The sequence below is a fragment of the Phacochoerus africanus genome, chromosome 10 (genome assembly GCF_016906955.1).
Source record: "Phacochoerus africanus isolate WHEZ1 chromosome 10, ROS_Pafr_v1, whole genome shotgun sequence".
Lineage (NCBI taxonomy): Eukaryota > Metazoa > Chordata > Mammalia > Artiodactyla > Suidae > Phacochoerus > Phacochoerus africanus.
Genome location: NC_062553.1, coordinates 130,765,837 through 130,910,015, shown reverse-complemented (window position 1 = coordinate 130,910,015; position 144,179 = coordinate 130,765,837). Strand labels below are relative to the sequence as shown.

General features: G+C 43.1%; 2 protein-coding genes and 1 long non-coding RNA gene across 4 annotated transcripts; 1 reads left to right on the top strand and 2 right to left on the bottom strand.

Annotated features, from left to right (window-relative positions):
* Positions 1–54,775: 54,775 nt before the first annotated feature.
* On the bottom strand, positions 54,776–75,526 carry LOC125137489 (translation initiation factor IF-2-like). The gene is made up of 5 exons (XM_047798147.1): positions 75,434–75,526; positions 74,085–74,765; positions 73,263–73,461; positions 59,356–59,716; positions 54,776–55,102 (listed from the first exon to the last, which is right to left on the bottom strand). The coding sequence occupies exons 1-3, from the start codon at positions 75,524–75,526 to the stop codon at positions 73,357–73,359; spliced, it is 879 nt and encodes a 292-aa protein (XP_047654103.1). The 3' UTR covers positions 54,776–55,102; positions 59,356–59,716; positions 73,263–73,356.
* Positions 75,527–78,550: 3,024 nt separating this feature from the next.
* PPM1K (protein phosphatase, Mg2+/Mn2+ dependent 1K) lies at positions 78,551–102,223 on the bottom strand. 2 transcript variants are annotated; one of them, XM_047798503.1, is made up of 7 exons: positions 102,069–102,223; positions 94,431–94,945; positions 93,625–93,725; positions 85,667–85,832; positions 85,366–85,510; positions 83,882–84,016; positions 78,551–81,273 (listed from the first exon to the last, which is right to left on the bottom strand). In XM_047798503.1, the coding sequence occupies exons 2-7, from the start codon at positions 94,871–94,873 to the stop codon at positions 81,142–81,144; spliced, it is 1,122 nt and encodes a 373-aa protein (XP_047654459.1). In that variant the 5' UTR covers positions 94,874–94,945; positions 102,069–102,223; the 3' UTR covers positions 78,551–81,141. The 2 variants fall into 2 exon arrangements, with proteins under 2 accessions (XP_047654459.1, XP_047654460.1); XM_047798504.1 differs by lacking the exon at positions 102,069–102,223 and adding an exon at positions 101,356–101,502.
* A 317-nt stretch (positions 102,224–102,540) lies between these two features.
* On the top strand, positions 102,541–120,096 carry LOC125138125 (uncharacterized). The gene is made up of 3 exons (XR_007137581.1): positions 102,541–102,880; positions 108,236–108,312; positions 118,409–120,096. It is a non-coding gene; the product is annotated as an uncharacterized LOC125138125 (long non-coding RNA).
* The last annotated feature ends 24,083 nt before the right edge of the window (positions 120,097–144,179 follow it).

Sequence of the window (144,179 nt, the reverse complement as noted above, 5' to 3'; positions counted from 1 at the left end):
AAGCTTTTTTAATGTTTACTGATCTCTTGTGGCTTATTTGTAAATTCTCAAATAAAAGTGTTTCCCTATTTCTTTCTATTAATTTCTTAGACGGCAGATTCAGTAGACAGAGCCCGGATCTGTGGTGCTCTCCTTGATCTGCTGGATTGTCTCCAAGCTGGCTGACATCACAGTCATGTTTTATGTAGCTTGCAGTCAAACCACAGAATTGTCAAAATTAAGATCTTTTTTACAATCCTAACTGAAAAACTTTGGAGCCCTCTAGAGTCCGTGCCCTTAATGCACACGTTAGAAAGCTTAAGTGGGCACTGGAAGGCGTGAGATGGCATCAAGTGCTGTGGTAGGCAGGGCACATGGACTTCACTAGACGAAACAGAAGATGCCTTCCGGTAAAGGAAACAGGCAGATTCGTTCAGGAAATCACTTTAGCCTCACTTTTGAAAAGTCCTAACACAACTAGGAGCCTGTTTCAGAGGGAAGAGAGGGACCAATATTCCTTTCCAATAATCACACCAGTGAGAGCCTTGCTTGTAGGGTTTTCACAAGGGTTATCCGTGCTTGATGGGATGTCAAGCACAGGGAGAGGTTACAAGTTCATTTCGTGTTGATAAAGGACATGATTTGTACAGAATGGCAACCAACGCACAATCAAAAACAGTCTTCTCGTTAAAGAAATAAACTTCCTGGGCCTACAACTCCATCAGTCAAGCACCCTATTATCAAAGCTCTTCGATGGACCTATGAAAAGCTCTCTTCATCCTCTCATAGGATTTTTAATATCCTCCAAGCCTCTCCCTGCTGCCCTGAGCTCTCAGTCTATTTGCCTGCTTGGCCACCAAGTGCAAAGAGCTTGCAAGGACCCAGTCGCTTCCTTAATGCTTGCCCCAAGTAGTAAACTCAGGGTCAATTTCCCCCAGCAAGTTCGGGTTTCAGGCAGGCTTACTACGAGCCTGGTGCCATGTGGGTTACATATAAAATATCTGTATTGGATACCAGTCTGTTTATTTTCATTACTGCTTAACTGAAGCAAATAAAAGGCAGTGCAAGATGCTGTATGCACCATGACCTCCCCGGCTCTGCTTATGGCTACCGGGGCCTCTGATGAAACTGGCGGGAGAACCATCAGTCTGTAATGGTTTGAGCACTGATAAGTATGTGAAGAAACAAACAGGGTGTAGACAGTTCTTCCCAAAGGTCTCATTATAAAAGGAAAGTGAGGCAAAAGAGTATACCGAAAGGCTATCTTGGGGTTCAGAGAAAATATTTCTTGTTTGGTTTAAATTAGGCCAGAGTAAGTGTGCATGTCAAGAGGACAGGCCAAAAGAAGAGGCGGTGAATTGGTATAATCAGGTGTCTTGGAAAGCAGAATGGAATGAGAATTCAGAGGAATCAATATTAGAAAAGAAAAGCAAGAGGGAGTTCCCATGATGGCTCAGTGGTAACAAACCCAACTACTATCCATGAAGTTTCGGGTTCGATCCCTGCCTCACTCAGTGGGTTAAGGATCCGGCATTGCCATGAGCTGTGGTGTAGGTCTCAGGCACAGCTTGGATCTGACGTTGCTGTGGCAGCTGTAGCTCTGATTCCACCTGGGAACTTCCACATGCCTCAGGTGCAGCCCCTAAAAACCAAAGAAAGAAGGAAAGAAAGATGGAGAGGGAGGGAAGAAGGAAGGGAAAAAAATACATAAATAAATAAAAATTTTTTAAATTGTGTCAAGAAAGAAGTCTTTTTGAAGCCTCCCTTATCTGATTAAAGGCAGAGCCTTCAGACAGTAAAGCTGGTATAAATTCCCTCTCGAGGGAACTTCACTGCTGAGTAGAAGACCAACCACTCACACCTGGATGAAAAATTGCGTAAACAACACACTGTCATCCTTTGCTTCTTTGCATGAAAGCCTATTTGTCTTTCCTAAAAATCCTTTGTTTTCCAATAGAGTCCCTTTCTCTCCATCCCTCTTTCTCCTATTAAGCTGGCAGAGAAACCCTAGGACCTTATCTTTTTTATTTCTTTTTTCTATTTATTTATTTATTGTCTTTTTGCCTTTTCTAGGGGCACTTCCCACAGCATATGGAGGTTCCCAGGTTAGGGGTCTAATCGGAGCTCTAGCTTCCGGCCTACACCACAGCCACAGAAACTCGGGATCCTTAACCCACTGAGCAAGGCCAGGGATCAAACCCGCAACCTCATGGTTACTAGTCGGATTCGTTAACCACAGAGCCACGATGGGAACTCCATCTTTTCTCTTTTAATCTGTCTTTTCCTTTTTTTTTTTTTTTTTGTCTTTTTAGGGCTGAACCCGAGGCATATGGAGGTTCTCAGGCTAGGGGTCTAATTGGAGCTGTAGCCTCCGGCCTACACCACAGCCACAGCCACGCCAGATCCAAGCGGTGTCTGAGACCTACACCACAGCTCACGGCAATGCCAGATCCTTAACCCACTGAGCAACGACAAGGATCGAACTGGCAACCTCATGGTTCCTAGTCAGATTCATTAACCACTGAGCCTCGTCGGGAACTCCTAATCTGTTTTTTCTCAATTAACTTTCAGCTCCTCTCCCCACTGCCCCCAGCCTAAATTGGTAGAGAAAGTTTTTCCTCCAAAGGACCTAGAGAGAGATTGCACAGCAACACCAACAACCCCTAAGACTGGACTCTATAAACATGGTAGAATCAAAGGCACAAATGGCATGGATTTCCCAATCACAAGGAAGGAAAGATAGAGCAGATTAGAAAGTTGAATAAATTCTAGGATGTGGCTTCGCTGGGCAGGTAAGGCAAGAGAAAAATGGAGCAAAAGATTGAGTGGGTGAAGTGATTCATCATAAGAAAGTAAGGCCAGGGAGTTCCTGCTGTGGCACAGTGGGTTAAGGATCCAGCGTTGCCACAGCTGTGGCTCAGACTGGATCCCTAGACTGGGAAGAAGAGGTAGAAAGACAGCCTAGAGAGGGGTCACTGGAGGCTGAAGAGCTGAAACAGGAGGATGAAATTACTGAATAGGAAATTGGCATTTATTTTTACATTCCAGGGTTTTTGTGTTTTTGTTTTTGTTTTCGTTTTTTTCCTTTTTAGGGCTGCACCTGGCACCTCAGGCATATGGAAGTTCCCAGGCTAGGGGTCAAATCAGAGCTGTAGCTGCCAGCCTATGCCACAGCCACAGCAACACCAGATCCAAGCCATATCTGCAGCCTACACCACAGTCCACAACCATGCTAGATCCTTAACCCACTGGGAGAGGCCAGGGATTAAACCGGCATCCTCATGGATACTAATCAGGTTCGTTACTGCTGAGTCACAATGGGCACTTGAGCACTGCAGGTTTTGTCAAGGTCCCAAGGTCTGAATGTGACAGTAGTATTATGAATATGGAATATTTATCTTCTGCTGAGTAAGAAATTGCCATTAGTTTAGCATTTTAAAACAATACTCATGTACTCTTCTGCAATTCTGGAGGGCAGGAATCTAAGCGGGCTTGGCGGGGCTCTGCTCTGGATGGGTATCACAGGATCAAATCAAAGTATCAGCCAGCTGGGCTCTTATCTGAAGATTCTTATCTGAAGAATCTGCTTCCAAGGACAGGTTTGGCAGAACCCAAGTCCTTGCAGTCTTGGGACGGAGGTCCCTATCCCTTTGCTGACTGTCAGTCAACCAGCTCCTGCGGGCTGCCCACCCCCTCTCCAGTGACTCCTCTCCATCTTCAAAGCAGTTCCTTCTCAAACTTCTAATCTCTTGGATCTCCTCTCTCCCACTGCCGCCCCCTCCCCTTTTTATTGTGGGGCGCTGTGGCTTGCCGTGGGATCTCATTTCCCAGACCAGGCCACAGCAGGGTCCTACACACTACACCACCTGGGAACTGCCCTTCCCTTCCTCCTGATGTGATGACATCAGGCCCACAGTGATAATCTCCCGTTTTGGAGAAAAGTTACTTGGGACTTGAATTACGACTGCAAAATTCCTCAGATTAGCACCCAGATTAACATTTGGTTAAATAACCAGTGGATGAACTGGAATTTGGGGCCCTGGGGGAGAACGGGATCGTTAGAATTCTGCCTACCCCGAAGGTTAAGTTGGAACACAGAAGTTGGGCGATGGGTTAGTCATCCAAATAAACACAGACTCTGCCAAGATAGTGACTGTCTTGGAAAGAAGACATATACCGACAACCAGCTGTCAATGTCTTTAATAGATATGAAGGGAAGGAGGCATTAACACAGAGAAAGACAGCACACTGTGGTTGGGGGCGCAGGAAGTGGTGGAGGTGTTGAGGCCAGATGTAGAGCTAGACTGCCTTGATTCATATAAATTTCTTTATATAGTAGACAAAAAGACCAAGTAAATAATTCATTTGGTTATACAATTCACATGGTATAAATACCATTTTTAGTCAAGCCCTAAAAAATGAGCATAGCAGGGAGGAAAAATTATATAGTTACGTACAGATGATTAACCTGCAAAGTCAGAAAGTAGGATAGAGGATGTAACATTTGTCCCTGCAAAACAGATTGAAAGGTTAAGTCTTGAGAGTCCACCAAACTAAATTTCACTTACCTCTAATGTCTTTTGTTTAAGTAAACTTTTTTTTTTTGGTCTTTTTAGGGCTGTACCTGTGGCGCATGGAAGTTCCCAGGTTAGGGGACAAATTAGCGTTTTAGTTGCCAGGCTACACCCCAGCCACAGCAATGCAGGATCCAAGCTGCATCTGCAACCTATACTACACAGCAACGCCAGATCTTTAACCCACTGTTCGAGGCCAGTGATCAAACCTTCATTATCATGGATACTAATTGAGTTCACTTCCACTGAGCCATAAGAGGAACTCCCTGTTTAAGTAAACTTTTAAAATAAGTATAACACATACATAGAAAAAGTACAGAAAATCTAAGTAAACAGCTTGATGTTTATTTACAAAGTAAACACATCTGTATATTTGTTTATATATGTACATGTGTGTCTGTGTATTTCTCATAGGTCAATTATATTTCAAAAAAAAATAAACAAGCCAGGAGTTCCCATCATGGCTCAGTGGTCAACGAACCCAACTAGGAACCATGAGGTTGCAGGTTCGGTCCCTGGCCTTGCTCGGTGGGTTAAGGATCCAGCGTTGCCGTGAGCTGTGGTGTAGAGTGCAGACGCGGCTGGGATCTGGCGTTGCTGTGGCTGTGGTGCAGGCTGGCGGCTACAGCTCCGATTAGACCCCTAGCCTGGGAAACTCCATATGCCGCGGGAGCAGCCCAAGAGATAGCAAAAAGACAAAAAGATAAAAATAAAAAAATAAAATAAAATAAACAAGCCAGGAGTTCCCATTATGGCTCAGTGGTTAATGAACCCAACTAGGATCCATGAGGTTGCAGGTTCTACCCCTGGCCTTGCTCACTGGGTTAAGGTTCTGGTGTTGCCGTGAGTTGTGGTGGACACAGCTCCGACCCTACGTTGCTGTGGCTGTGGTGTAGGCTGGTGGCTGCGGCAGAGGCTGGCAGCTGTAGCTTCGATTCAACCCCTAGCCTGGGAACTTCCATATAACTGGGGTAGAGCCCTAAAAAGCAAGTAAATAAATAAACAAGCCAAAAAACCAAAATAGGCAAAACTCATGTAAAGCAACAAGTGAGATGAGTGGTTATCTTTGGAAGGGACAATGACTAGGAAGGAACATGAGGGAGACTTCTGGGGTGTTGATAATAAACAAATATACATGTATATTTTAGAATATGTACAAACGGAGTTCCCATCATCGCTCAGCAGTTAACGAATCTGACTAGAATCCATGAAGATGCAGGTTCAATCCCTGGCCTTGCTCAGTGGGTTAAGGATCCTGCATTGCTGTGGCTGTGGTATAGGCCAGCAGCTACAGCTCTGATTCGACACCTAGTCTAGGAACTTCCATTACGCCGTGGGTGCAGCCCTAAAAAGTAAAAAAATAAAATATGTACATATAAAATATATATGTATATATGGGTCCAGGTGGCAGATATACAAGTGTATTCACTTTGTAAATATACAGCAAATCGTTTACTTAGCTCTACTTTTTCTGTATGTATGTTATACTGCAATTTAAAAGTTTACTTAAACAAATGACTTTATGGATACGTGTTATGTGGAGAAAAGAGATGGGAACATGCTAGATTAAAATAAGTTTATTAATTAGGTTTCATCATTGCAAAATATGTGTAGCACAATGTTTATGGAACCTCTTCATCAAGAAACAGATCATAGGCTGTGTATTCTCAGTAAGACACCGGCAGAATGTGGAAGTCTTGAATGCCAAACCAAGGAATGTAGCCTGATCTTGAGAGTGAGAAACCATTAAAAGTTTAGTGTAGGGGGATGACACTGTCACCAGGTGTTTTAGAAAGACTGGTCTGTTTATATACAGAATGGATGGGGGATGGGCCAATCTTGAAATGAAAAAAGTAAAGACTGAACTAGAGCAGCAGTGGAAGAAACTGGTGAGAAAAGGGACACGAAAGGAATATAGTAAAGGAAGAATTTGCAGTCCTGGTATCAGACGGAACATTGAAAGTGTGAGACAAAGGACAGAGCTGACTTTCAAGGTCACAAACCTGAGAAGCTGAACGCCTTGTGGGCCATGAATGAGAATTACTAGGGTAGAAAGTATGTCCTTGTCCTCAGTGTGTTTCTTAAACATTGCCTCGCTCAAGGCCTTGAACACAGCAGATAACTGAGAAATGTTTATTGTCCAAATAGTAAAACTGAGTTTATCTTATGTAATTCAGGGGCTTATCCACCCTTACCTGTATCTGCTATGTTGTAAAAATGGAGGAGGGCTTTATCGAGACTGACCTCTTTCATATGATACATTACTGACTACTATAAACATTTTATGGTCTGTAGGGATAAACGTTTATTCATGGGAGCTGGAGTTAAAGTGTAATAGCGCTCAATGACATGTGATTCATTATAAGATGTCTTCAAATTTTTTTCACTTCTGACTGTCAGGCTTAATATATGAGACGATGTCAACAAAGCCAAGCATGTACAGCCTCACCCAGAATTATATTTTCGTTTTTCCTATGTCATCACCCATATTAAAAACACACATTCATTATTCAATACGTAACAAAGCCAACATCCAATCTAGACGTACCCAAGATTCACCCAACCTACAGTTTTTGCTATTTGACTCATGGGTGCCTCAATTTCTTACCTCAAATTAAGGGTGATAACACCTATGTCACAGGGTTGAATAAAGATTAAAAAATAATGTACATTTGGAAAACATAAGGGAACCTCAATTTTTACCCAATACCCATAATAACAGTTAATATTTATTGAGTACTTGCTACTTGCCAGGCAGTGTTCTAAGAGCCTTTAGGTTTTACGGGTTTTTTAAAACCTCATTTAATCTTCACAACAATGCCCTTAGGTGGGTTCTATTAAAATCGCTGTTTTGCGGAGGATGAAACTGCAACTTGCTCAAGGTCATACAGACAATAAACAACTTCCGGCCTTATTTTGGCTGTTTACATTAGTGCTGATGAAATAAGAAATAATGGGAGTTCCCGTCATGGCGCATTAGAAGCAAATCTGACTAGGAACCATGAGGCTTCGGGTTCCATCCCTGGCCTCGACTAGTGGGTTAAGGATCTGGCGTTGGCGTGAGCTGGGGTATAGATCGCAGATGCGCTCAGATCTGGCATTGCTGTGGCTGTGGTGTAGGCTGGCAGCTGTAGCTCCCATTAGACCTGTAGCCTGGGAACCTCCATATGCCAGAGGTGTGGCCCTAAAAAGCAAAGAAAGAAAGAAAGAAGAAATAATGACACTATTATTTCTTGTAAAATCTGCTTTAAAAAATTCTTTAAAGAGAGAATGTAGAATGAATGTGTTCACCTTCAAAATCGCCCCTCAGCCACAATGGATCCAAATAAAAGAAGAAAAGCAAGAAAATCTAGGCAATTGCAAAACCATGATAAATACCTCCATGAAAGAAACTCACAATAGTAAGAATGACTAGGTTTCTGGGTTGAAGGCCTTGAGTCTAGAAACAAGTAATAGTGATAAGGAATGTGGTTAAATAAAGGGAACTCAAGCCCCAGGGATGGGGCTGCCCACTTATAAAGGGTAGAGTTAGTGGGAGAAAGTGCTGCCAGCTCTGCCTAGGGTATATGGATGGGGATGATGAGGCAGAGTCACAGCACCTGGGTGGTGATGCACCCCCCCCCCCAGTCTCGCTCATCATGCCTCCCTGGTGTCTCTAGGGACTTCTGTGCCTCCCAAAAGGGGCGCAGTGGACACTGGGAGCCACTGAAGTGGCCCTCTGCCTGTGAAAGGTCTGCTCTCACCTGCTGCCTCTGGATAACTGCTGGATAACCTGGGGCTCCTCTTCCACTCCTCTCTGCTCAACAACAGGGCTTCCCAAATCAGACTGTTCCTTAACAGAATGTGTGAGATTCAAGCTACAATCCTGGCCTTGCTAACCTCAGCAATTTGTAAGACTGATCATGAAATAAATCACGTTCATAAAAAAAAAAAAGTGCTGCTAAGCTCTGGCTAGGGATTTAGCCAATGGACTGCTCTGTCCGCGGGAACCAGGGAGACACATATACAGTCTGATGGGTCTTCTTCCTTCTCCTCCCCTTAATCTTCCTTACATTCTTCTACATCCCCCCCACCCCAAACTCCATACAGTTAAATTAATTTTTCATTTAACCTTCTATACACTGGAATTCTTAATTTCAGTAAGGTTTTTTTTTTTTTAATTCCTCAAAGTAATATTTTGTTCTTCGAATTGACCTGATCATTAGATAGTCTCCTATTCTCACTCATGTTTTCAATGCCTGTTTCATTTTTTTATTTTTTATTTTTGTCTTTTTAGGGCCACACCACAGCATATCAAAGTTCCCAGGCTAGGGGTCGAACTGGAGCTGCAGCTGCCAGCCTACGCCACAGCAACATGGGATCCTACACCACAGCTCATGGCAACGCTGGATCCTTAACCCACTGAGTGAGGCCAGGGATCAAACCCACATCCTCGTGGATACTAGTCCAGTTCATTACCACTGAGCCATGATGGGAACTCCTCAATGCCTTTTTTAAATCTGGAAAAACCTCATGCAGAATTAATTTTAATTCTGCTTTAATTATAAAGCAGAACTCTCTGCTTGATTTTTGTTTTATAATTTTTCCTTGTGACTTTTTATTGGCTGTGTCTAGAACTGAGGCCTGGTTGAGGGTATGTTCCCATCTGGGGAAGACTGTTTTCGCTTCTCTCAGACACTTGGGATACTCTTTTTTTTTTCTTTTTTTTTTTAATGGCTTTACCCTCACATATGGAAGTTCTTGGGCCAGGGATTGAATCCAAGCCATACTGGCAACCTACATACACCACAGCTGCAGCAATGCAGGATCCTTAACCCGCTGCATCAGGCCAGGGATTGAACTCACACCTCTGTAGTGATGCAAGCTGCTGCAGTTGGATTCTTAACCCACTGCCCCAGGGTGGGAACTCCAACCTGTCCTGGTACTCTTTAAATTACAGGCTTGTGTTTTTGGACCATGGAAAGAATGTGGACTTGGTTCCAAACTACAGATCTGGCCAGTGGCTACAATTTCTCAGGGGAACACATTTTTTCCTCCTTTAAAATGTCTTCATTCATAGCCCAGCCCAAGAAAAACTGTGTTCTTGTGGTTCACCTTTGCAGGGTGGGTTTCCTGTCCAGTCTGTCCTTTCTGAGCATGTACCTCTCCTGGGCCTGGGCATTATGTTTCTCTTTTACGTGAGCTCAGGCTTTGTCCTCATCCCCTCTGCAGTGCAATTCAGAGTCTCAACAAAGAAGACTGCAAGTCTCAGGAAACCCAAGGCTTTAAAACTTAGTTTACCTGGGAGTTCCCATCACAGCTCAGTGGAAACAATTCTGACTAGTATCCAGGAGGATGCAGCTTCAATCCCTGGCCTCACTCGGTGGGTTAAGGATCCAGTGTTGCCGTGAGCTGTGGTGCAGGTGGCAGAGGTGGCATGGATCCCAAGTTGCTGTGGCTATGGCTGGCAGCTGTAGCTCCTATTCTACCCATGGCCTGAGAACTTACATATGCCGCAGATGTGGCCCTAAAAAGACAAAACAAACAAACAAAAAACAACTTAGTTTACCTGCCTAGTCTCTACTCCATTCTGACCTTAGGGAACTCATCCAATCATTTGAGTGGTTTTAATATTTTATCAAGCATCTTTAGATTTTATGTAGCTGGTCGTTTCAGGGCCTTTAACTCTGCAATACTGCTGAAAATAGAAGTCCTCAAATGTATGTCATCTTGTTCCCTTTTTCTTGCTACTACAGAAATTTCCAAACATTTCACAAAGAGAACAGTATGATGAAGCCTATGTGCTGATCTCAACTAGTGGTCAATTGTTGTTTCACTGATGCTCCCCTTTACTCCCTCTTTCCTACAGGTTATTTTGAAACAAATTTCAGAGAGCAAATAATTTTATTCATAAATATTTTAATATGTATTTCATAAATATTTTCATATGTGCAAAGATATGGACTCTATCTTGGTAATCAATTTTCATATTTATCTCATATGTCATCTTTAACCAACAGTTTAAGCTATTTACTTCTTTATATAGGCAGATTATAAATATTATAATTAAATCAAAGAGTACTGTAGAAAGTTTAAACTTAATTTAACTTTTTCTTAATTTGTTTTATTTTTTTGTCTTTTTAGGGCCAAACCCGTGGTATATGGAGGTTCCCAGGCTAGGGGTCTAATGGGAGCTACAGCTGCCAGCCTATGCCACAGCTACAGCAATGCCAGATCTGAGCCACATCTGTGACCTACACCACAGCTCACAGCAACACTGGATCCTTAACCCACAGATCAAGGACAGGGACTGAACCTGCGTCCTCATGAATACTAGTCAGATTCGTTTCTGCTGAGTCACAAGGGGTACTCCTAAATTTCATTTTAAATCTCACACCTTCCCTAATAATGAATTGTACTTATTCTACACCTAATTTTCTTGGAGTCACAGTATTTCTCGATGTGCCTTATCAACTGTGCCAAGTGATGGCAAATATCTTTGACCATAAAAGAAGTCAGAGCAGATAGGATCCAGGAATGAGTTTATTTTTCTATATGATGAGAAAGTAGTCCAGTTTAATTTTTGGATGTAGCTGTCTAGTTTTCCCAACACCATTTATTGAAGAGGTTGTCTTTTCTCCTTTGTTGTAGACTAATTCACTATATTTATTTCTAGGTTTATTCCTGGGCTTTCCATTCTGTTTTCTGCCAGTAGCATACTGTTTGGATTACTGTAGCTTTGTAGTACATTTTGAAGTCAAGGACCCAACACCATTTCTTGAAAAAGATTTTTCTTTTCCCATTGAATGGAAGCCTTTGTTGAACATCAATGCCCATGTACACAAGTGTTTATTCCTGGGCTCTCTAGTCTCTTCCACTAGGTTCTATGTCTGTTCTTATGCCAACACTGCAATGTTTTGTTTTGTAAACTGTATTACAAATTACAAATTACTTTTAGACATCAATACAGTCATAGTGCATAGTTTCTATATACTTAAAAAAAAATTTTTTTTTTTTTGCCTTTTCTGGGGCCACTCCTGCGGCACATGGAGATTCCCAGGCTAGGGGTCTAATTGGAGCCGTAGCCACCGGCCTATGCCAGAGCCACAGCAATGCAGGATCCTTAACCCACTGAGCAAGGCCAGGGATCAAACCCACAACCTCATGGTTCCTAGTCAGATTCGTTAACCACTGCACCACAACAGGAACTCCTATATATTTAAAAATTTTTGATGACATATAGTTGACTTACAATATTATATGTTTCAAATGTGCAACAGGGTAATTAATATTTTTATGGATTATACTCCATTCAAAGTTATTGTAAAGCACTGACAACATTCTCTGTGTTGTACATTATATCCTTGTATTTTATTTATTTTATACCCAGTAGTTTGTACCTCTTGGTCACCTTCACCTGTCCTCCCCTCTTCCTACTCCTCTCCCCTCTGGTAACCAACCACTAGTTTGTTCTCTGTATCTGTTAGTCTTTTTCTGTTTTATTATCACTCTTCATTTATTTTTTAGATTCCACATATGAATGAAATATTATTGTCTTTGTCTGACTTCACATAATAAATATAGTATCCTCAAGGTCCATCCATGTTATCACAAATGGCAAGGTTTCATCTTTTTGTGGCTGAGTAAAATTCCCTTGTATATATACACCATATCTTCTTTATCCATTCATCAACTGATGGGCATTTAGGTTGTTTCCATATCGTGGCTATTGTAAATAATGCTGCAATGAACATAGGGATAGGGGTGCATGTATCTTTTTTTTTTTATATAGTCATTTTTATTATAATTCATGAGCACAGTAGAAACTGACATGCATCTCTTTATTAAAATATATAGGTCCTCCATGTATCTTTTAAAATTAGTGTTTTCACATTCTTTGAATAATACCCAGAAGTGGAATAACTGGATCATATGGCAGTTCCATTCTTAATTTTTTGAGGAACCTCCATACTGTTTTCCATAGTGTCTGCACAAATTTAATTTGGTTGCTAATATTTTGCTGAGGATTTTTTTCATATATGTCATCAGAAATACTGGCCTGAAATTTTTTGTGTGTGTTTTTTTCATATATGTCATCAGAAATACTGGCCTGAAATTTTTTGTGTTGTGTCCTTGTCTGGTTTCGGCATCAGGGTAATGTTGGCCTCACAAAATGAGTTAGGAAGTGTTTCTTCCCCTTTAATTTTCTGGAAGAGTCCGAGAAGAACAGGTATTAAGTGTTCTTTGAATGTTTAGTAGAATTTCCCAATGAGGCTGTCTGATCCTGGAATTTTGTTTTGGGGAAGGTTTTGATTACTGTTTCAATGTCCTTACTAGTGATTGATCTATTTGGATTTTTCATTTCTTCATGATTCAGTCTTGGAAGGTTGTACAATTCTAAGAATTTATCCATTTCTTCTAGGTTGTTCAATTTGTTGATGGCTAGCTATTCACGGTCGTCTCTTACAATACTTTGTATTTCTGCAGTCTTCATTGTAATTTCTCCTCTTTCATTCCTGCTTTTATGTATTTGAGCCTTCTCTCTTTTTTCTTACTGAGTCTAGCTAAAGGTTCGTCAATTTTGTTTCTCTTCAAAGGGCCAGCTCTTCATTGATCTTTTCTATTGTCTTAGTCCCTATACCATTTATTTCTGCTTTAATTTTTTTTTTCCAGGCACATGGAAGTTCCTGGGCCATGGAATGAATCCAAGCTGCATCTGCTACCTACACCACAGCTGCAGCAACATCAGGTCCTAACCCACTGTGCAGGGCCAGGGATCGAAACTGCACTGCCTCAGAGGCAATGCTGGATCTTTAACCCACTACATTATAGCAGGTACTCCTCTGTTCTGATTTTTATTATTTCCTTCTTTCTACTGACTTTGGGCTTCATTTGTTCTTCTTTTTTCTGGTTCCTTTAGGTGAAATTATTTGAGATTTTTCTTGATTCCTTTTTTCCCCATTTTTTAAAGTTTTATTGAAATATAGTTGATTTAAAATCTTGTGATTTCTGCTGTACAACATAGTGATTCAGTTATACATATATCCTTTTTTTGTTGTTGTTGTTGTCTTTTCTAGGGCCACACCTGAGGCATGTGGAGGTTCCCAGGCTAGGGCTCAAATTGGAGCTGTAGCCGCCAGCCTACGCCACAGCCACAGCAGCGCAGGATCCGAGCTGCGTCTGCAACCTACACCACAGCTCATGGCAACACCAGATCCTTAACCCACTGAGCGAGGCCAGGGATGGAACCCGCAACTTCATGTTTCCTAGTCAGATTCATTAACCATTGAGCCATGGCGGGAACTCCTACATATGTCTATTCTTTTTCAGATTCTTTTCCCACATAGGTTATCACAGAACATTGGGGCAGACTACCCTGTGCGACGTAGCAGGTCCCCACTGACCATCTATTCTGTATGTAACAGTGAGCACATGCCTGTCCCAAACCCCCGATCATCTCTCTCTCCCCACCTGTCCCTTTGGTAACCATAACTTTGTTTTTGAAGTCTGTGAGTCTGCTTCTGTTTAGTAAATAAGTTCATTTGTATCATTTTTTTTTTTAGATTCCACATGTGATACCATATGATGTCTGTTTTTCTCTGATTTCACTTACTACGATAATGAGATGTTACTTGTTTGTTGAGATAGGCTTGTGTTACTATAAACTTCCTCCTTAGTATCAATTTTGCTGAATCCCATAAACTTGGGTATGTCAAATTTTTATTTTCATTCTTCTTCAGGTGTTTTTTGATTTCTTCTTTGATTTCTTTGTTGACCAAGTAGGACCTTACTCTTTATCCACTCCATGTTTAATAGCTTGCATCTGCTAATCCCAAACTCCTAATCCTTCTCTCCCTGACCTCCTCTCTCCTTTTGCAACCACAAGTCTATTCTCTGTATCTATAAATCTGTTTCATACATATGTTTAGATAATCCATATTTTCGATTTACATATAAGTGATATCATAGAGCACTTGTCTTTCTCTGTCTGACTTATTCATTTATCATAATACTCTCCAAATCCATCCATGCTGTTGCAGCAAATGACAAATTTTCTTTTTTTTTTTTTATGGCTGAGTAGTAAGCCATTGTATACCTATACCACATTACCACATCCTTTTTTTTTTTTTTTTTAGGGCTGCAGGGGCAGCACATGAAAGTTTCCAGGCCAGGGTGGAATTGCAGCTGCAGTGGCCAGGCTACACCACAGCAACAACAGCTGCAACCTACACCGCAGCTCATGGCAATGCCGGATCCTTAACCCACTGAGTGGGGCCAGGGATCAAACCCGCATCCTCATAGATACAGTCAGGTTTGTTTCCACTGCATCACAATGGGAACTCCAGTCACATCTTCTTTATCCATTCTTCTGTTGATAGACACTTAGGTGGCTTCCATATCTTAGCAATTGTAAATAATGCTGCTATGAACATTTGAGTGCACATATCTTTGCAAATGGGTTTTCATTTTTTCCATCTATATACCCAGGAGTGGAATTTCTGGATCATATGGTAGTTGTGCTGGTAGGTTTTTTTTTAATATATACATATAAATTTCCATTCTGTTTTTCACACCGATTGCATCAATTTACATTCCCACCAACAGTGTGCAAGGGTTCCTCTTTCTCTACACTGGGTGACAGTTTTTATCCTTTAATATTCTGAGTATGTCATTCTACTCTCTTCTGGTTTGTAGCGTTTCTGCTAAGAAATCTGCTGATAGCTTAATGGAGGTATTACTTTAGGTTACTATCTTTTGTCCTCTGGCTGTCTTGAAAATTCTTTCTTTATTAACTTTGACAGTTTAATATAATGTGTCTTGAAGATGGTCTTTATTTTATTTATCTTTTCTCCTTTTTTTAGGGCCACACCCGTGGCATATGGAGGTTCCCAGACTAGGGATCTAATTGGAGCTGTAGCTGCCAGCTTACACCACAGCCGTAGCAATGCCAGATGCAAGTCACATCTGCAACCTACACCACAGCTCACAGCAACGCCAGATCCTTAATCCATTAAGTGAGGCCAGGGATTGAACCCACAACCTCATGGTTCCTAGACAGATTTGTTTCCACTACACTACAACGGGAACTCCTTTTATTTTATTTTATTGTCTTGAGGAAGGTCTTTTTGCATTGAGATAATTAAGTATTCTATTAGCTTCATGGACGTATATCCAGTTCCTTCCCCAGTTTGGGGAAGTTCCCAGGTATTATTTCTTTTTTTTTTTTTTTGGTCTTTTTGCTATTTCTTGGGCCGCTCCCGCGGCATATGGAGATTCCCAGGCTAGGGGTCCAATCGGAGGTGTAGCCACCGGCCTACGCCAGAGCCACAGCAACGCGGGATCCGAGCCGCGTCTGCAACCTACACCACAGCTCACAGCAACGCCGGATCGTTAACCCACTGAGCAAGGGCAGGGATCGAACCCGCAACCTCATGGTTCCTAGTCGGATTCGTTAACCACTGCGCCACGACGGGAACTCCTATTTCTTTACATAAGTTATCTTGGAGTTCCCTTGTGGTGCAGCAGCTTAAGGATCTGGTATTGTCAGGAGGAAGGGGAGAATGGGAGAATTTGGGGTCACAGGTACCTACACCACATCTGGTGTCGTCAGGTTTTCAGGCACCACCATGGGCGGGGTGGCAAGAGACATAGCTGCCACAGCAGAGGGTCTGGGATCATGGGCCCTGTAACTACTGCCCAGTTCCCCATGTCTGTGGCCACCACTGTGGCCAGGAGGCCAGAGTCATGTGCACTGCCTCCACTACTGCTACCTGATTCTCTGGGGCTGCGGGCTCAGCTGCTAAAGGAGAGGCGCTGGGATTGCAGGCAATGCCTCTACTGTTACCCCAGTTCCACCTCCCCTATGTGTTCCAAACCACTCATCTTCAGATGTACAGACTGTAGACCTCTCCAACATCCTGGTGTTTTTGGGCAGAGGAACCTCTGTTGAGTTATGTTTTTTCTCTTTTTTTTTTTTGTCTTTTTAGGGCTGCACCCATGGCATATGGAGGTTCCCAGGCTAGGGGTCCAATCGGAGCTATAGGTGCCAGCCTACACCACAGCCACAGCAATGTGGGAACTGAGCCTTGTCTGCAACCTACACCACAGCTCACAGCAACACTGGATCCACTGAGCAAGGCCAGGGATTGAATGCTAGTCGGGTTCATTAACCACTGCATGACAATGGGAACTCCCCAGTTATGTTTTATTAGTTGTAGACCAAAGGGGGGGACAAAGCATCTTGCTGGCATGACATTAATGTCACTCTTCAGTAATTTTAGAAATCAGAAAGTGTAAGACCTCCAACTCTGTTCTTCATTTTCAATCTTTGGGTATTTGGGGCGAAAGAGGGGGGTGGTCCCTTGAGCCACTACAGTCAAGATACATAACCTACTATACCACAGTGGGAACTCCAATATTTTATTCTTTTTGATGCTATTTTAATGAGTACATAAGGTACTCAACACATTCACTGTTAAGTGGATGAATAAAGATTAAAGGGTTATACAGAAAGACATGTACATAAATCAAAAATGCAAAGGAGGCATGGGTGGTTTGACGTAGTGTGCAAAGCTAACTCTAAAATACTGAACACAATACCGTTCCCTTAACAGCATGAATTTTATTTCTTTATTAGTATTTACAACAGTCATTGAGGTGTAATTCTAATTTTAAAGCCTGGTTTCTACAGAGTTCAGAGTTCTTCCTAATCCTCTTTTATGCTTAAACTTTTTTTTTAATCATGAGCCAACAGAAAAATCTCTCTTCTTATCAGGAAGCACTGATTTTTTCACTCTGTACTCCTGCCTTAGCTGACCTGATGGCTCCTGATGCTTTGTTTGTCCTCAAGTACAAGGCATACTTCTAGTGCTCTGTAAAACCTTGGCATTGCATTTAAGCTATTCAAACACTGAGGAGTTTATTTACAAAATTAGAAGGGCATTTGGTTAATTGTAAGGTCCTTTCCAACTCCATCAGTCCATGATTCTGCTGAAGATGAGTTTAAATGCCACTGAAATACTTACTAGCAGTAAGTTTCCAATTATGGTCTGATAATCCCAGGGTACCAAGGAGAGGCTTCAGGACTCCACAAACCTTTTATATAAATATTGTTTTTAAATTATTTTAACCATTAAGAAAATGAGTGGACAAGTCACAAACTGATAGAAAATATTTGCAAATCTAAGAATTTCTATTCATAACATAGATTTCCCCACCAAAATAAATAAATTAGTAACATTTATGTTTTGATTCCATTCTATAAATGAAATAAAAAATGTAAATATTGCATATGCCTTTTAAAAAATGTATAGGATAGAGGAACAACTTCTATTCAGAATATATAAAGAATTTTTACAACTCAATAGCAAGAAGATAAATAACTCAATTTAAAAATGGGCAAAAGAGAGGAGTTCCCGTCATGGCGCACTGGTCAACAAATCGGACTAGGAACCATGAGGTTGCAGGTTCAATCCCTGCCCTTGCTCAGTGGGTTAAGGATCTGGTGTTGCCGTGAGCTGTGGTGTAGGTTGCAGACATGGCTCAGATCCCAAGTTGCTGTGGCTGTGGCTGGCATAGGCTAGCGGCTACAGCTCCAATTAGACCCCTAGCCTGGGAACCTCCATATGCCATGGGAGCAGCCCTAGAAATGGCAAAAAGACCAAAAAAAAAAAAAAAAAGCAAGAGGATTAATAACAATTTAAAAATGGGCAAAAGATTTAAATAGACATTTCATCAAAGATCTGCAAATAGCTAATAGGCACACAAAAATATACTTGCTAGTCATTAGGGAAATACAAATTAAAATCACAATGAGATACTACATCATTGTAAACCAGCTATAATGGAAAAAATAAAAATCATTATAAAAAAAAAAACTACATCATGCCACTAGAACAGCTATATGCAAAAGACAACGCAACACTGTAAATCAACTATATCCTTCAATAAAAAAAAGAAAGACACATAGTGTTATAGTGTTGGTGAGAGAATCTGAGGAAACTGGAATCCTCACATATTGCTAGTGGGAACGTGAAGCGGTACAATTACTTGGGAAGACAGTGTGATAGTTTCTTTAAAAATTAGGAAAGCCTGAGTTCCCATCGTGGCACAGCAGAAACGAATCCAACTAGGAACAATGAGGTTGTGGGTTCGCTCCCTGGCCTCACTCAGTAGGTTGGGGATCCGGCATTGCTGTGAGCTGTGGTGACAGGTCGCAGACGCGGCTCAGATCTGGCATTGCTGTGGCTCTGGCGTAGGTCAGCAGCTACAGCTCCAATTAGACCCCTACCCTGGGAACCTCCATATACCAAGGGTACAGCCCTAAAAAGGTCAAAAAGACCAAAAAAAAAAAAAAATTAGGAAAGTCACTCCTAAGACTCAATCAAGAGAAGTAACAACAAACATCCACACAAAGGCCTGTAAGCAAATGCAGCATTATTTATAATAACCCCAAACTGGAAACAACCTGAATGTGCGACAACCAATGCATAGACAACATTTAGCATATCCAAAGAGCAGAGTCCCACTCGGCCATAAAAGTTAATCATTCATGTTACATGATGGGGGAGCTTCAAGAACCTGGAGGTGAAAGAAGTCAAGCAAAGAAGATTTCAGAACTCAATTTAATGAGATGCCCAGAGAAAGCAAAGCTATTCAGTCCAAAATAGATTAGTGCTCAGGGTGGGAAAGAGGAAAGACTGCACATAAGCAAGAAGAATTAAAAAAAAAAAAAAACACACAACTTTTGCTCTAGTGCATTCAGCAGTTATCTGTTACAGCACCTTGTGTAACTGGCTCAGAAGAGCCCACCCTTATATTCTTATCAGTCCATAATCCATTTGAAGATTTGTTTCTGCATCCAAAGTAACTTTTTTACTTTGCTGATGAATTTTCTAGGAATTTTCTAAGTCTGACAGGTTTGACGAATTTAAGTGCCATCAAGTTCCCAGCATACTTGGACCAATGCATAAGTCCTCCGGTTCCAGTTAGAAATGGAGGAGCCTCAACCCCTGCCCTGGGCCTGCTGCTTCCCGACAGAGGAAGAGGAGGTGGTGCTGAATGATGATGTAAGCATCAGTCCAAACTGCACAGATCTCAGCAGGGGGACCTGGTCCTCTTGCTCCTCCTCCTGTTTCAGCAATAGGGTGAGCCACAGAGAACTGTGTGAGCAAAGCTGGCAGGGCAGCCTCATTTACTAGCCAAGGAAGAAGCCTCTATAGTCTCATCAGGCTTTTGTCCACACCCAGCCTTTCTATCACGTCTTTCCAACGTATTCCAAGAAGAGACCTTAGTACATTTCGTTGTATCTGACTATCCCTTGTCACCCCTTTATCAATGAGGTCTGCTTCTCTCCCCTGGGATCTGTTCCATACCTGCTTGGTCCACTAGGTAGGTCTCACCTGTATTTTTTTCAAAAAAGTATTGTCACTTTATCAGCTTAAAAAAAGAGGGGGGGGGGAGGTTTAATTCCATGGAGTCAATCTGCCAAAAACAGATTGGGGTAACGTCCTGTGAGGTGTTGCGACTTCTACTGAGGGACAAGCAGGCCAACTTTGATAGCAGTTTTGTAGGAGCTACAAGTTCTCAGAAACAGACAGAGACAACAGTTTGCAAAAGACAGCAGTTCTCCGGCTACACGCAGTAGTGAACCTGCTCACATAACGTCCAGTATCATAATCTGGCAAGCGTGGCCTCCATTTTGTGGGGTGTTGTAAACTTGCCTTCTGGGAGGCATCCAAGGCCCCAGAGAATGTCATCTGCAGCTGGCCCCTCCGCAAGACGGCACTCCGCAGTGAGGCCTCTGGACATCAGAAGAGCTGTCCTCTGATATTCCAGTTCCACACACAGCGCGCACTTCAGTACGGATTGTGCAGGACTACACAGCACACAAACCAGTCGGCCCACAGGCCTCTTAATGACAAAATCACCGTTTTATCATGAGTTTTATAGCTATATTCAGACTTCTATTTGCAGGAACAGAGATTGCAGGTCTTTTTGTACAGACACTGGCACACTGGCTTCCAGACCATCCACTCCTCTCAGCTGGAAGGTCGGGAAATACAGGAGAGAAGGCCCAGGCTCTGCACCTGGTACCAGTAAGCAAACATTTACTGTGAGCTATCTGAGATGGCAGAAAAGGGGTACACAACTTCACAAATTTACTAAAAGTCATTGAGTTGTACACTTAAAATGTATGGTATATAATTTTCAAAGAAGCAATTTTAAAGTAGTTTAAAGCCAATAAACAAAATATATGTGTGTATGTGTATACACACATACATATGCACATATCTATTCATTTAAGACTTTTAAGAAACTGCATAAAATTATAGGTAGTATGCCCTCTCATATATCACACTGGAAGCCTATGTGTTAACTTGGGTCACTGTAAAATTTATTTTCTTTTTCTTTTTTTTTTAATTTTTGCTTTTTTAGGGCCCCACCCAAGGCACATGGAAGTTCCCAGGCTAGGGATCAAATCGGAGCTGTAGCTGCCAGCCTACTCCACAGCCACAGCAACGCCAGATCCTTAACGCACTGAGCGAGGCCAGGGATCAAACCTGCATCTTCATTAACCACTGAGACACAAAGGGAACTCCAACTTGGGTCATTTTTATATGTATCTCAGAATAAATCTTCTCTTGTCATCTCTGTTTAATCAGAGAAAAATCATAAAATTGTAAGATGAACAAAACAATACAAAAACCTGAACCATCTCCAACTACTCATCTGAATCAGATTTTTCTCAATACTGTATGACCAAATGCAGAAATAAATTTATTTCAGAGGCTTTCTGCAACTATAATAAAGCCTTCTCACAATATTTCTGTGCTCATCAAAAATACTGATTTTATTGACTGACTTCCCAATAGTAAATGTGTACATTTTAATATATAAATATTAATAAATATATTTTAATATATTGGAGTTGTGCATTTATTTTATTTTATTTATTTATTTATTTATTTTTGTCTTTTTGCTATTTCTTGGGCCGCTCCCGCGGCATATGGAGATTCCCAGGCTAGGGGTAAAATCGGAGCTGCAGCCACCAGCCTACGCCAGAGCCACAGCAACGCTGGATCCGAGCCCGCATCTGCGACCTACACCACAGCTCACGGCAATGCCGGATCATCAACCCATTGAGCAAGGGCAGGGACCGAACCTGCAACCTCATGGTTCCTAGTCGGATTTGCTAACCACTGCGCCACGACGGGAACTCCATGAGCATTTATTTAAAAAAAATTTTTTTTAACTGTTTCTGGTGTGAAGAAAAAAAAAAAAATCTAGGGATTTCTCATCACGGCTCAGCATGTTATGAACCCGGCTAGTATTCATGAGGACGCACACAGGTTCAATCCCTGGCCTCACTCAGTGGGTTAAGGATCTGGCATTTCTGTGAGCTGTGGTGTAGGTCCCAGTTGCATCTGGGATCTGGTGTGGCTTTGACTGTGGTGTAGGCTGGCAGCTATTGCTCTGATTCAACCCCTAGCTTGGGAAATTCCATATGCCGCAGGTGCGACCCTAAAAAAAGCAAAAGCAAAAAAAAAAAAAATCTAATTCTCCTGGGCAACAGGTGTTACAAAAAGATTAAGCTTAACTACATTTTTACTAGTAGGATGTTTAGAAATACATTTGGTTTAAAGTAGCACTTTATTATCATCCCCTGAGGCTCCCATGAAGGTAGATGGGATTTTACTTAGACAGCAAACGTTTATCTTTTTTAAAAAATCAGATGTTCCATTTCCTCCTTTACCCAACATTTCATAGAAACATAGAGTGTTCTTTCTCTCTTCCTCTTTCCTGTTGGCTGGAATCCAAACATGACTGGAGTTCCCATCACTATTTTGGAGTACGAGATGACTGAGCATAGAAGCTACATGTGGCAAAGCAACAACATAGAAGGAATGAGAGTTCCTGAAACCCTGGAATTACTACACTGTCTCTGGAATGTCTACCTCTGGGTTTCTCGAACAAGAGAGGTAAACACCCATACTGTTTTATATCACGGTCTTACAACTAAACTTAACTGTAACGACTAGACTGAGATCACAGTAGTGCTACAGAGGGAGCAGTAGGCCAAATCTCTGAGTTTGGAAGTGCGTGGCATCTTCAGGGCGCAGCAAGGTAGTCGAGCTAAGGTATCAGTAATGAGAGGGAGACAGGGAGGAGACTGGGAGGTAAATGCGGAGGCAGATGGTATAGGGTTCATTGATACTTTGAGCTTTTGTTTGTTTGTTTTTCTTTTTATGGCCATACTTTCAGCATATGGAAGTTCCCGTGTAAGGGGTTGAATCAGAGCTGCAGCTGCTGGCCTGTGCCACAGTCATAGCAACAGGGGATCTGAGTCACATCTTTGACCTATGCCACAGATCAAGGCAATGCCAGATGCTTAACCTGCTGAGCAAGGCCAGGGATCAAACCCGAATCCTCACGGATACTAGTCACATTTTTAACCCACTGAACCACGATGGGAACTCTTGAGCATGTATTTGGATGTAGAAAACCAGTGGAGGGCTTTGAGAAGAAAAGTGACTTGATTGATTTATATTTTAAAAGAATTCCTTGGCAGAGAATAGACTGATGCTAATATATTAAATCCATACAATGGGAACATAACTATTACAGTATTCTCTATACTTCTTTTATGTGTTTAAAATATTCTAGTGTTGATCTTAAAAATGAAAGTCAGCTATTTTACTGGCAAAATAAATGGACTTACCTGGGAATAGCAGAGAATTATAAAACAAAATGGACCAAAATGGCAAATACCATAGGCAAGTCCAATGAACAGAGTAAAGGAACATTATTTTACATAGAAAATAGGAGAAGTTGGGAGAGGTAGTTTAGAATCAAAGTCCATTGGAGAAAAGTGAGAATTTGAAGTGATGACATTTTCTCATTGGCTGAGTCACTAGCGTAGTGGGGTTTTTAAAAAATATTTATTTATTTATTTTGTCATGTTAGGGCCACACCTGCTGCATATGGAAGTTCCCAGGCTAGGGGTCGAATCAGAGCTGCAGCTGCCAGCCTACACCACAGCCATAGCAATGTGGGATTCAAGCCACGTCTGTGGCCACAGCTCACAGCAATTCTAGATCCCCAACCCACTGAGTGAGGCCAGGGATTGAACGCACGTCCTCATGGATACTAGTCGGGTTTGTTACCCCTGAGCCACAACAGAAACTCCTTAATTTTTATTTGTTCAGTTCGTTTTTTAGGGCCACACCCAAGGCATATGGAGGTTCCCAGGCTAGGGGTCGAATCAGAGATGGAGCTGCTGGCGTACACCACAGCCATAACAACACCAGATTCTAGCCACATTTTCGACCTACACCACAGCTCCAGGCAACACCGGATCCTTAACCCACTGAGCGAGGCCAGGGATCGAACCTGCCACCTCATGGTTCCTAGTCAGATTTGTTTCCGCCATGCCACAAAGGGAACTCTTTAATTTTTAATTTTATCTTTTTCCTTTTATGGCCAAACCTGCAACATGTGGAAATTCCTGGGCCAGGGGTGGAATCGGAGCTGCAGCTGCAGGCCTACAACCACAGCTCACAGCAACATCAGATTCTTAACCTGCTAAGCAAGGCCAGGGATCAAACCTGCATCCTCACAGAGACGTTAGATTCTTAACCCATTGAGCCACAAGGGGAACTCTGAGGGTGGGCTTCTTAGAGGAAGATGCAATGTACACCTTCTCCTATTGGGGACAGTAATTGATTCTTTGGGGCTCTGTAAACAATTCTTCCTATAATCGATGTGCAGTTGTACTGCGTGACAGCTCCCCCTTCTGGCCTCCCAGCTCCATTTTAGTGAGGTTTTGCTTTATTAATTTTCACACTAGGTTATAAAATTTCATGGAAAATCTTTCACAATCGCTGTTATTAATTGGCCAAAACTAAAACCGAATCATTCCTAACTAGTTTTAGAGTAACCTATCTGGAAAATTAAGGTGTTAACACAAGGATTTGGTCTATAAAGAACCTTAAAAAAGGTCTAAGAATGGCTGAGAATCCATAGAGTGTATGGTGGTCTCAGAGAATACTCAGTTTGAACCCTGCCTCTGGGTTTTACTAATTGTGTGGGTGAGCACGACTCAAATCATTTAACCTCCCTAAGCTACCAAAATGTAATCATCTTTACCTCTGATAATTCTGTGAGGATCATGTCCTTAGCACAGTCCCGGCACAAGAAGAATCGGCCCATACATGGTGCCTTTATTCTTACTAATCACGATGACTAGAGTTTGAAAATACCTCATTCCACTTTTAACACGGGACTAGGGCAATACGACAAAACCAGCCCCTAAAGAGGTTTTTCTCTGTTGGCGGTTGAGACAGCTCACACCAGCATTTTCCATTATATGGATGAAAAAACTCTCAAGTGTATATACTTCTTTACTCTGATACCAGAAGCGCTGCATGTATGACTTGAGTACCTCGGTCACAGAAAGGAATGTCCCATAAGAAAATCAATTCATTATCATTGTGATTCATACCTCAATTTCTTGAGCTTAATTGTCATGAGTCAGCAATGATAAGCTCCAACAGCACAAGTGCACTGAAAAAAAATCCAGCTTCTGGGCCCACATAAGGGAGGCCAACCTCTTTACTAAGTTAATCTCATCTCAGTACTGCTTACTGCTAGGGCTCAGTGCAGGCTATCCTCCTTGGTTCAATGGCATAATGATTATTTTGAATTAAAGTTACCTGAAAAACAGCTTTTGAGGTAAAAAATGATATTAAAAGAAAGTACCCAGGCCCTCTTTCTCCCTAAAAGTAGGAAATAAATCTCTGCTTGTGAAGGTAGCATCCCTATACCAGGAGGCTAGAAAGCATCCTTATCAAGAGACTTAGAGAGGAGTTCCCACCGCAGCAGAGCGATAACAAAACTGGCTATTGGAGTTCCCGTCGTGGCGCAGTGGTTAACGAATCCGACTAGGAACCATGAGGTTGTGGGTTTGGTCCCTGCCCTTGCTCAGTGGGTTAACGGTCCGGCGTTGCCCTGAGCTGTGGTGTAGGTTGCAGACGCGGCTTGGATCCCGAGTTGCGGTGGCTCTGGTGTAGGCCAGTGGCTACAGCTCCGATTCAACCCCTAGCCTGGGAACCTCCATATGCCGCGGGAGCGGCCCAAGAAATAGCAAAAAGACAAAAAAACACAAAAAACAAAACAAACAAACAAAAACAAACTGGCTATTATCCATGAGGTTTCAAGTTCAATCCCTGGCCTCACTTGACAGGTTAAGGATCTGGCATCACCATGAGCTGTGGTGTAGGTCACAGATGCAGCTTGGATCTGGCATTGCTGTGGTTATGGTGTAGGCCGGCAGTTGCAGCTCTGATTCAGCCCCTAGCCTGGGAACTGCTATATGCCATGCGTGTGGCCCTAAAAAGAAAAAAAAAAAAAAAAGGAGAGAGAGAGAGAATTCAAGGCTAAGAAAGCTGTATAAGCCTTGTTACTTCTTCATTAGTTTGCTGCCCCAAAAACAAGCCTCTTTGTTTTGTTAATCTTTGCAAATAGTCATTTCTTGGTCTAAAAATTGATAGATAAATAGCCTGCTTTAGTTGCTTTGGGGTCCTTTCCATGAGGCCTTCTGCATACGAATTGAATTGGTTTTTTTCCTCATGTTCATCCATCTTGTTGTCAATTCAGTTATTAAACCAGCCAAAAGAACTCAAGACAGGTAAGGGGGAAATGTCCCCTCCCCGGCAGCTGGCACAGTTGACAAGACACGGGCTGGACGGCTGGATGTGCTGTGTCCTCTCGCCCTGCCCCAAGGCTGAGGCAGAGATATCCTGGGATCTTTTGACAAAGGCCAGAGGAAGGTAAGAGTTCTCATATCAGCCACCCAGATCTCTGCCTGCAGGGCCCATCGGAAGAAAAAGTAGTGAGAGTCTTTTTTCTCTTTCTAAACGTAGATTCAGAGGAGAAAATAGTCATGGAACTGCTTCCTCAGGACACAGCACCTCCGGTATTTGGTAATTGAGTACTTTGATCTTCATTGATCCTTTCCTCCCAGAGATGGTCACTCTTTTTGTCTCTGTTAAGTCGTCTGTCAAAAGGACAAACCAGAGGACAAACTAACAGGCAGAGGCCCTCTGTGAGCCAGCTCTTTGGCCTCACAGCCTGGTGAGTTGACAGTCCTCATCAGACTAGAGTCTGTGTAGACAAACTTTGCTCTGGGTCCCCGTGTAAAAACTGGATGGGCTTTTCTTCCATCTTGCTCTCTGTCCCGAGAGCCTGGCTTTCTAACCAGTGAGAATATTCTCTCTGGCCCCACCATCTCCCAGTGTACTCGCTGGGGGTGCAACAGCCAGTTGACACAAAGTCATAAGCAGCTCTCTCTACAGCCATGACAGCTCTCAGGGGAACTGATCACAAGGGACCCTAGTCCATAAGGGGCCTTCGTTGTCTCAGCCTTCACTGCTGTGGTGTAAGCTGGCAGCGACAGCTCGGATTCCACCCCAAGCCTGGAAACTTCCATATGCTGCAGGTGTGGCCTGAAAAATGGAAAAAAAAAAAAAAATGGAGTTCCCTGATGGCCTGGCAGGCTAAGCACCCAGCACTGTTGCATGGCAAAAAAAAGAAAAAAGAAAGAAAAAAAAAAGACACTCAAGTCTTTTAGATATTAAGAGTTAAGGCCTTTTGAAACAATTGAACTTGCTGTACTAGTCTAAATATCTTTGTCATTTTGACTAAATGGATAACTATTGATTCACAGTGACCTATGACCCTATTTGATTTTTTTGTTTTGTTTGTTTTTTCTTTTTACAGGTGTATCTGCAGCATGTAGAAGTTCTCCGATTAGGGGTCGAATCAGAGCTGCAGCTGCAGGCCTATGCCATAGCCATGGCAACACTGGATACGAGCTGCATCTGCAACCTACAACCTATGCCAAACCTTGTGGCAACAATGGATCCTTAACCCACTTAGCAAGACCGGAGATGGAACCCACGTCGTCATAGACACTATGTTGGATTCTTAACCTGCTAAGCCATAGAGAACTCCCTATAATCCAATTTGACCAAGTGCTTTATTTAATTATTTTGTTTATTTATTTATTTTAAGGCCACACCTGCAGCATATGAAAGTTCCCAGGTTAAGGGTCAGATCAGAGCTACAGCTACTGGCCTATGCCACAGCCACGCCAGATCCGAGGCACATCTGCGACCTACACAGCAGCTCGTTTGTGGCAATGCTGGATCCTCAACTCACTGAAAAAGACCAGGGATCAAACACGCATCCTCATGGATACTAGTCAAGTTTCTTTCTGCTGAGCCACAAAGGGAACTCCTTCACCAAGTGTTTTAAAACCTTTTTGATTTTTTGACAAACTTTCCAAATGTCATAATTCTAAATGAAGTCTTATTGACCTAAGAATAATTTTGGAGTTTTCCAAAGAGTCCTTGGAACACCCCAAAATATTTCTTTTCTCTTCTTATAAAAGAGATTTAAACTTAGGTTTATTTGGTGTGATACATCACACGGGAAACAGTCAAATAAATGATGTTCAACCTGCTTAGGTTATAATGTGTGGGTAAATGTTACTAACATAGGCGCTCCAAAAATTATAAGAAACTCCTAAAATTTGGACATGTCTTAATGTAATCAGTCATAGTGCTAGTTACTAGCTTAAAAAGTTGTGTCACAGAGATAAACAAACCTCCTTGTCAATTCCACTACAGTGAATCAGATCTTTAATAATAGACATTTAAAAGTCTTTTACTATTTGTAGACTGCTATTGTTTTACTCAAATGCTTTTATAAAAGCTTCCTGCAAATGTGCTTCATCTTTAAAGATATTCATGCAAAGGAAGTTAACAAGTTTTCTAGAATACAAGTTTCTGGTGATTGTCAAATCATACACTGAATTGGATAAGAATTTACAGAATAGAGAAACTGATAACTTCATAAAGTGTCTAACAAAAAAGATCAAGCAAAATAACAATTACATGATTACATGAAATGAAGAAGATGATTATGATTTTTTATGATTTTAAGAATATGACAAGATGGGATTAAGATGGCAGAATAGAAGGACTAGAGCTCAACTTCTCTCCTAAAAATAACAAAATTTACAAATAAATGCTGAGCAATCTTCACCCAAACAGACCGGAAACCTTCAAAAAGATATCCTACTCCAGAAGACGAGGCCACATCAAGAGGTAGGACATTTTAGGGGACAAGGAAGGTCACTACCTAATGATCAAAGGATCAATCCAAGAAGAAGATACAACAATTTTCAATATCTACACACCCAACATAGGTTCACCACAATACATAAGGCAACTGCTAACAACCTTAAAAGGACAAATCAACAATAACACAATCATAATGGGGGACTTTAATACCCCACTTACAGCAATGGACAGATCATCCAGACAGAAAATCAATAAGGAAACACAGGCCTTGAATGAAGCATTAGACCAGATGGACTTAATAGATATTTATAAAACATTCCATCCAAAGGCAAAAGAATACACATTCTGTTCAAGTGCACATGGAACATTCTCTAAGACTGATCACATCCTGGGCTACAAATCAAGCCTTGGTAACTTTAAGAAAACTGAAATCATATCAAGCATCTTTTCCGATCACAACGCTATACTACTGGAAATGAACACCAAGAAAAAACTGCAAAAAACACAAACACGTGGAGACTAAACAACGTGCTACTAAACAACCAATGGATCACTGAAGAAATCAAAGCGGAAGTTAAAAAATACCTAGAAGCAAATAACAACAAAGATACGACACTCCAAAACCTGTGAGATGCAGCAAAAGCCATTCTAAGAAGAAAGTTATAGCAATACAAGCCCACCTCAGGAAACAAGAAAAAGCTCAAATAAACAAGCTAACTTGTTTACCACTGAGGTGGTATACTGAAAATCTGCTGGGGTCTCTGGGAGACTTTTCAACCATTTTGTAGAGAAGAGCCCAAGACACAAACAGCTTTGGTGACTGTGCTTCAGGAAACAGGGCAGGCTGCCAAGCTCTCTGCCAGGGCAAGTCGAAGGAAACAGAACTAAAGGAATTTTTTGGCCATTTCCTCACTGGTAGACGTGCTTCAGGAAAGGGAGAACAGCTCCTGGCCAAGGAGGAAGCACCTTTAAGAAAGCAAAGCCAAAACGAAGAATTGGCAGTCCTCTTAAGAAGCTGGGTAGCATTGTTCAGGCAGCCTGGCCTTCCTGTTCTGTGGGATCACAAACATATTTTGTAGGGAACTGACAAATACTGAAGCAGCTTAACACCTGGATTTCAAGTTTGTTTCCATGCAGAACCAACTACTCCTAAAAATTATGAAATCAAATATTCTTATTAGCACTCTAATCTTCACAGCCAATGCCTCTAAAACAATGCAGTTAATCTTTCTCTGATGGAGACAATAACCAACCTCTTGCCACCAGAAGCAACAAAGTGCTCTGCTCCTTCTACTGTCAACTACCCCCTTTACTTGTAGGCAAGAGAACAAATAAAATAATACGGAGTTTTCTTGCTCTGCCAAATGAGGTCATCTGATCCAGAACCCCAAACGTGCTAAATATGCACAAAACTGTTACAAACGCACGCACCCCTCTGGCGATAGTGGGTGAGCAACCTTATGCCCACATTTGCTATTGAACATCTATAGCAAAGTCATTCTCTGGACCCAAATAGGACACTAAGCAAACACAGTCAATATCCCACATCTGCTCCTCTTGCAGGAGGGGATTGCACTGCTTGAGTTCTTTCTAGGTAGAGTATGTTCACTCTTTCAGAAGCAAACAAAATTCTTTCCTACTTGAAGAGAAGATTACAGAAAAAGAGAAGTCTGCAAAGTGATTAAAAGGAAATACGTAATTTTATTTAGAAGGTTGGTTATTTTCTCTTTACATGTTTAGAACAGAAACACCTTTGGTCCATCTTCTGCTTTAAGATTTTCTGGTACGATAAATATGTGTTTATTGAATGTCACCTATGCAAAATACAGTGCTGTTATGTGCAAGTTATGGTACTATTCCTCCTGATTAAACAAAAAATAAAATAGATAATTCTGCACTTAAAAAAAAAAAAAAAGACTTTCTGGTACAAAAAGAGAAAGTAAGTATCTCTGGGTAATCTGTAACAATTAACCTAGCGCCACTGGGATCATTTTATTTTGATCCCACCAATAACATTCAGTTACCCTTTTTCTTTATGAAGTCTAAAGAAAGCCTAGTTCCTCCGGTTAGCTGTTAAGTCATTTTGGAGTTCCATATCGGAATGCTAATTAAGCCACTTTGAAGAAATCATCCTACCATTTGTTAAGGATGATTTTCTTTGAAAACCAGCCATGGCAGTCACTTAGAGGCAGCTCTGGATCATTGAATTCAGTGGCCAGAATCCAGCTGTCATTAATAGTTTCACAAAACCAAAAAGAACAAGCAAGTATTTACTTTTTCTGGTCTTCCAGTTTTTTCATCTCTTTACCTCCTCCTCACTTCCATCCCCCCCGTTCTGTTCCCACCTCTTCAGTTCCTATATATATTCCTATATATAATCTGCCATATAATCTTTTGAATCACCTTGTATTTTCATTGGTTATGAATGGAGTCTCATTTTGCTGAATATCAAACAGTTTTGGGTTTGTTTTCCGTTTCATTTTATTTTGTATTTTTACAGCCATACCCACGGCATATGGAAGTTCCCAGGCTAGGAGTCAAATTGGAGTTGCAGTTGCTGGCCTACACCACAGCCACAGCAACACCAGATTTGAGCCACATCTGTGACCTACACCTTAGCTTGCAGCAATGCTGGATCCTTAACCCACTGAGCAAGGCCAGGGATCGAACCCACGTCCTCATGGACACTAGCAGTATTCTTAACCCGCTGAGCCACATAAGTCACTCCCAAATGGTTTTTTTTTTGTTTGTTTGGCCACACTTGAGGCATGTGGAAGTTCCCGGGCCAGGGCTCAAACCTGTGCTACAGCTGCAACCAGAGCCAAGCAGTAACCCAGTGAGCCACGAGGGAACTCTGACTAATTTTATTATAGACATATTTGAATGGAAACCTACCCTCCTAGGGTAAGGAATCTGGGTGGGACTGAAAGAGAAAAGAGAAACTGAGGAGAGTTTTATGTTACTAAACAATTGAAATAAATAATTCTCTATATATGATCTCTTTACATTGTTGAGGGGCCTTAATGGATATTTCCCCATTAGTACCATGTTGGGGGCAGCCCACAGAATACTGCAGTTGATAAAGACCCTCTGAGCTAAACATGATAGTACTATACCCAGATTCATGATAGTACTGTACCGTGGCTTTTAAGATCTCTTTTCAAATTTAGCTAAAATTTAAATAGCCTGGGGAGCTTTTAAAAACTCCAATGTCCAAGCTAAATCCACACAATTAAGTCATAATCTCTCCTAGAGGATTCTAACCTGCAGATAGGTCGAGAACTAATGCGGCTCAACACTTCGTGTGCATATGAAACCACAAGGGATCCTGATACAAATGCAGATTTGACTCTGTAGATCTGGGAGCTGGGGCACAAGAGTCTACATTTCTTATGGGGGGGGATTATTATTTTTTTATTATTTATTTTATTTTATTTTATTTTATTTATTTATTTATTTATTTATTTATTTAGTCTTTTTTAGCTATTTCTTGGGCCGCTTCCACGGCATATGGAGGTCCCCAGGCTAGGGGTCGAATCAGAACTGTAGCCTCCGGCCTATACCACAGTCACAGCAACGCCAGATCTGAGCCGCGTCTGCAACCTACACCACAGCTCACGGCAACGCCGATCCTTAACCCACTGAGCCAGGGCAGGGACCGAACCCGCAACCTCATGGTTCCTAGTCAGATTCATTAACCACTGCGCCATTATTTTTTTTAAATAGTTATTTCCCCAACACGATTTTTTTTTTCTACTGTACAGCATGGTGACCCAGTTACACGTACAAATACCATACGATATTACTTATATCTGGAATTTAATATAAGGCACGAATGAACCTTTCCACAGGAAAGGAAACCACGGACTTGCAGAATAGACTCTACATTTCTAACCTGCTCTTAGCTGATGTTCATGCTGTTCCTTCCTGGCCCTGAAGCAGCAAGGAAAAGATCAAACTTTGGTCCTTATCGCAATGACCTGGGAAATTTGGTAAAAATACAAAGACTCAGACCCATTCCTGCTTCAAGGAACCACTTAGTAGCATCAAGACACAAGAACCACTGGTCTAGACCATGTATCACTCTGCCCTGCCTGTTGTAGCTTTGTTGTTGCCTCTTTTGCTTCCTTCTCTATACCTTCTGAATTCCTACAACACAAATATCAGAAGAAAATAACAAATCAAAACAATAGAGTCTTAATATGGTTCTTAACGTTGGATGTACCAAATACGTTACTCGGAGTTCCCGTCGTGGCACAGCAGAAACAAATCCAACTAGGAACCAGGAGGTTGACGGTTCGATCCTTGGCCTTGCTCAGTGGGTTAAGGATCCAGCATTGCCGTGAGCTATGGTGTAGGTTGCAGACGCGGCTCAGATCTGGCATTGCTGTGGCTGTGGTATAGGCCGGAGGCTACAGCTCTGATTCGACCCCTAGCCTGGGAAACTCCATATGCCAAGGGTGTGGCCCTAAAAAGACAAACAAAACAAAATACATTACTCAATCCCCACCCCACAAAAAAGAACAGTTCATAGAGCAGATATATCCTACCAAACAACCCAGTACAAGGCTCTCTGAACTAATATGGTGTTTGACATTTTCTTTGCAAAATCTCCCTTTGGTTCGTGTTGTCCAATAATCTTTATCTCCCTCAATTTTCATAATTGTGCACCTCCTTAACCTGAATCTCATATATGATGTTTTTGCTTTTTTTTTTTGGTCTTTTTTGGGCTGCACCCGAGGCATATGGAGGGTCCCAGGCTAGGGATAAAATTGGAGCTACAGCTGCCAGCCTACACCACAGCCTCAGCCACAGCCACACAGGATCTGAGACTTGTCTGTGACCTATACCACAGCTCACGGCAATGCCGGATCCTTAACCCACTGAGCAAGGCCAGGGATCGAACCTGTGTCCTCCTGCATATTAGTCGGATTCACTTCCTCTGAGCCACGACAGGAACTCCCTGGTTTTGCATACTTTAAGGATCACTCGGCTTAAAACTATGACAGTGTCGCCAAGTAGCCTTATTTATTAATTATCTCAGAAGAGACTATCCGATCTATGGACCATATTTTGTCATAATATGTATCTTCTACCATACTTCAGGGCCTACACTTGTGATATACTAAGAAAATGTGTACCTTTTTTTCCCAACAGACAGATATGATGTCTCCTGGCATGATAAACTTTACAAAATGCTGTGCTGATTTTCTTCTTTTAATATTAATGATAACAGCTAACATTTATGATGTGCTACTAACTGCCAGACATGTTTCTAAACACTTGGCATGGTTTAACTCACTTTGTGCTTCCCACACCCTAGAAGATTGTCTCCTAGAAGATAGGAGGCTCCTTTATGACCGATGAAGAAACAGCAACTGGCCAAGGTGACAAATTACGATGTAGGAGAACCAGGATCTAAATAAAGCCTGGCATTCTAGTGAATTAAGTTAATAATTTCTGTGTCATGCTGGTTTGGGTGGTGGTGTTTACATGTATATACCTCGTCAATAAATGCGTGTATGTTTTCTTTTTTTCTTTTAAATAGACTTTATTTTTTGGAGCACTTTTAGGTTCACAGCAACACTGGACAGAGCTCTCACCCTCTGCCCTCCATAAGCACAGCCCACCCCACTATGAGCATAATGCTCTGGAGTGAACACCTCTTACAATTAATGAACACGTTTGGACACATCATTATCACCCCAAGTCCAAGGTTTACATCAGGGTTTACTCCTGGTGATGTACGGCCTATGGACCTGTGGGTTGTGACAAATGTGTCTGCCACTATGCCGCCACACAGAGGCGTTGCGCTGCCCTAAAAATCCTGAGCGCCACGTTCTTCCCTTTCACATTCAACTTGGCAACTATTGACTTTTTTTTTTAAACTGTTGGCATAGTTTCACCTTTCCCTGAATGTCAGGTGGTTGGAGTCATACAACATGTAGCCTTTCCAGATCGGCTTCTTTCACTAATGTGCATTTAAGTTCCCTTCATGTCTTTTCATGGCTTGATAGCGCATTTCTTTTGACACTGTCTGGATGTACCGCAGCTTATGCATTCACCCACTGATGGACATCGTGCTTGCTGCCAGGTTTTGGCAATTATGAATAGAGTTGCTATAAACATCTGTGTTCAGGTTTTGGTAAGGACGTAATTTTCCAACTCATTTGGGTAAATGACAAATGTCATTACTAAATCCTGTGGTAAGTGTATGTATAGTTTTGTAAGAAACTATGAAACTGACTTTCCAAGTATCTGTACCAATTTGAATTCCCACCAGCAATGAATGAAAGTTCCTGGAAAACTTTTCATGTTGTCAGTGTTTTAGAGCTTGGTCTATTACATTCTTGTTTTAATTTGAAATTCCAAGAGTTCCTGCTGTGGTGCAGTGGGTTAAGAATCTGATTATAGTGGCCTGGGTCGCTGCGAAAGTGCAGGTTTGATCCCCGGCTTGACACAGTGGGTTAAAGGATCCAGCATTGCCACTTGGATTCAATTCCTGGCCCAGGAGCTTCCATATGCCACAGGTATGGCCATTAAAAAAAAAAAAAAAAATGCAGAGTTTTTGTTGTGGCCCAGCGGAAACAAATCTGACTAGTATCCATGAGGATGAAGGACTAGGGTCCTGGCCTTGCTCAGTGAGTTAAAGACCTGGCGTTGCCATAGCTGTAGTGTAGGCCAGCAGCTCCAGCTCCGATTTGCCCCCCAGGCTGAGAACCTCCATATGCCATGGGTGTGGCCCTAAAAAGACAAAAAGAAAAAAAAGAAATTCATTAATTTTTGTGAAGGATATAAGTTTTGTATTTTAGATTTTTTTTTTTTTTTTCTGCATGTGGCCGTCAATTTGTTCTACCACCATTTGTCCAAGACCACCTTTACTCCACAGTATGCCTTTGCTCCTCGGCCAAAGATCAGTGAACTAGATCTACGCAGGTCTTTCCCTTGGATCTCTATTCTGCTCTATGATTTGCCTATTCTTCCACTATTATCATACTAATATAAAGCTGATTCCTGCAGCTTTACAACAAGTCTTGACATCAGGTAGTCTCAGTCTTCCAACGTTGTCCCTCTCCTTCAATATTATGTTGGCTATTCTAGGTCTTTTGCCTCTCCATATAAACTTTAGGATCAGTACGTCAGTATTCATAAAATAATTTGCTGGATTTTTTTATAGGGATTGCATTGAAACTACAGATCAAGTTGATAAAAACTGACATCTTGACAATAATGAATCTTCCTATAAACATGGAATATCTGCATTTATCTAGTTATTCACAGATTTCTTTCATCAGAGTTGCATAGCTTTCATCATTCAGATGTATTCATGTTCTGTTAGATTGATACCCAAATATTTCACATTTGGGGATTTAATAGCAAATGGTCATGTGTTTTTAATTTCAAATTCCACTTGCTCACTGCTAATATATAGGAAAATGTATATTAACCTTGCATCATGAAATCATGTATTAGTTCCAGGAGCTTTTGCTGTTTTTGTTGATTCTTTGGGATTTTGTATATAGACAATCATTCCATCTGCAAACAAAAACCATTTTATTTCTCCCTCCTCAACTGGCATGACTTTTATTTCATTTCCTTTTCTTATCTTATTGCATTGCTAGGACTTCTAGTGTGGTATTTAAAACGAACATTGGGAGTTCCTGTTGTGGCACAGCGGAAACGAATCCGACTAGGAACCATGAGGCTGCGGGTTTGATCCCTGGCCTCACTCAGTAGGTTAAGGATCAGGCGTTGCCATGAGCTGTGGTGTAGGCCACAGACGTGGCTGGGATCCCATGTTGCTGTGGCTGTGGTTTATGCTGGCAGCTGTAGCTCCAATTTGACCTCCAGCCTGGGACCCTCCGTATGTCACAGGTGAGGCCCTAAAAAGCAAAAAAAAAAAAAAAAAAAAAAATTTAAAAATTTAAAAAACAAAAAGGAATATTGAGAGAGAGCATTCTTGCCTTGTTTGTGATCTTGATGGGAAAGCTCCTAGTTTCTCACCATTAAGTATGATGTTGGCTATAGGCTTTTTGTAGATATTCTACAACATGTTGAGGGAGTTCTCCTCTATTCCTTGTTTGATGAGAGGGTTTTTTTAAAATCATAAATGAGTATTGCATTTTATCAAAAATTTTTAGCATCTATTGATATATGATCATGTGATTTTTCTTCTTTAGCCTCTTAATGTGATAGGTTACAATAATTTAGTATAAATGTTGAACCAGCCTTGCATACCTGAAATATGCCATGTTGTATACAATTTTTGGTGTATAATCCCACATAGTATATAATTCTTTTCATGCATTGTTGGGTTCAATTTGCTAATATTTCGTTGAGGATTTCTCTATATTACAGGAGATACTGGTCTGTAGCTTATTCTTTTCTCATAATGCCTTTATCCAGTTTTGGTATTAGGATAATGCTCATAGGAGTTCCCGATGTGGCTGAGTGGCAATGAACTCAACTAGAATCCATGAGAATGCAGGTTCTATCCCTGGCCTTGATCAGTGGGTTAAAGATCTGGTATTGCCATGAGCTGTGGTGTAGGTCGAAGATGCGGTTTGGACCTGATGTTGCTGTGGCTGTGGTACAGGCTGGCAGCTATAGCTCCAATTTGATCTCTAGTCTGGGAACTTCCATATGCTACAGGTGAGGCCCTAAAAAGAAAAAAAAAAAAAAGGATAATGCGGATAATGCTCATAGAAGTATTCCCTTGTCTTCTACCTTCTGAGACTGTAGAGAGCTGGTAGAATCTTTCCTTAAATGTTTGGTGGCAATCCCCAGTGAACTCACCTGGGGATTAACTATTTTTTTTCTTTCCATTCTTTTTATGGCCGCACCTGCAGCATGCGGAAGTTTCCAGGGTTGAATCAGAGCTGCAGCTGCCAGCCTATGCCATAACCATGGTGGCACCAGATCTGAGCTGCATCTGCGACCTACACCACAGCTTGTGGCAATGACAGATCCTTACTGCTCTGAGTGAGGCCAGGGATTGAATCCATATCCTTACAGACACTATTTTGGGTTCTTAACCTGTTGAGCCAAAATGGGAACTCCCAGGAAGGTTTTAATTACTGATTCAAATACTTTAAGATATAGGTCTATTCAATTGTTTGTTAGCCCTTTTTCTTTTTTTAAAGAAGGCAATTTTATTGCTTTGAGTGACATCAATATACATAGTCTTAACTCCTTATTTAAAGAGGATTTTTTTTTTTTTTGTCTTTTTAGGGCCATGCTTGCAGCATATGGAGGTTCCCAGGCTAGTGGTCCAATCAGGAGCTGCAGCTGCAGGCCTATGCCACAGCCACAGCAACACCAGATCCAAGCAGCATCCTCGACCTATGCCACAACTTGGGTCAACACCCACTGAGCAAGGCCAGGGGTCAAACCTGCATCCTCAAATATACTAGTCAGGTTCTTAAACCACTGAGCCACAATGGGAGCTCCATGGGAGGAATTCTTAATATTGTCATAAAATTAAAATTGTTATCTTAGACATCTAAAAAATCTAATTTTTGCCTAGTAACTGAATAAGCTAGATCTAATAACTAATTATGGCTAATATAGTAGACATTAATTAGACATGAATTCATATATATTCCTTTTGCTGATCATTCAGTTTTTAAGTTCACTACCAAGCTGCAATATTTTAAATTAAAGTTAAAACAGGGAGTTCCCATCGTGGTGCAGTGGTTAACGAATCCGACTAGGAACCATGAGGTTGCGGGTTCGGTCCCTGCCCTTGCTCAGTGGGTTAAGGATCCGCCGTTGCCGTGAGCTGTGGTGTAGGTCGCAGATGCGGCTCGGATCCCGCGTTGCTGTGGCTCTGGCATAGGCCGGTGGCTACAGCTCCGATTCAACCCCTAGCCCGGGAACCTCCATGTGCCGTGGGAGCGGCCCAAAGAAACAGCAAAAAAAAAACAAACAAACAAAAAAAAAACACAGATCATTATAGAGCTGTTTCCATCGACCCAGAAGTTAACAGAGCCAGCTTGGAAAAAACATGGCTAGATCAAAATCTCCTGGGGTGTATTCTTTGGCTCTTTTGTCAGGTCTTAAATATAGCTATAAATATACACTATAAACTTAAGCTGATACAACTAATTACAAAACCATGACAGCTTGTTTAGGATACATCAGAATAACTTGGTGCTTTTTAGAAATACTCTTACTAAACACACACACACAAACAAGATTCTGATTCAGTAGATAAGAAGCCAGGAATCTAGACTTCAAACAAATATCACCAGGTGATTCTGACTCTGACACAGGTGGATTGTGGTCAACACGAGGAACAATGTGTTTGAGGTTAGATAAGGTAGATTTGATCATTTTTGTCTTTCCTCGCTTTTACCATGCTCAAATGAACCCATAATTTAATCTGAAGAAAGTATCTGGCTTTGCTTTGTAAGGCCTTGTTACCTTAACATCCCTAAAAGGACTTCAACATTACATAGTGAATATCTGTGGCCCACGTAGTGAGGAGAATTTAAATTTCCTCTTAACTGCAATGAATGAAGAGAAAAACCATCTCTGTATTGGTCAAGAAAAGGTAGAAGGTACCATGCTTTCACTGGTAGAGGAATGCCAACTGCTAGGATGCCGTTAATGAGTCATGTTCATTTGGGCCTAGTTAGTACGCCTATGGCTAGATCTAAAGATCCAGGTGCAATTTTCCAAAGCATTTGCCAGCATGAAATGAAAATGAATCTATTTGCACTAGTAGTTCTTTTTTTTTCTTTTTTGTCTTTTCTAGGGCCGCACCTGCGGCATATGGAGGTTCCCAGGCCAGGGGTCCAATCGGAGCTGTAGCCACTGGCCTACACCAGAGCCACAGCAACGAGGGATCGGATCCGCATCTGTGACCTACACCACAGCCCTTGGCAATGCCAGATCCTTAACCCACTGAGCGGGGCCAGGGATCGAACCTGCAACCTCATGGCTCCTAGTCGGATTTGTTAACCACCGAGCCACAACAGGAACTCCTGCACTAGTAATTCTTCAAGTTGAGCCTTTTCAAAAGCACCCTCTAGAGAAGAAACTATTAATAAATGTACACATTTAATGACTGACTACAAGTGTTTTTCAGTAATGTTATATAAATTCTAACTACAGTAGGAGGGAGAAAATACCCCCATAACTTTGTGTTTCATTTCCAAAATAATTCACTCTTAAACAGGTTGTCTCCTTGATAGTCTATGGAAACTATACTCCAGACTAAAGCCTCTCTTAATTTAACAAAGTAAAACCACTACTCCGAAAAGAAATACTACTGGTTTGCTACAAGTGGTCCTTACAGTCCTTGTCCTAGCCCCTCAGTCTTTCCACGTGCCCATACAGCCACGTACCGTTTGCTCAGTAATCCATTTCGGAATTCTGAGAAGCCAGCTCGCCACCTGTGTCTCTTGGGCCATGTACTCTTGGCTATTGGTATAACTTTGAAATTTCTCTAAGAAGCACCAGCTTGGGGGGTACATGTGAGGCTACAGGGATGGTGATTATCTGAATTTCACTGACGGATGCCTCTCTCTCCATGACGCAGGACCTCCAGCTTCCAACTAGTTTCTGGGATAGCACTCTGACACACATCTTCCAAAGCCCTTCTACTGTGTCCCCTCCCGTGTCTGATGTCCACAAGGCACGTGACATGCTGCTTTGTTACTGCAGCTGACTTACACAGAAACACTAACATTCCCTGGCAGGGTGCTTGTCTTTCAGGGCTTCAGAATCTGAATGAATGCCCCAAAAGATCAGGAGGAGGCTCCACCTGCTTTAGTCCCGATATACTGGAAAGCTCTGGGTGGCCCACGGAAGCTCAGAGATACAGCACGCCTTGCTTGTTACCCCATCTGAACTGCTTTTACTCACAACTCTTCTGACACCAAATACCTGGGGGTTTTCTTACACCAACCAATTCTCCAACTGGCAGCAGTCCAGACACCAACTGGAGGTGCTACAATTCAATTCAATTCTGATATCAACTTCCCAGAATTAACATAGGTTGCACAGGTTAAGGGTCGATCTTGCAAAACTGCTCTCACTTCTGATACCAGTTGCAAGTCCTACATCACCAGCTACAAATCAGGTGTTCCCAAGGTCCCCTCCAGTTGGACAACTTGCTAGAACAGCTCACAGAACTTGGGCAAACAAGTTACTAGTTCTGGTTTATTATAAAGGATACAACTCGGAGTTCCCGTCGTGGCTCAGTGGTTAACAAATCCGACTAAGAACCATGAGGTTGCGGGTTCAATCCCTGGCCTTGCTCAGTGGGTTAAGGATCCAGCGTTGCCGTGAGCTGTGGTGTAGGTGGCGGACGAGGCTCAGATCCCGTGTTGCTGTGGCTCTGGCGTAGGCCAATGACTACAGCTCCGATTCGACCCCTAGCCTGGGAACCTCCATATGCTGCGGGAAGCAGCCCTAGAAATGGCAAAAAGACAAAAATAATAATAATAATAATAATATAAAGGATACAACTCAAGTACAGCCAAATAGAAGAGATACATAGGGCCAGGATGGAAGAAGTGGCTTGGAATTCCATGCCCTCTCTGGGGACACCACCCTCTCAGCACCCTGACGTGTTCAACCCTGAAACTCTCTGAACCCCATCATTTAGAGGGTTTTATGGAGGTTCCATTATGTAAGGCATGATTGATTATATATTTGGTCACTGCTGATGAACCCAACTTCTAGTCCTCTCCCCTCCCTGGAGGTTGGGGGGTGAGGCTGAAAGTTCAACCTTCCAATCATATGGTTGGTTTCTCAGGCAACCAACCCCCATCCTCAGATTCTCCAGGTGCCTAGAAGCTGATGGTCTATTTTCAAGAGTGACATGTGAAATACAGTAAGAAATATATATTTGGTCTTTGTCCTCGGTTCCTGACACAGCTTCTAAAACTCTTGTAATGTCTTGAGTGACAGGAGCATCTTTTGTTATTTACAACCATCCCCTTTCAACCATACTCAAGCTTATGATAATAAGATGACTCCTGAATCTTGTACCCATTTGAGATGATAAACTTTTTGTCATAACACTTCATGATGTATGTAAATCAAACCACTATGCTGTAAACCTCAGACATACAGTGCTAGATGTCAGTAATATCTCAATAAAACTAGGAGAAGAAGAAAAAAAAATAGCCGTTTTCTTTCTTTTTTTGCTGGGGGTGGGGGAGGAGCGGGGACCTGCCTCTGTGGCATATGGAAGTTCCCAGGCTAGGGGTCAAATCACAGTTGCAGCTGCCACCCTACGCCACAGCCACAGCAACGCCAGATCTGAGCTGCATCTGCAACCTACATCACAGCTCAAGGCAACGTCAGATCCTTAACTCACTTAGTGAGGAGGAGGATCAGACACACCTCCTCATGGACACCAGGTCAGGTTCCTAACCTGCTGAGGCACAACAGGAACTCCCCACCCCCGCCAAAAAAAAAGAGCCATCTTTACTATCTGTATTTTAATCTCCTCAGCGTGTAAATCATGTCTAAAAGAAGAAATAAAACAAGTATAGAAATAATTATCATATAATATAGAAGATAAAAGATAGGCAGAAAAGAACTATGGGAATTCAAAGAACAGTATTAGACCACTTTCAAATGACCAAGAGATATTACTTATTCTGAGGAATAAAGCAATTCTCTTGAAGATATAGTCAAACTAGGATTGCACTGAGGGGAAAAACAGGATAGACAATACATATCACTAGGGAACTGGGTGGAGGAGAAAGTCTTTCTTGATCTCCAAGATAAAAGCCAGCTGGGTCACTTTTCTCCTTCTACTCTGTGTCATGATTTGAGGGAATGAGAGCCTTTGGCGTAGAGCTAGATCATAATTAACTTGGCTGTGCTCTATTGTGCCAGGCAGCGTGTGAGCTCGTGTCCCGGTTTGCAGAGGAAGAGCCCAGCTTAAACGTATTGCTCCAAGTATCTTTTAATTGTGCTCCTCCCATCCTCAGAAGTAAAGACGGTTGCCCCCGCTTGAGATGAAAAACAGAAACAATCCTTTGCCAGAGGCTGGTGCCCTCTTGTGACGAGAGTACGAAAAGCCATTCTAGAAACAAGAGTCTTCCTTCAGGTTCCACTGGGGAATTTCACGTTGCTTATTCTGAGAGAAGAAACCACCGCAAGATGCGAACATCCCAAGTGGATCATCTACCAACTTGCCTCCTCATCTCCGCGTGGCGTCAGACTGGATCGCCGACTGCTCTTCGTGGGTGCTGCTTTCTGCGGACTCCAGGACCTCTTCTCCCGTTTATCAGTAGCTGGCACACTGTCACTCTAACTCTCCCCCGTCTCACTTCTTGTGAGTTCACTATACACACAGGTTATTTTTCCAGCCCACTGGCTTCTGCCAACCTTGAACTTCTCCCCTCCAATCTTCCTGTTCTTCGCTCCGCCTCAGCTATGCCCTCCCTCATGCCACAGACGCTGTCATCACCCATCTCATCTCATGGACCTTGCTCTCTGACCCCCTTTTCCCATCTTTCCACCTCGCTACCTCTGGGAATCCAACTCCCACAACCCCCCGCCCCAAGGCCCTATAATCATTACCTTGACTAATAGTTCACTATGCCCTGTCCCCTACTGCTTCCTTTCATCTCCATATCAGCTGAAATTCCATGATCATTTCTTATGATAACACCCTTGCAAACACCTTCAACTCCCTTGCCCCTCTTCTGCATTGCCACTTGCTGGGCAAAACCAGAATCTCTAGTTAAATTCAAATCTCCCCTACTCTGCGCCTACATCCTTGCAGCTGAATGTGGGTGGAGAAAAACACATAAAAACAATTATGGTAAAAAATCAGATATCTGTTTTTTTTAATTCATGATCAGGAATCTTTTTTTTTTTTTTTTTTGCGTTTTAGGGCCACATTCGAGGCATATGGAGGTTCTCAGGCTAGGGGTCGAATCGGAGCTACAGCTACCAGCCTACATCACAGCCACAGCAATGTGGGATCCAAGCCACATCTGCAATCTACACCACAGCTCACGGTAATGCTGGATCCTGAACCCACTGAGCAAGGCCAGGGGTCAAACCTGTGGCCTCATGGATGCTAGTCAGGTTTGTTAACCACTGAGCCACGACGGGAACTCCATGATCTCAAATCTTAATGCTGGGAGCCCAAGTGGTGCCTCGCAGCTCACACTATGTTTCCCTAGCCCATTCACTTCTCTATTTTCCTATTTCAACAAGTCCTGGTTTCTTCTGTCTCCTCACCCATAGTCATTCTCAGCTGGTAACCTTATTTCCTCTTTAACTAAGAAAAGAGAAGTAGGAGTGACATCAGCAACATGGTAGAGTGAAAAACATTTGTCTCTTCCCTTCAGTCTACAACCAATAAAACACCCACGACTCAACAAAGGTGCCTCTGCCCAACACAACAGGACACCAGAGGATTCCACACATTTGCACACCTAAAGCTGAGTAGGCTGGAAACAGAGGCATAACTGAGGGAACAGAAGGGTCATGCCTGCAATCCCGTCTTCTGATTGTGGCAGCAGAGCCCACAGCTTCAGAGAACTGAGTAGCAGGACGGGACCTGACACATGTGACTCCAGCCTCCCAACAGCACTGGTACCCATGGCCACAGGTAACTGGGCAGCAGTGACAGTGGTACCTGTGACCCTGTTTCTCTAGCTGCTGAAGCTCCCAAGACCCACCTCCATCCGCGGTGGCAGAGCCCCCAAACCTTATACCACACATGGTAGAGATGCCTGTGGAACCCTGGCTCCCCCTACACTGTTCCCCTCCCCCCACTGCAAAGCCTGTGTCTCAGGGATCCTGGACGCAAGGAAAGAGCCCACCATCCGAGGAACAATGGCTCCGGCAGAAGCAAGGCAGCAATCACCCCAGAGCAACAAGAAGCGACAATGAAGGTGCAGACAAATCCCTAGTACAGAGACCGGGACAGTACTTAAAAAGCTCCCCACGACAAAAGTCCAGGACCAGGTGGCAGATTAATTCTATCAAACATTCAAAGAAGATTTAATACCTATCTTTTTCAAAATATTCCCCAAAACTGAAGAGAAGGCAAGACTTCCTAACTCATCTTGAGCCCATCACCCTGACAGCAAAAGAAAAGACACCACAAAAAGAGAAAATTAAAGGCTAATATCCCTGATGAATAGGGATATAAAAATTCTCAGCAAAATGTTAGCAAACCAGGAGTTCCCGCTGTGCCTCAGAGGTAACAAACTCTAGTTATGGACTGGTAGCCATGGAGGACATTGGTTTGATCCCTGGCCTCACTCAGGGGGTTAAGGATCTGGCGTTGCCACGAACTGTGGTATAGGATGCAGACTCAGCTTGGATCCTGCCTTGCTCTGGCTGTGGCGTAGGCCAGCAGCTATAGCTCAGATTCAACCACTAGCCTGGGGACTTCCATATGCCATAGGTGGGGCCCTAAAAAGACAAAAATAAGTTAGCAAACCAAATTCAACAATATATCAAAAGGATCATACATCATGACGAAGTGGGGTTCTAGGGACTCGAGGATGATTCAACATTTGCAAATCAATCAATGCAATATACCACATTAACCAAATGAAGGATTAAACCATATGATCATCCCAACGGATACAGAAAAAGCTTTTGACAAGACAATGCCTATTTATGATTTTAAAAAAACCTCTCAATAAAATTGGTATAGAAGGGACATACCTTAATATAACACAGGCCACATACGACAAACCCATAGCTAACATCATATTCCATGCTGAAAAATTGAAAGCTATCCCTCTAACATCAGGAATAAGCAAAGGATGCCCACTCTTCGGACCCCTATTCAACGTAGTACTGGAAGTCACAGCCAGAGCAACTAGGCAAGAAAAAGTGATAACAGGTAGTCAGTTTGGAAAGGAAGACATAAAACTGTCACTACTTAGAGATGACATAAACTTATATAGAATATCCTAAAAATATACTGGAACATAAAAAGCTAATAAATGCCCCAAAACAAGATAAGTGCACCAGACAAAACACACACACACATACAGAGAACAGAGTAGTAGTTCCCAGGGGGAAAGGCTGAGGGGGAGGGAGAAACGGGTAAAGAGGATCAGCTGCACAGTGATGGTCAGAAAATGTATTTTTGGTGGTAAGCATGTTGCAGAGTGTATAGAAGTAAAAATATACTGTTGTACACATGAAACTTTTATGTTATAAATCAAAGTTAAGTGAATTCAAAAAAGAAAAGAAAAGGAGTTCCCATCATGGCTCAGTGGTTGGCGAATCCAACCAAGAACCATGAGGTTGAGGGCTCGATCCCTGGCCTTGCTCAGTGGGTTAAGGATCCGGCGTTGCCGTGAGCTGTGGTGTAGGTCGCAGACACAGCTCAGATCCTGAGTTGCTGTGGCTCTGGCGTAGGCCAGTGGCTACAGCTCTGATTAGACCCCTAGCCTGGGAACCTCCATATGCTGCAGGTGTGGCCCTAGAAGAGACAAAAAAAAAAAAAGAAAGAAAGAAAAAAGAAAATAAAAAAGAAAAACTACAGCAATCAAAAAAGAAACTTCTAGATTCCTTCCACCACACCTGCCTACCTACCAGCACATTCTGCCTTCCCTTCTCTTACTCTGGCCTTGATGAATGTTCCATGCGCCTATCTAAGGCCTAAGGCATCATCTCCACTTTGAAGAAAATCCCATCCCTTTTTCTGCAACTCAACAACAGGCTTTTGGAAATTTCTGAAATTTTTCTTCCAAATATTTTTTTTATCTGAGATTGGTTGAACAGGTGCTGAATCCACAGATACAGAAGGCTGTATGTATGTTTATGTTCATGTCCCAGGGCCACGTTCCGTCTCCTGCCATCATAAAACAGTTAGGAGGAACTTGATCATCTTGCTGTTTCACAAGACATCATACTGGTCTTGTATATTAATGTTGCTATACCAACTGGCTCTGGTAAGCAGAACGAAAAAAGCATCAAAAATACCTTACAGGAAAAAAGCATCAAAAATACCTGCAGCTCAGTGGGTTAAGAACCCAACATGGAGTTTTTGTTGTGGCTCAGTGGTAACCAACCCGACTAGTATCCACAAGGACACGAATTCAACCCTGGCCTTGCTCGGTGGGTTAATGATCTGGAGTTGCCGTGAGCTGTGATACAAGTCACAGACGTGGCTCAGATTCCATGTTGCTATGGCTGTGGTGCAGGCCTGCAGCTGCAGTGCCGATTCAGCTCCTAGCCTGGGAACTTCCATATGCCACAGATCTAAAAAGAAAAAGAAATACCTTACATATATGAGTACCGAGGGGAGGGGAGTTAAACCCTATAAAATTTAATAGGTCTATGGCATCTGTGATATTTGTAGAGGCTTCGTCATCTGGCGTGTTAGGATAGCCCTTCTAAATGAGATACAAGTTGCTGTACCTTGTGCTCCCCGCCATGAAGGAAAAAAACCCACCATACTTTGTGGGCCTCTGTTAAATCTGGAGGTGACATTTGCAGTATTTGAGTATACTGCTCCAACCCATTCATTCGATAAGTTTACAAAGCTATCCTTTTTGAGTGTGGCAAGTATACAAGAAAGCCTTCAAGGCTTCAAGAGAATTTGCCCTAATACTTGGCCCCGGAAACCCAGCAGACCACATGGTATTAGAAGTGTCTGTTGCAGAAAGAGATTATGTGTATGGCTTGAGTCAAGCTCCAACAGGATCATCACAGCACAGACATCCTCCTCTGATAACCCTCCTCTCATAACAAATATTCTCCCCTTGAAAAGCAGCTCCTGGCTTGCTACTGGTCCTAATGTTTAAGACCAAACACATGGCACCAAGAGACCATGCATCAGGAACCACAACAGCACCATTTTTTCCCCCCTGTGGCATGTGGAGCTCCCAGGCCAAGGATCAGATCTGAGCCACAGCCTCGAACCAAGCCACAGATGCAGCAACCCTAGATCCTTAACCTACTTTGCCAGACCAGGGATCAAACTGTCGTCCCAGTGCTCCCAAGATGCTGCCGATTGCACTGTGCTACAGCAGAAGCTCCAAAAGCAACACTTACATTGTAACACGGAAGCAGTATAAAGGAGACTGAGCCCCAGCAGGTGCAGAAGGCACAAGTAATATGTACGACCAGTGACATTTATGTACCTTCCAAGATACCTTTTCCTACCACTTCTCTACCCCTCTCTCAAACCTATAGGGTATCCTGTTGGAGAATTTCCAATGAGCAGTTTATGGAGAGAATAAAGCACAAGGCTTGCCCTCAGACAGACCTGCAAATGATGGTACACTGACAAAAGTAGATGTCCCCTGAACAACCCACTCAGGCATCACCACGAAGGACCACGATGAAGGAAACCCTCCAGGTAGACAGACCTGTGAGGGGTATATCTGGGTGTTTATTCCATGGCCTGGGGTACAAAGATCTATAATGATTTATGGGCAGGGGCTACTGGATTGGCTGGCTGGTTGGGGACTTAGAAGGAATTGAAAAAGCGGTGACAAGATGGACCATGTGTGGGCCTCGTGGAGTAGACTCGAAGTGTGAGAATTTTTGTGTGTCATGTATATACCCAGGAGAGGGTATCTATGACGGTGGGGATGGTCAAAAAATCAGATGACTGGAGTTCCCATTGTGGCTCAGTGGAAACGAACCTGACTAGGATCTGCTGAGGATGTAGGTTCAATCCCTGGCCTCACCATGAGCAGCATTATAGATCACAGACATGGCTCGGATCTGGTGTTTCCAAGGCTGTGGCCAGCAACCCCTAGTGTGGGAATTTTCATATGCTGCAGGTGCAGCACTGGAAAAAAAAAGGGAAATAAGAATCAGATGATTGAGTAGATCTATTTTGTGAATGTCGGTAAGCCTCCTCCTCTAGGCATCCCAGTGCTTGCTCAACAGGTCCATATACAAAGTGGCCATGGCAGCATAGAAGAACGTGAGAGCTAACGGCCTGGTTTTCACTTCCCTGAAGGCTGGTCTGGCTATAACTAATGCTAGGTGCCCAATGTATCAACAGCAGAGGCTAGTACTAGGCCACTGATATGGCACCAGGGTCCAGGGTGACAGGTGACTGTTCCAATAGCAGCGGATGTGGTGGACTCCTTCCACCATAAAGAGAACAGCTTTTTATGCCTTCAGGGATGGCTCCATATTCTGGGTAAGTCTGCTTCACTGCCTGCAGAGCTTCTGAGAACACTACTCTCATGAAGTCACAGAATGTCTCGTCCACGGTCATGATATCCCACACAACACTGACTCTGACCCTGGGCGTGTTTATGGTCACAAAGATTTGGAAATGGGCTTAGGCTCTAAAACTCCACTACATACCCCTGTCATGAAGAAGCAGCTGGCTTGACAAGAGTAAACTGGCGTGATGAAAGCTCAATGGCAGTGCCAGCTGGGACATCATGCAAGGCTGGGATGCTACCCTACGGCGTGGGGTATGTGCCTTAAACCAGCAGCCAATATTATACAGAGCCAGAATGCATAGGTGTGGGGACCTCAGAGAGGAATAATTCCTCCATCCACAACATTCTAGACTTACCCCTGAGTCCATTCTCTCTATCTAAATGCTTTCTTCTGCTCTCTTTAAAACTGCAGAATCTCCCTTGGCCTTCCTGATAACCCTTTCCTTTACCATGCTTTTCTCTCTAGCATTCCTCACCCTCTAATGTACTATACTATATAGATTTAGCTACTGTTTATTATCTGTCTTCTCCCACTAGAAGGTGAGCTTTATTTTATTTTATTTATTTTATTTATTCTATTCTATTTGGTGGTCTCATGGCTGTCCCAGGCCAGGGATCAGATCCAAGCTGAAGCTATGACCTATGCAGCAGATACAGCAATGCTGGATCCTTTAACCCACCATGCCAGGTCCGGGATCAAACCTGCCTCCTGGTGCTATGGAGACACTGCCAATCCCGTTTTATGCCACAGCAGGAACTCCTAGAAGGTGAATTTTATAAGAGCAAGGTTCTATTTCATTCACTGCTCTAGCTCCAGTGCCTAAGATACTGCCTGAAACATAGTAGGTGCTCAATACATATTTCTAGACTCACTTGAATGAGTATCATTAAAGTTCGTGGAGAAGAGTAAACAAATGTCTCTTGTCTATTATCTTTATCTACACAAGGGACTGGTTGGTAGGCTTTTTCCATAACAGGCTAGATAGTAAATATTTGGGGCTGTGGGCCATACCCTTGCTGTCACAACCGCTCCACTCTGGCAGTGAAGCACGAAAGCAGCACAGGCAGCAGGTAAATGATGGATGACACATGGAGGTCTCTAGCTAGCGAAGTCCCGGATGCGAAGGAAGTCCACGTGAAAAGTCGGCGAAGGGAAATGCTTTGCGCAAGGATGTTGCATTGATTTCTCCTTCATTCCTCTCGCTCCACCATCACCACTAACACTACTGACGCTGAATGTTTAGTTTGACTTCGGCTTTTGAATATTGTGTATTTCCCACTCCACGGAGTACAATTACTAATACAACCTCCAGGTGGAGCCCTTTCTCTTCTCCTCACTAAGCTGTTTTTATTAGCTTATTCAACTGCAGGAGAGTGAAAAAAGTTTCCTCTACTGTCCTAGGTTCTTCTAGGTATTAAATTGGCATGACAGATTAACAGGAGAAAAATCAAATTTAATTATGTACGTAAGAATATGGGGAGTTTCTGCAATGGCACACTGGGTTGAGAATCCAACTGCAGGAGTTCCCGTTGTGGCTCAGTGGTTAATGAATCCCACTAGGAACCATGAGGTTGTGGGTTCGATCCCTGGCCTTGCTTAGTGGGTTAAGGATCCAGCATTGCTGTGAGCTGTGGTGTAGGTCGCAGATGTGGCTTGGATCCCGAGTTGCTGTGGCTGTGGTGTAGGCCAGCAGCTGCAGCTTCGATTGGACCCCTAGCCTGGGAATCTCCATGTGCCGTGGGTGCGGCCCTAGAAAAGACCAAAAAAAAAAAAAAGAATCCAACTGCAGCCAGTCAGGTCACTGTAGAGGTGCAGGCTCCATGGGCGCAGGTGGCAGCTGTGGCTCAAATGAAATCTCGGGCCCTGGAAATTCCATGTGCCACAGGTGTGGCCATACCAAAAAAAAAAAAAAGAATGAGGCTGGAGTTCCCATCGTGGCTCAGTGGTTAACGAATCCGACTAGGAACCATGAGGTTGCGGGTTCGGTCCCTGGCCTTGCTCAGTGGGTTGAGGATCTGGAGTTGCCGTGAGCTGTGGTGTAGGTCACAGATGCAGCTCAGATCCTGAGTTACTGTGGCTCTGGCATAGGCCAGCAGCTGCAGCTCTGATTCAACCCCTGGCCTGGGAACCTCCATATGCCACGGGAGCGGCCCAAGAAAATGGCAAAAAGACAAAAAAAAAAAAAGAAGAAGAAGGCCAAAGGACAAGTCAAGCAATTGAAGCTTTTTGTCATCTGAGAGGTGAAGGGGAGGGTTGGGACTCCAAAGGGGCAGAAGGCAATTTACATGGAGATGGAGAACCAAGGGTTTGGTAGCCTCACCTACCTACGTACCTACGCCCCACAGAGACAAGAGAGTGCAAAGCAAACCTTGGTCTCCAGGCCTTGCCAAGTCCCCCATCATCTCTAGCCCATATTTTTTTCTTCCTTTTTTTTTTTTCTTTTTTGTCTGCCCTGAGGCATACAGAGTTCCTGGGCCAGGGATCAGAGCTGAGCCATAGCTGAATTTGACTGCTATGGTTACTGCATATAAGTGAAATCACACAATATTTGTTCTCTGATGCCTGGTATATTTCACTTAGCATAACATCATCATAGTTCATCCGTGTTGCAGAACGTCAGAATTTTTAAGGCAGAATACTATCCCATCGTATGCCTATGCCACATTTGATAATCTTTATCTGTCAATGGACATTTGGTTTGCTTCTACTGAAAGCAATATGACTATTGTGAATAATGCTACTATGAATATGGGTGTACAAATATCGGTTTGAGGGTCTGCTTTCAATTCTTTTGGTATAGACCCAGAAGTGGAATTACTGGATTATATAGGAATCCTATGTTTAATTTTTTGAGGAAACACCAAATTATTTTCCATAGCAGCTACACCATTTTACAGTCCTACCAGGAAAGCACAAAAGGTTCCAGTTTTTCCACATCTATGCCAATACTTGTTGTTTTCCTCCTCTCTCTCTCTTTCTTTTTACGGCCATACTAGCGGGTATGAAGCGGTATCTCACTGCGGTTTTGACTTGCTTTTTTTTTTGGTGTGTGTGTGTGTGTGTGTGTATTTCTTTTTGCCTTTTCTAGGGCCGCTCCCTCGGTACATGGAGGTTTCCAGGCTAGGGGTCGAATCAGAGCTGTAGCCATTGGCCTACACCACAGCCACAGCAACGAAGGATCAGAGCCGCTTCTGTGACCCACACCACAGCTCACGGCAACTCCGGATCCTTAACCTCATGGTTCCTAGCTGGAGCCATTAACCGCTGAGCTACCATGGGAACTCCAACTTACATTTCTAAAGATTAGTGATGTTGACCATCTTCTCATGTGCCTCTTGGCCATTTGTATCTCCTCTTGGGAAAAATATCTATTAAAGTTCTTTGCCCCTTTTTAACTGGATTGTTTGGCTTTTATTGTTGTTGAGCTATAAGAGTTGTTTATATATTCTAGATACTAACCTCTCATTACACATAAGATTTACAAATATTTTCTCCATTCTGTGAGTTGTCTTTTCACTCAAAATTTTAATAATAATGTCTTTTTGGAGTTCCCGTCATGGCTCAGTGGTTAGTAAATCCGACTAGGAACCATGAGGTTGCGGGTTCGATCCCTGGCCTTGCTCAGTGGGTTAAGGATCCAGTGTTGCTGTGAGCTATGGTGTAGGTCGCAGACGTGGCTCAGATTCCATGTTGCTGCGGCTCTGGCATAGGCTGGCAGCTACAGCTCCGATTTGACCCCTAACCTAGGAACCTCCATTTGCCGCAGGTTCGGCCCAAGAAATGGCAAAAAGACAAATTAAATAAATAAATAAATAAATAATGTCTTTTGATGCATAAAACCTTAAAATACTGATGAAGTCCAGTTTATCTAGTTTTTTCTTTTGTTGCCTATAATTTTGGTGTCATATCCAAGAAATCACTGCCAATCTAATGTCATGAGTTTCCATCAATGTACTCATCTAAGAATTTTATACTTTAAGCTCTTACATTTCTGTCTTTGGTTTTTTTTTTTGTTTTGTTTTGTTTTTTGCCTTTTTCTAGGGCTGCACCAGCCGCATATGGAGGTTCCCAGGCTAGGGGTTGAAGAGGAGCTGTAGCCATTGGCCTATGCCACAGCCACAGCAACCCAGTATCCGAGCAACATCTGCGACCTACACCACAGCTCACAGCCACGCCGGATCCTTAACCCACTGAGCAAGGCCAGGGATCAAACCCACAACCCTATGGTTCCTAGTTGGATTTGTTAACCACTGAGCCACGAAGGGAACTCCTCTTTGATCAACTTAACTTCATTTTTGTATATGGTATAAGATAAGGGTCTAACTTAATTCTTTCGCATGTGGATATCCAGTTTTCCCAGCACCATTTGCTGAAAAGATGTCTTTTCCTCATTGGATGGTTTTAGTACCCTTGTAGAAAATCTTCTGGCCATACATATATGAGTTTAATTCTGGGTTTTCTAGTCTATTCCATTAGTCTGTCTTTATGCCAATACCATAGTTTCAATTACTGTAGCTTTGTTAATGGTAGAGTTTTTGGAAGTTTATTTTTTTGGTTTTTTATTTTCGGGGTCACACCTGCAGCATATGGAAGTTCCCAGGCTGGGGGTCAAATCAGAGCTGCAGCTGCCAAGCTATGCCAAAGCCACAGCAACACGGGTTCAGAGTACATCTGTGACCTACACCACAGCTCATGGCAATGCCAGATCTTTAACACACTGAGCAAGACCAGGGATCAAACCCGAAACCCCATGGATACAAGTCAATTTGTTTCTGTTGTGCCACAATGGGAACTCCCAATGGTAGAGCAGTAAATCAGCAATCACAACAATCCCAAAGAACGAGAGCAAAGAATTAGCAAACTTTTTCTGTAGAAGGTCAGACAATAAACATTGTGGGTTTCATAAGTCAGTTACTCTACCCTGTATTAAGCACTAAAGTAGCCATAGATAATACATAATCAAATGGGCGTGCCTGTGTTCTAATAAAACTTTATAAAAATAGGCAGCAAGAGATGCTCAGCATCATCAGGGAAACGCAAATCAAAACCAACATGAAATATCACCTCACACCTGGCAGAATGGCCATCCTCAAAAAGAACACAAGAGTTCCCATGTGGCTCAGGGGGTTAAGTAACCAGCATTGTCACTGCAGTGGCTTGGGTCACTGCTATGGCGTGGGTTCAATCTCTGGCCCGGGAACTTCCACAGGCCTCAGGTACAGCCCAAAAGAAAGAACACACATAATAAATGTTGGCAAGGATGTGGAAAAAAAGAGAATCCCTCTACTCTGCTGGCAGGACTATAAATTAGTGTGGAAAACAGCATGGCGATTGCTCAAAAAACTAAAAATAGAACTACCATATGATCCAAAAATTCCACTCCTGGATATATATCTGAAAAAAAACCAAAACACTAACTGAAAAAGATACATGCACCTCATGTTCATGGCAACATTATTTATAATTGCCAAGACAAGAAAACAACCTAAGGGTCTGTCAGCAGATGAATGAGTAGAGAAGATGTGATACACACATATATATAATGGTTACTACTCAGCCATAAAAAAGAATGAAATTTTTGGCACAACTAGAGTTGATTTGTAAATCAATTATATTTTAATAAAATTTTTTAATATATTTTTTTAAAAGAATGAAATTTTGTCATATGCAGCAACATGGATGGACTCGGAGGGCATTCTGCTAAGTGAAATAAGTCAGAGAAAGACAAATACTGTATGCTATCACTTATATGTGGAATGTAAAAATTACAACAAATTAGTGAATATACCAAAAAAGAGGCAGACTCACAGATATAGACAACATACTCGTAATTACTAGTGGGGAGAGGGGAGGGGAGAGGGGCAATATAGAAGTAGAGGATTCTTTTCTTAAAAGGAGTTATTATGGGATTATATGAAGTCATACGTGAAACTTTTGAAAATTATAAAGCACTATAGAATTTAAAGAATCATTCAATTATAAAAAATAGGTAGCAAGACAAATTTGGACTAAGGGCAATAATTCGACACCCCCTGGACTAGAGGTGACAGCTGGACATTTTCAAAGGCCTAAAGGAAAGCCAGTGTGATAAGAACAAAGATGAGAGAGATGGGATGAGGTTGGGGAGAGACACAGGGGCCGGATCACATAGGCACCTGTACCCACAAGGAGGACCTGATTTATTCCCCCTCACCCCGACTCACCAAACATCCATCACGGACCTGCTAGGCCTTAGGGGCTGGGACCACAGAGGAAGGCTCAGTCCTCAGCTCCCTGGAGCTTTGATGAAGAGAAGAGGCATAAGGTAAGGGTTCTGAATACAATATCACTTTTCCTTTCTGAGTTACACCGCGAGCTCCCTTCCATCACCTGAACCACGGTATCCCTGCTCGGAGCTTTCTGCTACTGCCTTTGTTTGAGCCTTTGTTAATTCTCTCAGGATGACTGCAGCTGTCTATTCAAACAGCTCTCTGCCTCTAGTCTCACCTTCTTCCAAACTGGCCTCCACACTGCAGCAGGAGACACTTCTAAAATCTCGAGAGTTCCCATTGTGGCTCAGTGGAAAACAAACCCCACTGGTATCCATGAGGATGCGGGTTCCATCCCTGGCCTCGCTCAGCGGGTTAAGGCTCCGACGTTGCCGTGAGCTGTGGTGTGGGCCGCAGACGCGACTCAGATCCGGCATTGCTGTGGCTGTGGTGTAGGCTGGCAGCTGTAGCTTTAATTTGACCCCTAGCCTGGGAACCTCCATATGTCATAGGTGCAGGCCTGAAAAACAAAACAAAACAAAACAAAATGCAAATCTGATTGAATTCCGCAGCTTCCAACTCTGTCGATGGCTTTCATCACTGTCAGAATTAAGTCCAAGCTTTTAAGATGATACATAAAGCCCTGCGTGACCAGGTCATCATCTACTGTCTCTCCCCTCAGTGGGAAGAGCTAGCTCACAGCCCAGGACATCTACTTACACACACATAGGAACATGCTTAACTTATGATTAAGCCCTGGGGAACATCTACATCAAAAAAGAACATTCGATACCTGTGTGAATTCTTTGTGGTGGTGTTAAAGTGTAATTATGAATTGAGCAAGGCTCAGTAACAATAACAGCAAACACAGAGAGGGATAGTCTGTGCCTGGCACTGTTAAGTCATTTCATCCTAACACATACCACATGAGGTAGACGGTATCATTGTTCCCATTTTACAGATTAGGAAACTAAGGCACAGACTGGTTAACTTCCCCAGGAGAGTAGAGCTTATATGTGTGATGGCATCAATACTCAAACCCAGGAATTCTGCCCCTATACTCTGCGTTATTAAGTCCACAAAGCCTGTTTACTAAACCATAAATACGTTATATTAAAATACTGACTGAAGCCGTGCCTGTAGTCTAAAGGCATGGTTGCTGGATGGTAGCATTAAAATTACCTGGGAGCTATCAGATTCTCAAATTCTCAGGCCTGGGCCCTGGCCTACTGAATCAGACTGCTGGAGTGGGGCCCAGAAATCTGAATTTTAGTAAGCTCCTCAGGTAATTTTTTTTTTTTTTTCGCCATTCCCACAGCATATAAAAGTTCCTGGGTCACAGATGGAAACCCACACCACAGCTGTGACAACGCTGAATCCTTAACTACTAGGCCATCAGGAAACTCCCCGTAGGAGATTTTTAATCATAACAAAGCTTGAGAAACCCCGCTCTCAAATATTTATTCTTGGGGAGTAAAGGCCTTAATGGATGCAAAGGTTATGACGAATGCGTGAATTATGCTGCCCAAAGAAACAGAATTAGGATCCTTTTTAATGCACAAAGGTTTCAAACTTTGACATAAAAAGCAAACAAATGCCAGAAGAGAACAGTAAAGGTTGTCACAGGTCTGAGGAGGATGCTTGAGAGGATGAAGAAAAGTACAGGAGAAACCTGAACTTAGAGCAAACAGGCAACTTAAACCCGGCACACCCGCTAACTAGCAGTCTGACTTTTCACAGACTGCTTCACCAGAGCCTCAGTGCTTCACTGACGGGTTAAAATAATACTCCTCTTGACCTGTACCCCTTGATGAGGGAGAAAAATCAAGCAGGGTCACGATGCTTTGCACGGAAGGATGGAGTGGTTGACTGTTTCATTTTCTGCTGTAATTCTTTTCTAAAGAATACACGCATTTGCCCTTCGACTCAGGTAGGATTCTGAGTCACCTGCAATGATGTAAGAGAACTCTAGGGAAGGCTGCAGAAGCTACACAGCCAGAAGGAGGGGATGCTCTGGGCCTGAAAAGACAGCGAAGTGGCCTCACCTGAGAGAAGGGGGCCAAAGCGCTGACCTTCAGTGAGAGGAATACGATGATGTGATGACATGTCATCTGTACTTTACGGTTTCTGCTCCTACAAAGGTTCATGAAAACCTGAGACGGTTTAGGCTGACATTCAGCCCCGAGCACTTCTTACAGCCCACCAGGAGTTTGCTGTTATGTGGGCTATTTACAGTAGCTTCTGTTCTGACCGGTCAGTGTTTGTGCCACATCAGTTGTTAAATTTTTTTTTTTCTTTTTTGGCTGCCCCAGGGCATATGGAGTTCCTAGGCCAGGGATCAGATCCAGCTGCAGTTGTGACCTACACTGCAGCTTCGGCAACACCAGATCCTTTAACCCACTGTGCTGGGCCAGGGATCGAACCCGTATTCCGGCACTGCAGCGATGCCACTGATCCCGCTGCGCCACAGCAGGAACTCCAGGTTGTTAAAATTTTAAGTAACACCTCTATTATCCTCCATGACAGAAAAGAATATTATATGAAGTTTATTTCAAACAGAAGGAACTCCCCTCTGTCTGGGATGGCTGAAAGGGTTCACCCAAGGCCTCACCAGGCTCGTTGACACCACTGACCTTTGATTACTGATTGTCCTTGACTCAGCAACAAATAGTTTCAGCATGTTCACTGAGACAACACAATTTTTATTTTTTATTTATTTATTTATTTTTGCTTTTTAGGGCTGCACGCACAGCATATGGAGGTTCCCGGGCTAGGGGTCTAATCGGAGCTGTAGCCACCGGCCTACGCCACAGCCACAGCAATGCCAGATCCTTAACCCACTGAGCAAGGCCAGAGATTGAACCTGCAACCTCAGGTTCAATCAGATTCGTTTCTGCTGCACCACGATGGGAACTCCAAAACAACCCAATTTTTAATTGACTTATTCTGTCCCAAGCACATGGCTCTAGCTGAGGAAGACACAAGCTACTTTTGTAGAAAAACTCCCATGCCTGATGAACCCCATCAGGCTGCGGCTTCTTTTATTCATTTTGCAAAGCTGTGACTTCCTGGGCCACCTCTCTCCTCCTCCTCCCTTTCTCCTCCCGTGGCTGTTTTCTCCCACAGAACAGATACACTTCACATCACTCTTTTATTTTTTCCCTCTTTGCTTGTCGCTTTTGGATTAAAAGCGGCTTTCAGAAAAACAGGGAGCATCTAGGACAGGGACGTACTCAAGTGAAAGAGCAGCACTCTCTCGGCCCTCTCTCCACAAGGTAAACAGACGGCCTACATTCCTCACTTGAACTGACTTTCAATCGTGTCTTAGAGTCACATGCCTCACAATCTTCCCCCCAAATGGCAGGAGGCAGACACCAGCTATTTTTCTAGATGCATAATTTTCACCTGAAGCGGAAATGTTCAAGAGACCACGGCTACACTAGCTGTGTTCAAGCTGAGGCATGAACACATGATGAAAATACTTCTGGCTCTGCTCCAAGTGGCCCACGCGATCTAAGAGCAGCCCGACATCCTCTTCACGTGCGAGACGCGGCTTACCACAACTAGGAACTAGTTAACACAAACCCCAAACTCCAAGATGATCCATCAAAGGACGTACAACCAGGGCAGGGATGATGTCTGATTTTTCTCCCAGGCTCACTACGTAAATCATGTGCGCAGCCAAATACCTTCATTCTGCCAGCATCCCCCGCCCCCTTCCCCCCATAAAGCAATAAACCCAGAGGGTTTAAGCCCTTGTTACTCGCGTGTCACGGACCTGCAGCACCAAGGTCACCTTGGAACTTGTCAGAAATGCAGAACCGGAGTTCCCGTCGTGGCGCAGTGGTTAACGAATCCGACTAGGAACCATGAGGTTGCGGGCTTGATCCCTGCCCTCGCTCAGTGGGTTAACGATCCGGCATTGCCGTGAGCTGTGGTGTAGGTTGCAGACGCGGCTCGGATCCCGCGTTGCTGTGGCTCTGGCGTAGGCTGGTGGCTACAGCTCCGATTAGACCCCTAGCCTGGGAACCTCCATATGCCGCGGGAGCGGCACAAGAAGTGGCAAAAAGACAAAAAAACCAAAAAAAAAAAAAAAAGAAATGCAGAACCCCAGGCCCACCCCACACCTCCTGAATTCTGCTGCCTTTTAACAAGATCTCCAGGTGATTCATACTTATGGTCCAGCATGAGATGTGCCAATTTAACCAACCCACTTGTGAAAGCACACACCAAAAAAGAGTCAAGATTCTCAGTATGAACTTTAGAAAAAAACAAACAACTCACCTCAGTTATGATCCGTGGCACTGGAAGGACAACAGCCCCCACCTTGCCAGCTTCCCCATAAAGACATCAACCAAGATCCACATCTATTAAGGTCCAGGAGCTTCTCTTCATGACAGCTCTCCAGGCGCCAGAGAAAGCACCAGAGAGCAAACTTCTCGGGCCCAGGCCCTAGTCCAGCAGCTACCAGCAAGACAGAGGCTCTCCAAACAAGCTGGCCCTGGGGAGATGTCCAGGTCTCACAGCTCCCCGGGGTCCTTTTTTCTCCACCAAAAGCTGGTTATGACCAGATTTCCTTCTCGATCACTGGGCTTCACACGGATAACCAATGTCTGAAATCGGCTGGGATCCTTTTCCTGCGCTCCTGGCAAGGGGGTGGGGAAAGGAAGACATTCACATGTTGGAGAAAGATTTTTATATCTTTCTCTTAGTGCAACAGAATCCTGACCCACAGTATCTCCAACTCTAAAGGCAACTTCAGTAAAGATCAAAACCAATTCTAGCAAATGGTTTTGCTCTGTGTAAACTTCCTGTCTTGGGCTGGAGCCGACAAAACAGGGGTCTCCTCTCAAGCCCTGCCTTCTAGCAAGAGTACAAGCCGGAAGACAGCACGCATTTGGAGAGGAAGTGAAAGAATCCCCAGTACAGACAGCATCAGGTTTCAGTGCAAAGACCCACTAGAGATTTGAAGAGGGGAGCTATATTTGGACCATGCTATCCTGCTAATGTTCTCTTTGCTAAACCAGAAGTAGAATCGGAAGTCTGTATTCAATAGGCAGGTTATAGTCTGAAAACATGAAGGATGTCAAGTGACAAAACAGGACACCTGCTAAGAGCTTCTGGCTCCACTCTTCACCAGCCTTGACAAGTTGTTTCATCCAAACCTCCCCAGCAGACAACAGAAGCAACCATAATGCCTTCCTTACAGAGTTGTCATGATGATAAAGCGAGATGAGTGAAATGCCCATTACTTTTCTTTTCTTTTTGGCTACATCCACAGCAAGTGGAAGTTCCTGGGCCAGGGATGGAACCTGAAACACAGCAGTAACCTGGGCTGCTGCAGTGACAACGTGGGATCCTTAACCCACTGTGCCACAGGGTAACTCTGAAGGGCTGATTACTGAACTTGCCTTGCTGTTCAGTTCTCTTTACAGTCACATCACTGTCCTGATTCTTCCTCCTCTTACGCCTACTGAGGCATGTATCAGGCATTCAATGTTGAATGAAATGAAAGATGAAAAAATTTGGACATTGTTAAGAAGTTCTTTTTTTTGGGGGGGGGGGGCTTTTTAGGGCTGCACACATCTAGGTTCCCAGCCCAAGGGTTGAACCAGAGCTGTAGCTGCTGGTCTATACCACAGCCACAGCAACACAAGATCCAAGCCACCTCTGAGACCTACACCACAGCTCACGGCAATGCCGGATCCTTAACCCACTGAGCAAGGCTAGGGATGGAACCCACGTCCTCAGGAATGCTAGTCGGGTTCGTTAACCACTGAGCCACGATGGGAACGCCTTTATCATTCTTTATTGTGGTAAAATATACATAAAATAACTTTTGTCGTTTAAGCCTTTTGTTTTTTTGGCTGTGCCTGCAGCATACAAAAATTCCCGGGCCTGGGATCAAACATGCATGACAGCAGTGACAATGCCAGATTCTTAATCTGCTAGGCCACTAGGGAACTCCGATTTTAGTCATTTTTAAGTGTCTGATTCAGTGGCATTAATTATATTCACAATGTTATGTGGCCATCACCACCAGCCCTTTCTAAAACTTTTTCATCACCCCAAAAAGAAACTCTAATCATTAAGAAGTAACTCCTCCAGGGTTTTTTAAAAAATGTGAGGATCACTTTTTAATTTAAGGGGATCCCTTTTCCCTCATGGTTGCACTTTAAGTACCCCGAAGAGAAAATACATAATACCAAGAATAACATAGATAGCTTTTTAAAATAAATTTGCATTTTAATCTTATAACCCAACAAATCTTTGCACATTTGAAATAAGTGTAACAGTATTCTTTTTCTTTTTTTGCTTTTGAGGGCTGCACCTGTGGCATATGGAGGTTCCCAGGCTAGGGATCAAATCAGAGCTACAGTTGCCGGCCTAGACCACAGCCACAACAACACGGGATCCAAGCCTCATTTGCAACCTACACCACAGCTCATGTCAATGCTGATCCTTAACCCATTGAGTGAGGCCAGGGATCAACCTGCAACCTCATGAATACTAGTCAGGTTCGTTACCACTGAACCACGGCAGGAACTCCTGGGTAAGAATATTCTTTACTCCAGCTAGTTAAAAGGTTTAGAACAAACCCTGGAATAAAATTCCTGCCATCTCTGTGAATATACCCGAACTTCTTTAAACTGGTCTCCCTTTTAAATTCATAAGCCTGGAGTTTCCGTCGTGGCTCAGTGGTTAACGAATCCGACTAGGAACCATGAAGTTGCGGGTTCGATCCCTGCCCTTGCTCAGTGGGTTAACGATCCAGCGTTGCAGTGAGCTGTGGTGTAGGTTACAGACGTGGCTTGGATCCCGCATTGCTGTGGCTCTGGTATAGGCCAACAGCTACAGCTCCGATTAGACCCCTAGCCTGAGAACCTCCATATGCCGAGGGAGTGGCCCAAGAAATGGCAAAAGAAAAAAAAAATTTTAATTCATAAGCCTAATTATTTCCTTCCAAAGGGAGAGGATAGCAACTAGCATTTATTGACACCAACTGGGTACTAGTAAGGATTCAAATCTCATCTCATTCTTTATCATACACATAAATAAATGCGAAATTATTTATATGATATTACCGTGATAATTTTCCAGTTATTGCACAGTTGACCATTTTGCTGTGATGTAAGCATGGGCAAAGCAGGGTTACCTGTCTTCTGCCTGGTATTTAAGTGAACAAAGCATGTGTGTACTATGCTAGCAGTGCAAAGCCTGGGTGTGAAAAAAAACAGACCAGTGAAAAATGGCAAACTTAAAAGAAGTGCCGATATTCCACAGAGATGGCAGAAATTTTAACCCAAGCTTTGTTCTAAACCAAATAAAACTTACTTGGCAAATATAATTTTAAAGATAATTAAAACATACATTAGGAGTTTCCGTCGTGGCGCAGTGGTTAACGAATCCGACTAGGAACCATGAGGTTGCGGGTTCGGTCCCTGCCCTCGCTCAGTGCGTTAACGATCTGGCGTTGCCGTGAGCTGTGGTGTAGGTTGCAGACGCGGCTCGGATCCCGGTCGCTGTGGCTCTGGCGTAGGCCGGTGGCTACAGCTCCGATTCAACCCCTAGCCTGGGAACCTCCATATGCCGCGGCAGCGGCCCAAGAAATAGCAACAACAACAACAACAAAAACAACAACAAAAGACAAAAGACAAAAAAAAAATACATTAAAAATAACATGAGTTCCCACTGCGGCTCAGCAGTAACAAACCCGACTAGTATCCATGAGGTTATGGGTTCAATTCCTGGCCTTGCTCAGTGGGTTAAGGATCCGGCGTTGCCCTGAGCTGTGGTGTACGTCATAGACGTGGCTCCAATCTGGTGTTGCTGTGGCTATGGTGTAGGCAGGCAACTGCAGCTCTGATTAGACCCCTAGCCTGGGAACTTCCATATGCCATGGGTGCAGCCCAAAAAAGATTAAAAAAAAAAAAAAAAATGATCCTAGGGCTCAGCTGATCAGCTGGACACTTTGGGAGAAAAAGGAATGTAAGACATGGTCCCTGCCCCCAGAGGCAGACATCAAGGTTGGGAAGACAAGACTCACACACATGAGCCAGCAACAGAGCTGGCTGAACGGTGTACAGGTACAGGCTATAGGCAGTCATAAAAAAGAGAGCCCAGCATAGAAGAAGCAGATCGCAGATGCTGGTTCCTCACTTCCTACTGACACTGACCTATGGCTAAAGACCTGAGTGTACTCTTAGCAAAGCTCAGAGTAACTGGGCTCCAGCTCTTATGATTCCCATGGATTCCTGAACAGTAAACATTAGACAAGTCCTTGCCTAGGAAGTAATTGAAGCCTCTTTTCCATTGAGATAAATCTAAGTGATTCCAATTTAGGAAATATATATTGCTTTTCTGACAGAAGGCAATATAAACTTTTTTTTTTGCATATGGAAATTCCCAGATTAGTAGTCAAATCAGACCTACAGCTGCCAGCCTACACCACAGCCACAGCAATGCAGGATTAGAGCCACGTCTGTGACCTACACCAGAGCTCATGGCAACCCCTGATCTCTGACCCACTGAGTGAGGCCAGGGATCAAACCCAAATCCTCATGGATACTAGCCAGATTTGTTTTCACTGCACCACAATGGGAACTCCATTTTTTTTTTTTTTGTAGGGCTGTACCTGCAGCATATGGAAGTTCCCAGGCTACAGGTTAAATCAGCTGCAGCTGCCTACCTACCTACCACAGCAACCATATCTGGACAAGTCTGCGGCTTACACCAGATCCTTAGCCCTGTGAGCAAGGCCAGGGATTGAACCTGCATCCTCATGGATACTAGTCGGGTTCTTAACCAGCTGACCCACAATGGGAACCTCCAAACTTTAATTTTTGTCCTTTTGTCCTTTTTAGGGCCACACCGGGTGCGGCACATGGAGGTCCCCAGGCTAGGGATCTAATTGGCGCTGTAGCGGCCAGCCTACACCACAGCCACAGCAACACCAGATCCTTAACCCACTGAGCAAGTCCAGGGATGGAATCCACAACCTCATGGTTCCTAGTTGGATTCGTTTCCACTGCACCACGACGGGAACTCCTAAACTTTATTTATTTTATTTTGGGAGTTCTTTTTGTCTTTTTAGGGCCACACATGCAGCACATGGAGGTTCCCAGGGGAAGGGAGGATTCAGAGCTACAGCTGCCGGCCAATGCCACAGCCACAAGAGCTCAGGATCTGAGCTGCGTCTGTGACCTACCCCACAGCTCATGGCAACGCCAGGTCTTTAACCCACTGAGCAAGGCCAAGGATCGAACCTGTGTCCTCATGGATGCTAGTCAGATTTGTTTCCTCTGAGCCACAACGAGAACTCCTAAACTTTAATTTTTTAATTTCCTTCCATGTCTCATGTAACATTTAACTTTATGTTATTAAATATAGATTAAGACAACAGTAGTTCAATATGGAAAGGAGTGAGGAGAGAAATTAGAATCTAAATATTTACCAATAAGGATATAGTTAAACAAAATGTAGCCTATGCATAAAATGAAATATTATGCAATAGTTAAAATGAATGAGATAGAAATATATGTACTGTCTTGACAAAGAAAGTTATCCAAGACATATTAATAATAAAAAGCAAGTTGCTAATTAACACAGGGCATGTAAGTTCATTTATGTTAAAATGCATGCATGTAGACAGACAGATACACAAGCCCTCATAAAACAAAACCATGTATTTCTATACATACCCATGTATGTATGAAATCACAAAGAAAAACCTTTGGAAAGGTAAGACCCAAACTGACAGCAATACCTGGGAAGCTTAGGATCAGGAAGTGGGGATACTCTGTTGAAAATATACACGTCTAATGTTTAAAGACTTCCCAGCATGTATTCATCTATTTTGTATTTCTCTTAGAGCAAAGCTGAAGGTCTTTCCAATCTGAAGGTCCCACCCTTACTTCTCTGATGTCAAGTCCCCCTTTACTATTGGGATGTAGCAACACCTACCTCCGTGTTATACCTCATACCTACACTGACCCACCTCATGGCCTTTGCCCTAGTTGCTCCTTTTGCCTAGAAAGTTCTTCCTCTATTTTTCTATTTGGCTCATTCTTTCAGTTCCTTCAAGTTTTTCCTAAAATGGTAACTTCTTATGAGGCCTACTGAACCTCCCAACTTAACACTGCGGCTCCTCCTCCTAGCATTCTTCATCTGCCACATCTCATTTTTGTTGATAGCAACTATCACGTTATAACATAGTATGCAATGTCCTTATTAGGTTTGTTTTTCTCCTTCCACTAGAATATAAGCTATAAAAGGGCACAAATTTTTATTTGCTTTGTTCACTGATATAATCTTAGACCTCAGAATTACATTTGATATACCAGTAGGTACTTGATAAAATGTATTAATTAACAAATCTTCATAAAAATATGTTCATGGTTTGGGGGGGTGGTTTTTTTAGGGCTACACCTGTAGCATATGGAAGTTCCCAGGCTAGCGGTGGAATCAGAGCTACAGCTGCCAGCCTATACCACAGCCACAGCAACACAGGATCCAAGCCTCATTTTAACCTACACCACAGCTCACGGCAACACCGGATCCTTAACCCACTGAGCAAGGCCAGAGATCGAACCCACATCCTCATGGATACTAATCAGGTTCATTACCGCTGAGCCACGACGAGAACTCCCGGAAGGAAGCTTTTTGACTGGAAGCCTTTCTACTAACTTAGGCATGTTAACTAACAATGCGTATTATCTTATCCTGAAACATCTGTTTCAAACCACTACGAATAAACCAAAGAAATTCTGTGAAATCTCTAGCTACTTCTTTACAAAGGAAAAGAGCCAGTGAAGATCCCTTATTTCTTATAAGGGAAGCTTGTGCCTGAGTAAAGAGTTGTAGCAAAACTCATGTTTATTAATTCTTAGAGGTCTCAAACTTTACTTTTCAAAAATATATATGTCCTGGAGTGGGGAGTTTCCACTGTGGCTCAGCAGTAAGGAACCCGACTAGTATCCATGAGGACACAGGTTCAATCCCTGGCCTCGAGCAGTGGGTTAAGGATCTGGCATTGCCGTGAGCTGCAGTGTAGGTTGTAGACATAGCTCGGATCTGGCATTGCTGTGGCTGTGGTGTAGACTGGCAGCGACAGCTCCAAAGCGACCCTGGGAACTTCGAGATGCTGTGGGTGTGGGCAAAAAAAAAAAAAAAAAAAAAAACCACCTCCCAACTAACACAACAACATTGTAAATCAACTGTACTTCAATTAAAAAATAAAATAGGGAGTTCCTGCCATGGCTCAGCGGTAATGAACCCGACTAGGATCTATGAGGATATGGGTTCGATCCCTAACTTTTATCGGAACCCACAGCATGGAGTTAGGAGGATGCCAATCCAACCTCTCAAGGTCGGGGGGTGGGGAGGACGGTCCTCAGGCATATATGTTGCCAGTCCTGCTTCCCTGACTTTACTTCTTAGCTTAGCCATCTAAAAAATGATGGGAGGGCCTCTGATATTATCCCCAACTTCTGTTTTCCAGCCTGTACTGGTTTATAATGGAATCTTCAGAATTCTCTAGAATGAACTTAGGAAAATTTATTATAATATATTCTTATGCTCCAGAGTATGGAAAAGTGGCTCCAAATTTTCTTTTAGGTTTAGAAGCAAACTCAAGGCTTAGCAATTGTCTACAAAGAGTCGAAAATTTTATGTTGCATTTCTTTACTATTAAGACTACGTGTCTTCCTCAGCTAGAGCCATGTGCTTGGAAGAGAATAGGCAAATTAAAAATTGGATTGTTTCAGAGTTCCCGTCGTGGCGCAGTGGTTAACGAATCCGACTAGGAACCATGAGGTTGCGGGTTCAATCCCTGCCCTTGCTCAGTGGGTTAACGATCCGGCGTTGCCGTGAGCTGTGGTGTAGGTTGCAGATGCGGCTCGGATCCCAAGTTGCTGTGCCCTGGTGTAGGCCAGTGGCTACAGCTCCAATTGGACCCCTAGCCTGGGAACCTCCATATGCCGTGGGAGCGGCCCTAGAAAAGGCAAAAAGACAGAAAAAAAAAAAAAAGGCACACTATGATTTACAAGTCCCTCAGCACTCACGGTTTGGGTTTCTCACTTAACTAATTGTGTTATAAATTTCTCAGAGTTGAGGGCCACACCTTGGGCTTTTGTAGCCCCATGGTCCGGTGCTGCTCACATGGTAATTATTGAGCCAAGGTTTATAACCATCATTACGAACCAAATGATAATATAAACTGATCCAATAAACATTAGCTTACGGAACCACACTTAACGGAAAAACTCTGAAATGCTAAATCTCCTTTAAAATTTGGCTGCTTCCAAAATTTAAAAGCCAAACACCACAACAGAAACAAAGTAATGGTGACAGATTTTCCTTATAAATTTTTCTGGATTCTGTATGTACTGAACCAGTGACAAAAGAAGCTCCAGGAGAGGGAAGCTCAAATCAAAGCAAGCATTTTTTACTGGGCAGACCAACCCCAACCCCACCTCTCTTTACTGCCCTGCCTATTTGCGTGGCTGTTAAGAAATGATTAGAGTTTAAGAACTCCAAGTACAATAGTTTATGACTGGTACCTCGATCAGCTCTTTAGAGAAAAGAGACTCTCAGGAGAGCAGCACTGCCTGGTTTTACTTTTTATCCACAAGACTGAAGATGGAGACAACAAACGCAGCAAATTTCATATATTTACATGATTATGCTTGCGTGTGTTTGTATATATCTTATGGAGCAGGGAAGGTAAAGCAAAGTGTCATGAAGGAAGGAGATATTTTAAGAGTAAAATATTAGATACAAGGAGGGAAGGTGACAAACTGTGGTAGATGACACACCATCATTGTAAAAATGAACAAGCACTGAAGTTCCCGTCGTGGCGCAGTGGTTAACGAATCCAACTGGGAACCATGATGTTGTGGGTTCGGTCCCTGCCCTTGTTCAGTGGGTTAAGGATCCAGCGTTGCCTTGAGCTGTGGTGTAGGTGGCAGATGCGGCTCGGATCCCGCGTTGCTGTGGCTCTGGCGTAGGCCGGGGGCTATAGCTCCAATTAGACCCCCTAGCCTGGGAACCTCCATATGCCACGGGAGCGGCCCAAAGAAATAGCAAAAAGACAAAAAAAAAATTAACAAGCATATGGTCTACCTTGATCATGGCTTATGAACTACGTGGGGAGGAAAAAAACTTTTGCTCTACCCTCTTAGGTTTAGTTCCTGGGGATTAAAGTGACAAAAGACAAATTAACACAAGAAAAAAGGTTTATTCATACTTAGGAAGTAGCTAGTAGCTAACTGGTTCCTAAGAGGTTAGAGGCTTATCTACCTAACTTATTAGGGGAAAGAGGGAGATGAGAAAAGCCTTCTATGGAGTTCCCGTTGTGACGCAGCAGAAACAAATCCAACTAGGAACCATGAGGTTGCGGGTTTGATCCCTGGCCTCGCTCACTGGGTTAAGGAGCAGGCATTGCTGTGACTCGGATCCCGCATTGCTGTGGCTGTGGTGTAAGGCTGGAGGCTACGGCTCCAATTAGACGCCTAACCTGGGAACCTCCATAAGCCTCGGGCGTGCCCTTAAAAAAGACAAAAAAAGACAAAAAAAAAGCCTTCTATGGAAAGAACAAGTAAGCTTCTTTAGGAAAGACAAACACATTTTTAGGAGAATAAACTTGAGATAAAAAAAGTATGTAAAAATAGAAACAGACTCAAAGATTTCGAAACCAAATTTATGGTTGCCAAAGGGGAAATCTGGGGCTTGGGATTAACATATCCACACCACTGTATATAAAACTAAGGACCTACTGTATACCACAGGGAAATCTACTCAGTACTGTGTAATAACCTATGTGGGAGAAGAATCTGAAAAAGAATGGACATACGTATATAAGCATAACTGAATTGCTTTGCTGTACACCTGAAACGAACACTACATTGTAAACCTCCTACACTCCAATACTCCAGTGGAATTTATTTTTCTTTTTTTTTTGTCTTTTTAGGGCCTCACCTACCACTTATGGAGGTTCCCAGGCTAGGGGTCCAATCGGAGCTGTAGCTGCCGGCCTACACCAGAGCCACAGCAACACGGGATCCAAGCCAAGTCTTTGACCTACTCCACAGCTCTTGGCAACCCTGGATCCTTAACCCACTGAGCAAGGCCAAGAATTGAACCTGCGTCCTCATGGATGCTAGTCAGATTCGTTTCCGCTGTGCCATGTCGAGAACTCCTCCAGTGGAATTTTTGTAAAAGTTTGTGATAATATTAGTTTATAAATATGCAAGTGATCTTTGCTGTCTTCTTCATGGCCATGAAACTCCCAGAGAGGGGATTTACGCTCTCTTTACTTTTGATCTCTTGTCTAAGAGTTAAGCCCATGCTGAGGAGAGAATTTATGACAGCCTCCTTTCTCAGAAGTCTCTGCTCTCAGTCAGATAAAGGGAAATGCCAAGAAGGCTTCTTTCTACATCTGTTGATTCTTAATTGCCTTCAGCTTAAAATAGTCCTCATGCCAAAAGAGCATACGGGGGCGGGGTAGGGGAGAACTTCTGAACCCCTTCAGTATAAAGTTAGATGATGGGGAAGAAAAGCAGAACTAAATCAACATGAATATATTCACTGATCTATAAATATTTTTTAAAAATATGCAAAAATATGGCAGAGGCCAGAAATCAGTTTGGAAAAAGGAAAACAGGGTTTTAGTAGTTACTATTAAGTTTATTTTGTAATTTTTGCTACATTTGTAAATTTACTAAATTCATAGTCATTAGTCATTTTTTAAGCATGTGAGGAAGAAGTATGAGAATATTAAGAAGAAATTCAGTCAGGCAGGGAGAGAGAGAGATTAAAAAAAGTAGAGAAAGACAAGAGAGGGAAAAAGGCACGGAAGAGGAGGGGAAAAAAACAAAAAAATATTTACTAAAAAGTAAATTGACACCTAGAGAGATAGTAATTGGTGGCAAGAAAAAAGATATACTACTTTGAAGGTTGTATATTAACTATTCATGTCTCTCAACAACCCTAAGTTGTATTATCACCCCCATTTTACAGATGGCAAAACTGAGTCATTTGTTAAATGACTGGGTCAAATACTTTGCTCAGCTATTTGGGTAGGAAGGGCAACTCCAAACTCCACACGGAACCATTCTGCCCAAACACCTCTTATGCCAACATTTCAGAAGAAAATGCGCCATCGTCCTCTGAAACAGCGACCGCTGATTCGGCAACTCGACAGAGAACTTTCTGATATCCAAAACATTTTTTTGGCTTTTTTTTTGTTGTTGTTGATAAGGTTTACTTCCGAAGTAAATACAGATTCCCCCAAGAAATTCTAAAGCATTCCATCCGCGGAGAAATGCACGTCCTCCCCTCTCACTGACCCCACTGTGGTAAAGCAGGTGCCCTCCTTCCTTCATTCTAATGCTCATTGCCCACTGTGGCAGGACCACGACCCGTGCTGTGTGTGTGAGACTAAGTAAAACCACCCAGGCCCTATCAAAAACCACACAGCGACCTATGGCGTGCAGCGCGTGGAGCAACTCCCGGCTTGACATCTAACAAACGGTGTGATCTCGGAAACGAGCTTTTACTGTTAGAAACCCGAAGCCGCTCTTCGCAAACAAACTCTGGGGCAAAGATTCCCTTTCATGAACTTGGCTTCGGGCTTTGGCAGGGGACAACCTTTCCCTTGTCTTTGGTCCTTATGAGTATGTTTCACGTTAGGGAAACATCACAGTGTAAAGATGTGGCAGGACCTAGAGAGACCCTCAGACTTGGACCGTCTTACAACGTTATCATCGTTTCCTACTTCGAGATCACTGTCATACCTTCTCAGCAGTGCCAGCCTAACTTGCTAGAACCGACTGAACAAGATCTTAACACAGTGATGCTGGGCCCACCTGCCCACTTTGGTTGTAACTAAAAAATCTGGGGCTTCATTTCTCTTAGTAACACAGTGACTCTTATTCTATGATTTATCATCTGGGACGGGTGTACTTTCAAGGGCTGGACAAGACTCAGGAACGAGATAATCACGTCTCTATTTTAAGCCCATCATTCATGCATTCCAAACTTTACTGAATGCCCACCGCTGTGTTCGAATTACCTATAAAAAAAAAAAAAGACCTAATCCCTGCCCTCAAGGAATTCACAGTTTAAGGTGAAGAAAGGGAAAGAAACAACACGTTATGATACAGGGTAATAAGTGTTAGCAGAGAAGGAAGTACTGAACGTCATAGGAATAAATACAAGGGAGACTTAACCTAGCCTGGAGGAATGTCAGAATAAACATCCCAGGAGAAGCTTGGGGTAAACAGAGGCAGAATGTTGCCTTCGGGATGGATTCGCAATGGGATCCTGCTGTGTGGCACTGGGAACTCTGTCTAGTCAATTATGATGGAACACGTAATGTGAGAAAAAAGAATGTATACATGTATGTGTAACTGGGTCACCATGCTGTGCAATAGAAAAAATATATATATAAAGAAATAATAATAATAAAATCCCGTGAGAAGTGACACCTGAGCTTTAAACTCTGCCTGGGAAAGAAATGGGGAGATGTGTTACAAGGAGAGAAAAATGTACCCAGGCTGGGAGAGAGCTTAAGAAGGAACGTTACACGTGGGAAAAATGACACTGGAGTAGAGACAGGGAAGAGACCAGGAAGGAAGGGTCTTTTATGCAATGCGACGGTTTACTTCATCTAGGAGGTGAGATTCAAAGAACACAAACATGAGTGTGTGATCAGCAAGTGAGGAAGGGACGAGGGGTGACCCTGAAAGCAAGGAAAGCAGTCGGGAAGCCACAGCATCAGTTGGATCTAAGGAAATGACAGTGAGGATAGAGCAGAGAAGAAAATTGCAGACGTGAAGGAGGAAAGGGGTCTGAGTGGGAGGCACTGCCATTCATCAAGATGGGCGGACTAGGAGTTCCCGTCGTGGTGCAGCGGAAATGAATGCGGCTAGGAACCATGAGGTTGCAGGTTCGATCCCTGGCCTGGCTCAGTGGATTAAGGATCTGCCATTGCCGTGAGTTGTGGTGTAGGTCACAGACACAGCTTGGATCTGGTGTTGCTGTGGCTGTGGCATAGGCCAACAGCTGTATCTCCGATTCAACCCCAGCCTGGGGTTGAATATGCCACGCATGCAGCCCTAAAAAGCAAAAAACAAACAAACAAAAAAACCAAACGTGGACTAGAAAGACTGGTTTGGGTGGAAATCCCACTTGGGATATATCCACTTGAGTTGAGGTGCCTACGGGACCTCTGAGTGGTCACTTCCAGCCCACGTTTGGAGATTTGAGTGTGGAGCTCAGGAGAGAAATCTGGACTCAGGACAGTCAGAAGTCATCAGTATAAAGCTGATGGGTGAAGTCATGAGCATGTAGTGGCTTCAGCGAGGACCGTACAGAGAGAGGAGGGTGGGGTTTTTGTTTGGTTTGTCTTTGATGAAGAAGTACAAATTACTGATTTGATTAAACGTGGACTCCAGAGTGCATGTTTTTCAATATTCCACGTGAGGAAATGAAAGCACTTTGCTGCTGCCTGAGTTTGATGGTTGTTTCTTTTGTTTCTTTCTTTTTTATACTTGTCTCCAACTTTATACCATGACTGTTGTTAGGAAAAACACCTAAAGGAGTGGAAAGGGGGGGAGGTGGTTATTGCTTCAGCTGCAAGCTGAATTAGTTGGGTTTTTTCCCCCAGAGGTTTAGTGGATCATAACAGACCCAGGAAACACCAACAATCAAAAGGCTGGAGACTAATAAGCAGGTGCTGAATAGTTAGACAGAAAACCAGAAAAGAAGCGACAGGAAAGCCTGAAGAGATTGTTTCAAAGAGAGAGAAGTAGCCAGGAATCTTGAATGCAGAAGAGAGGTCAAGTAAGATAAAAACTAAAAAGAATCACTATGTTTTGCCAACAGGTCATGGTGCATCTCTGAGCTACATGTTGTACTGGTGTGGTGTAGTCGAGTGGCAGAATGCAATACATGAGAGATGGGGAGGCAGGAGCCTCAAACGTGGTCAGGAATGTGGTCTAGGAGTTTGGTTACCTTCTATCTTCGTCTGGATCTTAGTCCCAAGGTGCTTTTACTACCTCCTTTCCTTCCCCCATCACATTTTGCAATTATTCTCTGGTTTCCAACCAATACCTGCCGTGTTCTCAGTTTCCCGCTAGTATTTTTTTTTTCCACCTAACTATTAATGTATAAGTACTCATTAACCTTACCTGACCCCTGCAATGGAAATGAATCAGCTTTGGGATGAAACAAGGCTGGGGTTGAATCTCTAGCCAGCAGCACATCCAGGCTCTTTGCATTTCGTCAATCTGCAAGCGTTTGGGTCTGTACCACAATTCTCTCGAGCTGCGGGGATGGAGGCAGCTCTTCCCTCCACTTTTCTGTTACTCTCTGGGACCTAGCTCCAATCTGCAAAGTCAAAAGTGTGCACATTATATAGACATGGCCTTGCCGGCTGACCCGATCTCTCCAACTTGGCTGCTCCCATTATACAACAGGTGTGCCCCTTCATTCCTGAGCATGGATATTTAAGAGAAAAATCTGGTTGTTGACGAGGTTGACTCTATTTCTGTCGTCCAACCAGGGCCTTTGGGACACACGTGGCCACCAAGGGCGAATATTTAAGCCACAACCAGGGCAGTTCCTGGGAACGAGGGTCCGAGCTGGGACCTCAGACAAATCGCTCGATCTTTTCAGTCTTGTCTGCAAAGGGGAATTAAGAATTAACTCCTAGGAGTTCCCCTCGTGGCTCAGCGGTTAAACCTGACTAGTATCCATGAGGTGGCAGGTTCCATCCCTGGCCTTGCTCAGTGGGTTACAGATGCAGCGTTCCCGTGAGCTGTGCTGTGGGTCACAGACCCGGCTTGGATCTGGCGTTGCTGTGGCTGTGGTGTAGACCGGTGACTACAGCTCCAATTCGCATCCTAGCCTGGGAACCTCCACATGCCACCGGGGCGGCCCTAAAAAAAGAAAAAAGAAAGAAAGAAAGAATTAACTCCTAGCAAGGCTGCGTTGTGCTGCCCAGAACCTACCTCCAGGACGGAAGGAACTACAGCATCCTCCTGGCTGCGGGGACATTGCCAGGGGACAGCGCCCATCTGCTCTCCTCGCCAGTATTTCTCCGAGCAGAAGAGCGACTCCCTCCGTCCAAGGACAGCCGGCCTCCAACGACCGCCGGGCTCTGGGGGCGGGGGTGGGTGGCGAAGGCCAGTCCCTCGAGCCCACCGCGGGCGCACAGAGGAAGACGAGCCCAGAGGAGCCCAGAGGCGGCGGGGCCCGCGAGCGGCTCGGCGGGCAGTTCTCTCAGCCCGGGTGTTCCAGACGTTTCTGTCACCGCCGCCGCCGCCGCCGCGGTTGGGGGGCGGGAGGAAGGAACGAGAGAGGAAAGTAAGCAAGAAAGAGGGACGCGAGGGCAAGGAGCCGTGCGGACCGGCTGTCAGGCGCCGCAGGGCCGGGTCTCCGGCGGCTCCTCCCGAGGCGCAGCAGCCGCGCGAACGGCGCGGGGTCGCCGGGCGGGGGCCGCAGGGTCTCGGCGCGGCCCCGCCCCCGCCCCCTCCCGAGAGCGCGGAGAACTCCGCCCCCCGCTTTCCCCACCGAGGCCTGTGGGGCGGGGGCGCCAGGCGGCTGGGAGGCCGCAGGCGCGAACCTCGGCGCCGGAGACCCAGCGCCAGGCTGCATCTTATTCCAGATGTGCGGCCAGCACGGGGGAGAGGCTTTAGCAGGGCGGGGGATGGGCCCCCTTCTTTTTTCTGTGCTCTGCATTAACTTGCAGCATTTGCTCTGAGAGTGTCTTCCCCCTGGGTATGGGTGCAAGACCTGCAAAGCTGCCCAGGCCCCAGCTCTTAGAGAGGCCCCGTATTTGGTTTAGTGCTCGGCAGTTGCTGTCTTGAATAAGGTCCTGGCATTTTCGTTTGGCACCATATGTAACTAGTCCTGCCTTTGGCTGTCTGCTTCCTGAGACATGACATAGGTCTCCTGGTCCTTGATAGAACCTACCCTTGCCATGTAAACAAAGGCTCAGGGACTTCACTGGTTCGATCTCTTCTGGTCCAAACGTCTTTGCTCACCCGTCCAGGTGAATACTGATACCTGGTATGACTCACTTTCCTCTGTCTCCTGGCAAAGTTCTAGGGAGATATTAACCACTAGCCCAGCGCCCTGCTAGACCCACCCTAGTGTCCTTTACAGACATGCATAAAGTTCTCCAAAAAAGCTTATCGTTGGTAAACTGACTTCAGGGGCGTCGGTAAGGAATAATCCTCTAACCCCTGTACTGTTGAAAACATCTCTCTTCATTCACACTTGATCCCCAGTTACACTTTTTGCTTGGGCATAATTTTAGTTTCATGACCCTAGTTTTAGGTGACAAATGCTTGGTTACTATGTTTAATCCTCCGCTCAGTTCGTGGATCATGTCCAAATGACTCCGAATGACTCCTTTTTCATGTCTACCAGAGAGCCTTCTGGTAGACATGAATATTAATAGATGGATATTAATAGATGATATTCAATAGCAATGAGTTGCTTTTGCTGTTACATAAGGGAGGTGTGGCAAGATAGCAACATAGACTTTTAGGTCAAAGGGTCTGAATTGGATCTTGCTATTATTAGCTACTGAAAGGCTCCAATTTTCTCATCTATAAAAATAACTAAAAAGGCTTCCCTGCATACAGTTGAGATTAAATGATATCTACAAAGGGCAAAGCACATAAGAGACCCCTTATGTTTATTTCCCTTTCTCCACCTTCTAAAGAAGCAAGGTCAGTCATTCCATGCAACACTGCTCTTTAGGTTTTGTTCAAAACTAAGTTCTGAATCATATTTATACTAACTTGTTCTTTACAAGGCATAACTGGTCATTGTCTTAGAAAACACCAAGAAGTGAAATACTCTTCCTTCACCATTAAATACTCTGTTTGGCTTTATGTTTAAAATATTTAATACCCATTTCCCCACTAACATAAAATTAATAAGTATCATTTAATGCATTAACTCACTCATTCAATGAATATTAACGATTCAGCAAACATTTTATCCTCATTCCTAAATGTATAGAAAGCACTAGGTCAGGAGTTTGAGTAAACGTAAATAGATCTCCGCCACCGTGGAGGTGACCAAGTTACCTTCAGTGGATATTCTAGAAGAGATCCTGTGCCAAGAAATTCCAACTATGACATTTTATTCAGTCAATGACAGGACATTAAAAATTGCTTACGGGGAGTTCCCATTGTGGTAGTGCGGAAATAAATCCGACTAGTTAGTATCCATGAGGATGCAAGTTCAGTCCCTGGCCTTGCTCAATGGGTCGGGGATCTGGCATCGTAGTGAGCTGTGGTGTAGGTCACAGGAGCGACTTGTATCCTGCGTTGCTATGGCTGTGGTGTAGGCCAGCAGCTGCAGCTCTGATCCTACCCCCAGCCTGGGAACTACCACATGCCATGAGTAAGCCCCCACCCAAAAAAGCAAAAAAAAATTGCTTACATTAAATGCATAATGCTGAGTTCTACGGTATCGCCGCCAAACACTTGTTTCTAATTTTTAAGACATGGAGATGCTGAGGTGAAATATACTACAGGCAAAATATTGTAGAAATCACCACAACCATTTTCTTCTGATATGCCAACAATATTTTAGAAAAGAGAAATGAGACAAAGCTTGTTTTAAATAAAAAGATTTGGAGCTCCCATCGTGGCACTGCAGAAACAAATCCGACTAGAACTATGAGGTGGCAGGTTCGATCCCTGGCCTCGCTCAGTGGCTTAAGGATCCGGCGTTGCCAGTGAGCTGTAGTGTAGGTCACAGACACGGCTCGGATCCCATGTTGCTGTGGCTGTGGTGTAGGCCGGCAGCTGTTCTCCAATTCTACCCCTGGCCTGGGAACCTCCATGTGTCATGGGTATGGCCCTAAAAAGACAAAAAACAAAAAGACAAAAAAAAAAGATTTGACTAGATAAGTGTGTGTGTTTGCAAACAGCCAGAATTTGGCTGTTCAAAAAATTTCCAAACCATTCATTGACTCCTTTATATCAGTGTTAACAGGGTCACATGATAAATGTTGGAAAGTCTGGATGCCAAATAAACACAGTTTTAAAGTGTTTAATGCACTTCCTTTATTCGAATGTTGTTTTGAACACCGAGATATGTGATTTCAGTATGCGTGCAATTCTAATACATACATTTAAAACAATGGTCCAAGCAGCGATGACATCAACCCACTGCAGAAGTGCTCTACCCCCAATTAGTACTTTGGTAAATTACGAAACCAGTGTACACAAGAGCACTTCGGCAGAAATTAAGCTAATTTAGGACACAGCAAGCTGCTAAATCCTATACAGAAATCTAGTGGAAGGTGAGTCATTCTTGAAGATGGAACAATGCCATGATTTCACAGCCCGAAACACTCAGTTGTGACCATCAATGGACCGTTTCAACCATCTACCAGCCAAGGGGAGCTGCCAGAAAAGTCAAGCAGTCTCATTCCAACAAAAGCAGGTCATCACAGTTTGGCTTCTAAAGACGCGACTTTTTATTTCTGTTGCAGTCATCCAGATAAGTGAATCTAATAAATACAATAAAATGTAACCCGACCAAAAACTTAGGTCACTTTCCACAGACATGGGTATGTGAGCAACTGAAAAGCTAGAGAAAAATACAGATACATATTTGTGCTCAAGGGTTCAGTGGTGGAGTTCCCATCATGGCTCAGAGGTTAAAGAACCTGACTAGTATCCATGACGACACGGGTTCGATCCCTGGCCTTATTCAGTGGGTTAAGGATCCAGTATTGCCATGAGCTGTGGTGTAGGTCACAGATGCAGCTCAGAGCCCTAGTTGCTGTGGCTGGGGTATAGACCAGTGGCTGTAGGTCCAATTCAACCCCTAGCCCAGGAACTTCCATATGCCACGGGTGTGGCCCTGAAAAGGCAAAAAGGGCTCAATGGTAAACTTTAACCATTCCTTCCCCCATCTGCTTTGATGCGTTTTCTTATTATCATATTACCATGAAATTAAACCCTTGTCCAGTCTTAGAAAGGAAAGTAAATGTCCTCTGATATTGAAGAGTTAGCCTAGGCCTACTCATTCTCCGCCAAGATTCATTTCAAAAAAATTAAATTCCACTTTGAAAAAATAACTTGTTTAAATTACATGCTAATAATTCTCCAAAGTCATTTTTAAAATGGAACTTGAGACATGTTCCCAGCACAGAGCACAGGAATTCAAAACTGATCCCTCCAAAAAAAAAAAAAAAAAATTTCCCCCCAGAAAAAATGGATAAAACTTTGAAGCATTTAACACAAGGGTCTGGAACAAATGAATGGTTGATGGAAAGTGGGATTACATTTACACTTGAATATATAAGGTACTTAAGAATTTATACGTGTGAAAAATGACAATGATTTTAAAGAATATTTTGCCAAATCAATGTTGGCAAATAAACTTTGGCAACACATTTTAGAAAGGTGATTTATATGCTACATGTAAATGAAAGGCAAACAAATACAATTGATTTAAGTTTAATTACATTAATATAATTTACGCCACACCCACATGGTCATAGCCACATGGCAATTTCACAGTTATAACTAAAAAAACTATTTAGAACAGTCCTTTTCTCCCCACTATTTGCATAATTTCCATTAACAGACCTAGAAGCCTAATACAAGTATGCGTATCTTTTCTGGATTATAACAATCTATACATTGTACTTCAACATTGTAACTTGAAAAACAAACCCTGCTGTGTTTTTATGCTTTAGTCAACACTAACGAGTTCGGGTTTTGAAGACTTTCTGGGGGGGGAGGGGGGCAAAGCAAAGTCCAGCCCAGACCAAGACCTACAGGCCCGACACATTCCTCTTTGTCGCAGCTGGCAATGCGCCCAATGCATCCGTGCTTTTAGACCTTAAAAATCCACACCATCCCTACCCTCCCTAGCTGTTAAAGAGCAGAACAGCGATGTGAAGAATTCGAAACAAAAATAAAAGCTGCATTTTTAGAAGGTCATTTTGCGCTCTAGAGTTTCCACTTGCTTGTGAGTTTGGAAACGCCATACTCCTAAATGTAGCTTCCATACTTATGTCCCGAGACCCTACTCAAAAAGACAGCAAACGTTCTCCAGCTTTCTTAGCCTACCTTTGGTTCCTCGTTTCCCAGGCCATGAAAAGGAGACTGCGTTCCTTCCTATAATGTTTTTCTTTCTGTTACCAAACTTCCTTGAAAACCAAACCAAACCAAACCAAACAACCTTGAACTGTGTCTCTACCACTATTTTCCAAAGGACATTTCCTGATGAATACCGGCAGGAAAACTCAAGATTTATTTTCTTCCAAAAAAAGGTGAGGAGAAAATGTGAATATTGCTATTTTGCCCTCTTTCTTCTACTAAGCCTCTAAATAAAACTTGAGCTAAGAGTTGAAGGTACATCACCTTTACTGTTTTGGTTTTTCTTTTGTTTCGATAACAAACCTCCATGTCATTCTTAACACTCCCTATTTTTCTCACATCCTGTTATTTTACATGCAAATTACCATACAGCAATGTAGCGTCAACACGCTGCTTCTGTTCCTAGGCCTTCCACATAAGTTACCCACCACAAAATATCTCCTATAGCCATTTTTAATAGTCCCTTATCTGACAGTAGCCACAGGTTCTCCATTATAAAACTTTCTTCAGTTTGTCAAGAGTGCTTAGAGATAAACACATCAATAATTTAAAGCTAACTGGTGAAGGAGCTATGCAGAATTGTTCCCTTTCATTTTCCATTAATCCAAAATATACATATGTACATACACATAAAAATTCACATTGCCTGCAGAAATAAGCTGCAGATACAATCTCATACGCACATTTAGAAATTCACATTTTAACAGCAAACTTACATACAGATATAAGGAAATACAGTTTTACACTCCTAAATTACATAGCAAGCTGAAATAGATAATGTTTTATTATTTTTCATAGATTTACTCTCTTAGGAGACAGGACCCTCAAGCTATGTTTATAGCAATTATCAGTCAGTGTAGGATTATTTTTACTGACAAATTATTTGACTTGCTGACTCTATACAAAAAGCGATATAAACATACTATTTATGAAACACAAAATAATTAGAGATAACAAATGGAAACATGATACAAAATATTAGATATTATTTGTATCACTTTGACCAAAGAACTCTTAGCCTGGATATTCTTTTCTGATATGAAGGAAAAGTCACATCTATATAATAACATTCTTAGCTACAGAAAAAGAGGAATGAATTGGGTGAGGGCAGAGGAGACCTGGTGACACGGTTGAAATACCTAAGTGCACTGTTGTACATTTGTATGCAGTTTAGCGGTGTCTTATCAGCTGAATTAATTTCTTCTGCATTGGTACATTTACCAATAAGCGATCTGGACTACAAAATACAAACAGAGAACTGTTTTCATATGTACTCCTTGGTACATTTATTAAAAATAAACACTTGCAGATATCACATTGAGTAGCTGTCAAAATACTCAGTTTGTAAGAACTTGAAGGCAAGAAACTGGTCAAATGAATAAAGATCAGAAACGATCACAAGAAACTCATAGCTGCCTAAGAGTTGTAAAGATTAGAAATTGAGGGGTTGCTAAATTCAACTGCAGCAGCTAGGGAGGCTGCGGAGGCACGGGTTCGATCCCTGGGCCCAGCACAGTGTGTTAAAGGATCTGGCGTGGGCCGTAGCTGTGGCTCAGATTCAATCCTTGGGCTGGGAACCACACATGCCGTAGTGGTGGCCATTGGGAAAAAAAAAAAAAAAAAGAAAGAAATTTAGCACTCAGTAAATGTATCAAAAACATTTTTCATTTGCTCACTCAACTCAGAGACTCACTCACCAAAGCTAAATTACACATCTATTCATACTAAATATGTACAATTGGCTAAACATAAATATGACAAGTATTTATGAAAAACTACCACGTAAATGGTTACGACTTTGACACTGATCTGTGTACTGGTCTACAGTCCTAGAGTTACCCCAGTACAGTTGACTTCTGTGATCTCATCAGTTTCTTGACACACTCAGTGAAAGCTGTCACACAGAAACTCTAAGTCCCAGCAAGTGTCAGGCCCATCGTCCGCTGGAGGCAAAGCTTCTGCTGAATGAGAAGTTGACTTCAGAGTTCTTGTATTTTCCCCAAGCACCAAAGGGCACTACTACTGCAGTAGTGTTATCTTCAGTACCATACTGGATTGCCTGCAAGGTATGGCAGGAAGGAAGAGGAGATCAGTGGAAATCAAAGTCTGCACAAAAAGGAATCAGTCTTCCTCAGGAAGGTCAAACTGGTTGAACACACAGTCACTTCTCAGTTATTTCTCAGTGGCTTGTGATTCTTTCACCACCTTATCAATGCCCAGTTTTTTAGACTGCGGATAGAATAACTGATGACCCCAAACAACTACATTAACTCTTGGCCTCTGTAACAGTTTGGGCCAGAGATACACCAGTGGACTAAGGTACAAGATACGTAGCTCCTGAAGAAGAAAATACACGTAAAGCATTCAGCATAGCAATTCCGCAATTTAGCTTAAAGAAATAATAACCTAAGGAAATGGATGTATAGAAAGATACAGAACAATAAGGAAGTTGGCTATGGTCCATACGAAATGGAAAGTTGGCATAAACTAAACTTCCTCCAGTAGAATTGTAAATCAACTTTAGGAACCAATGCAAAGAGTAAATGATAGAGTCAGTGTTACCAAGTGCTTAACAGTCAATGTATTTCAAAAGATTTCATGGCCTGAGGTCAAAACTCCGAAGGAAAGGATTTAAAAAAAAAAAAAAAAAAAGGCCCTAAAAGGACAAATAAATAAATAAATTGTTTAAAAATATGTGATGGAGTTCCTGTCATGGCTCAATGCTTAACGGATCTGACTAGGAACCATGAGGTTGCAGGTTTGATCCCTGGCCTCGCTCAGTGGGTTAAGGATGATGCGGCGTTGCTGTGAGCTGTGGTGTAGGTCACAGATGTGGCTTGGATCCTGAGTTGCTGTGGCGGTGGTGTAGGCCAGCAGCTACAGCTCCGATGAGACCCCTAGTCTGGGAACCTCCATATGCCACGGGAGCGGCCCTAGAAAAGGCAAAAAGACCAATAAATAAATAAATAAAAATAAAAAATATGTGATATAAAAAGCCTCAAAGAATAAAAAAGTTTTACCACACATTGAAAGACCAAACACACATATATATATTTGCATTATTAGACAATATACTTAATATACAGAAAGTTCTTACAGTAACTTATAGACAAACATGTCTCTAAGATAACAGAAAAAAGAGCTATGCATAGACAAGAAATATACATGGCTAATAAATCTGTGTGAACGGTTAGGTCCACTAACAAAGAAAAAGATGCAAATATAAAACACTAATGTGGCTCAGCAATGAACCTGACTAGCATCCATGAGGATGCAGGTTTGATCCCTGGTTTCACTCAGTTGCTGCTCTGATTCAACCCCTCGCCGGGGAACCTCCATATGCTGTGGCTGGTGTGGCCCTAAAAAGACTGGAAAAAAAAAAGAAGAAAGAAAAAAAGAAATTAGGAAAGAAGTAGTCACACATGGAACTGGGCTGTTTCCTTAATCCTGTGAGCATGCACTGTAACCAAGTGAATAATTCATGCTTAGCCATTTGTTTTCAAGCAAATAATGTTTTTTAAATAAGGTCTTATATGGTAATTCCAAGTATTAGCCCTTAAAAAAGTTTGGACCAAATTTGGTTCCCCATTTACAAATGTAAAAATTGGGCGATGCAAAAAGAGCTGTATGAATTAAAGGGTGCCTCTAACCATCAGTGATGTTATAACTTAAGAGAGCTCCCTATCCCACAGAGCATTAACACATGGAAATTTTACCTTTTTTTTTTTTTTTTTTTTTACTGGATATTATCCAGCTTCCAAATTTTAGCTCTGGCTGACACACCACTCATCCATGTATCTTTTTTGTATTTGTTTGTCTTCACACGCCCATTTTTATAAACTAGAAGTTGACTATGCTATAGTGTTTCTATATTGGGTACTTTTGTGGAGCAGTCTAGTTTCAAACGGTCCAGTGGCTAAACCAATGGACCATCTGTCTGGGTTTGAAGCCCAGTTGGGCAACAGGACAGTTTTGTGATCGTAAATAAGTTATTTAATGTCTCAGCCTCTGTGCTTCTGCTCTTCTCCCCTGTGAAGGAGGAATAATTCTAGCTCCAGCCTTGGCGAGTTATTGTGATGCTTACGTGAGTTAAATAGATATGAGTAGAAGAGTGCCTGACACATAGTCAGTGACGTTAGTATTTACTATGGTCATAATTTACCAGTGCAGTTACTATCATCTCAAGAAGACGTGTACAAAGGCCAAAAAATGAATATAGCTCATTTCCTTGACATGCTAATTTTACTTAATGACTTGGGAGAATTGAAAAAAAAAATTTTTAATTGGAACTAACATGGAGTCAAGTGTAAAAAAGGTATTCATTGTAATACTGCAGCTAAAACCCAAGATTTCCTTTTTTTTTTGCCTACACCAAGGCCACAGCAGTGTGGGATCTGAGCCACGTCTGCAACCTACACCACAGCTCGTGGCAACACCAGATCCTTAACCCACTGAGTGAGGCCAGGGATCAAATCCACATTCTCATGGATACTAGTTGGGTTTGTTAACTGCTGAGCCACAGTGGGAACTCCTAAAACCCAAGATTTCAAAGAAACCTCCGGCCAGTGGTAGCCCATCTAGGCTGCACCGAGACTCGCAGCCGACTCTGGCCTTCTCTCCTCCCCCACTTCGGACGGACTTTTCTAGCAGAAGCTCTGCTGTGTCACCTGTTCAGTCACTGCACGGGCTGCTTCACTGGGGTCGTGGCACTGGTTGACAAAGTCACAAATCTCTTGACTGTTCACCATGAAGTTAATTCCATCTGTGGTGAGGACCAGGAAGCTGTCATCAGCGTGATGTAGCTGCAATCAGAGCCAAATACATAGCATTATAAGCTAGATTCAGCTTGGAGTTCCCGTTGTGGTGCAGAGGAAACAAGTCCGACTAGGAACCACGAGGTTGCAGGTTCAATCCCTGGCCTCATTCAGTGGGTTAGTGATCCAGTGTTGCCGTGAGCTGTGGTGTAGCTCGAGGACGTGGCTGGGATCTGGTGTTGCTGTGGCTGTGGTGTAGGCCGGCAGCTGTAGCTCCGATTCGACCCCTAGCCTGGGAACCTCCATGTGCCTCGGATGCAGTCCTAAAAAGACAAAAGACAAAAAATAGAATAAAATAAACTAGACGCAGCTTTAGAATAATCTTTATAATTCAAAGATTTTATCTGCTTGCTTTGTGGTCATCTGTGTTTCAGAGATTGTAGGCGAACACAGTGAAAATGGAAGGCCTGTATTTAGGGCCAAAATAGCAATATGTAGCATCAAAAACCATGGAGGACAAAGCTACCATTTACTACTAACAACAGAGAGGAAGAAGCCAGATAGCCAAATGCTGATGGGATAGCTGAGAGCGCGATCTCTGGAGCCAGGCTTTCAGGATGTGAAACCTGCCTCTGTTTTTCAGCTGGGCAAACAGAGCTGAGTTCTACACGCTCTAGATTTGCTTTCTCTGTAAAATGGAGTCGGAGTAGCTATTTTGAACAGAGCCTGGCACATAGCAGACCCTACAGAAGTATTTGATAGACAAAATGAATATAAATGGGATAGCTACAAAATTATTCAATTAATTAACCATCTTTGCTGCCATTATTGGGAGGCTACACTATAAAATGCCAGGCACTAGAGCAGGCCGGGGGCACACAGGTGAAGTGTCAGGGTACCATAATGGTTAGGAGCAAGCGGAAGATGTCACAGAAGGAGAAGTAGGTAGAAAAGGGAAGTCAGGATCCGCTTCCCCGTAATGGTGGCGCTGGATGATCAGGTGCAGGTGAGGAAGGGCAGTAGAGCCACTGCCCTTTGTTTCCAGACAAATTCCACAGCTCAGTGGAACAAAACCAACACTTACGCCAGGAAAGTAGTTTCTTACTTTATCTCAAGAGTTTATCTTTCCATTAGTTACTCTTTCTGGGGTGGGGGCCACACCCATGGCATGCAGAAGTTCCCAGGCCAGGGATCAAAGCCACGTCACAGCAGTGCCCCGAGCCGCTGCAGTGACAGTAACAGATCCTTAACCCACTAAGCCACATGGGAACTCCTAATTACTTTTTTAAAAAAAAATCATGTTGGCTTCAGTTGAGGCTTCTGGGAAAGCCTGCAGCTGGAGACAACCATGCATTCATTCCTCGCCTGTGCACAAGTGTTTGCAAGCCCTTCCTTACCTTAATCCTTCTTGTTTCGGGTTCTGCTATCACACCACTGGTTTTAAGATCCAAATCTCCAAGACTCCTGGTCATCGCAAGCCTGCCATTCACGTGAGGCTGCCCCAAACTATTCCAAGCTACAAAACCTCCACATTTCTTGATCCTGCTCAAGAAAAAGTTTCCAAACTATCATGTGATACTTAGAAAACCAACGTGGTTAAACTTAAGCATGAAATCAGTTTAAAGTGCAAGATTTCATTTCTATCTCGAACTACATAAATACCACCCTCTTAGAAAGACTGTTCAGTTGAAGTGGTACCTTTCTTTTTCATCTTTTCTTTCCGGAGTATGGTCAGTGGTCAGCTTCATGGGTTTTCCTTTTCTACACAAAATAGCTCGGCTGTCCCCAACACTGGCTACAACCAGTTCAATGCCGTCTCTCAACAGGGCTACTGTTGCAGTAGTCCCAGAATTCAGAAGGGTTGCTGCAAACATTATGAGAAAGAGTACAGTCAGTGACAGTCAAATGATTGGCAATGGAATTATTATTACAAAATAAAATACAGGCATGTCAAACTAATGCTGAAATGCATCATTCTAATTTAACTAGAGCTATGCAAATAAAATGCAAATGAACTATGTAAGTAAGAGCATGCAGAGAAAGAAGTACTTAACTCAGTAACAAGGCTCCATGCAAACAGAAAAAGTTGATAACTAATCCCTGGCTGGGAACTCTATATGCCTCGGGAAAGCAAAAAAGGAAAAAAAAAAAGAAAAAATTGCTAACTTAATTTGGTAAAAAAAATGCACCACTGTCTTCAAATGGCTTCCACTTATATAGTCAAGTTCAGTTTATTATTATGACACTTTTGTGTGTATACCACGTGTCACAAATAAGAGTATTACAGTTAATTAGACTGATTAACATGGCAGCATGCTCTAGCTCTGCAGAGCCCATTCAGGAAAGCCCACTTTTCTGTAATCTATGAGCTTAGGTTTTCTCTTCCATTTCTCATCCCCATCCTATGACAGTATCACCCGTTAACGGGATAAGCAGGCTATGCCAAGTGCACACCACTGGCTCTTCGAGTGCTATATTTTATCTTCTTTCCTTCTACAACTGTTTTAATTTTACGAACGCTCAAAAATGGAATTCCCGTTGTTGCTCAGGGGTTAATGAACCCAACTAGTATATAGTTCGATCCCTGGCCTCACTCAGTGGGTCAAGGATCTGGCATTGTTGTGAGCTGTGGTGTAGGTCGCAGATGTGGCTGGGATCTGGCATGGCTGTGGCTGTGGCTATGGTATAGGCCCGGGGCTACAGCTCCGATTAGACCCCTAGCCTGGGAACCTCCATATGCCGTGGGTGTGGCCTTTAAAAAAATTTAAAAAGTTCAACAAAAAATCCTAAAATGATTCAAGGTTCACATTCTTTTCTTATTTATCTTTGTCCTCCCCAGAAATGAAACAAAGTTACAGCCATCATTACATTAGCAGAACATGTGCAAGGCAGAGGAGGAAATTCATTCCAGTTTCCCATAAGCCGGGTTACAGGTCACACTTCTGGTCCAGGCAGGATCTAATACCATCAGTCTGTACCCAAAGGCAGGACAGCACTGCCTGTTCCTATGGTCACGCCCTGGGCCCAGAGCATTCCAAGAATAATTTCCTCTGACCAATAACAAAATTATATGTTGCTTGGCTTGAAGTCGCCACTACTTCCTCCATCCAAAGTGCATTCTTCCTGGAGTTCCCTTCATGGCTCAGTGGTTAACAAATCTGACTAGGAACCATGAGGTTTCGGGTTCAATCCCTGGCCTTGCTCAGTGGGTTAAGGCTCCGACGTTGCCGTGAGCTGTGGTGTAAGTCGCAGACGTGGATTGGATCCCACATTGCTGTGGCTGTGGTACAACAACAGCTTCGATTAGACCCCTAGCCTGGGAACCTCCATATGCCATGGGTGTGGCCCTAGAAAAGACAAAAAAAAACCCAAAACAAAGTACATTCTTCTTCTTTTGTAGGTTTATACTAACAGTGTCTGCCCTAAGTTCTTTACTACTTCCTAAAATTTTTAAGGGTGCATTGAGCCTTGTCCAAGTGAGAATACTGGAAATTATGGGCTAAAAAGTAAAGGAAATTCAAGAAATTGAAAAAGATAACATTTAAAGCAGGTATTGTCTTTAGTAACATGGTTAATTCTTTATAGCATCTAAGTAAAATACTCAGGTGATCATCTAAAGATGATTTTGATTACAAAAGCAGATTTACGAAAAACGAAGTATGCTATTAATTTGACTGATAGAGGCTCAGTCTTTCTGAATTTTTTAATACTTTTAAAATATATTTTTATTTTTAAAATGTTTAAAAATTTTTTTTATTTTGGCCTCGCTCACAGCATGAGAAGTTCCAAGGCTAGGGATCAAACCCGAGCCACAGCAGTGACGATGCTGGATCTTTAACCACTAGGCCACAAGGGAACGCCCCAATTTTTTTTTTTTTTAAGAGAATTTTAAAAACAGCAGTAATGCATTTTGGCAAGATCTATATGCATACATTTTCCAATCAGTATATTGAAATGCCTGCTTTAATCAAATAAGTAAAATGGAAAGGAAAAAAGGAATAAACCTCGCTTAATCTTTTATATCCATGCTGAATTTATTGAGAAAGAGCGTCTGTAGTTGCACTAGCTTCCCACTCATCTCTTGATTTTGGAACTGTTGTGTCAAAGGAACGTTATCTTGGCAATGCTAAATTTTTTCATTGTACAACACAGATGTTTTAGTACATCAGTGAAGTTTATATTACAAATGTCGGCCTGAACTCCCGAAAACCCTATACAAAGCAATCTTTGCAGTTTAACCACTGTAATCCTTTCAAATGATTAGAAGAGGCAGGCAAGCAAACACGGGCTTTTGCCCAGATGCTGCCTGTCCAGGGAGTTGAGTATCCCCCTCCCTTGTTTAAACTGTCAGGGGCAGCTTTTTACAAAGTGGGTTTTAATTGGCGACATCAGAAGAGTTAACATTTCATAAGTGAAAACTTCAAGTTTAGCTCCTCAGGATTGTAATTCACAGCTCTGCCACGTAAGAATTTAAAAGAGCTTGAGTTTTTAACCAACCCAACCTCACAGTTCCAAAATCCCAGGATTTATGGGAAAGTTTTTAAAACCGTTAGCTCTGGTTTGCTAAGCATCTAACAATATAAGTATTAAATCAGCATTTATTTGCATTTAACATGGAAGTAAAAATTCTCACTTTTTTCCCTAACAACAAAACTATAAAACTAAGACATCTTTCAATAAGTTCTGAACACTCACTGGACATTTTCTACTGCAAGTCATCTCAACTAATGGGACAAAGAGGATGTGGGAACCTTCCAGTAGTCCAGGCTAGGAACCGCTGGACTGCATCACCTGGGACAAAATTAAGCAGATCTCTCTTGCCACTGAAGCCCAGCATATAGTGTCCACGGGCTCCAGGTCTAGAGCTGCTGACCCGGCACTGTTCTCTGCCACAAATAACACGCACAGAGGCAAATAGGAAATTCACCCAGGAATTGTGCTCAAACGTTACAGACCTGCAACACAAGGGAAGGTAGAGAAAGAGCTGCAAAATAAGGCCAAGGGTTTTTATTCTGGTGAGAATTTCACTAGCAATTGTACCATATTCCAGGAGATGCCAAATCAATGATTCTAAAACTCAGTTTGCCCACGTTGATGGTATTTTGTAGCTGAGTCTACGTTCTCGTCATGGAGTAACACTTAGTTGTGTGGCTTCCAAAGGCAGGAAAACTGATATACAAGTGCATGTGCACTAAGACCCATATGTGGTGACACAGGCACACATCTACATACTCACACATACTCACACTCACTTAAATAGTCAGTCTTGAAGAGTAAATCAGTACCTTTACTGAGTTGGAAAAAAATGCACTGTCAATTCGTTTGGCATCCATATCAGAATTGTCCCACTAACCAAAGGGAAAATTCATGGGTAGAACACTAAATAATTTGTATCTGACAAAGTATATTAAAAAGAATGCAAACTACAATATACCACCAAATTACTGGGACTTACATATAAATCAAGAAGGAATTAAAGCACCTCCTTTACCAGATAACAAGGAATGTCTTATTTGTTAATGGTGCTTAATGCAGGATTTTAGTATCTAGAAGGCTTTTTTTTTTTTTTTTTTGAGTAGAATGACTAAATCAATTGCCTAAATAAAGGCTAGTAAGACTTGAGGTCTAACCAATATTTACAATTTCACGTAATTCATCAAATGGGAATTTCTGCAGCTCTCTCTTTCCCCCAGTGTTGCAGGTTGACATATCAAAAGAAAAACCATCAAGATTTTGAATGGCAACATAAAGAGTAAAAGCTGTACTTTTCAAAGTTAAAACACCCCCCCATAATTATTCAACTGTGTAAACAATAATATGTATAAACCAATACAGTTTCAGTATTTATTAAAACGGTTGTTCTAGACAGAAATGAAAGAGAAACACTAAATCAAATTCATGAGTTAAAGCAGTGACAGCCCAATAAGAACATCTCTTCAGTACCGTTTCTATTGTTTTGCTTTTGGCTGCCTCCAGCCTGAGAAGGGAAATCAAAAACATTGCATTTCTCACACTGGTTATCTTGTACTTTAATTCTTCCATAAAGAGATCAAGTAATATGAAGAGCATGGAAGTTTCCAATGAGACTCACAAGGCTGCCACCACCGTCTCCCACTCTGAACGTCAGAGTAAGTCTTCTCTTTTTGATCCATTTGTCTCTTGGGGAGCTTTGTTGCTTTCAAATCTTAAGCAATCTAGAAACACTTTGAAGAGTTTATAGGATATATGGGATATCATCTAAGTTTTCTACCATCTGGTTTAAGTGACCATTTGTTCGTCAACCATAGACTCAAGGGATATCATTTGACCTTACTGTCTGGTTTCATTAACTGTAAAAACAGACATGACTGGTCTATAATGAATATGAAATATTTAAAGATGATGAAATTAGCTACTCGTAAATGATGGTCCGTTCAAAAATGCGTCTACAACAAATCAATAAAAACAGCCAGCAATTTCTTATGGCCATTTCTTGTTAAGTGGCATTCTCATTTTATCATCCTCAAACTACCCCCCATTTTCAACTGAAGCAGTAAATACTTTAAATGCTTATGAAATAATTTGAAGTATTTTATACAGATATGACAGCTTTGACCAAAGTCTTAAAAAGATGAGAGTTTTATTTTCCCCTTATTATTTCCACTTTCTCTTAAGAAAGCTGATATACACGGGGCACTTCTCCCTACCTGAAATTCCACCATTAGTGATTCATTCCTATGGCTTCACCAATCTCTGTTCAGGTTTCCTTACTCAAAACTCAAAACCCCAGAAGTGAAAACTCATACATTATATGAATAATTTGGTTACATCAGCTATTGGATAATCAAGGAATAAGTAATAACTTTGGTAAGAAAGAATAGCCAATGGAGATCAGTTTCATGCAAATAATGATGGAGTACCTTCCAGATTCTCTGCAGGATGCTGAACACTAGAGATTTAAAAATGAATAAGCCATGGTCCCTACCCTCAAACTTCTCACAGGAAGGGTTCGAGGAGGGCAAATGGAGCTGAAGCTAAAAGAAAGGGGGAAAGAAATTGGAGAGGGCCAACTACACTTACTTCACAATCATGCTTAACTGGCACTGATCCTACTCATAGCTATGCCAAAAAGAATATTATCTACCCTTACGATACTGACACTGCTCCAGTTCTTACTAAAAACTGAAAAAAAAATTGTTTAATTTAAATAGTGACTTTGAAACAAACCTGCAGCGTTTTTTTTTTTTTAATCCACAAATTGAGAAGTTAAACATAGACAGCATTCTATTTTTAGTGGCTTTAATAGATTTGGTAAAATAGGCCCCAAATATCAATCTTTGCCATCTTTGAAAGCCTTGGCAACTTATTAAGAAAGTTTATAGTTGTTCTCAGATGGAGTTCCTATTGTGGCTCGGCTGTTAGAGAACCCGACTAGCATCCATGAGGACGAGGGTTCGATCCCTGGCCTCGCTCAGTGGGTTAAAGATCCCAAGTTGCCGTGAGCTGTGGTGTAGGTCGCAGAAGTGGCTTGGATCTGGGGCGGCTGTGGCTGTGGCACAGGCCTGTGGCTACAGCTCCGATTCAACCCCTAGCCTGGGAGCTTCCACATGCCGCAAGTGCGGCCCTAAAAAGACAAAAAAAAAGTTGTTCTCAGAATACCTACTTTAAAAAAACCACACAGACTAAATGATCTATAAGAATACATACAAAATAAGCTTTAAGAACAACGTCATAAAAGACCCTCTCTCTTTTAGTTGCTCACTAAGCGTCATTCTGTCATGCCCTGTTATAGCTGCAAGCAAACAGCCATTGAATGAAAAATAAATTCTAGCGTATCCTACGAAAGTTCTGAGATCACTGACTCTTTGAAGTATATGACAGAGGAGCTAAGTTGAATAAACACATTTTCATGTCATTTTTAGAAATGAAGCACATGACTTCTTTGCACAACTGACTGGTATCTTTACAAAGTTTCTTTTAAGGTAGACAAGTAAATTCTCTCCCTGTAATTTATTATTTAATAAATGAAAGGCGTCCTCGCACATCTTTAGACGAAATTTATCGCTGCCTTAAGCATCTTCGCCAATTAGATCCTTTTCAAAAAGGCTGACTCTGCTTATAAAGGGGTAGTGTTTTTTTGACGGTTGGCCACGTTCCCATGATAAACTTGAATCTGAAAACCTTGCCCAGTAAGCTCTACCTGTTTACAGAACAGCTGGGGCATACCACCTGCGCTACAGCCGATCAACTGCATGGCGTGAGATACGGCCAACCTGGCTATGGATGAAATAAGAGCATACCAATATTCAGCTATAAAACGCTAAGAAAATGCTTTAATGTATTCTTCGCCTTCGTATGTTTTACTCATTAAGAACAGAATCTTCTGTTAAGAATTACCTTCTCTCAACCCTTATTTTCCTAAGGTAAGAGGCCAGATGGAAGGGGAAAAGTCCAAAGGAATGAGGAAGAGAAAATGAGCCTGAAAAATGTACAATGAAAAAATAAATCCCTGAACAAAAGAATGGACTCCAACGCTTTTCAGAGAAGTATGGTGATGAAAAGGTTCTTGAAAAAGAGGAGAAAAAATCTCTGATGCTGGCAAATAGGCCATCCTACAGTCATCTTCTCTTATACGTAATCATTAAATATGCCCATGAGAGAGGCCTCAGTGGGTGCCAGGAAAATCCCAGGCCTGTTTCTGAAGCTAACCTTTTATTTCTGAGTTTCAGTTCCTTATCTGTAAAGAGGAGAATTTCGTTCCCTGGCACTGAAATAAGCACTGAAAATTATAAAAATAACACTGCTGTGGTCCACTTTGATCTCCTTTAAACAAAAGGATGAAGCAGACACAGATTTATGTTACTGCACAATTCATTTTCAAATCTGTTAAGAGGCCTACAGGAATATATTTAAATGGTTGCTACAGAAGTTTCCCATCTTAACTTTAATGAGCAATAAATTGGGAGGCCAGCTAGCTAGAAACCATTAGCTACATTTTCCTGAAATGGTTTGGATAAATTTATTCAAAATCCAAAACATTTTATTTTCAAAATTTAAGGACGTAGAGTAAACAAATTCTGAAACTCAGCTGACGTGTCCTTGTGGTTAAAAAAAAAGCTGCAAGACCAAGCTTTTTTAAGAAGTGGAAGAAAAAATATCTTCCTTCTAATTTTACACAGTAGTGCATATTAGCCACTGTCCTTTCCTACCAAGGACCAATTAGCAATTTTCTTCTTGTCTCTCTGGCAATCACTCCCTGGCTAACCGAGATTACCCTGTAGTGTATTTCAGTACTTGCTCATGGGATTCCTCTTAAAAAAAAAAAAAAAAACCAAAACAATAACCCCTCTCATAGTATGGACCTCTTGTCCATAAAATGAGCGATCAAACAGATCAAAAATTTTTAAATCTTTTTAAAATTGAAATGTTAACATCAGAACCATTTTGGAGCTTCAATTTCTAAAACAATCTCCAAGATACTTTATTTAAAAGTGAGGTACTACCATTCGTTTGGATTCTAAACGGCATTTAAAGTGATTATTTTTTAAAAATCATTTTCAACATAAGCATCCTTACAAATACACGGACATTGAAATTCCCACCCCTAAAAGGCTTAAACTGTTTCCTTTGCACCCCAAATTCCCCAGGACCCTAAGGAATGACACTGTTTTACTTACCATCAGCAGACAGGTGGGCGTGCCTTGCAAAGGCTTTATCTATTTCTAGAAAAGCCAAGGTCAACACAGTCTCCAAGTCCTGCTCCTTAGGAAGCAAATCCCTTTGTGGAGAGGAAAGGAGAATCATAAAAAACCATTTTACACTTGATCTTAGCCAAAAGGCCGAGAAGCGATAATAAAAAACCATTTTACAATCTATTTCTTGCCTTCCTCTTGGTCCCTCCAGTTAGCAGTCAGTCCACACAAAGGACCTCCTCTGAGACTTGCCCCTCAGATGTTTAAAACCCACATATTACCCAGTCAGATTGAGAAAGAATAAGGCACAGAGACAAGCCTTTAAAAAACAATAAAAGCTCAAGTCTCCATTCTTAAGAAAAATGAATCCTGGAGTTCCCATCGTGGCGCAGAGGCAACAATCCACCTAGGAACCATGAGGTTGTGGGTTCCCTCCCTGGCCTTGCTCAGTGGGTTAAGGATCCGGCGTTGCCCTGAGCTGTGAGTCGCAGACACGCTCGGATCTGGCGTGGCTGTGGCTGTGGCTGTGGTGTCGGTCAGCAGCTACAGCTCTGATTAGACCCCTAGCCTGGGAACCTCCATATGCCATGGGAGCGGCCCTAGAGAAGACAAAAAAAAAAAAAGAAAACTTTCTGAAATGGTAATAATCAGTAATAAATGGCATGCTTGAGCTTCTGCAAACTACTAAGATAACTATGGTAACTGCGAACATCCTGGCCAAGAGATGAAAATTTCAACAGGAAGCCTAAGGCCAACTGCAAAGAGGGCAGGTCACTGTTCATTGTACCTACAGGATGCACTGCTCCATGTGGGTGTGACAGAAATCGGCAGCGGCGGGCCCGCCGTGGCCGTCATACACGGCAAAGTACAGGATCTGGTCCGTGAGCTGAGCGAAGTCAAAGCGGTCTTCGTTCTCTTTGCGTTTGCCGATCTGCGAGGCGCCGCCCACGTTCGCCAGGCTGACTTTGGGAATCGGCTTGCCGTACTTGATGCTGGGCGGCAGCATAATTGGCTCGTCTATGCGGTTATCCCAGAAGCCAAAATTATCCCAGGTGGCCGGCCGGCCGCTACCATCGGGATCAAACCGTGAACACCTGGGCTCCGACGTGGAGCCGGGGCACGTGGGTGTCACCCCCCACCTGCCGTCCTGCAACAGGCGGCCGCTGAGCAGCGCTCTGCTTCTCACTTGGGTCCCGCCGCGTCTAACCAAAGTAATTAAGGCGGCTGTGGACATAACTCCAGCGGGCTCAGGAATGAGGAAAAAGGTCAGTGGAACAACGGGCTGTCTTCCAGAAAACTGATGCAACTGAGTGGAAAGAGACGGAGAGAGAAACTCCCATCAGTAATTTCAAATCTAAATTTGATATTACATCATCAAATATCAACAAGAATGAAGTCTGGTAAAGATGGCACCTAACAGCCTACTTCTAAAAAGAGTGGATCAAAAATGGATGGATTCAGTGCTTACATTCTAACCAAAAATCGCCCAGGTGCCCATATATAGAACAAGGGCTTCTGCAACTTTGACCTGCAATCACCTGGGGAGCTTGTTAACATGTAGATTCAGATGCAGACCAGCTCCCTGGTGATGGCAGGCCCAGACTTTTGAGTAGTGAGACTATAGAAAACAGAGGTAAATAAAGTCTTCCCTTCATCGACTCCATTGCTCTAAAGAAAGGGTGGGCAGATATTAGCCAGAACAAAGTCTCCTAGGAGAGTTAAAAAGAAAAAAAAAAACTAGTTAATGGAATATTTCTGATAATTTTGTACTCAAAGAGGGCCCATGTCCTGGCAAAGATACAACCTAAGATCTAAGCTGTTTGCTTTAAGATATGTCAGCTTACTAAACTTGACATATTCTGAAACTCTGGTTTATGTAAACCGGCTCAGGCAAACACTCCCAGATATGCAAGGATAAACCACTTGTGACAGGTGGGACCTCAGGGACTGGGTGGAAGGACATTTATGACAAGCAGCCCTTATGAATGAGCTGCTGATCTATGCATTTACATTAACAGTTGCAGTTCGTCTGAAAGCCTCCCCTGGGTGTTGGCAGGGGAACTTCTGCAACCGTGCAGGAAGGGCTGTATTTCTGGCAGTTTGCTATACAGATAAGGTTCATCTCCACAGGACTTTGTTCTATCACTTTATGAATTAAAAACCATCCTGGGAGTTCCTATCACAGCTCAGAGGTAACAAATCTGACTAGTATCCATAAGGACACGGGTTGATCCCTGGTCTTGCTCAATGGGTTAAGGATCTGGCATTGCCATGAGCTATGGTGTAGGTCACAGACATGCTCGGATCCCGCGTTACTGTGGCTGTTGTGTGGGCAGGTAACTGCAGCTCCAAATGGACCCCTAGACTGGAAACCTTTCCATGTGCCAAGGCTACAGCCCTAAAATGCAAAAAAAAAAAGGAAAAAAACCATCTCGAAGATGGTAAATCTGACAATGCTGGTGGAGGGTGTGCAGGTGTTATGCTAAATTCAACACTTGAATTACGTATGAATTATTTCACAATAAAAAATGAACTTAAAAAAATGTGCCTCTGAGAGCTCTCTTGTGGCTCAGCAGGTTAAGGAGCTGGCATTGTAACTGTAGCAGCTTGGGTCACTGCTGTGGCTCAGTTTCCATCCCTGCCTTGGGAACTTTCACATGCAGCGGGTGCAGCCGAAAAAGAAAAAAAAAAAAAAAGAATCTCCCCAAAGGGCACAAACATACACACATAAAGAGCCCAGCTTAGGAGTTCCCGTCGTGGCGCAGTGGTTAACCAATCCGACTAGGAACCATGAGGTTGCGGGTTCGGTCCCTGCCCTTGCTCAGTGGGTTAACGATCCGGCGTTGCCGTGAACTGTGGTGTAGGTTGCAGACGTGGCTCGGATCCCGCGTTGCTGTGGCTCTGGCGTAGGCCGGTGGCTACAGCTCCGATTCAACCCCTAGCTTGGGAACCTCCATATGCCGCGGCAGCGGCCCAAGAAATAGCAACAACAACAAAAAAAGACAAAAAGACAAAAAAGAGCCCAGCTTGAGTGCATCTGTAAGAAAATGCATTACAGACATCAGTCGCTTTCAAGTAAGTTTTTGGACATCAGACGAGCTATGGTGTAGGAAAAGCCATCGCTCCTTTCAGTAAATAAAGCAGTATTAAAATTTGAGAACACCCTTAGATACCTAAGCAATGGAAGACGTCTGAGGCCTGTCTTCTCAAAATTTAGAATGAAGATGGCCTCCCAAACAATTAATGGATCACAAAAGACTTAGGAGGTCATTCCTTCTTGGATACATATCTTTTAGACAACATGTATTAAAGACTGAAACTTGAGAGTTTCCAGCGTGGCTCAGCCCTTAACGAACCCCGCTAGGATCCCTGAGGACGAGGGTTTGATCCCTGGCCTCTCTCAGTGGGTTAAGGATCTGGGGTTGCCCTGAGCTGTGGTGTAGGTCACAGACTTGGCTCAGGTCTGGTGTTGCTGTGGCTGTGGCATAGACTGGCAGTTACAGCTTTGATTGGAGCCTACCCTGGGAACTTCCACGTGCTGTATGTAGGTGCAGCCCTAAAAGACCAAAAAAAATAAAAAGACTGAAATTCTCTTTTTCTATGACAATCCTGGGGGCAGGGAAGACATAGCAGCTCTGGTTACCAAATATCAAAGGGAAGCAACATATTCCATTCAAAAAAAAAAAAAAGTGGTAACGACTTCAATTTGAAAGTCACATTTTATTCAAAAACAAAAACTGTCATAGAAGGGTGACCTTGTGGAGAACTTTGACAATATAATACAATCTAGCAAGTAAGAGAACACGTATTAATTACCGATGGAGATAATTCGCAAAGCAGCTTTATACCACATAGAAAAAAATAAAACTTTAAATATGTTTATCAGACAACAGTCACATTTGAAGAGTGCACCAGAAATTAGGAAAGTAGTTGGCTTCTTTTGGCTTCAATCCGAAAGCATGTATACCATATTCAGCCTTGGGCCATTTTCTTATCAGGCTAAGCAAGAGTTGTAGAATTACAAACAAATAAATATTGAGTAAAGTTTTTCTGCAGCTCTTCTACAATACTTTTTTCCCTATCTTCCAAAAGTAAAATAAATAAAATGAAACAGCTGCATTTCTGTCATGGAACATATATCCACTGGAGACATTATTTAAGACTGTTTAAGAGGAGTTGGAGTGCGCGCAGTGGTTAACGAATCCGACTAGGAACCATGAGGTGGCGGGTTCGATCCCTGGCCTTGCTCAGTGGGTTAAGGATCCGGCGTTGCCCTGAGCTGTGGCGTAGGTTTCAGACGCAACTTGGATTCCATGTTGCTGTGGCTGTGGTGTAGGCTGGTGGCTACAGCTCCGATTAAACCCCTAGCCTGGGAACCTCCATATGCCGTGAGAGGCAGCCCTAGAAAAGGCAAAAAGACAAAAAAAAAAAAAAGAATGTTTAGAGGAGTTTAAGTTTGCAAAACCTGAAATCAGTACCCAGCTGGGCCTCTTTCCTCATTCATTATCTGCATAATCATCTCAGAAAGTAAGCAGAATGGTTACAGGGAAACATTTACTTTAAGGCTATTGGCATAGGTAGGTAACCCAGTTAGACAGGGAGCCTGCAAAGCTAGGTCAGCATCATTTATGCAAGCAGGGGAGTGTCTAAAAATGTGGTTCCATCTCCTCTGTCAAATGCAATGTCACTAAATCATACTAATTTCCATATTCCCGAGGAAAACAATTCAAAGAGGACCTGTGTTCCCAAGCTAAATAACAACTTTGAATTAAAACCTGCGCATCAAGAAAAGTTTCCTTCAGAGCTTCAAACTATGAATCAGCCACCATAGGCCCCCAGCTTTCCAGATGCCCATGGAAATAACTAGGCACTGACTAGAAGGTGGAAATTATACTGCGGGAGAAAAAACAAAAGCCTTCAAAGAAAAAAGAAAGAAAGGAAGAAAGAAAGAAGAGTGTTCTTTGCAACAAATAGAGAACAAACTAACAAACACTTAAGAAATATTACATGTCAGTTCAGCAATTAAAAATTGGCACGCATTTTTGCCATTCTGCAAATCAAAAAAAAACAAGAAAAAAAACGTTATTCAGGAACCCTGTGTATCAATCTCTCAATCAGATACCGAGACTGGTTTATTTTCATTTTTCACATATTTATTCAATCTTTCAAAGTAATCCCAAAGGGTCAAAGGTGGAAGTAATTCTGCTTGAAAACCATTTGGAAACACACAAATGTCAGAGCAAAAGTTAAATAAACAAAGAGGCCAAGAACATATGCTTCACAGCACATTCTACTAGGAAAAATAAAATTTTAAAACTAAGCTAAGCAAGAAAATAAATAACTTTATTGGAATCCTAGCTACTTAGCAGATTATTTACATAAGCAACCTAGGAGTTCCCGCTGTGGAGAAATGGGATGGTGGCGACCTGGGAGCTCTGGGTTGCAGGTTTGATTGCCGATCCCTCGTTGCCACAGCTGTGGCTTAGGTTGTGACTGTGGCTCAGAACTGATTGATCCCTGGCCCCGGGACTCCATATGCCTTGGGACGGAAAAAAAAAAAAAATATATATATATATATATATATATGTATATTTATGCAATGGTAGTACACTGACGGTCATATTCCATAGGTAAAAAAATTGACAATTTTTCACCTTGCCCAAACCGTTTTCCAAATTCCTCAGTCAAAACAAAATGTGTGGCTCAGAATTTACTTTACTCACATGATTTTTTTTTTGGCTTTTTGGCTTTTTGCTTTTTCTTGAGCCACTCCTGTGGCATATGGAGGTTCCCAGGCTAGGGGTCCAATCAGAGCTGTAGCCACCAGCCCACGCCACAGCAACAGCAACAGCAACGGAGAATGTGAGCCGAGTCTGCGAACTACACCACAGCTCATGGCAACGCTGGATCCTTAACCCACTGAGCAAGGCCAGGGATCGAACCCGCAACCTCATGGTTCCCAGTCAGATTCGTTAACCAATGCGCCATGACGGGAAATCCATGTGATTTTTTTTTTTAAATGTGTGAGTGCCTATATGCTACATACTCTCAATATATACATGCTGAAAATACTTCCCTTTGTCGTCATTTTAACATCCATCTGTCTGACCAGGCCTGCATCTTCCTCCTCCTCAGTGCTTTGGTTAATGATACGCTAAAGTTCTGACACAGAATGAGGACTACTGAACAAAGCTGACCCCTGATTGAAATAATGACCAACATGGGATTCTCAGCAAAGAGGGTTAAATGCAATACATTGTGAGTCTACGTAAGCGCACTGGTGAAAAGCCACATTCTGAGAGTAGGAACTCTCAGGTGAAGAGCATTGGGAAGGGAAAAAAAATACGTTTGGTTTGTAGCAAACTTTGAAGTATACCCTTGATGTAAAAATAAAACTGGGGGGAGGGAGTCGTGCAGAAAAGCCATATATGTATCTACAAGATATCTATGCCAACTTTATAATCCCACAATGCTTTCAACAACACAGAGCTGTCCAAATGTATTTTTGGACAAGGGAGGCACTCATGGTTTCTGGCAGGAGGCACTTGGGATCTGAGTTAAACTGCCCTTGACTGTTGAAATCAGGTCAAAAGGACAGCTTACTGCCATCATGTTAAGCACATGCCAAAATTATCCAAGAGTTATGAAGACCAGTACTACTGAAAACTGCTTACATCTATCCCTTGAGCAAAAACATTTTAGGAAGTGTTCATATCTGTCCATTATAAAGTGCCACTCAGGTATCTTTACATCAGTAACTTCCACAATGAAAACACAAGCAGTTTTAATATTCTGAAAATATTTCCTAACGACACTATAAAAAAATAACAAATGCACCCGGATAAATTCAAACGCTCTGGAAATCTCCCAAATGCACTTCAGGAAGTGTGGACTCCACTATCCTCTTTGTTAGCAAGAGGAAGAGATATACTAGTCTACAGCAGGTGGAAAAAAAAAGGATCCCAGATGAATCCCCTTAGGTTTGTTGTGGATGTATGTTTAGATGTGGGAATAGAGAAAGGCACAGGGGAGCAGTGAAAAATATTCATTAATTCTAATTCCACAAATATCTTTTAAAACATTTCAGTAAAGGTGGCTCCAACTCACAGACCACACTCCAAACCATCATTTAAGAAGAATTTTCCTGTACATTCTACACTACATCACCGGCACCTCCCTCCTCTTCTCTAAGAGTCCAGTCAAGGGCGGTGCCTACCTTGGTGGTCTGTAGAAAGTGACTAAGGCGGAAAAAAAAAAAAAATCAGCGAGAACGCACTACCGAACAATTATAACCGAGATCTTTTATACGCAATGGTACATTTATTTTTCTCCTAGACTACGACACCATAGCTGTTTTTCAAAACCATTATCATCTGTCACCTTAGTTGCTCACTCCGAAACCACCGACAGCCTCCTCCTTCCTCCCCCGCCCCGGAGGAGGGTGCCGAGGACTGAAGGGGCCTTGCTGCACATTCCCAGTCTGAAGCCCAGAAAAGCCAGTGGAGCCTCAGAGACTCCAAATCCCTTGGCTGCTGCAACCCGGAGTCTCGTCTTTGTCACGCCCTGTGAAATCTCTACCGAAAACGGCTGCCAAGAGACAACAGCCACGAGGCCTTGAGATTACAGTGCTCTTCTGGCAAAGCAAACCACACGTCCTCAGATCGACACCAACCAGGGCTCTGCATCCTTCTCTATTCTGATCCCCGAAAAGCTCACCTTTGGACAGGTGGCGATCCTGGGCGCGGCTCGCGGGCTCTGACAGATGAGTGGCCAGGGCAATACGCGCAGGAAGCACCGCGTCCGGACCGCGCGGCGCTGCAGGCGGCTGGGGTACCCCCGCCCCCGCCCCGCACCTTCCGCCGCGCGGTCTCGCCTGCCAACCACCCGCTCCGCGTACAGATTCCGGCTGTCGCCACGTCGCCCTCAGCCCTGCCGCGGCAGCAGCGACGACGCGGAGCTCGAGCCCCGCGGCATCCTCGCGCCCGGGGTTTGTTGCTGGGCGACTCTGGGCCGCGCTAAAGGGAAACACGAGCAGGCAGGTGCTGTCTTCTCGCGTCCGTCGTCCCTTCCGAGGTCTCTTCCTCCTTCCGACCCAGCCCACCACATTCGCTCCGCAGGCGCCTCCAGCCTGCGGTCAAGTTCAGGCCGAGCGCAGAGTCTGTGCAGGAAAGGCCTGCAGCCCGAGGCTCAGCCAGGGTGAGGCTGAGCCCCGCCCCGACACGCTGCTCCAGACCTCGAAAGGGAAAAAAGCGGCGCACAGAGCACCCAGGCTGACCGCCGGGCTCGGACGGGTTCCTCTCCCCTCCCTGGGGAACCCTCCTCCGTTTACTCTCCATTCCGCGGATCAAGAGCGGTGGGATGCGACCCCGCCTGTAAATAACACTATAAACGGTTAACAAATAAATGAAGGACACGCTCCAGGCTCTTACCTCGTGATGGTAATGTCCCTGGGAAATTTTTAATGAGCTAAAGGATGGCTGGAGATGGGCTTTCCGTCAATATGACTGCCTTCTCCGTTGTTTCCAACCTCTGGAGCAAGCAGTTAGAACAGCCACTGACTGGCTCCTCAGCTGGAAAACCTCGAGAATTTTTCGCCGGTTTTGGGCTAGTTGGAGGGGGGAAAAGGCTGTTCCTGCTTTCTGACCGCCGCTCTGGCCAATCCGCGTTTGGCAAGGCGGGGCGCCCGCCCTCGGTCTCAACCAATCACCGATTCCGATGGGACCGAGCCTCCCCGCGAGTGCCGTTTGACTTGGCTGCCTTTCAGCCCCTCACGGTAGAGCGACGGAGACTTGGACCAGTAGCTGCCGAGGGAAGATATCCGCCCTCCCGAAGGCGTCGGTGCGCTGGCCAATGAGAAAGCGCCCCCGCGATGGGTGGGGTCGAGACCTGAGGTACCAAACCAGCAGCTCGCGGAGAGGGGGTGTGTCGCCTGAGGCAATAAGGCCCTAGTATGACGACCAGGAAAGCAAGAACGGAATGCCAACACTATGCCAGGGCAAAAAGGTTGAAAGGCCTCTGGTGCCATTGCTGTTCTTTGAAAAACTCACCGTGCGACGTTCTTCGTGGCTGAACAGACATCTCGGGATCCCTCGAGAGAGTCGATTCATTCATTCGACAAGTATTTCTACGTGTGTGGAGGACCTTTTGCATGCCAGGCATGCGATTTTGACCCAAGCAGACATGATAGCTACCTTCATAAAGCTTCCAGTCTGATGAGGCGGAAGAGGGAGAAAACAAAGAGGTAAATAAGGAAATAACATAATAACAAACCAAAGAAGGAAGCAGACAAGGTGTAAATACAGAAAACAATAGGAGGTTGAGGTTAAATATGGAGGGTCGTTATATAAGAACGTTATAACATTTAAACAAAGAGTGGGGAGATCAGAAGCCTTGGAACCTGGAAGGTAATGATTGTCCTGGGCAGAGGAGACAGCAGAGCAAAGGTCTTTAAGTGGGACAGCTTGACATTTCGGAAAAACAGAAGGCCAGTGTGGCTGTAGTTTAGAGGGAAGGAGAGCGCTGAGCCCAAGCACTGGAGGCTCTGTGGTAATCAGGCCTGACAGTGCAGCCAAGATTTGGAATTTGCATTACATTTTAAATTTAATGAGACTCTCAAGGCATTTTAAGAAAAGGAGTAAAAGGATGGGGTTCAGACTTTAAATCACTTTGGTTGGTAGAAGAGGTTACTGGGAGACAGGTTAGGAGATAGTATCAGAGGAGATTCAAGGTGGGAGACGACCTGGTTTACACTCTGGCAATACCACTGGAGATAGAGAAAAGCAGAGAGACTGGAGATTTTAAAGAGAAATCACTGGCTTGTTTTGACTCATTCGGTATCCTGGTCCTGGCACAACTGTTTTGAATCCTGTTCATTGAGTACTCTATTTAGAGAGTGATTCTCACCTTGATGGCTCCCAAGTTCTAGTAATGATATTGAAGATTGTGTTGGGTTGAAATTCAGTTTTCATGGGCTTCCTGGAATTTTCTTTCTTTTAGGGCCACACTCACGGCACAGGGAAGTTCCCAGGCTAGGGGTCAAATCAGAGCCACAGCTGCCAGCCTACAACACAGCCATAGCAAAGCGGGAGCCAAGCCACGTCGGCAACCTGCACCACAGATCATGGCAACACCAGATCCTTACCCCTCTGATCAAGGCCAGGATAGAACCTGTGTCCTCATGGATACTAGTCAGGTTCATTACTACTGAGTCACAGTGGGAACTCCTGGACTTTTTTTTAACTTTATTGAATTACACACACACACACACACACAGAGAGAGATAAAAGGGGAAAAAATCCCAAGCTGTTTATAGCTCTATGAATTTTTACAATTTGAACACACCTCTGTATCTGCCACCTAAATCAGGAAAAAAATCATTAACAACAAAGAACCTTATAATACTGCTTTCTGGTTGTTGCCTAACCTGACTTTCAACAACACAGCTTAGTTTTGCCAAGTCTTTGACTTGGTTTTTATAGAATTGTTTCAGGAAGAGGGAGGCCTTCCAGAGCCCAAGAATGAGCTCTTGTCTAACACTTGGAAATGAATTGTTCGAGGAGACACATGAGCTGACAAGGCAAAAGACTTTATTGAGAAGGGAGAGCTGCAGGATAAGGGAACCCAGGAGAACCGCTCTGCCAAGTGGCTCACAGTCTCAGGTTTTATGGGAATGGATTTAGTTTCCCAGTTGTCTCTGGCCAGTCGTCTTGCTCAGTCCATACTTGGTCTGGTGCAGGGACCTTCTTGGTGGTGGGCACCTCCCTCAGCCAAGACTTAGTCCAGCGCCAAGGCTTCTGGGAGGTTGGTTGTCTCCTCCCTCCCACTGGCCCCTCCCCAATCCTCCCTTTGGTCTTCAGCGCAATGCCGCCGAGTTCTTTATCAGGGCCTCCTATTGTGAGACAACTCAAGGAAGTAGCTATTACTGTGGCCTGGGCAAGGTGGGCCCTTTCAGTCAATGGTCCCCTAACAATGTCATAAAGTATGCATTCTTTTTTCTTTTTACAGCCGCACCTGTGGCATATGTAAGTTCCTGGGCTAGGGGTCGAATGTGAGCTGCAGCTGAGGCTTACATCACAGCCTTGGCAACACCAGATGCAAGCCTCATCTTTGACCTATGCCTTGGATTAGAGCAACATGGCATCCTTAACCCACCGAGCAAGGCCAAGGATGGAACCCGAATCCTCACAAAGGCAACGTGGGATCTTTAATCCGCTGAATGCATTCTTTTTTTATTATTATTATTACTCATATGAATTTATTACATCTGTAGTTGTATAATGATCATAACTGAATGCATTCTTTTGTTTGGCTTCTTAATGCTTGTGAGAGCCTTCCATATTGGTGCAGGTAGTTGTAGGTTATTCATTTTACTTCATTCTGTGACTATACCACAATTTTGAACTCATCCGGATGGAAGTTAGGGTAGTTTTCAGTTTGGCGCTATTACAGATAGTTCTATTATGAACATTCTAATATCTTTTGGCGATGGCCTTTTCTTTGGTAGAGCATTTTGGTGGCTGAGTTTTAAATACAACGAAGTTATTTTTGAAGCTATTCATCATGATTGCACTATCTCAAACATTTGGACCAGATAATGAAGGGCTTTGCTCTCACAAGTGTGAAAACTTTTGGCCACAAGGAGCTGTTGACATGGGAAATTTTAAGTTTGGAAATCTAAAACATTTTGAATTATGTCTGGTGTTTTGACTTTCCTTTAAGCAGTTGCAGACTACATGTCCAGCATTTGATACTATGACTTTGCTACATCCTTTTACTATAATAGACAATAATCCACAGTCCTATAATAAGCAAGGTCAGTTACACTGTCCTGAAAAACAGGCCTATGTTTGGTGCTAGTACAGTCCCTTGGTCTTATATTTGAAAACCATACCATTCCACATCCAATCACAGTTGAATAAGAATAAAGCCAGCAGTTGCCATCTTCTGAATTTTATACTTCTGCTTTTGAATCTCTAAGTCGTGGCTAAAGGTGGTATAAAGGTACTCAGCATGGGGGAAATCACTGCATAATATCCAAAAGAATGGTGTGGATGCAACGCTCAGTACCTTCGTTAACTTGAGCTTCTTTTTATTTCACTTTATATTTTAAAGAATTGAGCTATTTGATCGTAGTGGCTGTCAGGAAATTATATCCAGGACAGGTCATAAGGATGTGGGTGGGTAGGTAGCATGGAGCTTTATAAACTGTCAAGTGAGAACATAAACCATTTGAGATTTAGGCTAATGAACCACTTGAATGAAACTGAAACTGACAGCACTGTATATCTTCTTTGGAGAAATGTCTATTCAGGTCTTTTGCCCATTTTTCCATTGATTGATTGGTTTTTTTGCTGTTGGGTTGTGTAAGTTGTTTATATATTCTAGAGATTAAGCCCTTGTCAGTTGCATCATTTGAAACTATTTTCTCCCATTCTGTGAGTTGTCTTTTTGTCTTCTTTTTGGTTTCCTTTGCTGTGCAAAAGCTTTTCAGTTTGTTGAGGTCCCATGAGTTTATTTTTGCTCTAATTTCTATTGCTTTGGGAGACTGACCTGAGAAAATATTCATGATGTTGATGTCAGAGAGTGTTTTGCCTATGTTTTCTTCTAGGAGTTTGATGGTGTCCTGTCGTATATTTAAGTCTTTCAGCCATTTGGAGTTTATTTGTGTGCATGGTGTGAGGGTGTGTTCTAGTGTCATTGCTTTGCATGCAGCTGTAGATAGGACACTTTCGAGAGATGCAAGCAGGCAGGCACAAAGGCTCTGGCCTGAGAATTAGGTGGGCTACAATTTTATCATCCAAGGGACTTGGGGGTTGGAAAGGCCCGCCTCTTCCTTTCTGGGAGTAGTAGCTCCTCCTTGGTATCTGGTAAGGTGTGTATTCAATCAGCAGAAGGGCAGTCCTCTGAACCTGAATGCAGGCCTCATCCCATTCCCCACCTGCACTGGTCAAGCAAACCTGCCTTGTGCTGATGACTTTCTTGAGCAATTACGAACATGCAGTTACAGTCATCTCCCCCACGTCCCCTAAGTTTCCCTCTTTATCTGTGGTCTCTTATTGGGGCTCCTACAACTACCTGTGCCTACTCCATCCCTTTCAGAACTGTTACAAGATAAACTGAGGCATAGTAAACATTTTAAGAATTTTAGCAAAAATTGATGAGAATTGGTCAGCACCAAACCAGAAGTGGTTAGGAATACACCTAGAGGCAGGATTTTATAGAGATGTGAAAGCCAAGCAAGAAAATGATTTGATTGGCTACAGCTTAAACAATGACTTTATTTGGGAAAATCTATTTGGCTTTGTGATTGTCCATTGCTAGTTCCCTTTTCCATTTCTTGTCTTTTTAGAGCCCTACCCATGGCACATAGAGGTTCCCAGGCTAGGGGTCTACGCTAGATCCGAGCCACGTCTGGGACCTATACCACAGATCATGGCAACGCTGGATCCTTAACCCACTGAGTGAGGCCAGGGATCGAACCCGCAAACTCACGGTTCCTAGTTGGATTTGTTTCCACTGCGCCAGGACCGGAACTCCCCCTTTCTGTTTCTTAGCCTTAGGGCACTGCAGGCTCAGGTTCTGGTTTGCTTACTTAGGCTACTACGGCCTTAAAACCATCTCAGCCCCATGGCCTCCTTGTTTGATTAATTTAACACTATGAATTTTCCTAATTAGTTACCAATGCTCCTGGGAGCCAAATGCTTTGTAGTAATGAACTGATCATTTCATTAATATTCACTAATGAACCATCAACACTTTTCTTGTTAAAACATTACAGGTGGATATTTCTGTATACTCAGAGAAGTGCACCAGAGCCATGCAACTCCTAAAATGTGCCCCTTGGGAGGATTTTGAGCTAAAGGCAACTGAGAACCAGGGAAGGTGAAAAAAAAAGGCTTCACCTCCCCTGCCAGAAAAGAGAGTATTAATTTCCCCTTTAGTAAAAGAAATTTACATTTATAAAGGACATTTCCAACTTTAATGGTGGTACCAGGAAGAGGGCTACTCCCAGAGATAACTTTTATCACCTGAGAGACTCTTTATCTACATAACAAGACAACCCTTATTTACTGCCCACTTCTTCCTCTCATTCCCATAACTTGCCTCCCCCACTTAGAAGCCCAAATCCTTTTTTCCTTTTGTTTAGCCTAAAATAGTACATAAAATAAAATAAAAATAAAATAGTATATAAACCTCTATCATCTTGTCTCCTAGGATCTCATTTCTTTTATTTTTTTTTTTTTAATTCTATTTTTGGGTGCTTTTTTTTTTTTTTTTTTTTTAGGACCGCACCCTCAGCATATGGAAGTTCCCCGGCTCGGGGTGAATCGGGGCCATAGCTCTGAGCCGTGTCTGCAACCTACACCACCAAACATGGAAAAAAGCTCAGGGCAATGCCAGATCCTTAAGCCACTGAGCGAGGCCAGGGATAGAACCAGCCTCCTCATGGATACTAGTTAGATTCTTTACTCCTGAGCCAAAACGGCAACTCCTAGGGTCTCATTTCTTTATAGAATTTCTATGCATACTTAGGTAATGAAAACCAACCAGTTTTTTTTTTGCTTGTTAATTTGTCTTTTCTCACTTTAATTTCCAGGGCCCCAACAGGAGAACCTTTCAGGGGAGAGGGAAACATTTTTTTCTTTTCCTGAATTAGAATCAGCAGCTTTCCAGGTAAGAATCTGTATGCTATTTCGGGCCGCATGCCTAAAACATGGGATGCTAGGGTGTATTTTTTCCTTCAGGCCATTCTATCCGGAGTTGCTAGCCCAGCTGTCACTTTTCTATGTCACCAGAATAATTGCCAAAGCACCGACAAAAAGAGTCTTTACATCTTGTCTTTGGCCCCTATTAAAGGTTGTTGGAGTGATTTTATTTTAGAATATAACTGTTGCTTTTTTCCACAAATGTGGAATAAATGAGCTTCATCCAGTACTCGTGTTATAAAGATTGGACTTATCTTTCCATTCTGCCTCTGATTTTATTCAAATACTTGACTTTATTCATATATTTAATTTCACTGTGCATCATTCCCAGAGAGTGCTGTCATAAGGAAAACTGTGTTTTATACATGTATATATATTGTAGGGAAGGTTATAAACAATTGCACTTTGTTACTTAAATTGCAAAAGCTCAAAAGCAAGGAGATGAAATATGGTGCTTCATTAGCACCATTTGCTAAGTATTCCCTGCTCTCTGCCTCCCAGGCAGTTTCTCGTCCTCAAGTGGCTGGTGCTACAGGAAGGCAGAGCACCCATGACTACTTTAGGTCAATGAATTCTGAGTGGAGGTGACAGGGTTTCTGAGTTGGAGAGTCGAACGTTCCTCTGCAAGCCCTGCAAGGCTTACTTCCCTCTGCCATTGCAGCCAGCAAATTTCCAGACAAGATTGCTCCTTCAATCTGGGTTCCTGACTAAGTCTGAAGGGCAGAATTCCTCTGCCGACCCATCATGGCCACATAGCTTGAGCAAGAAATAAACCTTGGTTGTTTTGAGCCACTGATACTGTTTGTTACTGCATCTTGAGCCAACTCAACCTAGGCTGTCTTGACTAATACAGGTAATAGCTCCAACTTAAGATCATTTGGTTGAAGAGTCCCTGTGGTGGCGCAGTGGCTTAAAGACCTGATGTTGTCTCTGTGAGAATGCAGGTTTGACACTAGTCTCGCCCTGTGGGTTAAGCATCTGGCATTGCCACAAGCTGTAGCATAGTTTGCAGATGTGATGTGGATCCAGTGTTCCCATGGCTGTGGCGAAGGCCCCAGCTGCAGCTCCAATTTGACCCCTGGCCCGGGAACTTCCGTATGCCACAGGGGCTGCCACGCAATAAATAAATAAATAAATAAATAAAAATTTAAAAAATAAAAAAAAATTAGATCATTTGGTTGAGTTTTTCTGAGGCAATTTTAGTCAAAAAGAAGTTTTCATTTTTTTTTTTCTCAATAATATTCATGAAGTTCCCTTACTGGGCTTAAAGCAATGAACAAACAATATGTCTCTGTTCTCATGAAAATTGAGAAGGGGCAGAGGAAACAGTGGGCATATATCTAAGCATGATGAACGCTATAACTGGAAAAGTATGGCTTTCTCTAAGGTTTATCCTAGGAGCCTTGTGTTTCCATCATCCCATTTCTGTCTCTGTCTCTCTTTTAAGGATTATTGAGTTGCTGAATATTAATACAAGGCTAGAAAGAAAAAAAAAAAATTCTAACTCTTGAGAAATGTCTTAGAATCGTAGAACATAAACCTTGCTTGAGTCTGAAGCCTGGGTTCCAACATTGCTTTTGACCAATGGACAGTCTCAACAAGTAGCTAGCTTGGCTGTGCCTCTGTTTTATCAGACGTAAAATAGCACTAAATATAACCTGTCTTGGCCCACTTTCATAATTGCTACAAGAATTAAATTAAGCAGAGAATTAAGTGTCCCATAAAAATAAAGTGTTATTCTTTGATGATTTTACTTGAAGTGCATTAGAGGAACCTATACATAGCCAGTTTAAAAAAAAAAAAAAAAAGTTGGAGTTCCTGTTGTGGCACAGCAGAAACAAATCCAACTGGGAACCATGAGGTTTTGGGTTCCATCCCTGGCCTTGTTCAGTAGGTTAAGGATCCAGCCTTGCTGTGAGCTGTGGTGTAGGTCGCAGATGCGGCTCAGATCTGGCGTTGCTGTCGCTGTGGCGTAGGCTGGCAGCTGCACCTCCAATTAGACCCCTAGCCTGGGAACCTCCATATGCCATGGGTGTGGCCCTCAAAAGACAAAAGAAATTAAAAAAAAAAGTTTGGTCTGCCTATAAAGCAACATATAAACAAATTAAGATTATACCCTTCTAGCCGTGGGAAATGGTACAGAGGAACACGGTAAAAATTATATCTTCAAGAATCTAAAAGTCAATGTTTATTGCCAAGTAGCATCTGCTAATGTACTGCTATTAGGATATGGTTGAAGGAGGCCAGAAATTCCCTTGCAATCTTCATAAGGAACAGTCAGTACGTTTCTTGACAGTAGAATGAAATGAATGTACAAAAAGCTAGTCCCATACAAGTGGATAAACAACAGAAAAATGCTGGCAAGTTTAAAGAAAACTGCCATTGTCTTTGAAATCTGTAATTTCTGAAGTGTATAAGCTTATAACCTATTGGAAATAACGAGTTTTCTAAACTCATTCTTTTCTGAGTCTCATTTAGAGTCAGAATCTCAAGGTAACATCGTAAAAGATGTTGAAAGGCACGTCTGTCACTGGTTGTCAGGCAACCCACAACAGGAGTTATTGGCATATACAAGCACACATCCTTATTTTTTACAGAGTGGGTGTAGGTGCTGAACTGCCTTTCTATTGGTCAGTTTCTGCTCCAATGGCAGAAGAGAAAGTATTTTTTTCCCCAGCTAATTAGCATATTCTGGGAAAGTACCCAACTATGTTTCTTTTGCTGGCTATGTTAAATATAGACTTGAAAACCAGCTTAGCATTTACCATTTAAAAGTTACTTTGGCTTTGGCTGTTCTACATTTTATATATTAAAAAAAAAAAAAAAACAGAAAAAGTTTCAAAAATTCAAAAAAACTAATAGCCCATAACGATTATACTATGACAAATTAGAAGAGAGAGACTGGTTTTCTTGAAGATACTTTCATCTAAAGAAAATAAGAATCCAAGTTGAAACTCAAAAGATGTCCCCAGGTCTCAACAACAGAAATACTGTCACCCACCCCCACCCCACCTTTGCATAGACTCCAGGGAAGAGGTAGGAAGCTGAGACCTGGGAAGAGGGCAGAGTTACAGCAAAGGAAAAAATGGAAGAGGACCAAGGGAGAGACATCAGCCTGTCTACACAAGGGCAGTCATGGTCATTGTGAAACTGACCACACTTATGGGTGGAACCTAGAACACAGATTGGGACTTGAACCCATATGCTGGGACTCGACCCAGCTTAAACCCAGATTGGGACTTGAACCCAAAGTTTTTAAATTAGAATCACTCACCCGGTGTCTGGACTTAACAGAGGTTCAGGTTCTTTTGTGCCTCAGCACAGAAGGAATTCAGTGAGAGACAAGTTGATAGGCAAGAAATAGATTTATTAAGATAGGACTATGTGAGAGACGCAAGCAGGCAGGCAAGGAGGCTCTGCCCCAAGGATTAGGTGAGCTACAGTTTTATCATCCACGGGGAGTGGGGGTCGGAAAAGACTGCCTCTTTTTCTTTGAGTAGTTGCTCTTCCTTGTATCTGGTAAGAGAGTATTTGACCCTATAAGGTCAAACTAGGACTGTCATCATGCCTATTCAAATCAACAGAAGGATGGTCCTTAAACTCCAGCCCTAGGTCTGAATCTGAATGCAGCCCTCACCCTATCCTCATCCAATGACCTGAAGCACATCTCACGCCTCCACTAGTCAAGCAAGCTTGCCTTGTTCTGATGGCTCTCTTGAGCAATTATTAACCTACAGTGATTTCCCAAAGTCCCCTAGGTTTCCCTCTCTATGGTCCCTTACTGGGACTTCTGCAACCACCTGTATAACTATCCTACTCCATCCCTAAAAGACGGCCTGAAATGTGACCCAAAGAGAACCAGATGGACACAGATGCTTAGTGTTCGTTAAATTGTATGTAACTGCCTGATGCAAAGTTATATAACATTTTCTACATGTTATTTTATTCCCTGGTTTCTCCCTCCTCCTAATTCATCCTGTACCCCTGGTACTGTTTTTTTTTTTTTTTTTGGTCTTTTTAGGGCCACACCTGTAGCATATGGACGTTCCCAGGCTAGGGTTCGAATCAGAGCTACAGCTGCCGGCCTATGCCACAGCCACAGCAACACCAGACCCTTAACCCACTGAGCAAGGCCAGGGATCGAACCTGCATCCTCATAGTCAGGTTTGTTACTGCTGAGCCACGACTGGAACTCCCACTGGTACTGTTTTTGATCTTACAACACTGTTGCACAAATCTTCCAATAGGAAAAAAAAAAAAAATTCTGAGCTTCTAAGGCTGGAATTCATACTTGTCTATGGGCTGATCCTGCCCTTCCCCAACCTTCTGACCCACTACTTCCCTAAAGAGACACTCATTGCTAAACCTGCCCCCTTGCTCCCTTGCCTCGGTTGAAGGCAAACCTTAGTTTTCAGCTTTCAGTTTTCTTAAGCCTTCAGAAATGAAAGGATTAAAGTGAAAGTTTGACATGTGATTCCTGATTGCTTGTTCAGTCAGAATAGAGCATCACTTTGTGCTGCAAACGAAAATAATAATTGCTAATTGTGTTAAGGTTTTCCAGAGAAACAAGCAATTGTGTGTGTGGTGTGTGTGTGTGTGTGTGTGTGTGTGTGTGTGTGTGTGTAGATAGAGATTGAGATTTCAGGAATTGTCTTGTGTGATGTGAGGGCTGACAAGTCCACATCTGAAGGTGAAATGGAGTTTTAACTAAAGAACAACCCCCCCCCCCAACTAAGAAGGCAGCTGCAAGCCTTTCCAGCTATGCTCATCACTATACCACCCTTCTTGCCCTCTGTCCAAGCCAGCAGCCCTGCTAATCAGGTACCCAGCATTGCTTATCAGTTCCGCTTCTGTAACCTTGCTCACTCAGTTTCTTAGGAACACTGTCTGCTTGGGAATGGGGGAGGTCCAGGATGCTTACATGGGAAAATCAAGACCTTGTAGTGTATAAAAGTTACTGAGAACAAAGACTGGGGCTCAGACTCTGGAGGTGACTCCTCTGAGCCCGCACTGGTGCTGAATAAACCTTGCTTTTCCATATCTCCGAGTGCTGTTTGTCCCCTTCCATTGCCACGGTTTTTGCGGTTTCTGCAACATTTTGGTGCGTTGGCCGGGAAGCCGACAACCGAGCTGGCCTCTTGTGCCACCGTTGTCGGGGAACCGGGGGAGGCCACAGTCGCCGGCCTGGTGACAGGTGGATAGCGCGCACCGGCCATTTTGCCGGATCCACACCCTCACTTGGGCCGTGGCCTTGGCCCACACTGCTTCCCAAACGGACTCAGAAGGAGAGTGGAAACAGGTTCCTGGATAGGACGTCGGACTGGTGAGTGCCCCGGGGACATCTGCCCAAGTCAGGACCCGCCATAGGGCGGAAGGAGAGACTGATCACCTCTCAGTGACCAAAGGGTCACTCAGGTCAGGGTTTGCTCCCTTGGGGTCGGGAGGCTTGTCAGTTCTGGGGTGTGTGTGTGTGTGTGTGTGTGTGAGTGACTGGAGAGAACGAGAGCCCGTGCTCCACCGTCCTTGGACTACGGAGCCAGAGTGAGTCCTAACCTGCAGTTCCGCGGCGACCCTCATACGGCTTCTGGTGGCCCTCTTGGGGGGATCCTGACGTTGGGGTTTATACAGTCCCACCTATGCTAAGAGGTGCCTGAAATATCTCCTCGGGGGGAGCCGTCAGGCAGACGAAGTGATTGTTACCTGAGGCCTTGTCCTCACTGTTTGTCTTGCGTCACCGGCACAGGGTGGGACTTCACACAATGGGTAAATCGGCTTCCAAGCCCACTGTCTTAGAGTGTATGGTTAAGAATTTTAAGAAAGATTTTCTAGAAATTATGGTGTTAAACTGAGTCCTGGAAAACTGTGTACCCTCTGTACCCTAGAGTGGCCCTCCTTTGGTGTTGGCTGGCCTCCGGAAGGGACCTTAGATGTGTTCACAGTTGCAGCAGTATATAATGTTATAACAGGAGACCCTGGACACCCAGGCCCATTTCCGTACATTGATCAATGGTTGGAAATTGCCTATTTGAGGCCCCCATGGGTTCGGTTCTGCACCACAGACCAGGGACAGTGTAGGGTGGTAGTAGCCCAGTCCAAGAAGAAAACCTTGTCTCAAAAGAAGGTGCCACCTATTTATCAAGGGGAACCTGAGGACTCGCCCCCTATGCCACCACCTTATGTGCTGCCGGCCCCACCTCCAGGAGCCGAAGGTCCCCAGATGCCAGATAGCCCACCGCCTTCTGTTTCTCATCCTCCTTCTGCTTCTGGAGTTCCCAAGGTGATATCACCCCCACAGCCAGATTCTCCAGAACCTATGAGCAGGCGTCTCCATTCAGCTCAGGGAGCAGCCACTCCAGCATTACAAATGCCCTTAAGGGAGACACGGGGACCATAGCAAGTCGCCCCCGATGGGACCATACAAGAGGGGGGACGTTTTTATTATTACCAGCCCTTTTCCACTGCCAATTTCCTCAACTGGAAACACCATACTCCCTCATATTCTGAAACGCCTCAGGCGCTGATTGATCTCTTAGAATTCATTTTCCAGACACACTGCCCCACCTGGATAGACTGCCGGCAACTCCTTTTTACTCTATTTGACACTGAAGAGCGCTGGTGAATTGTAACAGAAGCCCCCAAATGGCTTCAGGCCAATGCAGGGGGTGGAGCAGACTTGGCAAACTGGGTGAGGGAAGCCTTCCCAGAAGAAAACCCCCACTGGGACTATGACACTGAAGAAGGGAAATGTAACCTAGAGAGGTACCGGCAGGCCTTCCTACAGGGGGCAAAAGCTGGGGCTAAAAAGCCCACTAACATAGCTAAGATCAGTGAAATACTACAAGAGCCGAATGAAAGCCCAGCCAAATTCTATGAGAGACTATGTGAGGCTTTCTGAATCTACACCCCTTTTGATCCCGAGGCCCCTGAGAACCAACGGATGATAAATGCTGCCTTTGTGGGACAAGCCCAATCAGATATCCGTAAAAAGCTACAGAAATTAGAAGGATTTGCAGGAGAGAATGCCACTAAACTGTTGGAAATAGCCAACAAGGTTTTTATTAGCCGAGACCAGGTGGCCCACCATGATGCAGAAAAGTGACTCTTCTGGCAGCTGCCCTGTCAAAACCGGTGCCCCCAGTGGGACCACCCCGTAGGGGACAAGGCACAAGGCCAGGGAAAAGGAGTCCCCTGGAACATGACCAATGTGCTTACTGCAAAGAAAAGGGACATTGGAAAAATGAATGCCCCAACCATCCTGAGAAAAAGACCAAGGCCCCACCTGGCCGGTACCGATCTGAGCCATTCAGCACCAACCCGATCGGCCTAGCTGAGTCTGATTAGGGGGGACCGGGCTCTCTCCAGCTGGGCCCCCGAGAGCCTATGGTCAGAATTCAAGTAGGGGGCCACCCCATAGACTTTATGGTTGACACAGGTGCCGAACTTTCTGTGGTTACACAACCTGTGGCTCCCCTCTCGAGGAAAGAAACCACCATTGTTGGGGCCACAGGTAACCAAACCCACAGACCCTTCTGCAGTCCTCGATGATGCCAGTTAGGAGGCCATGAAGTTAATACATGAATTTCTTTACCTGCCTGACTGCCCAGTCCCCCTGATGGGAAGACACCTGCTGGCTAAAATGGGGGCACAAATTTCCTTTTCTTCTGATGCATCGGCCCAACTCAAATTGACAGAACCCCCCTCTCCTTTAATCATTTGTACTCATTCCCCCAGAACTAGAGACTAAATACCTATTGGTTTGGGCTGAAGGAAACCCACCAGGACTGGCAAAATGCCACGCACCTGTCTCTTTTTTTTTTTTTTGTCTTTTTGCCATTTCTTGGGCCACTCCCGCTGCATATGGAGGTTCCCAGGCTAGGGGTCTAACTGGAGCTGCAGCTGCCAGCCTACGCCAGAGCCACAGCAACGCGGGATCCGAGCCGCATCTGCAACCTACACCACAGCTCACGGCAGGGCACGCCGGATCGTTAACCCACTGAGCAAGGGCAGGGACCGAACCCGCAACCTCATGGTTCCTAGTCGGATTCGTTAACCACTGCGCCACGATGGGAACTCCTCCTGTCTTGATTGATCTAAAACCCAGAGCTCAACCAGTAAAGCTACGGCAATACTCAATTCCCAGAGAAGCTCGACTGGGAATCCAGGTTCACCTGGATAGGCTGCTTCAGCATGGACTGTTAATAAAATGTCAGTCCCCTTGGAACACCCATTTACTGCCCATGAAAAAACCAGGAACACAGGACTACCGCCCAGTACAGGACTTGAGAGCCATAAATGAAGCAACAGTCACATTACACCTGTCCGTCCCTAACCCATGTACCCTGCTAGGGCTGATCCCCTCCACTGCTGAGTGGTTTACTTGCCTGGACTTAAAAGACGCTTTTTTCTGCCTCCGGGTGGCACCTGCCAGTCAGCCCTTGTTTGCTTTTGAATGGGAGAATCCACATACAGGGACAAAGGAACAGCTCACCTGGACTAGACTCCCACAAGGATTCAAAAACTCTCCCACTCTTTTTAGCGGCGCCTTAGCTGCTGACCTGGCTGAATTTCCTGGACAAAAACTGGGCTGTTTTGCTACAGTATGTTGATGACCTCTTACTAGCTGGCACCACGGAGGCTCAGTGCCTAGAGGGAACAAGAGCTCTCCTTTCCCTACTGATGGAGGCAGGGTATCGGGTATCAAAGAAAAAGGCACAAATCTGCAAAAAACAAGTCAAGTATCTGGGCTTCAACATCATGCAGGGCTGATGAATGCTGGGGACTGAAAGAAAGCAGGCAGTTTGTGCCATTCCTGTCCCTACCACCTGCCACAAGGTTCGTGAGTTCCTAGGGGCAGCAGGATTCTGCCGGATATGGATCCCCGGGTTTTCAGACCTGGCCAGGCCTCTGTATGAGGCTCTAAAAGGAGAAGAAAAGGCTCCCCTTAAATGGGGACCAAGCCAGGAGACAGCGTTTCAGATAATCAAAACCAAACTCACTGAGGCTCCAGCCTTGGGCCTTCCTGATGTAACCAGAGAATTTAACCTTTTTGTTCTTGAGAAAAATGGGATGGCTTTGGGAGTCTTAACTCAAGAATTTGGGCCTTGGCAGAGGCCAGTGGCATATCTGCCTAAACAAATTGACTCAGTTGCGGCCGGATGGCCTCCCTGCCTCCGAGCGCTGGCAGCTACCACCTTGTTGGTGAGAGAGGCTGACCAGTTGACTCTGGGACAAAACCTCAATGTTAAAGTCCCGCACTCAGTTGTAACCCTAATGGATACCAGGGGCCACCATTGGCTCACACATGCACGAATGACTCAATATCAAGGGTTACTATGTGAAAATCCACAGGTAAAACTGGAGGTTGTACGAACTCTGAACCCAGCCACCTTTCTGCCAGATGAAGAAGGGCCCCCAGACCATAACTGCCTGGAGGATGGGTAGAGGCCTTCCCTACCTGAACTGAAAAGACAAGGGAAATAACCAAGGCACTCCTGAGAGACATTATTCCCAGATGTGGAATGCCTCTGACCATTGGGTCAGATAATGGACCAGCATTTGTGGCCGAAACAGTACAACAGGTGGCAAAAGCTTTACAGATCCGATGGAAACTACACTCTGCTTATCGCCCTCAAAGTTCAGGGAAAGTAGAACGCATGAACCGAGCCCTTAAACAGACCCTGGCAAAGTTATGTCAGGAAACTGGCTTGCCCTGGATAGACATGTTGCCGGTGGCCCTCCTAAAAGTGAGATGCTCACCCGGAGAGGGAATGGGATTCTTGCCATTTGAAATCTTTTATGGAAGGCCACCTCCACTAATCAGTTTACAAGGAAACACCAGGGAGTTGGGAGACTTGGAGTTAGATAAACAATTACAAGGATGGGGGCTCACTATTTCTCAGATACATAAATGGGTCACAGACAGAATACCTGTGTCCTTAGGTATAACAGTTCACCCCCACAAGCCGGGGCACCAGGTGTGGATAAAGGACTGGAAAAAGGAGCCTTTGAGGCCGGTATGGAAGGGCCCCTATACTGTATTCTAACCACCCCCACTGCTCTTAAAGTAACAGGAATAGATGCTTGGATCCATCATTCCAGAGTTAAACCGGCTGGCCCAGCTGACGACCGTGGAGAGTGGGAGACTGCCCTCGATCTGGAGAGACCTCTTCGCCTGACAATACAGAGATGGAGACGACAATCTCAAAGCCCTGCTCTGACCACACCGGAAGCTGGTCAGTCAACGCACAGCTGAAGCTTGAGGCATCGGCTGCCTGTGAGCCCAAATGGAAGGAGGGTTTCAAAATAAGCATTCGCATTGACGGAAGAGGCCTTGACCCTGGAGCTGTGCTACATTTCCAGAGAATCACGTTTGCGCTCCAAGCTGCCTCTCACAGCATCTTTCATTCCTTTTATGAAGAGATAAGAAACACCCCACCTCCCATTCCGGCCACAACTAAGAACTTGTTCTTAGCCCTGGCAGAAACTATTGCACAAACTCTCAAGGTCTCCTCTTGTTATGTATGCGGGGGAACGAACACAGGAGACCACTGGCCTTAGCAAGCCAGAGAGCTGGACCCATTAGAGCCTCATAATGAGACTGCATACCCCCAACTCACCAATGGGGTATGGCTCCTCAGAACTGCTATTATAGGGAGAAATTGTCTTGCGAGGCGGGGAGGATGGTTTAATGTTTCAGTTGGAAGCTTAACATGTTTAGGCCTGAGGTTATAATCTGACTGCCCAAAAGACTCAATGGTGGTCATCCTCCAATTGCTCAGAGCCCAAGCCTAATCCCTTGTCTAACTTTTCCCACCTTCGACAAGCATGGGAAGATATCAGTGCTAATATCCAGTGGCGGGCACCAAAGGGATTATATTGGATTTGTGGAAAAATGGCCTATTCCATACTCCCCCCAAATTGGGCTGGGACATGTGTACTGGGAACAATCAGACCTTCCTTCTTCCTGCTCCCGCTGTCACTAGGGAAGCAACTGGGAGTTCCTATGTATAGGGCACAGGGTGCCCAGAGAGACCAGAGGGCCCTCCAAATTGGAGACTGGGAAGATGATAAATGGCTCCCAGAATGGATAATTCAATATTATGGGCCTGCCACCTGGGCAGAGGATGGCTCTTGGGGATATCGCACCCCTATCTATATGCTGAACCACATCATCAGACTACAGGCGGTTTTGGAACACATAACAAATGACACTGCAAGGGCCTTGACTATATTGGCCCAACAACAAACTAAAATGCACAGTGCAATCTACAAAAATCACTTGGCCTTGGATTGTTTACTTGCTTCTAAAGGAGGGGTTTGTGGAAAATTTAACTTTAATTGCTGTCTACAAATAGATGACACCGGAAAGGTGGTAGAAGAAATTGCTGACCGCATGACTAAACTAGCCCATGTACCTGTACAAACTTGGAAAGGATGGGATACAGACAGTCTCTTTGGTAAATGGTTCTCTTGGTTGGGAGGAATTAAGACAATGGTTGGAATAGTCATGGTTATACTTACAGGGTGCCTACTTGTTCCCTGCCTTGTACCTCTCCTGATAAGTATTATAAAAGGTTTTATAAAAACCATGGTTAAAAGAAAAACAGCCTCCCACCTGCTACTTATTAGAGGCTACCAAAGGGTTATGACTCATGATGATCTGTAAAGGGTGCAGATGCATCCTGAACATCAAGAGGGGGGGAATGAAATGGAGTTTTAACTAAAGAACAACCCCCCCCCCAACTAAGAAGGCAGCTGCAAGCCTTTCCAGCTGTGCTCATCACTATGCCACCCTTCTTGTAATAATGTAACAACCATGTGCCCTCTGTCCAAGCCAGCAGCCCTGCTAATCAGGTACCCAGCATTGCTCATCACTTCTGCTTCTGTAACCTTGCTCACTCAGTTTCTTAGGAACACTGTCTGCTTGGGGATGGGGGAGGTCCGGGATGCTTACATGGGAAAATCAAGACCTTGTAGTGTATAAAAGTTACTGAGAACAAAGACTGGGGCTCAGACTCTGGAGGTGACTCCTCTGAGCCCGCACCGGTGCTGAATAAACCTTGCTTTTCCATATCTCCGAGTGCTGTTTGTCCCCTTCTGTTGCCACAGTTTTTGCCATTTCTGCAACAAAGGGAGAGAACAGACAGTGCATCTATTTGGGGGAAAAGTCTTCCAGGCAAAGAAAAGGCGAGCACAGAGGCCCTGCAGCTGAGTGGCAGGCTGGAGACCCAGGAAGAGCGCGTGTTGCAGCTCAAGTCCCAAGGAGGCAACGCCTTCTTCCTTGGGGGATGTCAGTCTTTCTCCTAAGGCCAAAGTAAACTGGATGGCTGAGGCCCACCTACATTGTGTGGATAATCTGCTCTAATCAACCTATTGATTTAAATGTTAGTCCCATCTGGAGTTCCTGTTGTGTTGCGTGGCTGTGGGTAGGCCAGCAGGTGCAGCTCCCATTCAACCCCCAGCCTGGGAACTTCCATGTGCTGCTGCAGGTGTGGGCTGTAAAAATAAATAAATAAATGTTAATTCCATCGAAAAATACCTTCACAGAGACATCTAGATTCAGGTTCGACCAAACACCTTGGCCTAGTCAAATTAACACATAAAATTAACCGTCACACTAACCCCTACAAATGCTTATTCTGTCCGGGCATGTTTCTAAATTCTTTACATGTATGAACCCATCTACCCCTAACATGAGATAGGGTTATTATTATTTCCTCTTTTAAAGATGAGGCACATGGAGTTCCCGTCATGGCTCAGTGGTTAACGAATCCAACTAGGAACCATAAGGTTGTGGGTTCAATCCCTGGTCTCGCTCAGAGGGTTAAGGATCTGGCATTGCTGTGAGCTGTGGTGTAGGTCGAAGACACAGCTCAGATCCCGAGTTGCTGTGACTGTGGTGTAGGCCAGAGGCTACAGCTCCGATTAGACCCCTAGCCTGGGAACCTCTATATGCCGCGAGTTCGGCCCTAGAAAGGACAAAAAAAAAAAAAAAAATTCTAAAAAAAGAAAAAAAAGATGAGGCGCAGATTAGGTAGTTGGCCTGAGGTCATATAGTTTGTAAGTGCATCCTGGAACTTGAATCTTTGTGACTGGTCCCAGAGTTTATATTATTTACCTCTCAAGAATAGGAAAGTGAAAGCTGAACTCATTGATACCTTATATGTTCTTCCTGCTGCCCTATAAATATCTTTGCCTGTATTATTACCTGCTGGAAATCAACTTTTTACAGAAACCTTACATAAGTTCAGACAATAGCCCTTTGATGTGATAGCGCTATCTTTATTTTACAGCTGAAGAACCTTGGAGGCACAGAGCCATTAATAACTTTGCCCCAGGCCACACAGTAATAAGTGGAATAGCAAGGATTCAAACCCAGGACTCTCAGTTTCCAAAGTCTGTCCCCCCCTCACCACACTGTCTCCCTGTACATAATTCATCAATGTTAGAATTACTTATCTGTGTTTTGAAGATTTCACTTTAACCAGAGTTGGCTTTGCTGATTAACAAAAACTTTGATTCTGCTTTGCTGCATTCCACAAGTAAAATACACTGTACACATGAGCATAAATTTCTGACTACTTCGTGCACTAGGAAAGAATGTAGGTGGTAGTTAAAGTAAACGGAAAGAGAAAAAAAGAACATTTCCTGCTTTACCAGCTAGGGTTTAGATGTATCAGCTGCTAGGGGCCCGCAGCATTTAGAGAAATTGCAAGGAGCAAGCACATCACTCTGAGGCACTCAAGCAGGAGAAAATGAAGAGTTAGCCTAGAATTTACGTTGAACCCGAGTAGTGAATTCCCTTCAACTCAGTCTGCTGGCAAGAGCATTGGTGGAAAGGAAAATATTCAACAGAAATCGCCCCTTTCGCAGTGTTGGCCCTGGAATTAGGTGAACTTACTGTGAGCCTGTTTGGAAGTGAGTGAGAGAGAACGTTTCGTTCAGGAAGAGGCCTGCTTTCCCGGTGGGAGAAGGCAGAGCACACTGTTGGCTGTTGATAAGGATCGTACTGGAGTCATGTTCGCCCACCATGGACTTTTCACCTCTGCCTTCTTAACTCACTGACTGCATTTACAGTGTGGGAGAGGAAAGGCCCCAGAAGTTTTTCGACGGTTCCAGAAGTCATTATGATCCAAGAATTTTAGAGCTGGGAGATATCTTTGGACTATTTTTCTCCTCTTCTTCTCTCCTTCATTTTTCAGAAAATTAAATACAGACTTTGAGAGGCAAAGAGATGTGTCCAGCACCACAGGGCTGGTAATCACAGGCTGGGATCTAGGCCAGATTTCTAGTATCTTAGCCAAGGACTCATCCTACTTCTTCACACCATATGAGATCAGAGTCCTTCTTGACTTTAGACCATCTATCAATGTTAGGAATTTTTATCATTCCCTGACCTTGTCTAGAACACTCTACCTAGTTCTGAGCTTGCTCGTCTCTGACAGGGTTTCCTGCTCACAGGAAGTCTCTTCTTTCTTCTCTCTTTTATTTGTTCAATAAGTGGCTGTTCACTCATTCAAATAATGTTTATTTAATCCGTCCTTCTATACACCAGAAACTATTCTGGCAGCTATAGCAGTGAACTAAATAGACAAAATTTCTGCTCTCGTGGAACATACATTCTAGAGAAAGGAATAGAAAACAAGACGGATAAATGTATTCTTCGATAGCTATAACCACGAATGGTCAGTAGAAACATAAACGATGAATAATGGGCTAGAGAAGGGAATATGTGCTCTTTGAGGGGCAGAAGCCAGGGAAAGCCTGGCATTCAGGGGGCAGGAACCCTAATGAAGGGAGGGAACAGACCCTGCGTATATTTGGAGGGAAATTATTCCAGGCGGAAGAAAAGGCAAGCACAGAGGCCCTGCAGCCGAGGGGCAAGGAAGCCAGTAAGACGGGAACAGAGATAACGAGTGCAGTTATGCAGAACTGAGCTCAGAGAGAAGGCAGAGTTGGAATTCCCGTTGTGGCTCAGAGGTTAACGAATCCGACTAGGAACCATGAGGTTGCGGGTTTGATCCCTGGCCTTGCTCACTGGGATAAGGATCCAGCGTTGCCGTGAGCTGAGGTGTAGGTCACAGATGCGGCTCGGATCCCGCATTGCTGTGGCTCTGGCCTAGGCTGGCGGCTACAGCTCCGATTCGACCTCTAGCCTGGGAACCTCCATATGCCAAGGGAGAGGCCCTAGAAAAGGCAAAAAGAAAAAAGAAAAAAAAAAAGAGAGAAGGCAGAGTCTGTAAGGCATCTATAAGACCAAGAGAAGATAGGAAAAGGAAAACAAAGGACAGGATAGAAAAGAAAAGGAATTTGGGCTTTATTCTCAGTGTGGAAAGACCTGGGGAGAGAGAGTAGATGAGTGTTGAGAAGTGTTTGTGATCCAAGGTGGATCACTCACGTTGCTGTGTAGAGAAGGAACCGTGAGCAGGCAGGGGTAGCAACTAGAAGACTAAATAGACAAAATCCTCTAAGCGGAGCTGGAAGAGAATCAAGAGTTTGACCTTGGGGGTGTTAAATTGTGATGCTTGGCTCATCTACGAGGAAGCTCTTGTATAGGACCTAGATGTATTCATCTGTGGTTCCAGGGAAAAGTCAAGTCAAGAGTCATCAGTGTGCAGATGGAATTTAAAGCCCTGTGGATGAGATTACCCAGGGAGAAAGAAGGATAGAGAAGAGAGGAGCCTGGAAGTCAGAGCCCTGGGATTTCTGCAGAATTAATTAATTTATTTATTTATTTTGCTTTTTAGGGCCGTACCCAGGCAGCATATGAAGGTTCCCAGGCTAGGGATCTAATCTAATTGGAGCTACAGCTGCCGGCCTACACCACAGCCACATCAGATCTGAGCTGTGTCTGTGACCTACACCACAGCTCTTGGCAATGCCTGATCCTTAACCCACTGGGTGAGGCCAGGAATCGAACTGGCAACTTCATGGTTCCTCGTCGGATTCGTTTCCACTGTGCCACAACGGGAACTCCGGATTTTGCAGAATTTAGAAGCTGGCAAAAGGAAGAGGTTTGGGCAAAGGAGACCAAGAAGGAGTAGCAATGAGGTAGGAGGAAAGCCAATAAAAAGTGAGAGGAAAGCAATAGAGAAAATTTCAAGAAGGTAGATGTAAGCAGCTATCTCAAATGTAGTTAGAGATTAAATAGATTGAGGCCGATGAACTGATTAAACCTGACTGTGTAGAGGTCATTGAAAACCCAGTCAAGACTTGTGTCCGTGTGGTGGGGCACATAAACCCGATTGGCATGAGTTCAAGAGAGAATGAGGAGTAAGGGAACAAACTAAACCCCTCCCATTTGGGGAGTTTCCTTCGTGGCACAGTGGTTAACGAATCCGACTAGGAACCATGAGGTTGCGGCTTTGATCCCTGGCCTCACTCAGCAGATTAGGGATCCGGCATTGCCTTGGGCTATGGTGTAGGTCGCAGATGCGACTTGGATCCCACCTTGCTGCGGCTGTGGCTTCAGCTGATGGCTACAGCTCCGATCAGACCCCCTAGCCTGAGAACCTCCATATGCCACGGGAGCAGCCCCAGAAAAGGCAATAAAAGTAAATAAAACCCTCCCATTTTAAGGTTTTAAGGTGGAATAGGAACGAACTAGTAACAGAGGAGTGTTTGTTGAAGATGTGGAACATGGCCGCATGTATACATGCAGATGAGGATAATTTTGAAGCCAATGAGTGACTGACCTGCAAGAAAAGGAAAGAAGAAAAGAGCAAATTAGTCATCTAGGATAGTGGAGAATTTAGGACACTCAGGTGAGAGAGCAGCATAGCCAGACAGCTCTAAGGACCCACTTGAGGTTAGGTTCATGAATTTGCTGTGAGACCTGCTAGCACACGTTTATGTCCTCCTCGGGCCATATTCAGCTACTTGCATGCAGCTGCTGATTTAGATGAAGAGTTAGATTTAACCAGGTTCGGATTTAGCAATGTGGGTATGACAAAGCAGGAGAGGGGCAAGGAAGGTGAGAAACTATAACAATGGGACATGGAATCCAAGCTGGATAAACAGAGAAGAGAGGGCATGGGTGGTGCCATGGAAATTAAAAAGCTGGCAAGGAGTTCCTGTCGTGGCTCAGTGGTTAACGAATCCAACTAGGAACCATGAGGTTTCAGGTTCAATACCTGGCCTTGCTCAGTGGGATAAGGATCCAGCATTGCTGTGAGCTGTGATGTAGGTCACAGATGCCACTCAGATCCCACCTAGGCTGGTGGCAACAGCTCTGATTAGACCCCTAGCCTGGGAATTTCTGTGTGCTACAAGAGCGGCCCCGGAAAAGGCAAAAAGACAATAAATGAATAAATAAATAAATTAATTAAAAAGCTGGCAAGATCAATAGATTGGAGATACTGGCCATTGTACAAACCCAGGACAGTGTCTTTTTTTCCCCAAAATACTCTAAAATGTGAATGACCAGTGAATAGCGTATAAAGATACTCCCTCCATGCATTTAATGAGAAGATAGATGCTTATTAACACACAAAAAAATGAATTTATAATAAGAGAATTCTAGGGGTATCTGACAGAATAATGGAGGACTAGAGAAGAAAAGAACCTTAATAATACTATTTAAGAACTTTTCACTTGACCTAAGTGTAAGGCCGACAGTATTCCTTGGGGTCCAGAATACATGGTGACCCATTGCTTTCTTGGTACCAGAAGGGAGTTATTCATCAACCAGAAGTCTAACAAGGTGAAGTGGAAATCCACCTGATCTTGAAAGGTCAAGACATGTTATACACATAATACAGGAACTGGAATTTCTATTATGAACTTCTTTATTCATATATTTTCCAAAGAACGAACATGAGGAAAGGTGGACTGTCTTAATAGTTGATTTCAATCACCATTTAGATGTAGTGAGTTCTGTGGATATAGATATATAAACATACATATATGTGTGTGTTTGTACATATATATATATATATATATATAGAGAGAGAGAGAGATGTTCTCTGCCTTCAAGGAATTTGTAAATCCTAAGCGTATAGGAACTAAATATGAATGAACATGAAAAATTATGATATACACATATGTATACATAAGAAATACCAAACAATTAATCAAAGTGATGACAATAGGAATAGACTACTAAAAAAATTAATAGATTTACTAGTATAGCCATTATTGAGAAACTAATATAGTTGCTCCCAGAAGATAAGCTCCAATATGTATTGTGGTAGAGACAGCCAAATGCCTAATTCCATGTCTACGCCACCTTCCTTCTTAGTAACAGACCCTGATTTTTTTTAAATTTTACTGAAGTATAGCTGACTTGCGATGCTGTGTTAATTTCTGCCATACAGCAAATTGATTCAGTTATACATATACACATATCCATTCTTTTTTAGATTCTTCTCCCACGTAGGCCATGACAGAACACTGAGTTTCCTGTGCTACTCAGCAGGTCTCCAATGACCATCCATTCTAAATACAATAGCGTGCATGTGCCAAAAGCAACTCCCCCCTTTCCCCTTTGGTAACATAAGTTTGTTTTTGAAGTCTATGAGTACAGACCTCTGGTTTTGGTTTTTGTGTGTATGTGTGTGTGTATCTTTTTGTCTTCTCTAGAGCCACACCCATGGCATATGAAGGTTCCCAGGCTAGGGGTCTAATCGGAGCTATAGCTGCCGGCCTACGCCAGAGCCACAGCAACGCCAGATCCAAGCCACATCTGCAACCTACACCACAGCTCATGGTTAAGCCAGATCCTTAACCCACTGAGAGAGGCCAGGGATCAAACTTGCAAGCTCATAGTTCCTAGTCAGATTCGTTAACCACTGAGCCACAGTGGGAACTCCATGGTTTTGTTTTTTTTGTTTTATTTAGGGTCACACCTGTGGCATGTGGAGGTTCCCAGGATAGGGGTCAAATCGGAGCTACAGCTGCAGGCCTACACCACAGCCACAGCAACTTGGGCTCCAAGCCACATCTGTGACCTACACCACAGCTCACAGCAACACTGGTTTCTTAACCCACTGAGTGAGGCCAGGGATGGAACACGCAACCTCATGATTCCTAGTCGGGTTTGTTTCTGCTGCACCACAGTGGGAACTCCAGACCTCTGGTTTTTATTTGGACATACTGCTGGCCAAAAAAAAAAGTATTATTTCCAGGCCTCCCTTATAATTAGTGTGGTTGTGCTGTTAAATTCATGCCATAAGATGTAATTGGAAACATGTGGACTTGCAGAAAGTTACAATACAAAGGACAGAGGCACGCCCTTCTGTTATTCTCCTTTCCTGGACTAAGGACATGATGACTAGAACTTAAGAGTCATCTTGAATCGTGACACGACATGGTATAGATGGCAGAGCAGTAGGGTAGGAGGTCAGATCTTTGGTGAACATAGAGCAACCATGACAGCCCTGGAAGGCTCAGCTCTGGACTTCTTTCATATGAGAGATAAACCTCGAAAGCCTTTAAGTTATTGTAATTTGGGGACTTTCTGTCATGAGCTGCCAAATCTGATCATAACACACACACACACACATTTGTCATTGTAGCTACCACGGTCTCTAGCATAATATTTTACAAGTATTAGTCATTCAGTAAATATTTGATGACTCAATGCCATCATTTGTGATGGTGATTTTGCTTCTAAAAGTGCTGTTTAGTGGAAATTTTGATGATGTTTCCCAAGTTATAGCAGTTTTTTCTGTTGTCTGTAACCAAAGGAGCCTCTGAAAGTGATATATATGCTTATATTTATTTATACAAATATAAGTATATATATACTTATATTTGCTTACATATATATATTTGCTCACATTTATATATGTAAGCAAATATAAGTAAGGCTATAGATTTTATTCACAAATATTTACAAAATATTTGCTCTTAAAATTGCCCTATGGGAGTTCCTCAGGTTAAGAACCCAACATAGGGAGTTCCCATCGTGGCTCAGTGGTTAACAAATCCAACTAGGAATCATGAGGTAGTGGGTTTGATCCCTGGCCTTGCTCAGTGGGTTGAGGATCTGGCGTTGCTGTGAGCTGTGGTGTAGGTTGCAGATGGGCTCGGATCCCACCCATCAGTGCTGAGAATCTCCAGGGCAAACAACAATCCAGGTGGGATCACAGCCCTGCCCCTCAGTAAACAAGCTGCCTAAAGACCCCCCCAGGCACACAGTTGCCTCTAATCCCATCCAGAGACAAAGCCCCACCCACCAGAGGGATAGGAATCAGCTCCACCTACCAGTGGGCAGGCATCAGTCCCTCCCATCAGAAAGCCTACAGCAAGCCCCCATACCAACTTCAGCCACAGCGGGGGCAGACACCAGAAGTAAGAGAAGCTACAACTATTATCTGTAAAAAGGTCACCACACCAAAAACCTATAAAAATGAAAAGACAGAGAACTATAACTCAGATGAGGGAGAAAGAAAAAACCCTAAAAAATCAGCTAAGTTATCAGGAGATTCTCAGCCTCCAGAAAAAAGACTTTAGACTGTTGATGCTGAAGATGATGCAAGACATTGGAAATAAACTGGAGGCAAAGATGGATAACTTACAGGAAACACTGAGCAAAGAGATACAAGATCTAAAACTTAAACAAGAAAAGATGCAAAATACAATAACTGAAATAAAAAAGTCACTAGAAGCAGCCAACAGCAGAATACAGGAGGCAGAAGAACGAATAAGCGAGGTGGAGGACAGATTAGTGGAAATTACGGATGCGGAACAGAAAGGAGAAAAAAGATTGAAAACAAATGAAGAGAGTCTCAGAGAACTCTGGGACAACATTAAATGCACTAACATCCATATTATAGGGGTGCCAGAAGGAGAAGAGAGAGAGAAGGGGACAGAAAAAATATTCCAAGAGATAATAGCCGAAAACTTCCCTAACATGGGAAAGGAACCACTCACTTAAATCCAGGAAGCACAACAAGGACCATATAAAATAAACCCCAGGAGGAACACACCGAGACACATAATAATCAAACTGACCAAAACTAAAGACAAAGAGAAAATCTTGAAAGCAGCTAGGGAAAAGAAACAAATAACATACAAGGGAACCCCAATAAGGTTGTTGGCAGATTTTTCAGCGGAAACTCTGCAGGCCAGAAGGGAGTGGCATGATATTCTTAATGTGATGAAAGGAAAAAACCTCCAACCAAGATTACTTTACCCAGCAAGGCTCTCATTCAGATTTGAAGGAGAAATCAAAAGCTTTACCGATAAGCAAAAGCTGAGAGAATTCAGCAACACTAAATCAGCTTTACAACAAATACTAAAGGAACTTCTCTAGGCAGAAAAGAAAAGGCCGCAACCAGAAACAAAAATGCCACAAATGATATGGCTCACCAGTAAAGGTATATATACAGTAAAGATACAAAATCATCCATGCACAATTATGCCACCAAAATCAGAAATCATGAGAAGAGAAGGGTACAAATGCAGGACACTTAAAACAATCTCACATATACATAGACTCTTACATCAAAACTTCAGAATAACTGCAAACCAAAAATCTACAATTGATAAACAAACAAGTAAGAAAAATCAACTCCAATACAGCATTAAAGATAGTCATCAAAAAAAGACAAAAGACAAAAGACAAAAAAAAAAAGATAGTCATCAAACCAGAAGAGGAGAGAACAAGAGAAGGAGGGAAGAAAAAAGAGCAGCAAAAACAAATCCAAAGCAATTCATAAAATGGCAATAAGAACATACATATCAATAATTACCTTCAATGTTAATGGACTAAATACCCCAACCAAAAGATACAGACTGGCTGAATGGATACAAAAACAAGATCCATATATATGCTGTCTTCAAGAGACCCACTTCACTTCTAGGGACACATACAAATTGAAAGTGAGAGGATAGAAGAAAATTGTCCATGCAAACGGGAATCAAAAGAAAGCTCAAGTAGCAATACTCATATTAGACAAAATAGACCTTAAAATGAAGAATATCTTAAGGGACAAGGAAGGTCACTACCTAATGATCAGAGGATCAATCCAAGAAGAAGATACAACATTTTAAAATATCTACGCACCCAATATATAAGGCACCACAATATATAAGGCAACTGCTAACAACCTTAAAAGGAGAAATCGACAATAACACAACCATAATGGGGGACTTTAACACCCCACTTACAGCAATGGACAGATCATCCAGACAGAAAATCAATAAGGAAACACAGGCCCTGAATGAAGCATTAGACCAGATGGACTTCATAGATATTTATAAAACATTCCATCCAAAAACAACAGAACACACATTCTTCTCAAGTGCACATGGAACATTCTCTTAAGATTGATCACATCCGGGGCTACAAATCAAGCCTTGGTAACTTTAAGAAAATCAAAATCGCATCAAGTATCTTTTCCGACCACAACACTATGCAACTGGAGATCAACAAGAAAAAAACTGCAAAAAACACAAACACATGGAGACTAAACAACATGCTACTAAACAGCAAATGGATCACTGAAGAAATCAAAGCAGAAATTAAAAAATACCTAGAAGCAAATAACAACAAAGATATGACACTCCAAAACCTGTGGGATGCAGCAAAAGCCATTCTAAGAGGAAAGTTATAGCAATGTAATATCCCCTACACATAGAACAGAGCCAATTTCTCAAAATATATTTATTAAATAAATGGGTGAATGGATGAATGAATGAATCCTTCCTTTCCTTGCAAAGTCTTTGCTGCATCAAGAACTGTGCCGTGGGGAGTTCCTGTTGTGGCTCAGTGGTAACAAATCTGGCTAGTAACCATGAGGACACGGGTTCTATCCTTGGCCTTGCTCAGTGGATTAAGGTTCTGGTGCTGACATGAGCTGTGGTGTAGGTTGCAGCTTGGATCTGGCATTGCTCTGGCTGTGGTATAGGCTGGCAGCTGGAGCTCCGATTTGACCCCTAGCCTGGCTGCGGATGCAGCCCTAAAAAGACAAAACAAAACAAAACAAAACAAGAAAAGAACTGTGCTCTGGGAAACTGCATCAAGGAAATACCATGTGAAATTGGCCCCTATCAAAAAATTCCTAGGCACACTAGTTAGTTCACCTCTGAGTCATGGAGGCAGAAAAGAAAACAGAACTTAAAATTAACCTAAATAATTCTGTTCTCATTTGAGAACAGGGTTTTGGTTCCTTTCTTCTTCAGCAGTTTTGACGTTTTAGACCTTTCAACGTTTGCTGTTCTTTACTTCACACCTTGTATGGCACAAAACAGTAGGGCTGATTAAAAAAATAAGTAAAACAACCCTCAGATCCACCAAAGCCTTAATTATCGGTGCAAAAAAGAGTTCAGCCTGATTATTTCAACCAGAATCCTTTGAAAATTTCCAAATCCCCACGGGCAAGTGTCTGCCTGGCTTTCCCCTCCATGTCTTCTTTGTGTGAACACTGGTGTCCTTGATCTGTTTTTAAAGTCCTCCTTTTCATCTCTTTTCATGTTTTTCATTTGCCCCCACTTTCCCCATCTGCTGCCCCTATTTGAATTCATGGACTGGTGGAGCAGCTGGAGCAGGAGATGCCTATGCTTTTGTGTCCCTTTATAATTTCTTCCACATCTTTTAGTTACTTTATCTCAGTTCAGTTATATTGAGCCAATGTTTGTGAAGTAGCTACTGTGCCAGACACTTGCTAGGCCTTGGCAACACTGAAATTATCAAACAATTCCTGCTTCTGGTATTTTGCAGTTTTAGCAGTCTCCATCTCACTCAGTTGTGTTAGGATTGTAAGCTTCTTGAAGTTTCTCTATGGGTTTACAATAGCTTACACAGGAGTTGCCATTGTGGCCCAGCAATTTAAGAACCTGACAAGTATCCACAAGCATGTGGTTTTTGATCCCTGGCCTTGCTCAGTGGGTTAAGGATCCATCGTTGTTGCAAGCTGTGGCAAAGGTTGCAATTGTGGCTTGGATCTGGTGTTGCTGTGGCTGTGATATAGGCCAGTAGCTGCAGCTCCAATTCAACCCCTAGCCTGGGAACTTCCACATGCAGCAAGAACCACGGTAAAAAGAAAAAAAAAGAGAATAGCTTACACATATGTAATGTTTATTCATATGGGAAATGAATTAAACAGAATCAGTAATGAACCTGGAATTTATTTTCTTTCTTCTACTCCTATTTAATCCAATTGTGTCTACCTGTGATACAATAAGAAATACGTATTTGGTCTTTGTCCCCAGTTCCTGACACAGAGCTCCTACATCCCTTGGAATTTCATGAGTGATAGGAATATCTTTTGTTCTAATGGGGTGACTCTTGCTGGCCACAAAGATAGCTTCATAATTTGGGCTGGTTGCCAGAAAGACCAAGACTTGATTACAGGCTTAGAATTTTCTTTCTTTCTTTTTTTTTTTTTTTTTTTTGCCTTTTAGGGCTGAACTCATGGGATATGGAGATTTCCAGGCTAGGGGTCGAATCGGAGCTACAGCCGCCAGCCTATACCACAGCCATAGCAAGGCCAGATCCGAGCAGTGTCTTCAACCTACACCACAGTTCACAGCAACGCCAGATCCTTAAGCCACTGAGAAAGACCAGGGATTGAACCCACAACCTCATGGTTCCTAACTGGATTTGTTTCCACTGTGCCATGATAGGAACTCCAGAGGCTTAGAACTTTCAATCCCACTTCCAACCTCCAGAGAGGGAAGAGGACTAGAGATTGAGCTTATCACCAATGGCCATGATTTAATCAGTCATGCCTCCACAATCAAAATCTCCATGAACACCCTTAAACAGTGAGGTTCTGGAAGCTTCTAGGTTGATGAACACGTGAGATTCTAGAAGGGTGGCGTGAAAGCTTGCACCCTTTCCCCCCTGCTTTGCTCTGTGAATGTCTTCTACTTGGCCATTCCTGCGTTGTAACCTTATAATAAATCAGTAGCAGAAACTAAACTATTTTCCTGGGTTCCATAAGCCATTCTAGCAAATTACAAACCTGTACAGTCATGGGAACCTTGATTTGTAGCTGGTTGGTAAGAAGTACAGTGGTAGCATGAAGTAAGGGCAGGCTCATGGGACTTTGCTAACTCCAGGTTAATTAGTATCAGAATGGAATTGAATTGTAGAACACCTGTTTGGTGCCCAGGGAGAACTGGTTGGTGAAAAAAAAAAAAAAAAACCCTCACACTTGGTGTCAGAAGTATTGTGAGGAAAATGTCTTGAGTATATACCTAGGAACTGTTGGATCATTTGCATTCAGAATATATAAAGAACTCTAGTAATTCAATAATGGAAAGATAACCCATTTTAAAAGTGGGAAAAGGGGGTGTTCCTGTCATGGCTCAGCAGTTAACCAATCTGACTAGCATCCCTGAGGACGCAGGTTCGATCCCTGGCCTTGCTCAGTGGGTTATGGATCCCACATTGCCATGAGCTGTGGTGTAGGTCACAGATGTGGCTCAGATCTGGCATTGCTGTGGCTGTGGTGTAGGCCAGCAGCTGCAGCCCTGATTCAACCCTAGCCTGGGAACTTCTATATGACTCAGATGTAACCCTAAAAAGCAAAAAAAAAAAAAAAAAAAAGACTGGTCAAAGGGAGTTCCCATTGTGGTGCAGTGGAAATGAAGCTGACTAGTATCCATGAGGATGAGAGTTCGAACCCGGCCTCACTCAATGGGTCGGGGATCCAGCATTGCCATGAGCTGTGGTGTAGGTCACAGACACTTGGATCCAGTGTTGCTGTGGCTGTGGCGTAGGCAGCTGTAGTTCTGATTCGACCCCTAGCATGGGAACTCCATATGCTGCAGGTGTGGCCTTAAAAAGCTAAATAAAATAAAATAAATAAATAAATAAATAAATAAATAAATGAAAAGTGAGCAAAGATCTGAGTAGATATTTCTCCAAAGACAATATACATTGCATTAGGGAAATGCAAATCAAAGCCACAATAAAATGCTACTTTCCACCCACAAGGAGAGCCATCATAAGAAAGATGGACATGTAAGCCAGCTATAATGAAAAAATAACAATCATTAAATAAAAAAGTGTCTACAAGCATTTGGAGAAATTTGAACCTTCATGCATTGCTGGTGAGAATATAAAATTGTGCAGCCACTGTGGAAAACAATTTGGCAATTGCTGAAAGTGTTAAACATAGTTACCTTTGACCTAGCCATTCCTAGGTATATACCCAAGAGAAATTAAGTCGCATCCTCATAAAAGCAGGTATATGCATGTACACAGCAGTGCTTTTCATAACAGCCAAAAAGTAGAAATAGCCCAAATGTCCATCAGCAGGTAAGTGTATAAAGAAAATACCGTAACCATACACTGGGGTATTATTCAGCAATAAAAGCACATGCATCATACATGCCACGACATAGATGATCCTGGAAACCATTCTGCTAAATGAGGGAAGCCGGTCTAAAAAGACCGTGCGTTGTGTGATTCCATTTATATGAAATGGCCAGAACAGGCAAATCTATGTAGATGGAAATTAGCTTCATGGGAGTTCCCAGCGTGGCTCGGCAGTTAACGAACCCGACTGGTATCCTTGAGGATGCGGGTTCGATCCCTTAGCCTCGCTCAGTGGGTTAAGGATCCCGCATTGCCATGAGCTGTGGTGTAGGTCACAGACATGGCTTGGATCCCACGTTGCTGTGGCTGTGGTGTAGGCTGGCAGCTGCAGCTCTGATTCGACCCCTAGCCTGGGAATCTCCATGTGCCACAGGTGTGGTTCTAAAAAGACAGACAGACAGACAGACAGACAGAAAGAGAAAGAAAGAAAGAAAGAAAGAAGCTTCATGGTTGCTGAGAGCTGACAGGTGTGAGAGTTTTGGGGAGCAGTGGAGAATGAATGCTGATGGGTCCAGGGTTCCTTAGGGGGTTGATAAAAGTGTCCTAAGGGTGATTGTGGTGATGGTGGCACAACTCTGTGAGTATATTAAAAACCACTGAATTGTGCACTTTCAATGGACAAATTTTATGGTATATGAATTATGTCTCAATCAGGTTGTTTAAAAAATGGGATCAGCCCACCCAGGGAACAGGACAAGGTATGCACCTGCAACAGCAGGATCAATCGATCAATCTGACCCTTCTCGGTTAATCTGCTTTGCTATGGGTTGGTCGCTATAACCCACACTAACAAGAATCACTAGTCGTCAGAGAAGTACAAACTGAAACATGCACAGGGATATCACTTCGCACTTTTCAGGCTGACAAAAAATTAGAAATATGGATCCTGCCAAGGGTCGGAAGACATGTGGGAAAAGAGGGCCATACTGTCCTTCTCTGCTGGTGGGCATCTCTCCTCATTCATCTTTCTGCCATTCTGGAGACTAATCTGGCATAATTTAGTCTGATCAAGAGGACGCATAACCTATGACCCAGCAATGCAGCTCCTGGTATATATATTAAAAATTTTTTTTACATGGGTCTATGTGGGGACCTGTGCAAAGATGTTCCCTGCACTGCAGCCCCAGGGTGAAAGGAATTGGAGTCTCTCTGGGCACTCAAGCCGTGGGCTAGCAGAGAGGTAAGATGCGCTGTCCATGCCGAGGTCTAATGGCTCTGTTAGTGGCGTCAGGTTAGATGTAGGTAAAGCTGCGTGTTGACTCCTAAATACATGGTGCTGAGTGGGAAAATGTAAACACTGATTGGAGATATATAACACCATTTCCATAAATTTAAAATAAGCATGCATAAAACAATATATCCTGCAATAAACTGTTCAAATAAAAAGTCAGCCCACTCAAATAAAATGGCAATTATCCCTATGCCTGCAGGCTCCTCCACCTATGATTCATAAAAGGTCAGGATTTATAGAGCTAGTACAGATGAAAAAATATCCACAAATAAATCTCTAGGCGGGATTTCTGCCTTGGCTAAGAGGTAGTATCCAATAGTCTAGCGCTGGAGAAGCCAAAACAACTCCATAGATAACAAAGTTTGCAAGATTATGGCCAGATCTTGAGATGACCCAATTTACTGACTATTTTGAAGGTCAGTAGCCGGCGTCCTTTCTCCAAAACAGGATTTTAACCTTGGCTGTCTGATATGGAAAATGGTTGACTTTGCTCTATACTGAGGTTGAACTGTTGATTCCACAGTGTCCCCTCCCCCAGCGTTTCTTTTGTTTTGTTTTGTTCTGTTTTTCCCCAGCGTTTCTACTAGCTCAGCTCTGTACACAGTTTCCTTAAAACCAGTGCACCCACAACCCCAGCTTTTGCATCATTCTGCCAATGGCTCCTGGCATTCCCTCGCAGACTGTCCTACTTAATGTTAAGATGGACTAATAAGCCAGGTTCCATGCCAGATGGACTTGGTTTTCACGCTCCTGGCTGCACCATTTACAGCTGGTCGTTTTGGGTTAAGTCATTTAACTTCTTAGAGCATCTGTTTTTCCACATACAGTGGGGATGATAGTAAAGTGTGTTACATATCCTTTCTAAGTATTTTCTATGCAATTATAAATATGCATATTAAAGCTCAAATGATATCCTATTTATTATGCATATTCTGTTAATTTTGTTTTTACTATTATGTATATATGAACATATATACATATATACACATGTACATGTAATAGACACATACACATGTATATGTAATGAATAGCTTTCCGTGTCAATATAGATAGATTGATGACAATAGCTCCCTTGCAAGTGGTGGGGCAAATGGGAAATCTCTGTACTTTCCACTCAATTTTGAGTTGCGCCAAAATCTGCTCTCAGTCTGTTTTTATGGAAGTAGCATAGTAGGCATCTTATTTATTTATTTTTCTTTTTTCACAGCCACACCTATGGCATATGGAAGTTCCCAGACGAGGGGTCAAACTGGAACTGAAGCTGCCAACCTATCCCACAGCCACAGCAACACCAGACCTGAGCCACATCTGTGACCTACACCACAGCTTACAGGCAATGCAGATCCTTAACCTACGGAGCAAGGCCAGGAATTGAACCCACACCTTCAAGGACATTAAGTCAGGTTCTTAACACACTGAGCTACAATGGGAACTCCAAATAGGCATTTTATAAAAGAAGAAACATAAATGGATAATACAAAATGAGAAGTCACTCAATCTCATTAACAATCAAAGAAATGAGATTTAGAAAAAGACATCATTTTTGAGAGACATAGATTGGTAGAGATGAAAAAGATTGATAATATCTGGGCTGCCCTGCTATAAACTGAAGGTGGGAGGGTAAATTGTTGCACCTTCAAAGAGGGCAAATTAGAAATATGTAACAATAGTCATAAGATACAAATCTTTTGAATTATTTTTAACTTTTTAAAATCTGCAGTAATAGTATTATTGCTATGTTAAATAGTTCTTATCTATTAGAGACAAATATTGAAATATGAATGAAATTTTGTAAGGTGGATTGCTTCAAAACATAGTCTGGTGAGGAGTTCCTGTCATGGTGCAGCCGAAACGAATGCAACCAGGAACCATGAGGTGGCGGGTTCGATCCCTGGCCTCGCTCAGTGGGTTAAGGATCTGGCGTTGCCGTGAGCTGTGGTGTAGGTCGCAGACACAGCTCGGATCCTGCACTGCTGTGGCTGTGGTATAGGCCGGCATCTGCAGTTCCAATTCCACCCCTAGCCTGGGAACCTCCATATGCCACGGGTATGGCCCTAAAAAGATAAAAAAAAAAAAAAAAAAGTCTGGTGAGGAGTGGGAAAAGTGGGCAGAGGTATGGAAGAAGCAAGAGGTGTTTTTGTGTGTTGAAGCTGGCTATGATGAATCTATACTTGGTCTTTAATCCTTGGTTCCTGGTATACAGCTTCTAAGTCCCTTGAGTGATAGGAGCATCTTTTGTTCTAATGAGGCCACTCTTGGGGGCTTCGGGATAGAGGCTGATCATCCTAAAGACCAAGGCATGATTAGAGGGTGGAAAGTTTTAGGCCCACCTGTGACCTGCTTGTGTCCTTCAGTGGTTTGCAGAAGAGACAGACTCCGGTCAGAACCTGAGATGGTGATATTCTAAGGGAAGCAGGCAGGTCCTTGCTGGGACTTACAGGGGAAAGGGTGGGTAGTTAAAAGCCTTAGACTGAGGGTAATGCTTGGAGGTACACCATCAGAGTTCCAGGCCCCACAGCGCCTCATCTTCAAACCCAAGACCGCCTGCTCCTGCTCCTTCTTTCTCTGCACCCTCAGCCTGCTGTGGGCCTTCACATAAAGCTCCCAGCATTGCCAGGGGGAGCACCACGGCTTAGCAACAGAGACCAGTACCACTGCCCAGCAGCAGTGACCAGTACCACTCCCCAGCAACAGCGACCTTTCAGGAGAAAAAGTCCTTGGAGTAGAAGTGGCAGATGGGGCTGAGGGGATGTAAGTGCAGAGCTGGGAGAGAAGACGTGGCCCTGGCTCTCCATTTTGACTGGATGAACGTATTTCTCTTGAAAACGTCTCGCCCTTGACTGCCAGACCCTCTTGGTGCCATTGCAGGATGGAAAGATTTGTGGGCTGACCAGTGAACTAACTACCATAACTCCTAACATGACTTTTAAGGAAAATGCATGCAGAGTTAGAAACAACCAACTAAGAAAGGAACGTAACAATTCATTCCACAACTATTTACCAAGAGCTTACTAGTTTCTTTTTTTGTTTGTAATAAAAATATTAAGGTATAGTTGGAGTTCCTGTTGTGGCTCAGTGGTTAACGAATCTGACCAGGAACCATGAGGTTGCAGGTACAATCCCTGCCCTTGTTCAATGGGTTAAGGATCCGGCGTTGCCATGAGCTGTGGTGTAGGTTGCAGGCGCGGCTCAGATCCCGCGTTGCTGTGGCTCTGGTGTAGGCCGGGGGCTACAGCTCCGATTAGACCCCCTAGCCTGGGAACCTCCATATGCCACAGGAACGGCCCAAGAAATGGCAAAAAGACAAAAAAAAAATTACGGTATAGTTGACTTAGAACTGTTACTGTATTGCTGTGTTAGTTTCCAGTGTACGGCACAGTGATTCAGTTATACACATATATGCATATATTTTCTCTTTCATATTCTTTTCTGTTATGTTTTATCACAGTTATTGAATGTAGTTCCCTGTGCTATACAATAGGACTGTGTTGTTTATCCATTTTATATATAATAGTTTGCATCTGTTAATGCCAAAGTCCTAATCCATCCCTCCCCCATACTCCTCCCTCTTGGCAACCACAAGCCTGTTTTCTATGTCTGTGAGTCTGTTTCTGTTTTGTAGATAAGTTCATTTGTGTCACATTTTAGATTCCATATATACGTGATATCATGTGGTATTTGTCTTTCTCTGGCTGACTTACTTCACTTAGTATGATAACCTCTAAGCCCATCCATGTGGCTGTAAATGGCAATATTTCATTCTTTTTTATGAGCCTACTAATTTCAAGCCCTACTTCTAGGTGCTAGTAACACAGCAGTGAAGAAAGTAGAAAAAATATTTTTTATTTAGAAACTTGTGAACCTTGGAAATAAAGCAAAAATGTGAGTGGCATGTCCTTTGAATGTCATGGGAGAGCACTGTTTATCAGGCACACCCAAGAAATATTTCATATTCTAGACGGGATATACCTTGTTCAAATTACTGTTTACTCTTGATTAAAGGTCCCAATCTTAGTGAAGTTGAATGTTTTTTTCCATAAAGATGCAAATAATTTTTATCCAATAGAAATAATAACCCCAAAGGTTATAATTATTGCCTTGAAGGACATTAACCAGTTTTGTATCTAGTGTTGCAATCTTATTCTAACAGTCTTTCATTAAATGGAACCAGTCTTACCATCTTGCGGACTCCCTATTAATTAACTGAATAAAACCTTTGGCATGTGTTCATTATGTATTCATTTGAGAATGATATTTTTAACTTTTTGAAACTTATACTTTGACAGTCTCTTTATGGAGTTTATAATCTGGTTATGCTGTCTCTCTTTTCTTTATTTTTCTAGTTTGGGTTTCAAACTGGTGGACTGAGATGGATTAATTCTTTCCATTCATTTTTCTCCTTCTCTTAGCCTTTTTTCATAGTAAATGAAAGGGACCAGAATATGTTACCCCCAAAATGCCTCTTTGACCTAAAAATTATTTGGAGATTAAAGCAGTTAAAAACAGTGAACAGGAAAGGCTCTCCCTACCTGACCCTTTTTCTGCCTGCAGACAGGATATAAATTCTCCATTTTTGTGGAGATAAACTCTATGAGCCCTGAGATGGAAGCAAAGGAATCTGCAAACAAACCTTACTTCATTTCTTTGCTCCCATATATCTACCTTCCCACAGTTTGCTGCACTTGGAATCCTAAAACAATTTTCCTTTGTCCTATGACTTTTCTACAAATGTATTATTCTTTATTGAACATGCTATATAAGCCAGAGTTCTAAGCCTCCACTTCGAGCTACTCTTTTTCTTTTTAGGGCCACACCCACAGCACAGGGAAGTTCCCAGGCTAGGGATCAATCAGAGCTACAGCCGCTGGCCTACAGCACAGCCACAGCAACATGGGATCCCTGCCCCATGGAGTGAGGCCAGGGATCGAACCCTCATCCTCATGGATTCTAGTTGGATTCGTTTCCACTTCACCACAACAGGAACCACCCACTTTGAGCTACTCTTCATTTTAAGATTTTCCACACATGATGTGCACTGTATGCATTAGTAAACTGCTTTTCTCTTATTAATGTGTCTTTTTTGTTAAAGAGCCCCAGCAGAAAACCTAAAAACCTAAGAGGGGGAGAGATGAAGCTTTGCCCCTACTCCTCATACACAAAGAAACAAATCACTTGCAATGAACTGAAAGTTTATACCCCCTCCCCCTGCTCCGCCTCCCAAACTCATAGGTTGAAACCCTAATCACAGTGTGATAGTGTTTGGAGGTGGAGCCTCTGGGAAGTAATTAGATCATGAGGGTGGAGTCCTCGTGATGAGATCTGTGCCCTTGTAAGAAAAGGCCAGAGAGTTAACTCTCTTTCTGCCTTGTGAAGATAAAATGAGAGGTCAGCCAACTGGAACCCAGAAAGGGTTCTCATTAGAACCTTACTTAGAGTTATGACTGTGGCACAATGGGTTAAGGATTCAGCATTGCTGCATCTTTGGCTAGGATTTGAAACCTGGCCCGGGAACTTACATCTGCCATGGGTACAGCCAAAAAAGAAAAAGAAAAAAAACCATGCTGGTCTGATCTCAGACTTCCAGCCTCCAGAACTGTGCAAGGTAAATTTCTGTGGCTGATAAACCACTCAGTCTGTGGTACTATGGTATGACAGTGTTAAAGTAAGACATCACCCTTACACATCTCATTTTGACTCTGGCCCTGAGATGCAGATGACAGGTGATTGCTGAAGACATGATTATATAGGTTGCAGGTAGGCATGCAAGTACTTAGAGTTTGATTTTTTTCCAGATCATACTAAGGACCAGAAAAGGTGACTTTGGCAGGTCATGAGTCCATGGATTGAAGAAGAAAACACAAGCTTCACTGGTTCTTAATGTCTTATCATTAAATCCCTCCTGGACTCCTCCTACACTGTTGGTGGGAATGTAAATTGGTACAACCACTACAGAAAGCAGTATGGAGGTACCTCAGAAAACTAAATATGGAAATACTATATGACCCAGCAATCCCACTCTTGGGCGTATATCTGGACAAAACTTTCCTTGGAAAAGATACATGCACCTGTATGTTCACTGCAGCATTATTCACAATAGCCAAGACATGGAAACAATATAAATGTCCATTGACATATGAATGGATTAAGAAAATGTGGTATTTTTAAAATTGCACCACAAAAATCAAATACCTTGGAATAAACCTGACCAAGGAGGAAAAGGACTTACATGCCAAGAACTATAAAACATTAATCAAGGAAATTAAAGAAGATGTAAAGAAACGGAAAGATATTCTATGTTCCTGGATTAGAAAGATTAATATTGTAAAAATGGCCATACTACCCAAAGCAATCTACAGATTCAATGCAATCCCTATCAAATTACCCATGACATTTTTCACAGAACTAGAACAAACAATCCAAAAATGTATATGGAACCACAAAAGACCCAGAAGTGCCAAAGCAATTCTGAGGAACAAAAACCAAGCAGGAGGCATAACTCTCCCAGACTTCAAAAAATATTACAAAGCTACAGTCATCAAGACAGTGTGGTACTGGTACCAAAACAGAGAGACAGACCAATGGAACAGAACAGAGAACCCAGAAATAAATCCTGACACCTATGGTCAACTGATCTTTGACAAAGAAGCCAAGATTATAAAATGGGACAAAGACAGTCTCTTCAGAAAGTGATGCTGGGGAACCTGGACAGCTGCATGCAAATCAGTGAAACTAGAACACACCCTCACACCGTGTATGAGAATAAACTCAAAATGGCTGAAAGACTTAAGTATAAGACAAGACACCATCAAACTCCCAGAAGAGAACATAGGCAAAACATTCTCTGACATCAACCTTATGAGTATTTTCTCAGGTCAGTCTCACAAAGCAACAAAAATAAGAGCAAAAATAAACCAATGGGACCTAATCAAACTGAGAAGCTTTTGCGCAGCAAAGGAAACCTAAAAGAAAACAAAAAGACAACTCACAGAATGGGAGAAAATAGTTTCAAATGATGCAACGGACAAGGACTTAATCTCTAGAATATACAAGCAACTTACACAACTCAACAGCAAAAAAGCCAACCACTCAATGGAAAAATGGGCAAAGGACCTGAATAGACATTTCTCCAAGGAAAATATACAGATGGCCAACGAGCACATGAAAAAATGCTCAATATCACTGATTATTAGAGAAATGCAAATCAAAACTACCATGAGATACCACCTCACACGAGTCAGAATGGCCATCATTAATAAGTCCACAAATAACAAATGCTAGAGGGGTTATGGAGAAAAGGGAACCCTCCTGCACTGTTGGTGGGAATTTAAGCCAGTATAGCCACTATGGAGAACAGTGTGGAGGTACCTTAGAAATTTCTGCATAGAACTACCATATGACCTAGCAGTCCCACTCTTGGGAATATATCTGAACAAAACTTTCCTTAAAAAAGACACATGTACCTGCATGTTCATTGCAGCTCTATTCACAATAGCCAAGACATGGAAATAACCCAAATGTCCATCATAAGATGATTGGATTAGGAAGGTGTGGTATATATACATAATGGAATATTACTCAGCCATAAAAAAGAACAACATAATGCCATTTGCAGCAATATGGATGGAACTAGAGACTCATACTGAGTGAAATAGGTCAGAGAAAGACAAATAACATACGAAGAGGGAGGGGGAGGGATTGGGAGCTTGGGGTTAACAAATGCAAACTATTGCTCTTGGAATGGATTTACAATGAGATTCTGCTGTGTAGCACTGAGAACTATGTCTAGATACTCACATCACAACACGACAATGGGAGGAAAAATTATGTATTCATGTATGTGTAACTTGGTCCCCATGCTGTACAGTGGGGAAAAAAATGTGGTATATATACACAATGGAATACTACTCAGCCATAAAAAGAACAAAATAATGCCATTTGCAGCAACGTGGATGGAACTTGAGACTCTCATACTGAGTGAAGTAAGTCAGAAAGAAAAAGATAAATACCATATGATACTTATATCTGGAATCTGATATACGACACAAATGAATGTTTTCACAGAAAAGAAACTCATGAACTAGGAGAACAGATTTGCGGTTGCCAAGGGGGAGGGCGAGGGAGTGGGATGGACTGGGAATCTGGGGTTAATAGGTGCAAACTATTGCCTTTGGAATGGATAAGCAAAGAGATCCTGCTGTATAGCCCTGGGAACTATATCTAGTCACTTGTGATGGAGCCTGATGTAGGATCATGTGAGAAAAAAGAATGTATGTGTGTGTGTGACTGGATCACTTTGCTGTACAGTTGAGAATTGACAGAACACTGTAAACTA

Excerpts from the sequence above, each read along its gene's own strand:
- PPM1K (XM_047798503.1), bottom strand. The coding sequence starts at position 94,873 with ATGTCCACAGCCGCCTTAATTACTTTGGTTAGACGCGGCGGGACCCAA. Across the intron at positions 85,833-93,624 it reads CGCCCACCTGTCTGCTGATG|CAACCCTTCTGAATTCTGGG; the intron begins GTAAGTAAAACA and ends TAATGTTTGCAG. Across the intron at positions 85,511-85,666 it reads AGAAAAGATGAAAAAGAAAG|GATCAAGAAATGTGGAGGTT; the intron begins GTACCACTTCAA and ends TTTCTTGAGCAG.
- LOC125137489 (XM_047798147.1), bottom strand. The coding sequence starts at position 75,526 with ATGTCTACCAGAAGGCTCTCTGGTAGACATGAAAAAGGAGTCATTCGG. Across the intron at positions 74,766-75,433 it reads TGAGCGGAGGATTAAACATA|CCTCTCCCCCGTGCTGGCCG; the intron begins GTAACCAAGCAT and ends GCCCTGCTAAAG. Across the intron at positions 73,462-74,084 it reads TAGTTCCTTCCGTCCTGGAG|ATTGGAGCTAGGTCCCAGAG; the intron begins GTAGGTTCTGGG and ends TTGACTTTGCAG.